The sequence below is a fragment of the Macaca mulatta genome, chromosome 14 (genome assembly GCF_049350105.2).
Source record: "Macaca mulatta isolate MMU2019108-1 chromosome 14, T2T-MMU8v2.0, whole genome shotgun sequence".
NCBI classification, from domain to species: Eukaryota; Metazoa; Chordata; class Mammalia; order Primates; family Cercopithecidae; genus Macaca; species Macaca mulatta.
Window position 1 is genome coordinate 58586102 of NC_133419.1, and position 144179 is coordinate 58730280.

At 36.5% G+C, this 144179-nt stretch overlaps 4 protein-coding genes across 23 annotated transcripts; 2 read left to right on the forward strand and 2 right to left on the reverse strand.

Annotated features, from left to right (window-relative positions):
- The first annotated feature begins 1599 nt into the window (after window positions 1-1599).
- On the forward strand, window positions 1600-27193 carry ZNF214 (zinc finger protein 214). Of its 10 annotated transcripts, none has more exons than XM_077963571.1 (6): window positions 1600-1860; window positions 2234-2296; window positions 2825-2911; window positions 4225-4346; window positions 23927-24073; window positions 25230-27193. In XM_077963571.1, exons 5-6 carry the CDS (start codon window positions 23947-23949, stop codon window positions 26921-26923), a joined length of 1821 nt encoding a protein of 606 aa, XP_077819697.1. In that variant the 5' UTR covers window positions 1600-1860; window positions 2234-2296; window positions 2825-2911; window positions 4225-4346; window positions 23927-23946; the 3' UTR covers window positions 26924-27193. The 10 variants fall into 10 exon arrangements, with proteins under 10 accessions (XP_077819697.1, XP_077819699.1, XP_014970498.3 ...); XM_077963573.1 differs by having other exon boundaries at window positions 23927-24069; XM_015115012.3 differs by lacking the exon at window positions 4225-4346.
- A 31107-nt stretch (window positions 27194-58300) lies between these two features.
- Window positions 58301-89432, reverse strand: ZNF215 (zinc finger protein 215). 11 transcript variants are annotated; one of them, XM_015115018.3, is made up of 8 exons: window positions 89225-89432; window positions 88144-88289; window positions 82764-83342; window positions 74088-74170; window positions 72536-72668; window positions 72109-72204; window positions 66117-66209; window positions 58301-60965 (listed from the first exon to the last, which is right to left on the reverse strand). In XM_015115018.3, exons 3-8 carry the CDS (start codon window positions 83161-83163, stop codon window positions 60925-60927), a joined length of 846 nt encoding a protein of 281 aa, XP_014970504.1. In that variant the 5' UTR covers window positions 83164-83342; window positions 88144-88289; window positions 89225-89432; the 3' UTR covers window positions 58301-60924. The 11 variants fall into 11 exon arrangements, with proteins under 11 accessions (XP_014970504.1, XP_077819704.1, XP_077819705.1 ...); XM_077963578.1 differs by lacking the exon at window positions 58301-60965 and having other exon boundaries at window positions 63474-66209; window positions 82764-83064; XM_077963579.1 differs by lacking the exon at window positions 58301-60965 and having other exon boundaries at window positions 63474-66209; window positions 82764-83067.
- A 4539-nt stretch (window positions 89433-93971) lies between these two features.
- Window positions 93972-94964, reverse strand: OR2D3 (olfactory receptor family 2 subfamily D member 3). The gene is given in 1 exon segment (NM_001194381.2): window positions 93972-94964. A coding segment is annotated over 1 exon segment (993 nt).
- A 31530-nt stretch (window positions 94965-126494) lies between these two features.
- On the forward strand, window positions 126495-128252 carry OR2D2 (olfactory receptor family 2 subfamily D member 2). Its single transcript, XM_015115019.3, is given in 2 exon segments — window positions 126495-127049; window positions 127051-128252. Coding segments are annotated over 2 exon segments (948 nt in total). The 5' UTR covers window positions 126495-126869; the 3' UTR covers window positions 127819-128252.
- The last annotated feature ends 15927 nt before the right edge of the window (window positions 128253-144179 follow it).

Below are 144179 nucleotides of genomic sequence, written 5' to 3' on the forward strand. Positions count from 1 at the left end.
TGGGCTGCCCACCCCTGCTAAACCCCAAACTGTAACTGGGTAGAATTCATTCCTAAAAGTCTTGTGTATGCTATACTTGGTGCTCTTCGTTATTCATATTGGCCTCTACCCTTTAGCAGGTATATTTCTTCAGATACACATTTTGTTTCTCTGAAAACTGGATCCTCTTAGCTTTTTTTTTCTTTTAATTTTGGTTAGTTCATTGAGGTTCAGGTTCTCAGGTTGGAAGCAGTGTGGCAGAACAGCCCACTTCCAGTGTTCCTTCTTACTGGTCAATGTCTCTGCATTCAGTAATTCAACTATCAATTGTGGCTTTAAATATGTTGCAATTTACAGGTGAAAATACTTAAGGGTGAGTGGTTAAACAACCTGCTCAACATCACCTAGTAGATAACAATGATTGATAGCTTTTAACGTCAGTTCCGTCAGACAACAAAGCCCACATTTTTAAAATGCTATGCTATACTCTCTGAATGCTCAAACGAGGGAGGGTCCACGCCCAGTAATTTTCAAAACGTGGTCTCCAGAGTCATAAAAAATGCAGGTGTTTATTGTGTGGTGAATTCAAGCAGATAGGCGCTGGGCCACCCATCCCTGCTAAACATCAAACTGTAAATATATAGTTCACAGAGTACTTCCTATGTGCCAGGGGCTGGTTTAAGCATTTTAATTACACTAACTCATTTCAATCTAACAAGTCTGTGAAATAGTTACTATTATTATTGGCCATCAATATTATGCCTATTAAGCTGATGCTTAAAGGTTAGGTAGTCCAGCCAAGATCTCATAAGTAGTGTTGCCAGATTAGAATCCAAGGAGTCCCTTGCTTTTAACGACTATCCTACCAAAAGTTCCTTGCCTAATAAAATGTTTGAATATTACTGATCAAGCCCAAGTTTGAGGGACAGGGCCCAAAGATGCGAAAATATTTTCCTAATATAACACACTCAGGTAAATAACAGAACAGGCTCTTGCAACTCTGTGGTCCCAGGACACTGAGGAGGGGCTCCTTTTCATGGCTTCATTTCAGCTCCACTGTGCATTTCCCTTCTCTGCCTGGAGTCTCCAGAGGAGCCTGGGATTTGGCAGGAAGGCGGGAGGGAGGCAAGCCTCACTGGAGCAGGAACGAAGAGGGTCTCTGGCAACAATAGGACGGAATTTGAAAAGCTCTAACCTCGAGTTTAGAGCGATGCTAGCTAGTGCCAGGGCTAGTAGGGTGCTCATTCCGCCGAGGGCGCGGGACAGCAAGGACAACCACGCCTTGCCAACCAAAGGCGACCTGCCAGCGTTTCCTCGGGGTCGGTCGCGGCGGTGAGGGTCACAGAATTCTCCGAAGCCAGTCGCTCCGTTTCCAGCCACGCCCCCTTTCCCGGGGCCCTAAATGCTTCGGTAGTACTCCTATTCCGTTAATGCCGGTGCGTCCTCGCCTCATTCCGCGAGCGCTCGCAGCTACCGAGCGCCCGCAACTCCCGAGCGCACTGCTCTCCTGCGCCGGAATGCCAGCAGCCAAAGGTCGGGAGGCGCGGGATCCTTCTGGCCAATCAGGAGTCACGTTCCACCGCGCTGTCTCTTCCCGCCCCGCCCCTCCCGTATCCACGGAAACACTGCAAGTGTCTACTCCAAGACCTGGGACTTCCGTTTCGGTCCAGCAGGGCTGCGGCCATTGTTTGTGTGGACTGAGTGTTTTGGCCATAACGGGCCACTCTCACAGGCTCCGTTAAGTGACGTGAACTCTTGGGAGGACTGAGCCAGAAGCGAACAGGGCAAGACGAGCTGTGTTTGAAGGAAGAGGGGCAGAAAATCGAGGGTCAGGGACTGAGAAGCGACTCCGGTTTAGAAACACCGGAGACACCGGTGTAGGTGGGTACATCACGGCTTCTTTCCCACGTTAAGACTGAATAAAGGCAAGTAGAGGAGGGCAGAAGCAGCTTGGTCCCTGGGGTATGGGTGCCCGGCGTTCGGTGCTGGGGCAGAGTTCTGGCCGGGGATCTGGATAAGCAACGGAGGCCGCGCGCGTCTTCACTGCAGGAGCAGAGGACCCCCGGATCTGTGGCCAAGACCTGGAGATCCCGCTCCTAGAGAACCGTTGTGTGTCTGGTTCTCTGGTGCTTACACTTGGGCAGCCCGTGACGCGTTGGGGGAGCCCAAACCTGTCCTGCTCTTGGAGCACGCATGAAACGTTTTTTTCCTAGAGAATAAGGGCTCTTAACTAATTGCTTATCATTTTGCCCAGGAACCTACCTGTGATCAGCAAGGAAGGACTGGGTTGGCAAAGGCTCATGCCCCCATTTTACAGGTAAGGAAACTGAGACCTTGAAGATCTAGAAGTTTGGTCTGCTTTAAAGTTCTAAAGTGCTTGATGACAGAGTTGAGACTTTGATCAGGACCTGGGAGCTCCAGTTCTGGGATACTTCTCTAAGACTGCGGGTACCTTTCTGATAGTAAATCCAGTATTCCTGTTTAGCAAGTAGGGGAGGACAACGGAATGATTTTCTACTTAAACTGAACAAAATAAGAAAAATACCTTGAAAATAGATACTATTTAAGTTTGCTAGTGCTTTTCTATTATTATTATTAGTAGTAGTAATAATCTCAATAAATGAGTTGTATCTTTTGAAGTTTCTAGAGGGTTGCAAATAAATTTCAAGGTGCCAGTGTTCATAGCTCTCCGTTCTGGTCGTTGAAAGGAAACAAGAACATTCATAGGCTTCTTTTTGACCTCATGCTAGGAGATTTGTGCATCGTACCCAGTTAGTATATGGGGAATTTAATGAGTTTGGGAATTTAAAGTCATACCGGGTTTTCAATCCCCCTTCCTCCTCAGCTCAGCCATCTCAGCACTACCCTTCCCGAGAAGAGGAACACAAAGGAGGAAGGAATGTACACTGTTTTCCTCATAGTCTGATCCCAGGTGAGGATGATTGTCCCTGCATTCTTCATGGGTGGTGGAAGTAGTGGAAGTGGCAATGAGGATGGATGGATGACTGGACAGAAAATGTTCCTCGCTTGCCTGAGAAATTTTCAAGCATGCAGACTTGACCCTGCCCCAACCCAGTGTCTTTTCCCAATGTTTACTCATTCATTCATTCAGTCACTCAAGTCTACTTTATAATTCATGCTGTTCTTGGTGTTCTGAGATAAAGGAATAAATGTCATGGCCAGGCCTGTAATCCTAGCACTTTGGGAGGCCAAGGTGGGTGGATCACTTGAGGTCAGGAGTTTGAGACCAGCCTAGCCAACATGGTGAAACCTTATCTTTATTATAAATATGAAAATTAGCCAGGCATTGTGGTGGGCACCTGTAATCCCAGCTACTCAGGAGGCTGAAGCAGGAGAATTGCTTGAACCCGGGAGGCTGAAGTTGCAGTGAGCCAGGATGGTGCCACTGTACTCCAGCCTGGGCGACAGAGGAAGACTCCCTTTCAAAAAAAAAAAGTCTTAACATTGAGGGTAACAAATTGTGTGAGATTAATAATAATTTCTGAAGTTATCCACATTAAACAGTGCCAGAATGAGTGGCACTTAAAACACAGCAACAGAAACTCAGATTTGAACAATTATGAGTAGGAAGATATCATTCTAAATAGGAAAGCCATCATTTAGTCTCAGGTACAATTTGAGGGAACAAATAAGGAAACCAGGCTATTGACAAGGAAATGTAACATGAATGTATAAAGCCACATTGTGGAGGGCAATTAATGTTTAAATTTGTTATTTATTCTTGTGCATCTCTTCACATGAACCATATTGACAGATAGCCATTGTTGACCTCTGGGTATATTTACTTGTAGTCTTTTATCTAATACTTATTGTCTATACATACTCACTTGTCTGTACAAATACTGATATGTATGTATACATGTTCATTTGTACATGTATGTACACATGTACAAATGTGAACATATATGCACCCGTGTGCACACATGTATATAAAAAGATTAGTGTATATAAAATATTATTAAACAATTTGAGTCATGACAAATAGGCTTCATGAGGGAAGGAAATGTTCCCAGTATATAGAATTGTATTGTGCATATACTAAGCACTCAGTAAATATTTATTCAATGTATGAATAGCTGTTATTTATGTACATTTTTCACTTAACATATAATGAGCATTTTTCCAAGCATACTTTGGTAGCATGAGTTTTAATGACTATATAGTGTTCCATTCTAGGTATATACTATGCTTTATTTAACTTTGCTTTCTTTCTTTTTTTTTGAGACGGAGTCTCGCTGTGTCGCCCAGGCTGGAATGCAGTGGCGTGATCTTGGCTCACTGCAACCTCAGCCTCCCTGGTTCAAGCAATTCTCCTGCTTCAGCCTGCCAAGTAGCTAGGACTACAGGTGCATGCTGCCACACCCCGCTGATTTTTTTGTATTTTTAGTAGAGACGGGGTTTCACCATGTTGCCCAGGCTGGTCTCAAACTCCTAAGCTCAGGCAATCTGCCCACCTTGGCCTCCCATTAAGTTTGCTTTTTATTGGGGAAAATTTAAGTATTTCCCAATATTTTGTTGTTATAAATATCTTATAATACTTAACATAATTTATTAAGTATATGTCTTTTTATATTCTCAAGATATACTCTGAGAAATAGGAAAACAGAATCAAAGGATATAAGCATGTTTTAGGCTTTTGAAAAACTCACGTTCTCTTTTAGAAATGTTACATGATCTTGAACTCCTACAACCATTTGATTAATGATTCTGTCTTACTGAGCCTTTGCCAGCATTGAGTATTAATTTTTAAATTTTGCCTTGATTTGCATCCTTTTAATCCTCAGTAGGGTTGATTTTTTTACATATATTCATTGACTCCTTATATTCCTTCTTTGATGAATCGCCTTTTGATATATGTCACTGTTTTCCTACTGAAGTTTTTGTTTCCATTTGATAGTAGATATTCTGTGTGTAAAACATATAAATCATTTGTCATATGTTATAAATATTTCTCCTAGTTTATCATTTGCCTTTTAGTTTAAGGACTTGTTTATATAAGTTTTAAATTTGCATAAAATGAAATCTTATTTCTTTTACTTATATGGTTTTGTGCTTAGAAATCTCTTCTTCACTTCCAAATTTAATATGTAATTGCTTTAATTTTCCTGTTTATTGTGTTAAGTATTTTAAACTTTTAATTTTTAAACCTGTCAAGAATTGATTTTGATGTGAGAAATGACAGGATTTAAACATTCTTTTTACTTCCTAGTTATTTAATTTTTCTGCTAACATTTATCTTCTCTACTGACTGTGGTGCTACCTTTTCATCTACAAAATTACACATATACATTATGTATATGAAGATTACTTTTGAGGCTGTCTTGTTTTGTGGACCCTCTTCTTAATTCTTATACTGGTATCCGAATGTTTTTATTGTTGTCCTTTATATGTAGTGCATTTAATAGGCAATGAAGAAGAATGTAGCCTTTCTTTTTCACTCAATGAAGATAAAAAGGAGAGAGGATGACTTTTTCCACAGAATAATATTCTGATGATTTCCATTTTGGACAAAAAGATGTAAAAGGAACATATATATAATACGTTTTCAATAATAAGTATATGTTAATCTTTCATTATATTTAATCAGTATAGCACATTGGTCATAGTACAGGCTCCACATCTACTACCTAAGCTTATTGCATGTCTATCACTTCTTAGTACTGTGAACTAGATTGAATCACTTAGCCAGTCTTTTATCTTTATATTGGAGAAATAACAGCTACTGTGTAGGGCTGTTAAGAATGTTAAACAAGATCATACATATAAAAATAACTTACAACAGTGCTGGACATGAAGAACTCACTAATAATTGATTGTGTTAAGTTAGCTATTATTTGAACTATAATGCATATCTGATATAATTTTTTTAGTCACTAAGACATAAGAACTGAGACAGAGAATCAAGCTTAATTTTTTTTTCTGCCAGATGTCATCGTTTGTTCCAACATCATTAATTGAATAAGCCATCTTTCCCCCACAAATTTGATGTAACCTTTTTCATGTGTAAAATGCACTGTTGTACTCGTGTCCATTTCTGGATTTGTACCCGTTTCCATTGATCTTCTCTACTTCTATGTCAAGTCATGTTATGAATTACAGAGTCCTTGTTAAAGTTTTAATATGCCATTGAATTAGCCTTTCCTCATTATTCCACTTTCAAAATGGTTTTCTTTCAAAAGCATTTGAAAATCAGTTTGTTACAGCTCCTTCTCCCCCACATCAAAATCAAGATTAACATCTTGATTAAACCTGCTTGAAAACAGAGATAAGGCCGGGCGCGGTGGCTCAAGCCTGTAATCCCAGCACTTTGGGAGGCCGAGACGGGCGGATCACGAGGTCAGGAGATCGAGACCATCCTGGCTAACACGGTGAAACCCCGTCTCTACTAAAAAATACAAAAAAAAAAAGTAGCCGGGTGAGGTGGCGGGCGCCTGTAGTCCCAGCTACTCGGGAGGCTGAGGCAGGAGAATGGCGTAAACCTGGGAGGCGGAGCTTGCAGTGAGCTGAGATCCGGCCACTGCACCCCAGCCTGGGCGGCAGAGCAAGACTCCGTCTCAAAAAAAAAAAAAGAAAACAGAGATAAGTTTAGTTAGAACAAAATTATATTTATTTCTCCTAAGATTGAGCAGAGTCATCTTGTTTTTTCAACGTTTTTTTTTTTTTTTTTTTTTTTTTTGTGTGTGTGTGTGTGTGTGTGTGTGTGTGTGTGTGTTTGAGACAGAGTCATCTTGCTCTGTTGCCCAGGCTGGAGTGCAGTGGCACACTCTTGGCTCACTGCAACCTCTGTCTCCTGGGTGCAAGTGATTCTCATGCCTCAGCCTCCCAAGTAGCTGGGATTACAGGTGTGATCTGCCACGTCTGGCTAATTTTTGTATTTTTAGTAGAGACAAGGTTTCACCATGTTGGCCAGGCTAGTCTCGAACTCCTGACTTCAAGTGATCTGCCCGCCTTGGCCTCCCAAAGTGCTGGGATTACAGGCATCAGCCACCGCGCCCGGCCCCAACCTTATTTTTAGCCCTCAAATTCTAAGACTATCTTTATATAGGTTCTGAGTATTTTTGGTAAATTTATTTTTAGGAATTTATATTCTTATTGCTATTACACATTTCATTTAGGCAGAGCTTGCAGTGAGCTGAGATTATGCCACTGCACTCCAGCCTGGGTGACAGAGCGAGACTCCATCTCAAAAAATATATATATATATAATTTATATGTCTGAACTCTTTTTCTATACTCTTAAATTTTATGTAATTTGAACTTTATTGTGATGTATTTCATATAAGCAAAAGAATATATGAAAACATATGTACAATTTATAATAACATGAATATCTACCATTGAACTCAGCATATACTGTTTTTTCTTTTTAAGACAGACTGTTTGCTTTCTCTCCCACCCTGGAGTGCAGTAGCATGATCTCAGCACACTGCAACCTCCACCTCCCGGGTAATATATATATATATTTTTTTTCTGTGACAGGGTTTCCCCATGTTGGCCAGGCTGATCTCGAACTCCTGGCCTCAAGTGACCTGCCTGCCTCAGCCTCCCAAAGGGCTGAGATTATAGGCATGAGCCACCATGCCCAGCCTAAATCAGCATATACTTTTAAAAGCCCCCTGATGACTCCAAAATTTATTTCCCACCCCTTTCCTAAAGGGGCAGCCACTATCTTAAATGTTGTTATGCCTTAGTTTTTTTTTTCCTGTGCTTTTAACTACATCTACATTTCTAAACACAATTGTTTAGTTTTGCATATTTTTGAACATTATATAGATAGAATCACTGTATGTATTCTTCCATGAATAGCTTCTTTTGCATAATGTTAACTTTTACAGTGCAGCAATGTTGATTCACGTAGTTGTTCATTTTCACAGCTGTGTACTGTTTCATAGTATGAACAACTTATCTATTTTGTTACTGACTTTTTGGATTGTTTTTAGTTTTTTGCTGTTACAACATTTATAATGCTCTGTTCTTGTACAGATCTTTTGGTATACACGTGTAATCACTAGTTTATAATTCTAGTAGCAGAATTTCTGGGATCATGAATTCCCTTATGATTGCCATTAGTTTTCAGCTGATTTTCTTGGCTCTCTCAGATGTGCAGTCATATCCTCTACAGTTAATTTTGTCTAATTGCATTATCATGTAGTTTCACAGTAGTTTAAAAATTGTGGATTTGCAGTATCCTTGTCAACTTTCCAGTTTTAACGAGAATGACTTTAATGTTTTACCTTTGCGTTTAAGATATGTTTGTATGTCTTTTGGTTTGTTTTGTTTTGCATGCTTTGTCTGTAGTTTTAAATGAAAGATGCGTTTTGAATTTTAAGAAGTATACTTTTTGGCATCCATTAGAATAATCATATGGCTTTTCTTATTTGATGTTATTATAAAAGTTTAAAGTTTTTTTTTATTATTATACTTTAAGTTCTAGGGTACATGTGTATAACGTGCAGATTTGTTACATATGTATACTTGTGCCATGTTGGTGTGCTGCACCCCTCAACTCGTCAGCACCCATCAACTCGTCATTTACATCAGGTATAACTCCCAATGCAATCCCTCTCCCCTATCCACTCCCCATGATAGGCCCTGGTGTGTGATGTTCCCCTTCCCGAGTCCAAGTGATCTCATTGTTCAGTTCCCACCTATGAGTGAGAACATGCGGTGTTTGGTTTTCTGTTCTTGCGATAGTTTGCTGAGAATGATGATTTCCAGCTGCATCCATGTCCTTACAAAGGACATGAACTCATCCTTTTTTATGGCTGCATAGTATTCCATGGTGTATATGTGCCACATTTTCTTAATCCAATCTGTCACTGATGGACATTTGGGTTGATTCCAAGTCTTTGCTATTGTGAATAGTACCGCAATAAACATACGTGTGCATGTGTCTTTATAGCAGCACGATTTATAATCCTTTGGGTATATACCCAGTAATGGGATGGCTGGGTCATATGGTACTTCTAGTTCTAGATCCTTGAGGAATCGCCATACTGTTTTCCATAATGGCTGAACTAGTTTACAGTCCCACCAACAGTGTAAAAGTATTCCTATTTCTCCACGTCCTCTCCAGCACCTGTTGTTTCCTGACTTTTTAATGATTGCCATTCTAATTGGTGTGAGATGGTATCTCATTGTGGTTTTGATTTGCATTTCTCTGATGGCCAGTGATGATGAGCATTTTTTCATGTGTCTGTTGGCTGTATGAATGTCTTCTTTTGAGAAATGTCTGTTCATATCCTTTACCCACTTTTTGATGGGGTGGTTTGTTTTTTTCTTGTAAATTTGTTTGAGTTCCTTGTAGGTTCTGGATATTAGCCCTTTGTCAGATGAGTAGATTGCAAAAATTTTCTCCCATTCTGTAGGTTGCCTGTTCACTCTGATGGTAGTTTCTTTTGCTGTGCAGAAGCTCTTCAGTTTAATTAGATCCCATTTGTCAATTTTGGCTTTTGTTGCCGTTGCTTTTGGTGTTTTAGACATGAAGTCCTTGCCCATGCCTATGTCTTGAGTGGTATTACCTAGAATTTCTTCTAGGGTTTTTATGGTATTAGGTCTAACATTTAAGTTTCTAATCCATCGTGAATTAATTTCTGTATAAGGAGTAAGGAAAGGATCCAGTTTCAGCTTTCTACTTATGGCTAGCCAATTTTCCCAGCACCATTTAGTAAATAGGGAATCCTTTCCCCATTTTTTGTTTTTCTCAGGTTTGTCAAAGATCAGATGGCTGTAGATGTGTGGTATTATTTCTGAGGACTCTGTTCTGTTCCATTGGTCTATATCTCTGTGTTGGTACCAGTACCATGCTGTTTTGCTTACTGTAGCCTTGTAGTATAGTTTGAAGTCAGGTAGTGTGATGCCTCCAGCTTTATTCTTTTGACTTAGGATTGTCTTGGCAATGCAGGCTCTTTTTTGGTTCCATATGAACTTTAAAGCAGTTTTTTCCAATTCTGTGAAGAAAGTCATTGGTAGCTTGATGGGGATGGCATTGAATCTATAAATAACCTTGGGCATTATGGCCATTTTCATGATATTGATTCTTCCTATCCATGATCATGGTATGTTCTTCCATTTTTTAATGTCCTCTTTTATGTCACTGAGCAGTGGTTTGTAGTTCTCCTTGAAGAGGTCCTTTACATCCCTTGTAAGTTGGATTCCTAGGTATTTTATTCACTTTGAAGCAATTGTGAATGGAAGTTCATTCATGATTTGGCTCTCTGTTTGTCTGTTACTGGTGTATAAGAATGCTTGTGATTTTTGCACATTAATTTTGTATCCTGAGACTTTGCTGAAGTTTCTTATCAGCTTAAGGAGATTTTGGGCTGAGACGATGGAGTTTTCTAAATATACAATCATGTCATCTGCAAAGAGGGACAATTTGACTTCTTCTTTTCCTAACTGAATACCCTTGATTTCTTTCTCTTGCCTGATTGCCCTAGCCAGAACTTCCAACCCTGTGTTGAATAGGAGTAGTGAAAGAGGGCATCCCTGTCTTGTGCCAGTTTTCAAAGGGAATTTTTCCAGTTTTTGCCCATTCAGTATGATATTGGCTGTGGTTTTGTCCTAAATGGCTCTTATTATTTTGAGATACGTTCCATCAATACTGAATTTATTGAGCGTTTTTAGCATGAAGGGCTGTTGAATTTTGTCAACGGCCTTTTCTGCATCTATTGAGATAATCATGTGGTTTTTGTTTTTGGTTCTGTTTATATGCTGGATTATGTTTATTGATTTGAGTATGTTGAACCAGCCTTGCATCCTAGATATGAAGCCCACTTGATCATGGTGGATAAGCTTTTTGATGCGCTGCTGGATTCGGTTTGCCAGTATTTTATTGAGGATTTTTGCATCAATGTTCATCAGGGATATTGGTCTAAAATTCTCTTTTTTTGTTGTGTTTCTGCCAGGCTTTGGTATCAGGATGATGTTGGCTTCATAATATGAGTTAGGGAGGATTCCCTCTTTTTCTATTGATTGGAATAGTTTCAGAAGGAATGGTACCAGCTCCTCCTTGTACCTCTGGTAGAATTCAGCTGTGAATCCATCTGGTCCTGGACTTTTTTTGGTTGGTAGGCTATTAATTATTGCCTCAATTTCACAGCCTGCTATTGGTCTATTCAGGGATTCAGCTTGTTCCTGGTTTAGTCTTGGAAGAGTGTAAGTGTCCAGGAAATTATCCATTTCTTCTAGATTTTCCAGTTTATTTGCGTAGAGGTGTTTATAGCATTCTCTGATGGTAGTTTGTATTTCTGTGGGGTCGGTGGTGATATCCCCTTTATCATTTTTTATTTCATCTATTTGATTCTTCTCTCTTTTCTTCTTTATTTATCTTGCTAGCGGTCTATCAATTTTGTTGATCTTTTCAAAAAACCAACTCCTGGATTCATTGATTTTTTGGAGGGTTTTTTGTGTCTCTATCTCCTTCACTTCTGCTCTGCTCTTAGTTATTTCTTGCCTTCTGCTAGCTTTTGAATGTGTTTGCTCTTGCTTCTCTAGTTCTTTTAATTGTAATGTTGTGTGTCAACTTTAGATCTTTCCAGCTTTCTCTTGTGGGCATTTAGTGCTATAAATTTCCCTCTACACACTGCTTTAAATGTGTCCCACAGATTCTGATAATTTGTATCTTTGTTCTCACTGGTTTCAAAGAACATCTTTATTTCTGCCTTAATTTCATTATGTACCCAGTAGTCATTCAGGAGCACGTTATTCTGTTTCCATGTAGTTGATCGGTTTTGATTGAGTTTCTTAGTCCTGAGTTCTAGTTTGATTGCACTGTGGTCTGAGAGACAGTTTGTTATAATTTCTGTTATTGTACATTTGCTGAGGAGTGCTTTACTTCCAATTATGTGGTCAGTTTTGGAATAAGTGTGATGTGGTGCTGAGAAGAATGTATATTCTGTTGATTTGGGGTGGAGAGTTCTATAGATGTCTATTAGGTCTGCTTTCTGCAGAGATGAGTTCAATTCCTGGATATCCTTGTTAACTTTCTGTCTCGTTGATCTGTCTAATGTTGACAGTGGGGTGTTGAAGTCTCCCATTATTATTGCATGGGAGTCTAAGTCTCTTTGTAAGTCTCTAAGGACTTGCTTTATGAATCTGGGTGCTCCTGTATTGGGTGCATATATATTTAGGATCATTAGCTCTTCATGTTGAATTGATCCTTTTACCATTATGTAATGGACTTCTTTGTCTCTTTTGATCTTTGATGGTTTAAAGTCTGTTTTATCAGAGACTAGTATTGCAACCCCTGCTTTTTTTTGTTCTCCATTTGCTTGGTAGATCTTCCTCCATCCCTTTATTTTGAGCCTGTGTATGTCTCTGCATGTGAGATGGGTCTCCTGAATACAGCAAACTGATGGGTCTTGACTCTTTATCCAGTTTGCCAGTCTGTGTCTTTTAGTTGGAGCATTTAATCCATTTACATTTAAGGTTAATATTGTTATGTGTGAACTTGATCCTGCCATTATGATATTAACTGGTTATTTTGCTCATTAGTTGATGCAATTTCTTCCTAGCCTCGATGGTCTTTACATTTTGTCATGTTTTTGCAATGGCTGGTACCTGTTGTTCCTTTCCATGTTTAGTGGTTCCTTCAGGGTCTCTTGTAAGGCAGGCCTGGTGGTGACAAAATCTCTAAGCATTTGCTTGTCTGTAAAGGATTTTATTTCTCCTTCACTGATGAAACTTAGTTTGGCTGTATATGAAATTCTGGGTTTAAAATTCTTTTCTTTAAGAATGTTGAATATTGGCCCCCACTCTCTTCTGGCTTGTAGAGTTTCTGCCGAGAGATCTGCTGTTAGTCTGATGGGCTTCCCTTTGTGGGTAACCCGACCTTTCTCTCTGGCTGCCCTTAAGATTTTTTCCTTCATTTCAACTTTGGTGAATCTGCCAATTATGTGTCTTGCAGTTGCTCTTCTGGAGGAGTATCTTTGTGGCGTTCTCTGTATTTCCTGGATTTGAATGTTGGCCTGCCCTACTAGGTTGGGGAAGTTCTCCTGGATGATATCCTGCAGAGTGTTTTCCAACTTGGTTCCATTTTCCCCCTCACTTTCAGGCACCCCAATCAGACGTAGATTTGGTCTTTTTACATAATCCCATACTTCTTGCAGGCTTTGTTCATTTCTTTTTCTTCTTTTTTCTTTTGGTTTCTCTTCTCGCTTCATTTCATTCATTCGATCCTCAATCGCTGATACTTTCTTCCAGTTGATCGAGTCGGTTACTGAAGCTTGTGCATTTGTCACGTGTTTCTCTTGTCATGGTTTTCATCTCTTTCATTTCGTTTATGACCTTCTCTGCATTAATTACTCTAGCCATCAATTCTTCCACTTTTTTTTCAAGATTTTTAGTTTCTTTGCGCTGGGTACGTAATTCCTACTTTAGCTCTGAGAAATTTGATGGACTGAAGCCTTCTTCTCTCATCTCGTCAAAGTCATTCTCCGTCCAGCTTTGATCCGTTGCTGGCGATGAGCTGCGCTCCTTTGCCGGGGGAGATGCGCTCTTATTTTTTGAATTTCCAGCTTTTCTGCCCTGCTTTTTCCCCATCTTTGTGGTTTTATCTGCCTCTGGTCTTTGATGATGGTGATGTACTGATGGGGTTTTGGTGTAGGTGTCCTTCCTGTTTGATAGTTTTCCTTCTAACAGTCAGGACCCTCAGCTGTAGGTCTGTTGGAGATTGCTTGAGGTCCACTCCAGACCCTGTTTGCCTGGGTGTCAGCAGCAGAGGCTGCAAAAGATAGAATATTGCTGAACAGCGAGTGTACGTGTCTGATTCTTTCTTTGGAGGCTTCCTCTCAGGGGTGTACTCCACCCTGTGAGGTGTGGGGTGTCAGACTGCCCCTAGTGGGGGATGTCTCCCAGTTAGGCGACTCAGGGTTCAGGGACCCACTTAAGCAGGCAGTTTGTCCCTTCTCAGATCTCAACCTCCATGTTGGGAGATCCACTGCTCTCTTCAAAGCTGTCAGACAGAGTCCTTTGCGTCTGCAGAGGTTTCTGCTGCTTTTGTTGTTATCTGTGCCCTGTCCCCAGAGGTGGAGTCTACAGAGACAGGCAGGTTTCCTTGAGCTGCTGTGAGCTCCACCCAGTTCAAGCTTCCCAGAGGCTTTGTTTACGTACTTAAGCCTCAGCAATGGCGGGCGCCCCTCCCCCAGCCTGGCTGCTGTCTTGCCGGGATATGATATCGCAGACTGCTTTGCTAGCAATGAGGGAGGCTCTGTGGGCGTGGGACCCTCCCGGCCAGGTGTGGCATATTATCTTCAGGTGTGCCTGTTTGCTTAAAGCGCAGTATTGGCGTGGAAGTTACCGATTTTCCAGGTGTTGTGTTTCTCAGTTCCCCTGCTAGGAAAAGGGATTCCCTTTCCCCTTGCGCTTCCCAGGTGAGGCGATGCCTCGCCCTGCTTCAGCTCTTGCTGGTCGGGCTGCAGCAGCTGACCAGCACCGATTGTCCGGCACTCCCTAGTGAGATGAACCCAGTAACTCAGTTGAAAATGCAGAAATCACCGGTCTTCTGTGTTGCTCGCACTGGGAGTTGGAGACTGGAGCTGTTCCTATTCGGCCATCTTGCTCCGCCCCCCTTCTCCCCCTCCCCCGCGCGGGTTTACTTGTCTTTACCAACTTATTTCCTTTGTCAATTTTAAGGAACAGAAGTCTATTCTGTTCCTCAGAATAGCCATCTGGAAATTTGACTGGAATGTATTGAATTTAAGTCACTGCATCCAAGAGCATGGAAGCATGCTTCTCCTTTTATTTAGATAATCTTTCTTCTTTATTGGAATGTGAAAGTTTTCTTTAAAGAATTCTTTGTATTCTTGGTTAAGATAGGGTTTTTTTTTTTCTTTTTTTTTCTGGTGTGAATGGTATCTTACTTTCTAGTAGTTGATTGCTGAGTCAGTTAAACTATTTCTGTATTGTATCTGATAGTTTTGCTGAACTCTCTTACAGTTTACTGTGTACTCTTTTTCTAGGTAGATGGCCGTAACTGTGCAAATAATGACATTTTATATTTTTGCTTCTAATCCTTATACCTCTTAGTTCTTTTTCTTATAGTATTTGCCAGAATCTCTAGTGCTATGTTGAAAGCAGCAGTGATGGTGGTCATTCCTGTTACCACTGTAAAGGGAATATATGTGAAGTTTCTCCATTAAGCTTAAAGTTCTTGATATTTAACCTTTGCCACTGTAGGGAGTTTATTTTTTCCTCTAGTTTGCTAAAAGTGTTTTTAAGAGAATATATGGGTGTTGTGCTTCCTGAATTTTATATCACATGATTTTTCTGCATCAGTTGAGATTATCATGGATTTATTCTATTTTCTATTAATACAGTGAATTACGTTAATAGATTTTTCTCATGTTGAACGATCCTTGCATTCCTATAATAAACTGATCACGATGCATATATTTCATATGTTACTGAATTTAATTAGCTGATATTTTATTTAGGATTTTTGTATATTTACAAAATTTACAAATGTGCCCATAATTTAATTTTATTTGTATCGTTCTTATCTGGCCTTGGAATCCAAGATTCCACTAGCTACATAAAATAAGTTGGCAATTTTCACTGTCTACTTTGTTTTCAATGCATTATAATAGTAATTAAGTTAATTACATGTTTGCTAGAACTCAACTATAAAGCTCTTAGAGCTTTGGGATTACGGAGAGGGAGGAAGAGTGTGGCTGCCATTTTAATTTAGTACTGACTAGTCTATATAATTTTTTATTAGTCTTTCATCTATTTTGCCATTTTATTATTTCCTTTTTGTACTTTACTGGGAGTTGATCCCTTTAGGTACATATTTAGGTGTATTTGCCTGTAGCTGATAAATATCCTTATATATATAGTTGAGAACACCTTTGCATCTTTGAAAAATCTTATGTCTAAAGTTATTTCCATATTTTGCCCAGTATTTTTTTCATAACTGTCTTATTAGAAATCTGACTTTCATTGATCTGACATTAAATTTTTAAGAACATCTTTTGGCTTTATGCATTTTCTCAATCATTTATTTGTTTCTTATATCTTTGACATCCACTTTATTTTTCTTTTTTGAAGTTTGATCTTTTTTTTTTTTTTTTTTAATGGGGGATGTTTTCTCTTTTTTACACTCCTGAGCTGAATGCTTTATTTCTAGACTTTTTTTTAACTTTTATTTTAGGATTAGGGGTATATATACAGCTTTGTTATATAGATAAATTGTGAGTCATGGGTGTTTGACATTCAATTTATTTTGTCAACCAGGTAAAGCATAGTACCAGATAGGTAGTTTTTTGATCCTTGCCCTCCTCTCACCCTCTACCTTCAAGTAAGCCCTGATATCTGTTGCTCCCTTCTTTGTGGCCATGTGTTCTCAATATTTAGCTCCAACATATAAGTGAGAACATGCAGTATTTGGTTTTCTGTTTCTGCATTAGTTCACTTAGGATAATGGCCTGCAGCTCCATCCATGTTGCTGCAAGGGACATCATTTTATTCTTTTTCAATGCCTGTGTAGTATTCCATGGTGTATGTGTACCACATTTTCTTTATCCAGTCTATTTTTAATGGGCATTTAGGTTGATTCCATGTCTTCGCTATTGTGAATAGTGCTGAAATGAACATACACATGCTTATTGTCTTTATGGTAGAACAATTTATATACCTTTGGGCATATACCCAGTAATGGGATTGCTGGGTATGGTAATTCTGTTTTAAGTTCTTTGAGAAATCACCACACTGCTTTCCACAATGACTGAACTAATTTACATTCCCACCATCAGCATATTTAAGTATTCCCTTTCCTCTGCTATCTTGTCAGCATCTTACTATTTTTTGAATTTTTAATAATAGCCATCTGACTGATATGAGATGGTATCTCACTATGGTTTTGATTTGCCTTTATCTGATGATTAGTGACGTTGAGCATTTTTTTCATATGCTTGTTGACTGCATGTATGTCTTCTTTTGAAAAGTATTTATGTCCTTTGCCTACTTTTTAATGGGGTTGTTTTTTGTTTGTTAATTTGTTTCAATTCTTTATCGATTCTAGACTTTGGATCTTCGTCAGATGCATAGTTTGCAAATATTTTCTCCCATTCTGTATGTTGTCTATTTACTCTGTTGATAATTTCTTTTGCTGTGCAGAAGCTCTTTACTTTAATTAGGTCCCATTTGTCAATTTTTGTTTTTGTTACAGTTGCTTTTGGTGTCTTCATCATGAAATCTTTGTCAAGTCCTGTGTCCAGAATGGTATCCCCTAAGTTATCTTTCAGGGTTTTTACAGTTTTAGGTTTTCATGTAAGTCTTTAAACCATGTCAAATTGATTTTTGTATACTGTGTAAGGAAGGGGTCTAGTTTCAATCTTCTACATATGGCTAGCCAATTATCCCAGCACCATTCATTGAATAGGAGTCCTTTCCCATTGCTTGTTTTTGTCAACTTTGTTGAAGATCAGATGGTGGTAGGTGTGAGGCATTTTTTTCTGGGCTCTATATTCTGTTCCATTGGTGTATGTATCTGTTTTTATATGAGTACCCTGCTATTTTGGTTACTGTAGGTTTGTAGTTTGAACTCAGGTAACGTGATGCCTCCAGCTTTGTTCATTTTGCTTAGGGTTGCCTTGGCTATTTGGGCTCCTTTTGGGTTCCATGTGAATTTTAAAATAGTTTTTTTTTCTAATTCAGTGAAGAATGTCATTGGTAGTTTGATAGAAGTATCATTGAATCTGTATATTGCTTCAATATGGCCATTTTGGTTATGTTGATTTTATCCATGAACATGGAATGTTTTTCCATTTGTTTATGTCATCTCTGATTTCTTTGAGCAGTGCTTTGTAATTCTTGTTGTAGAGATCTTTTATATCCCTGGTTAGCAGTATGCATAGATATTTTATTCTTTTTGTGGCTATTGTAAATGGGATTGCATTCTTGATTTGACTCTCAGCTTGGATGTTATTGGTATATAGAAATGCTACTGTATTTTGTATATCGGTTTCATATCCTGAAACTTTCCTGAAGTTGTTTATTAGCTAAAGGAGCTTTGGGGCAGAGACTCTGGGATTTTCTAGGTATAGAATCATATCATCTGCAAACAGAGATAGTTTGACTTCATGTCTTTTTATTTGGATACCTTTTATTTCTTTCTCTTGCCTGATTGCTCTGGCTAGGACTTCCAGTACTGTGTTGAATAGGAGTGATGAGAGTGGGCATTCTTGTCTTTTTCCGGTTCTCAAGGTAAATACTTTGAGCCTTCACCTATTCAGTATGATGTTAGTCTAGCTGGGTTTTTTAAAAAAATATTTATTTATTCATTTATTTAAGACAGCGTCTCGCTCTGTCTTGCGGGCTGGAGTGCGGTGGTACGATCACAGCTCATTGCAGCCTCAACCTCCCAGACTCAATCGCTCCTCCTACCTCAACTTCCTGAGTAGCTGGGACTACAGGTGTGTGCCACCGTGCCTGGCTAATTTTTGTATTTTTTGTAGAGATGGGATTTCTCCATATTGCCCAGGGTGGTCTCAAACTCCCGGGCTCGAGCGATCTGCCCAAAGTGCTGGGATTACAGGTGTGTGCCACTTTGCCCAGATGCTCTAGCCATTTTTGTTTCCTTCAAGTATTTCATTTGGATCTTGCACATTTTTTGTGTAATTATTGTCATTATTACATTTAGATTTTTAGGAAAAAAAATTAAGAATTGTTATTTTTTTCTTTTAAATCCAAAGATTACTTAATAATATAGTATGTTACTTGGGTTTCAGAAGTGTGGACTTTTAAAATTCTATTGTTAATAATTTCAAATTTTATTACATTGTAGCTAGAGAATGTATTCTGTATTATGTTGATGCTTTGGAATTTATCATGATTTATTTTATGGACTAATACATGGTCTATCTTATAGTGCTATGTGTTCATGAAAATAATGTGTATTTTGTATTTTGATGGTGCAGAGTTCAACACAGATAAAATAACTGAAGCTTATTATTTGTGGTGTTTAGTCTTCATATTATTAGTGTTTTTTTGTTTGCTTGCTATAATTTTTTGAGAGGGACATATTAATATCTATCATTACAACTAATGGTATATATATTTCCCCTCACATTTGTGACACTTGTCGTTTGGTATGTTTTGAAGTTTTATTTGTGGATGCAATTTATTTTGGATATTTTTTCTTACTGTTCATATAAAAAACATTTTTGTCCCTTATGGTATGTTTGCCATAAATTTTACTCATCTGAAATTAAGTTTGCTATTTCAGCTTTCTTTTGATTCATATTTTTGTAATCTTTTTCTATCCTTGTATTTTTAAATATTTTTCTTTTTAGTGTATCTCTTCTAAACCACATGCTAAATCTTATTTTTTAATCTATGGGTCTTTTAATCTGTAAGATTAAATTATTTAAAATTATTTTAATTATTATTATATTATTTTGCCATCTTTTCTTTTCTTATTTTCTGTTTTCCCATGGAGCAAGTTGTCTTCTGTTTTTATTTTGTTTTTCATAGATTCCATTTTGGTTCTTATGATGGTTGTGCTTAACTTAAAACCCACAATGACTTTTATTTACCCCTACTGACTTTTTAAATGTATTAATATCTTAACTTAAAACCCACAATGACTTTCATTTGCCCCTACTGACTTTTTAAATGTATTAATATCTAGGTCATTTTTTTAGTAAGACGTGGACTTCAACACACTCTTATGTCCGTCTCTTTCTCCCCTCATGTTTGTATTGTCAAGAATTGTAGTTCAGATATGTAGGCATTGACATACTTTCTATGTCTCCTTTTTTCTTTGTTTGCTCTCCTATATTTTTTGTTGTTAGTTTTGTTTTATGATAACAATAAACTTTACCAAGGTACTTGATCACCTTTCTTGTCATATTTCATGCAGCCTTTCCTGAATTTTTTTCTCTTCTTAATTGACTTATTAGAAAAATAGGTAAGAGTATATGTTTAAAATATATTTAGGTTACTTATTAAAATAATAGAAACTATGTGTGAAATTGAAACCTATATAGATGAAAAGGTGGTGATGAGAAGAAATTTAAGCATAAAACTGTCAGCCAATCTAAAAGATGGGAAAGGAAGAATAAAAAACGATATGTTAGAAATAAGTCTATATTAGTAATCACAATAAATAAACATGGATAATAAAATAACTGAGTCATACTGATTGAGTGAAAAACAGAAATCTTGCTCTGTGCTCTTTACAAGAGACCTATTTAATTTCACAATAAAAGGTCAATCATGTTAAACAGTGGTTAAGATCCATCAAGCAGATGTATTAGGCATGAACTAATATATAGCTAAGCATCCATTTCAAATTGTATAAGCAAAATCTGACAATATTAAAAGAAGGAATCAAAACTCCAGATGTATAGAGAATGATTTTAACTGATCTTTCTTGAAAAGGACCTTAAAGAAAACTAATAATCAGAGCTTTGTTCATAGATGAGAAGACAAAAGAGATATCAAGTTTATATAATATTGTTGGAGGGTTACTTATATACCAAAAAAGGAGCGGAAAATTACCAAACTCCTGGGAGAAATACTACATCCTGGTTTGTCAAGGAAATGGAACAAGAATGAACCTGGACATTTGTTGTGCCAGAAAGTAAGGAAAGCTCTCAAACACCAAAAATGGTCATATTACAAACCTAGGAGCCAACCTGAAGGGATTTTTACTAGTCTGAGATGAGAGAATCTTGCACATCTAAAAGAAAAATGATTGCAATTTAATTGCAACCCATCCACTATGTAAGAATCAGTGAGTATGTAAACATTGAAAAGCAAAATAATACAAATCTCATTGGTCATAGTTGGTAATTGCTTTGCCCCGTCTCATTACTCTGAAAATTGATTTTTAAAAGAGAGTAAGTTTGGGAGATAATCAAGCATTTTATCTTATCTTTTTCATTAGGATTACATTTCAGGATAACCAGAAAATTTGTAATGGCAAGTTTTTCATTATAGAAGAATTATAGCATATGTATGCACAAGGAATGGTAGAATTACAGAATTAGACAACCAATTTGTAAAACCTAATGAAATCACAAATCCAGGAAATGATCATCATTTATTGCTAAAACTTTTAATGAAAGGTTTAAGAGAATCTTGGAATGGAAGGACTGGGCTGATAGCACCTGAAGCCATTGTTCAGTTTAGCTAACTAAAATGTACTATAGGAAGTATATACGCAGGTATTCTTGTCAGAAAAAATGAACCGTAGTCTAATCAAGTCTCTGGAACAAAAGAACCAGCTAACAGGAAGTAAATAAAGAACTTAAACGCCACAAGAAAACAATTAGCCAGATCATTTTTAATCCTTCAGAATTCATTAGTTTGAAGTATATCTCTTATAAGCAGTATGCCACTTTATTTTAAAACTCAATTTTAGTATCCTTTTCTCTATCAATAGGCTTACTTGTCATCTTAGTTTATTGTTTATATAATTCTTTTTTCTGTTTAGATTTATTGTACTTGCTAATATTGAATATAGGTGTCTTGCTTTTATTGTTCCGTTAGGGGAAAATATTTGTAACATTTTAAAAACTATTTTCAAGGGACATTTTATAGTATTTTTTAGTAAACTGAAATACAGATACCTGACAATTTCACTTCTAGAGGTTTGTCATACAGAAATATATCTATTTATCATATAGAAATATTTGTATTTATCATATAGACATTGTCATATAGAAATATTATTACAATAGAAATAATTATATATTTAAGAGAATTCTTTTGCTATATGTTATAGCCAAGAAACTGGAAGCGATCTTAATGTCCATTAATATGGGAACAGTTAAGTCTTGGACATCAATAAAATGAAATGCTACATAAGTTTTGCAAATAATATTAGTTATCTATTATTGCAAAACAAATTATTTAATACTTAAAACAGCAAACATTATCTTACCCAGTTTCTGAGGGTGAGGAATCTGAAAGAAGCAAAGCTGTCTCAAGGTCTCTCATGAAGTTGCAGTGAAGCTGTCAGCAGGGACTGCAGTCATCTGAAGGCTGCACTGTGGTTGGAGGATCCGCTTCTAAGATAGTTTACTCACATGGCTGTTGGCAAGATGTCTCATTTCTCAGTGAAAGCAGAAGGTCCCAATTCCTCACCACAGGTCTGCTTAAGTTGTCTCATGACATGGCATATAGCTTTTCCCAGAGCTAGTGATCCTAGAGAGAGCAAGAAAGAAGCTGCAGTGACTTTTATGACCCAGCCTCCAAAGTTGCATAACACTACTTCCTTATCCACTTTATTTCCTATTCATCAGAAGTTACTCACTAAGTTCAGCCCATATTCAAGGGGTGGGGAATTAGGCTTCACTTCTTGAAAGGAAAGGATCAAATAATTTATGGGCATATTTAAAAATTACCATAAATAAGATAGGTCTACCTGTACTGAAGTGGGAAGTTGTACGCTATGTATTAAATGAAAAAAAGAAAATTGCAGAATTACCATGTCTTTATTAAGGAAAAATATCAGTGAAGTATGAATGTGTGTTGTGTATACATGGAAGAAGGTTAGAAAAAACACAGTGAAAACTGGTTATAGTGGTTATTTCTTAAATTATTTGGGGGAAGGTAGGCTTTTAATTTTTACTTATATTATTTCAATGTTTTAAATATTTATGAACTTATTTTCAGTAAAAGAAATTAGACTCCTGATTGCTAATATGTTTTTAAAATAAATCCTTAAATTTTTTTAAAAAATAACAAATCCAATAACTACAGATTGAATTTTATTTTTATTGTACTTTTTATAAAACTAGAGATCAGTGAGTCCATTTATTTTCTAGACAGATACAACTTTCACAGTTTCACTCCTGTAGTTTGAGTTTCTGAGCATCCCAAATTTCTTTTCTTTTTTTAATTTATATATTTAAAGTGGATTCATTATATTTAAAATTTATTAAATTTATTTTATAAACATTAAAAATAGGCCACTAGATATTTAAATATATGGCTCTGAATGTTCTCATTCTTGAGTTCTTATTTGTGGTTAATGTTTTGTTGTTTAGACATATATTTTCATGTAGTTTATTTGGAAAATAGTAGTTTGGCTGCATATTTTTTACCCTTGAATATTTCAGTACATCTTTCCTTTACCCTACATTAACACATTATGACAGTATATGGAAATCTCAACTGAAACACTTTATCAAACGTTTTTAATTTATCTCACTTTTATTTAATAGGTAGTGCTGAGTTTAAAAACCTCTATGATGTAACTACATAATCTTGTACAAGTAACTTAGTCTTGCTAAACGTTAGTTTGCGTATTCATTTAGTGTGAATAACAATACCTTATTGGATTGTTCTGAGAGTAAATGAGATAACATAGCCCTATTCATAAATGTTCAATAAGATATAGCTGCAGCTAAGATGGTGCTGCTGCTGATAATGATAGCATTTGGCTTTCCTTCCATTTTATTGTAAACTCCTTAAAAGTATCTGTTTCCTTTATTCTTAGTAGGTACTCAATATTTTAAATTGAAATTTAGAATTGAGAATGTGTGATCAAATAGATACAATGAAAAATTTAAAAAGAAATAAAATGGATTTGCCACATAACCAATTTATGATCTGTTTTTTCCACTAAAAGAATTACTTTAGGCAGTTTTAATACATATATTTATCTCTTCTCCATTTTAAAATGCATAATAGTAGTAGAAAGCTACCTACAACATGGGATTTCTGTGAAGAGTAACTGAAATATAGGTAAAAAACTTAGTAGTTAGTAGACAAGTGCTGTATAGGTGTTTCTTTTGATAGTGATGATGTTTCATGATTGGATATATTATTTAGCTGTTTGACTACTATTGTTATACCTCTCCTTACCTTTCTTGGTTTTCTTCTTTGTTGAAGTTCTTTTTGGCTTGCCACTTATGTTAATCTGCTAAATGTCTTTATCTTTGTCCATCTTCTCACTTAGATTTCTTTTTCCTAGAAAGCCTGATCTTTGACCAGATGGCAGTAACATTTGAAGATGTCACTATTATTTTTACTTGGGAGGAGTGGAAATTCCTGGATTCTTCTCAAAAAAGGCTCTACAGGGAGGTCATGTGGGAGAACTACACAAATGTCATGTCAGTAGGTAAAATTATCCCACCTCATAGGGAATAGTCAGAGTTTCTTCTAGGAACAGTTTTGTTGAGTATTTTGTTTTTTTATCTGGGTGTTATATTGAGGTGTTAGAAGAGATATTCTCAAAAATGTTTCTTAAATCAGGTCACAAATAAAAGATAAAGCAAGACAGATTCCAGGACACCTAGGTTGTATCATTAATAGATACTTGTGATTATTAGTTTTAGTTATTTTCTGCATTGCCCTTAAAACACATATCTCCATACGTAGTCAATTTTGTGTGGTCCTAAATTTTTTCTCTCTTCATGCTATTTGTATAAGTTAGCTTTTGTTGTATAACATACTGTGCCAGACTTAGTGGCTTAAAAACAAACTTCATTATTTTTTATGATTCTCATTGACTGGATAGATCTTTTATCTTGGAGAGATTTGGTTGTGGCTGACTGGTCTAAGATTAAGCTGCTTGGCCTGACTCACATGTGGGGCAGTTGGCTCAGTATCAGTGGAGGTAGTGGGAATTTGTTGGTCACATATCTCTCTTCAAACAAGCCAACCCAAGCACACTTACATGGTGGGGGTCACAGGATTTTTAAAAGCATCGAGAAAGGGGAGGGGCTTTTCAAGTCTCTGCTTGTGTGACTTTTGTTATTTTCCCAGTTACCAATGCAAGTTGTGTAGCCAAGCATAGAGAGAGTGTGGAAGGAGAATACCAAAGGTGTAGGTAAAGTAGTGAGTTAATGTAGTCATTTTTTCTCAATCTACCGTGCTATTCTAGAACAGAAAAACAGGAACAATATATTTTGTTTCTTATAATAATATCCAAAATAAAGTAATCTAATTATATCTCAGTCTTTAAGACTATTTCCATTAAGCAGTTGGCATTATTCTCATTTCTAACAGTGCCTGGTAAATAGAAGTTAAATCTTTCTAACAGTGCCTGTTCAAAACATGCTTGTGGAATGAATAAATAAGTGAATGAATGAATACATACATGAATGAACAAAACAAATGAATTTCAGACCCAAATGGAGCAGCCAGAGTCATAACCCTCCTTTCCTACCCCCACCTACACATATATTCCTATCATTTAAAGATCATTGATTTAGATAGTTGGAAATTTTTCAACACAACTTTTATCTCACTATGGGATTATCTTATTTTTCTAGAAAACTGGAATAAGAGCTACAAATCCCAAGAAGAAAAATTCAGATACTTAGAATATGAAAATTTTTCCTGCTGGCAAGGCTGGTGGAATGCTGGTGCTCAGATGTGTGCGAATCAGAACTATGGGGAAACTGTTCAAGGGAAAGATTCCAAAGACTTAACACAGCAAGATCGCTCCCAGTGTCAGAAATGGTTAATACTTTCCACACAAGTACCAGGGTGTGGGAACTATGAACTGACTTTTGAAAGCAAAAATCGCAGGAACTTAAAATATAAAAATTTTATACCTTGGCAGTCCTTAGAAACAAAAACCATCCAAGACTATGGTAGAGAAATCTACATGAGTGGTTCACATGGTTTTCAAGGGGGCAGATACCATCTTGGCATATCCAGGAAAAACCTCTCCATGGAAAAAGAACAGAAGCTCATAGTTCAGCGTTCTTATATCCCAGTGGAGGAAGCCCTTCCACAGTATGTTGGGGTGATATGTCAGAAAGACCTACTGAAAGATTCAATGGAAGAAAACTACTGTGGATGTAATAAGTGTAAAGAAATTTATTGTTGGAACTCACGGTGTATTTTCCACAAGAGAAATCAACCTGGAGAAAACCTCTGTCAATGTTCTATCCATAAAGCATGCTTCTCTCAGAGATCAGCCTTCTGTAGACATCCAAGAATCCACATAGGTAAGAAGCTGTATGGATGTGATAAAGTTGACAGTAACTTTCATCAGAGCTCAGGAGTTCACTTTCATCAGAGAGTTCACATAGGGGAGGTACCTTACAGCTGTAATGCATGTGGTAAGAGCTTCAGCCGAATCTCTAGTCTTCACAATCATCAAAGAGTTCACACAGAAGAGAAATTCTATAAAATTGAGTGTGATAAAGACCTCAGTAGGAATTCATTACTTCACATTCACCAGAGACTTCACATAGGAGAGAAGCCTTTTAAGTGCAATCAGTGTGGTAAGAGTTTTAATCGGAGTTCAGTACTTCATGTTCATCAGAGAGTCCACACAGGAGAAAAACCATATAAGTGTAATGAGTGTGGTAAGGGCTTCAGCCAGAGCTCAAATCTTCGAATTCATCAGTTAGTACACACAGGAGAGAAGTCTTATAAATGTGAAGACTGTGGTAAGGGCTTTACCCAACGCTCAAATCTTCAAATTCATCAGAGAGTGCATACAGGAGAGAAACCTTATAAATGTGATGACTGTGGGAAGGACTTTAGTCACAGCTCAGATCTTCGCATTCATCAGAGAGTCCATACAGGGGAGAAACCCTATACTTGTCCTGAATGTGGGAAGAGCTTCAGTAAGAGTTCAAAGCTTCATACTCATCAAAGAGTACATACTGGAGAGAAACCCTACAAATGTGAAGAGTGTGGCAAGGGATTCAGTCAGCGTTCACATCTTCTCATTCATCAGAGAGTCCATACAGGAGAAAAGCCCTATAAATGTGATGATTGTGGAAAGGGTTTTAGTCACAGTTCTAATCTTCACATTCATCAGAGGGTCCATACAGGAGAGAAACCTTATCAATGTGCTAAGTGTGGTAAAGGTTTCAGTCATAGCTCAGCTCTTCGAATTCATCAAAGAGTCCACGCAGGAGAGAAACCTTATAAATGCCATGAATATTATAAGGGATTTGATCATAATTCACATCTTCACAATAATCATAGAAGAGGAAACTTATAAATATTGTTCATTTAGTTAACAGCTTCAATCAAAGTTTACCTAATCTTTAAACCCTAAAATGCTGCTGATAAGGAAATCTTATAAATAACACAAGTAATCCCAAGCAACATTTACAGTTTCCCCATCTCCCACTAAGAATTATTTGCTTCAAAAGGAGATCTTTAGAAAAATCCCTATATATTTAAAATTATTGTGTATTTTTCTTTACCTACTATAAATATAATACAGTCATAAAATATATTAAACATTTAAGGAGAAAACTCTTCATTCTATTTCATTCTAGTCTTTTTTTCTGTGCATTTTAGTGTGCGTGAAATTATATTGTGTGTTCAACTTTGTATTTTCACTGACTTCAAAACACTTAAATTTTGGTTTGAATTGAAACTGGCTGGCCATCTGTTAAACAACATCTCTTATCTCCCCTAAAAATTCCCTAGGAAGTAACAGAAAAGATGGAAACACGCAGAACTTAAAACTCAGTTTTGGCCAGTAGAATTCAGTTGTTTATGGACACAAGCCACCTAATAAAAGATAGGAAAGCATTGTATGACCTTGTGTCTGAGACAGTGTTCTCTGAGTTGTTATCTCTGTCAACCAGAAAACCCAGGGACTGTCCTTCTGTTGCAGGGGTGCTTCACTTTGAGGTAACCACAGTGCACTCTTATCCCTTCCGTTTCCTGGTTTTCCACGCTTAATAATAGGTTCAGATACCAAATAACAAGAAGTACAGAATTTTCTCTAAGTAAGGTGTGAAGGGTATGGACAAAAGTGCTAGAAATGGAAGATACTCTATTGGTTCGGAATTGGAGATCCAAGCAGTGGAATTTTATTTAATCTCAGTAGAACGGAGTGGTAATAGAGAAATATCTGCAAGGACAGCATTGAACTCAGAACTCTGTGCAACGATGAACCCTGAAGCTAATTATGTAAGAAGAGGGTTTGGCCATTATGTCAGAATAGTTAAAGTTAATAGGAATACACAGTCCTAATTATTGATATACAAATAAGTAATACCAAGAGAAAAAAAAAGTGGGCATGTTTAGGAAAATTGGAATTGCAATACTGAAGAAAAGAATATCATCCTAAAGACTTGGAAACGTATTGCCCTGAAAATTAGCTGCTGCAGGCTTCAGAGGAAATTTCCAAAAATGTTGGTGTCCTCAGTGGCATAACAGAGAACCTGAACTCAATAAAACTAGAGTAGAAAAACACAAGTAGAGAAGAGTCTCTAAAGTAAAAAGAGAAATAGGTACAACAAAGAAGGACTTCACGGAGCTCTGAAATGCTGTATCAAAATAAATGCAGTAAAAAGTAAAATTAGGCCGGGCGCGGTGGCTCAAGCCTGTAATCCCAGCACTTTGGGAGGCCGAGACGGGCGGATCACGAGGTCAGGAGATCGAGACCATCCTGGCTAACACAGTGAAACCCCGTCTCTACTAAAAATACAAAAAACTTAGCCGGGCGAGGTGGCAGGCGCCTGTAGTCCCAGCTACTCGGGAGGCTGAGGCAGGAGAATGGCGTAAACCCGGGAGGCGGAGCTTGCGGTGAGCTGAGATCCGGCCACTGCACTCCAGCCTGGGCGACAGAGCGAGACTCCGTCTCAAAAAAAAAAAAAAAAAAAAAGTAAAATTAACACTGAAGAATGTAAAATAATTGATAGGTAATGGATAAACTTGATCTGATCTTAAATGTATCTGAAAAGGATAATGAGATGAAAACTAAGAAAAGACAGATAGGAATATTAGAGGATGGAGGTCCAGTGTGAGAATTATAGGTTTCTCTAAGGAAGGTGAAAGAACATTTGGCATGGAATCAATGATCAAAGACATTAAGAAACTTTTTCTGAGTTAAAAGTATACGGTCACTAAATTTTAGGCAAAACCAGTATTAAAGCAACCTTAGAAACAGCTTAGAAAGAAGCAATTAAAAGCATGCAGAAAGAAAAATTCTGGTTATCTGTAAAACCAAAAAGGGAGGGTGGATACAGACCTCTGCAACCAGAAGGCAATGGAACAGCACCTTCAGAATTTTGAGATTTGGAAAGTTTATTATCACCAAACAGTTTTATAACAAAAGTGTCTTTCATATGTTCAGGAAACAAATATTTTTGATAAGCAAGAAAACAGTGTAGCATACATGTGCCTTAAAGAGTTTGTGAATGTGGAAATCATGGTATAAAAGGACTAGTGATGAGCACTGAAATCAATTAAACATGCAGTTGTCTGAATAGTTTCCACAACTTCAAAAAATTAAATGTGCAAGAAAATATATAAATGCTGAGTGTAAAATGTACAAATGCTGAGTCTGGGTAGGAGAGTAAAGTCAGGACACCCAGTTCATATAAGCAAAGAATAATTGTTTTAGCATAAGGATGTCCCAAATATTGCATGGGACTTACACTAAAATGTCATACATTTGAAATTCAAATTTAAATGGTCATTTCTGTTTTTATTTGCTACATCCAGCAACCGGAGAGAGAGCATAAGTGCCACATTTGTGATCTTAAATAGCAGGGACTCATAATAACATTTTCTTTTTGACTGACAATTTAAGAAAGGTATTTTTTTTCAAACCTAAAATTACAACTTAAAAAAGTTCATATACCTTTCAAAATGGGAGAAGATAAAAGCACAAATTATTCAGTCTCTATAGCAATGACTACCAAAACAATCCCCAAGAAGATGGCCTAAAATATTAAAATAAATGGATCAAGATGATTAAAGCTGAATGTATCAAAATATATTCAATGCTTCATTTTAAAATGTTGAAAACACTGGGTTAAAAATTTCTAATTATGTGCTATAACAGATGAAAAGGCAATATTGCTTAAATGTGAGACCAGGTGAAGGTTTATTAGACAAACATAAAGGAGTACCTACAATATGTTTTTAAAGGTGTTAAAAATGCACTAAGTTAAACTCATTAAGTTGGGTAAAAATATAAAATCATTAGTATTCTAAACTCTTGCATAATTCAGAAAATGTAATGGTAAAAAAATCTGGTTTTTAATAATTTAAAGAGGAACAAATAAAAATGCAGCATGAAAATAATAATAAAGGGGAAATATAAAAGAGGACTTGACTAGAGAAGTCTTAATTTTCCTTAAGGGAATGTTCCTAATTTATATATTTATTTTAGATCTCATGAAAATTCCAATGAATTTGAGATAAAGGTGTTCTAGTCTTTTAAGGAAAATAGACATTGGAGAAGAGCAAAGATAATTATAAGAAAGATTAATGATATTGCCCTAACATATAATAAATTGTATATTGGTATATGAAGTTGTAATAATGGAGAATTTAATTGTATATTTGAAAAAAAAAAGTTAGGATTCTAAGTCACTAAATAGTTTAGAAATATACCAGTGTATGGATTATATATGTGTATTTTAACATATAGTGCATATGCTTATAGAGTTCACACATGATAAAGATCTGTGAATAGGAGGATTATTCAGTAAATAGTGCTAAGATCATGATTTAACTCTTTAACAAGACTTTCATTTTATGATCTATATCAGAATAAAACATCGATTGAATACAAGTTTTTAAGCTGTATTCCATGGACCTCCATGTGGTTTCATGAAGACTAGTATCTTCAGAAGCAAAAGAACTGCAAGTTTAGCCACATTTTATCTCTTCATATGCAAAAGTAACTTAAGATTTTATTTTTATAAAGGAGGTTCCACTATAAAATATTTAAAATTCTCTAGAGTGGATTTTTAAACACTCAGAAAAAAATACATAATTTGACCACATAAAAATTTTTAAACTGTGGGTGAAAAACATGTAAGTCAGAAAAAAATAGGAGAAATATTTGCCATGATTATGACAGTATGAACTCTTTTTAATTAAATAGACACCTAGTTTAAAATGTTGACAACATAAACAGACTAAAGCAATGAAGTATCACTTTTATTAATAAAAATGACAATAGCAATTTTCAGCAAGAGTATGGAGTAATGTATACTTATGTTGAGGGTAAATTGGTAACGACTTTTTGGAAAAACAATTTGGCCAATCCTGAGCCTTAAAATTGCTGTTACTCTTTGCTACAGTAATTCTATAGGAATATGTTCTATGGAAGTAGAGTTTCATACTGTTAGGGGGCTTGTAAAGAACAGAGATCCACTCAAGTGATCTCATGTAAAGAACAGGGTTATATAACATCACATGGTAGAATCTGATATGCACATACACAGATCCCAGGATGTTATCTCACTAAAAGAAGTGAGGGAGCAAGTGAGCCATGGAGCTCTCCATGGAAAAAGAATTCCGTATAGAGGGTAGAGCAAGTGCAAAGGGTCTGAGGCTAGGAATGGACCTGGAATGTATTGCAGCACTGTAAGGGAGAAGGAAAATAGGGAATGAAGTTAAAGGTAATAGGGGCCCTTGTAAGGAATTGTAAAGGTGTTGTCTTTTATTCTAAGTGAAGTAAAAAGTCACTGGAGGGTTTTAAGTGATATAATCTAACAAATTTAAACAGGCTTATTCTGAATGCTGTGTTAAGAATTGACAAAGTAGAGGCTAGAGCCAAAGCAGGGATTCCAATTAGGAGGTATTGCAGTTACCCCTAAAAGAGATAAAGTGTTAAAATAGTGTTAACAGTGGAGGTGACAGAAATAATCAAATTTTGGATATATTTTGACCATGATGAATATATCAGAAATTAGTTTTAAAACTGGACTTTAAGTAGTATTTTAATAGGTAAAAAGGAGGCCAAAATCCTTTACTACTTTACAGACAGGAAGAATTCCTTGTAAAATCTTACAGTTGAACACAGTGTTTTAGGGACAGTGAAATCAGTCTGTCTAGATTAATGTTTTAAGATTAAAACATTAACTTCAAATATCAATGTTGAGGTTTAAGCTACTCTTAAGGGACTAGAGGGTTTTATTTTTCATCTGGATAATATAAAGTTCAAGTTGTGCCATGGGAGTAGTCATGCCCAACTTTGGGGAGTCAGGGTAGGCTTTCCAGAGAGAGGTTCTCATCTTAGTCCAGAATAGATTGCAATAACCTGAGGGGGTGGACAAGGAGGAGTTAAAAGTGTTTCAAGCAAAGTGAGAAAAATGCAGTTTTAGGAATAAATATAGCCTAGTGGTTAAGAGTAAGGCTTCCTGAGCTGAGATCAGTTTTCGGGAAGACAAGGTATATTTCTACCTAATGTCAACAAACATAATCATTGGCTTAGTGTGAACTGGGAGGAATACAGACTCTCATCGGCAATTCTGGTGAGAAAAGTATCAGAGTCAGGAAGATCCTGTCAGAAATTCCTATCAAATTGAATGATTAAATCCTAATATATATTGAATATTAATATGGGGTATGCAGAGGCTGAAAAAGTATGATCCAGTCAAAAAGGCAATGCTATGGTGTGTTTCTGTTTCTGTCTAATCAGGCCCTAAAATTTGGAATACAGACCACAATCACTGCACCCATAAGATATCCTTCACTGAACTTTAAAATTAATCGTCAGATGAATTCAACTCTAACATTCTTTAAAATAGTTTCCTTGTGAACAGTGACAGCACAGTGGCTGAAGGATTCAAAAGGCTCACTGGGGTTTTACCCAGAATCTGTCCTTTACTGATGGGTATGGGATTGGGATAATCTTTTGACCTCTCTGAGCTTACACAGCCTCAGCTATAAAATACAATGTTGAAATAAAATGAGTCCTTAGGCTACTGCCCAAACAATTTATCTTTTCTCTAGAATAGTGCCTATTCACATAATAAATGTTAATAAAGTGTTAATTTTCACAGCACACTGATTCTCAGAAGTCTTAAAAGTTTAATGTCATTAAAATTTCACAACTGCTTTGAGAAAGGTCCCACAAGGCACATTCTATAGTCAAGAGAAATTGTGGCATAGAAAAGTTCATGATTCACCAGAGGGTGAGGTTCCTACGAGTTTCTTATCACATTTTTGTCAATGGATCAATACATAATTTGGCTTTAATAATATGTGATATTAGTATTTATTGATAAACAATATTAATATATCACAATATATAATATATAAAATATATATAACATTTATTATATTGATTTGTTAATATTGAACTCACAAGACAACAGCACTATAATGCCTGAAGGTAGCTTCTCTTTCACATGTATTTTTTCCTAAGATACATCACAGCCCTCTTGTACTTAGGAACACTAGACAGCACCTTAGCACTATACTTGGGACCATTTTAAACTGCAAAAATCAACAGAAAGCACAAAAATCCTAAAACAGCAGTAAATATATTGTGAAAAGTATGCTTTTTATGATAGGAGAGCTAAAACAAGAAGGTACGGCATTGCTTTGTTCAACCTCAGCTGGTCACATGCACCTTGGGCAACTTGAAATTTGCTCTGCTCTGCACCTGTGTACAAATGACTGGGGAAAGCGCTACAAGTATTGAATTTGGTTATAAATAAATTGTAGTGAGTAGGTGAATTTACAAATATGAAATCCATTAGTAATGAGGTTAAACTATATAAAATCTAGGCAAGCCAATCAAAAGCATAAGAAGAACAAAAAATAGGATAAGGAAGAAAATGTAATCACAGAACACTGCTTGTCTCCATTTGGACAATATGGCATAGTCATAAAAATGTTATCACTGAAAATAAACAAAAAATTGATAGAAACTATGTTAGTAGGATCAGGGAAGGGGAAGTGAGAGGGAGTATGTAAACACCAAATTTCCGTCTCCCATAATAGAAAAAAATCAGAAGGGAGTACCTAAAATTGTCAGTTTTAACTACATAAGCATAGTGCAGTATTTAGAAATAGGTAGATAGATACAAAAAGAATCAGCTCAAAGTGATTCCTCTGAGGATCAGAGGCTAAAATGAAGTAGGAAATAGTGTTGCCAGAAAAAGAGATCCCAATCCAGACCTTAAGAGAGAACTCTTGGGTCTAAGCAGGAAGGAATTCAAGGTGAATTGCAGAGTACAGTGATAAGAGAGTTTGTTGAAAGCTACGCAGATACAGAGTAGGGTGTCCTCAGAAAGGAAATGGAGGAATGTGCCTTCTTTGTTTTAAACTCTTCTTGTATAGGGGTCTTGTCTATGTAAAAGCTATTATGTCTATGTGGGGGTAGGCTGACAGCATGACAAAATTTAGTACTTTGTTGTTTTTAAAAAGTTTTCTTTGGCATTTTAGTGCATAAGTACATCAAAGCATGACTATATCTTAAAAGCATACATTGTTATGTGATATTAGGACATCTGGACATTCTGCCATCATAGGAGTTTATCCTTGCAAGCATTAACTGCTTCCTTAACCAAAAACATGTTATGACTATGCATTGTGACTGGCAAGGAATGTGCCTTGCTAGTTTTGAGATGGAGTTGATTTAAAAATAGTATTACCATAGCTCTCCTGTGCTCCTGTTTACTTAACAATAATGTGACTAGCCAGAACCTTAATCTGGGTCAGATGTCCCAGAATGAAAGCATACATAGTTGGATGACTAGTTCAGACCTCAGAGCTGGTACATGTTGTTAGAAATGTGTTCATTGTAGACGCTGAAAGAAAAGTCCCAATGGTTGATTCTATGGGCCCCTTGGTGAGGAACAGCTTTCTCACAGCATGTGACATAATTCTGTGGCACAGCACAATCTGTCAGTCCTGTCCTCGAAATCTAATATAGCTGAGTATTTTTCCCTCTGAGGACAATTTACACATTTTATTTACACTTTACTGTTAGTGTAAAAAGGTTGATTTAAGACAAAGTTGATATCCTGTCATATTATTTATAGCATGTTTATCCTATTGATAGTTGCGGAAGCATCACAGATTCTTTGACCATTATTAGCAGTCTTGGCTCTTGAAATACAACTTTGACAATATATTAATTATGCCACTTTGCTAACACTGATGTTTTGATTATCTATTGCCATTTTACATAACAGCAACCATTTTATTTGCCCACAATTGTGAAGTCTGGGCTAGGCTGAGCTGAGCTACTTGGTTCTGCTGGTCTTGCCAGTGTGCATTCGTGTGATTGCATTAAGGAACAAGCTGGGCTGTGCTTTTTCTCTCTCCGTGTAGTTTCAGGACTTCTCCCTCTTCACATAGTTTCTACATGGCATTTCCAGCAGAATTCCTGGATTCTGCCTGGGTTTCTCAGGAATCCTAGAGCTCAAGAGCAGAAACTTCTAGTCCTTCATGAAATTTAGGTCCAAACTATCACTTCTGCCATATTCTATTAGGGAAAAAGAGTCACAGGACCACCCTAGATTCACAGGAAGGGGACTACACAATGTTATGAACACCAAGAGGTGGTTCATGGGGAGATGCCAGTAGAGCCAGTGGCATGCTGACAAATTGACAGGTAACTAGTTGTAGTAATAATAAGCTTGCTTTGGCTAACCGGTCAATCTAAGAGACTATATTGGAAATTAAAAGTGGTATTAAAATATTAGCACATGAGGAGTTACAATTAATCCTACAGAAAGTCAGGGGCAAAGTAGAATTTGGACACAAAATCATGAAAATATGAACCATGCAATGAAAATATGAGAATTCTAGAAGTGTAGAAGTCATAAAGATTCTAAACCATTGTTTAGTTTACTTACAAATGTTGAACTGAGATGAGATACTGACAGCACAGAGGGAAAAGGAAGGCTGAGCCTGAGCTCTTAAGGAGGAAGTAAAAAAGCAGTTGTGGGTGTGTAGGGGTGACTTGGAGTTTGGTGGCAGTAAGTGCAGGAGGCCTGAGGGACTCTAGGGTAGGGCCCTCGTCCACTGCGGCGGGAGGGGGAGCACTGGAGTACCAGCCCCAAGGGTGTGGGTAGGGCCCTCGTCCACTGCGGCGGGAGGGGGAGCACTGGAGTACCAGCCCCAAGGGTGTGTGCTTCCCTAGCGCCAACCCTGCCATGGGCAGTGTCCTAGAGGAGCCAGAGGCAGGGAGGGTGTCCAGACCTTGGGCCTGTACACTGGCTGATGCTATACATCCTGGAGGGAAGCAGGGAGGCTGGGGGAAAGTGGAACCGCAGATAACAAGGACCCATCCATTTCGACCATGAAGAAATGCAGGCAAAGAAATAGTAAGCGGTTGTCCAGAACTCTACCATGATTATTATAAGGTTTGCAACCTGAGACTCTATGCCCTTTCCCACAGGCCAGGCAGCTTGTCCAGGATTAAAGTCAGGGCGTTGATGAAAACACGCTTCTCACATGGTGAGAGGCTGGAAAGCTTTGAAAAGGAGTATATCATTTTGGTATGGATATCAAGTGTGATGCTAACCTGATTTCTTGCCTATGCCTACATATTTTGCCAATTTCCATAATGCCTTCTCCAGTCACTGGCTTGTGATTCTTTTTCATAAACAAGCTCTTATAATTGTTGCTTGATTCTCATTTTTCCTGGTCTGCTGAATTTTTGCAGGTGTGTCACACTAATTTAAATAACTTCGATTTTATAATGTGAATATATATCCGGTAGGAACAAATATATTCTCATCACCTTTCTTTTTCAAAGTCCACTGTGTGTGTGTGTGCGTGTGTGTGTGTGTGTGTTGGGGATCTGCAATTGACAAATTAGAATTAGGTAATATCCACCTAATAGCTGTTCATATATAAAGACAACAGAAAGACATTCTTAAGAATTTTTGAAAGATAGTATTCCATTGTATACTGAACATTAATTTTCCTTTAAAAAATAGATAATACATTAATGTGGCTGTAAATACAAAAGATACAGAGGTTGTAAGGTGTAAGTCTCCCTCTCACTTCTATCTCTCACGTACCCAGTACCTATCTCTGGAGGCAGCCATTTTTTTCTGGTATCTAATGAATTCTTTAAAAGCATTTTTAATACATGCATGAGCAAATACATATGCATATCTATCTTTTTAAAATAAAAATAGTAGCATATTCTATACACAGTTCTGTGTATAATACTTTAACAGATGAAGTTTTTCACCATTTTTTTGTGAGTTTGCCACTGGAAAGATTTCCCTTCACCATTGTTCTTTAAGGCTATCCTTGAGTGAGGCTGAGGAACAGCAGCAGTATGATTTTGGCTCCAACATACTGTTAATGAAGTAATCCATGGGCTTGCTGCCTGATACACATGGAGACCAATACCATGGGACAAACTTTCGAAAATAGAAAAAGCTTTATTGCAACTTGACCTGCAAGGAGACAGGAAGAAAGGCTCAAACCTGTCTCCCTGAGCTAGGGGCAGGGTTGGGTTTTATAAGCATAGGGCAATGAAGCATGATCTGATTGGATCTTGCAATAAGGTGGTGCTGGAAGGCATTATCTGATTGGATCCTGCCATGGAGGTGATGCCAGAGCTCAATTTGATTTGATCCTGAGTTATGACATACAGTGTCTGCTTCTTAATTCAGTTTCTGCTCCTAGGTCTGAGCATTTAGGTTCTCCCTATGGTTGCAGGCTTCGTTCATCTGGGCATACTCAGGTTACATGACCTGAGGGTCCATGGAAATTGAAAAATAACTCACAACCTTGTTACATAAAAGTTGAACCAGATTTGTCTGGTGCAATTGCAATATTGAGCCAATTCTTCTGTGACCCAGGCCAGTGTTTTCACTTCTTCTGTCAGCTGGTCACAGGAAACTACCTTTAGGGCCATGGATACAAGTTTATGAAGAGCCAAGAGTGCAGCAGAACTAGGGAACATGAGTCTGGGCCACCTATTAATGAAATTTTAGCCCTCTGAATCAATCTCAAACATACCATTTCCCTCCTATGATGGACTGCTATAGTACCTATCCAATTTTATAATTTGGTTGATCTGACAGTACCCAGCTCATGGGTGGGTGTGGTGACCTAGTCATTTGATGTTCTAGGTAGGTGTTCAGTCTCCACTAGGGCCTAGTAGTATGTCAGAAGCTTCTATTCAAAGGGTGAATAATTATCTTCTCCAGAAAGAATGGCCTTGCTCCAGAGCCCATGTCTACTTCTTTTACAGGGAGGTGTAAACATGGCTAGAAAGAAGTAGGTTTGGGAAAGTGGGATGTTTGATCAGAGTGCTGATGTTTTTTCCCAGAGGTCAATTGTATTAGCTTGGTGCAAAAGTTTTTACCATTATTTTTAATGGTAAAAACTGCAATTACTTTTGCATCAACATAATTTTTTTTTTTTTTTTTTTTTTTTGAGACTGATCTCACTCTGTCACCCAGGCTGTAGTGCATTGGCACGATCTGGGCTCACTGCAACCTCTGCCTCCCGGCTTCAAGCAATTCTCTACCTAAGCCTCCTGAGTAGCTGGGATTATAGGCACCCGCCACCATGCCTGGCTAATTTTTATATTTTTAGTAGAGATGGGGTTTCACCATGTTGGCCAGGCTGGTCTCAAATTCCTGACCTTATGATCTGCCTGCCTTGGCCTCCCAAAGTGCTGAGATTGCAGGCATCAGCCACTGCACTCTAGATTCTTAAGAGGATTCTAGGATCACATAGCTCAGGTAAAGTTCAAAATTATCAACATGTTATATTTATTTGGTTATTATGAGTGTTTTGTAGTGAAAACATCTTTAGCATATCTCATATTCCATTTTACCACAAACCCCAGGAACCCTAATGATTCTGTGTTTGAGTCATCTCTAGTTCAACTCTGATGGGGAGGCTGAAGAACAAACACAGGCCAATTTAGTTCTGTCTTGTTTGCTTTATCTGGGATTTGGTGTGATAGGACACCTAAGTCTTGCCCTCAACCAGTTCACTTTTGAGGGTAGAGGGTTGGTCGTTGTTAGCATTTTGGAGGAAGGCATTGTATGTCAGTTCTGCATATAAGAGCTGGTTTCCCCTCTTGGTGCCTGGATAGAAAGCTGCACAAAAAGGCTGTATTATATGCTGTTTAAAATTTGGAATTTAGGAGATAATAAAGGGAAAATCAGTTACATTAAGGCCTAGTAAAGAAGGCTGATTACAGAGCCCTTTTCTGATGTTCATCATACTCCAATCCAGACACAAATGAGAGTGGCTTACTTTGCCAAGATGTGATTGATTTCTTTAGTCAAGCTGAGTCTGCCGTCCCCATCTTCTACTGCAGTGCTTAGTGCTCCTCATTCTGCCTCCTTCAGTGTGTTCTCCCTATCGATGTGAGGAAGTCATGGGTATAATTATCTACAAGGTAATTGAAGAGATTATGCATTGGTTATGATTATGAATTGCTGTTGCTCCAAATTTTTACTTAACATTGAATCTGACAAGTCTTACTACTTCGACATGGTTCTTCCTTACATAGGATGCAGGGATTCGGTCTCCTACAGAATGTTCTTAGATATAGTTGATAAGTAAGGTTTTTTTTGTTTTGTTTTGTTTTGTTTTTGAGACGGCGTCTTGCTCTTTCACCCAGGCTGGCCTGCAGTGGCACGATCTCGGCTCTCTGCAAGCTCCACCTCCTGGTTCACCCATTCTCTTGCCTCAGCCTCCCGAGTAGCTGGGACTACAGGCGCCTGCCACCACGCCTGGCTGATTTTTTGTATTTTTAGTTGAGACGGGGTTTCACCGTGTCAGCCAGATGCTCTCGATCTCCTGACCTCATGATCCGCCTGCCTTGGCCTCCCAAAGTGCTGGGATTACAGGCGTGAACCACCGTGCCCGGCCGATAAGTGAAGTTTTAAAAGTGATCAATCTGGAGCTGTAAGGCACGCTCTGATTATAATTACTTTTCTTTTTCTTTCTTTTTCTTTTTTTTTTTCAGTTCTCCCACTCTCCTAAGAAGAAGAAACAGCCAAATCCCAGGTAAGTCCTTCCTCCCTCCATGCTGAAATGCCATGTAATTTGTCAGAGGTGGCGTTGGTGCAATTTGAAAGGCGGCATATTGTGATATGTCAGGTTTATAGTAGAAGAACAATTGACTGGTTACTAGAGACTACAATGGATGTTATTACTTTGGTGAGTGCTTTATCATCTACCTGCATCTTTGCATTTTCAGAAACTTGACTGTGACTAGTTTCTCTGAGTTAATAAGCTGCAGGGCAACTGGCTCATTCTAAACGAATTCTTGAAAAGATCACAAAAGATAGATATACATACCAGATGCATACATGTGGATTTCTTTTTATTTCTTTTGCTTTTATCTTTTTTCAACTTTTATTTTACAGTCAGGGGGTACATGTGCAAGTTTGTTACAAATGTATATTACACGATGCTGAAGTTTGGAGCACAAATTAATCTGTCATCCGGTTAGTGAGTATAGTACCCAAACGTAGTTTATTTCAACTCTTCCCACTCCTTTCCTCCTACCTCTTGTATTCCTTAGTGTCTATTTTTCCCATTTTTATGATCATGTGTACCCAATATTTAGCTCCATGTTATAAATGAGAACAAGTGGTATTTGGTTTTCTGTTTCTGTGTTATTTTGCTTAGGTAATGGTTTCTGGCTGTATCATGTTGCTGTGAGAGACATAATATTCTTTTTTTTTTTTTAATTTATTTATTATTATTATACTTTAAGTTGTAGGGTACATGTGCATAACGTGCAGGTTTGTTACATATGTATACTTGTGCCATGTTGCTGTGCTGCACCCATCAACTCGTCATTTACATCAGGTATAACTCCCAATGCAATCCCTCCCCCCTCCCCCCTCCCCATGATAGGCCCCGGTGTGTGATGTTCCGCTTCCTGAGTCCGAGTGATCTCATTGTTCAGTTCCCACCTATGAGTGAGAACATGCGGTGTTTGGTTTTCTGTTCTTGTGATAGTTTGCTAAGAATGAGGGATTCCAGCTGCATCCAAGTCCATACAAAGGACTCAAACTCATCCTTTTTTATGGCTGCATAGTATTCCATGGTGTATATGTGCCACATTTTCTTAATCCAATCTGTCACTGATGGACATTTGGGTTGATTCCAAGTCTTTGCTATTGTGAATAGTGCTGCAATAAACATACGTGTGCATGTGTCTTTATAGCAGCATAATTTATAATCCTTTGGGTATATACCCAGTAATGGGATGGCTGGGTCATATGGTACATCTAGTTCTAGATCCTTGAGGAATCGCCATACTGTTTTCCATAATGGTTGAACTAGTTTACAATCCCACCAACAGTGTAAAAGTGTTCCTATTTCTCCACATCCTCTCCAGCACCTGTTGTTTCCTGACTTTTTAATGATTGCCATTCTAACTGGTGTGAGATGGTATCTCATTGTGGTTTTGATTTGCATTTCTCTGATGGCCAGTGATGATGAGCATTTTTTCATGTGTCTGTTGGCTGTATGAATGTCTTCTTTTGAGAAATGTCTGTTCATATCCTTTGCCCACTTTTTGATGGGGTTGTTTGTTTTTTTCTTGTAAATTTGTTTGAGTTCTTTGTAGGTTCTGGATATTAGCCCTTTGTCAGATAATATTCTTTTTTATGGCTTCATATTATTCCTTGGTATATATGTACCACATTTTCTTTATATAATCCACCATTGGTGGTCACCATGTCTTTGCTATTGTGAATAGTTCTGCTATGAACATATTGGTGTTTGGTAAAATGATTTATTTTCCTTTGTGTATGTACCCAGAAGTTGTATTGCTGGGTCAAATGGTAGTCCGACCCTCAGTTATTTGAGAATTCTCCAAACTGCTCTCCACGGTTGGCTGAACTAGTTTATATCCCCACAACAATGTATAATTATTCCCTTTTCTCTGCAGGGAAACAGAGAAACAGATGCTGCGTCACCAACATCTGTTATTTTTCTGACTTTTTAACAAAAGTCATTTTTACTGGTGTGAGGTGGTATCCCATTGGGGTTTTGATTTGCATTTTTCTGATAATTAGTGATGATGAGCATTTTTTCATATATTTGTTGACTGCTTGTTTATCTTCTTTTGAAAAGTGTCTGTTCATGTCCTTTGCTCATTTTTTAATAGGGTTTTTGTTTGTTAAGTTCCTTATAGATTCTGAGTATTAGACCTTTGTTGGATGCATAGTTTACAAATATTTTCTACCATTCTCTAGATTGTCTGTTTACTCCTTTGATGATCTCTCTTGCTGTGCAGAAACTCTTTAGTTTAATTAGGTTCCACTTGTCAATTTTGGGTTTTGTTGCAAGAGGACTTAGCTGTGTTTCCTAGGTTTTCATCTAGGATTTTTGTAGTTTGAGGTTTTATATTTAAGTGTTTAATACATCTTGAGTTAGTTTTGGTTTATGGTGTTAGGTAGGGGTCTAGTTTCTTTTTTTTTTTTTTTTTTTTTTTGCGTATGGCTAGCCAGTTATCCCAGCATCATTTATTGAATAGGGAGTTTTTTCACCATTGTTTATTGTTGTTGACTTTGTCAAAGATAAGATGGTTGTGGGTGTGTGGCTTTATTTCTGGATTCTCTATTCTGTTCTATTGGTCTATGTGTCTGTTTTTATACCAGAATCATGCTATTTTGGTTACTGTAGCATTGTAGTATATAGTTTGAAGTTGGGTAATGTGATGCCTCTGGCTTTGTTCTTTTATACTTAGGATTGCTTTGGATATTTGAGCTGTTTTTTGGTTCCATTAATTTTAGAATAGTTTTTTCTAATTCTGTGAAAAATTATGTTGAGAGTTTGATAGGAATAGTGTTGAATTGTGAATTGCTTTGGGCAGTATGGCCATTTAAATGATATTGATTCTTCCAATACATGAGCATGGGACATTTTTCTTTTTGTGTCATCTTCGATTTCTTTTAACAGTGTTTTGTAACTCTCCTTGTAGAGATTCTTCACCTCCTTGGCTATCTGTATTCTTAGGTATTTTATTCTTTTTGAGGCTACTGTAAATGGGACTGCATTCTTGATTTGGCTCTCAGCTTAAATGTTATTGGTGTATAGAAATGCTACTGATTTCTGTACATTGATTATGTATCCTGAAACTGCTGAAATTGTTTATAAGCTCTAGGAGCCTTTTTACAGAGTCTTTAGTGTTTTCTAAGTATAGAATCATATCATCAGTGAAGAGAGATAGCTGGACTTATTTTCCTATTTGGATGCATTTCTTTCTTACTTGATCGCTCCAGCTAGGACTTCCAGTACTAAGTTGAATAGGAGTGGTGAGAGTGGCCATCTTTGTCTTGTTCTAGTTATCAAGGGGAATGTTTCTAGATTTTGCCTGTTTAGTATAATGTTGGCTGTGGGTTTGTCATAGATGGCTCTTATTATTTTGAGGTATGTTCCTTAGGTGCCTAGTGTGTTGGGGCTTTTTATCATGAAGGGACATTGGATGTTATCAAAAGCTTTTTATGTAAATATTGAGATTTTTTTCCTTTTATATTTTTGTGATGAATCATATTTATTGACTTGCATATGTTGAATCAACCTTTCATTCCAGGAATAAAGCCTACTTCATCATGGTGAATTATCTTTTTGATATGCTGCTGGATTTGGTTTGTTAGTATTTTGTTGAGAATTTTTGTGTCTATGTTCATCAGGGACATTGGTCTGAAGTTTTCTTTTCTCACTGTGCCTTTGCCAGTTGTGGTCTCAGGGTGATGCTACCTTTAGAGAATGAGTTATGGAGGATCCCCACTCCTCAGTTTTTTGGAATGGTTTCAGTAGGATTGATACTATGTCTTCTTTGTACATCTGGTGGAATTCGGCTGTTAATCCATCTGGACCAGTGCAGTTTTTTGGTTGGTAGGGTTTTTATCATGATTCAATTTTGGAACGTATTACTGGTCTGTTCTCTTTTTAACTATTTTTTACTTCAATAAGAGAAATGTAAAAGACTGTGAAAACCCAATTTAATCTTACTATCTGGATAAAATGGCTTCTAAAAAGTTAGTTTATGTAATTTTTCCCTCTTTGTGCAGGTAGCAACATACCAATTTATATTTTAGTTTTCAAACTATGGAATCATACCATATACAATAAATTTCACCTTCCTTTTTTCCCATAAAAGTAAATCATGGGCAGATTGTCAGTAAATTTAGTTTTATCACATATTTCAATATATGCACAATATGACTTAGTCTCTTACTGATAAATATTTGACCTAATTCCATATTGTTATTACAACCAAGGCTGTGGCAAATATCTTCATGCATATATTGAATAAAGGAGGTCATAGACACATTTAAAATGTTAAGGGACAGCCAGGCGTGGTGGCTCACACCAGTAATCCCAGCACTTTAGGAGGCCGAGGCGGGCGGATCACCTGAGGTCAGGAGTTCAAGATCAGCCTGGCCAATATGGTGAAATCCCATCTCTACTAAAAACACAAAAAATTAGCTGGGTGTGGTGGCGGGTGCCTATAATCCCAGCTACTCAGGAGGCTGAGGCAGGAGAATCACTTGAACCTGGGAGGTGGAAGTTTCAGTTAGCTGAAATGGTGCCGTTACACTCCAGCCTGGGCAACAAGAGTGAAACTCCATCTTAAATAATAATAATAATAATAATGGACATTGTCAAATTATCTTCCTGAAATATTTTACCACTTCATACCACCAAAGATAGAGTTTGAGAGTATGTTAATTTTTATATCCTTTTACCAATACTGAGTACTATCACATGTTTTAGGCTTTTAGTCTCATAAGAGAAAAAATGCTGTATTGGTGTTAAACTTTATAATTCTTTAAATATTAGATAAGCCTATCACCTTTATATGTATTTAACATTCATTTGGACATTTTCTGTAGCATTTTGGATTATATCCTTTGCCAGATTTCTACTTGATGCTTTGTCTTTTCCTTATTTTTCCTTATTTTTATCAGCATTTTATGTTAGAGATATTAGCACTTCATTTGCCATATGTAGTGAAATGATTTCTCCCAGTTTAATTTGGTTTTATTCATATTTTCTAATATATAAAAGCTTTAACAGGTTTAAAACAATGTCTCTGGGTTTGCTATTTCCACTTCATAATATTTTTAAAAAGATATATCTATGTTCTTTTAGTTTTTAAAAATTATTTTAGTTCTCATATTTAAAACTTTGATACATTTGGAATTTATATTCTTATAAAAAGTAAGCTAAGATCAGTTTAATTTCATTTTTCAAATGACTGGCTGATTTTGATAGATTACTTAATACCCAGGAACAAAAAGGAAAACTGAAATTATTTGTACACTTAGTTTATTAAACTAAAATGTTTAATAATTCAAACATTGAAAACTAATTTTTCTAGAGCACTGACTTATTAAAACTTTGATTGAAGTATTTTAAACAATTGCAAGTGAATTTAGTATTGTAGAGCCTTCTGAATCACTTCCAAACCATTAAATATCAAACTGGTATTTATAATGATTCCAGAACATTGCTATAGTTACACCTAAACCTGTTCTAAAATAACATATGTTTACTTCATTTATTATTTTAATTTTTATGTAATTGTTGTAGCAAAATAAGCTGTATTTTTAATTTTTCTTGGAGTTTTAGTATTATTTTGATTTCTTCCAATGACTGCAGTAATTTTAACAGAGCAAACACAAAAGGCATACATACATAGCTTCTGAGATTTGTTATTAACTGATTGATTCTTGACAAAGGAACTTAATGCTTCTTCCAAAATAATATAATCCTGAACCACCGATCATTGGGCTGAACTTCATTTTTAGCATTTAAATTTTGTGTGTGTGTGTGTGCTTGTTGCTTTTTAGTATTAATGATTGACATAATTTTCTAGGTTACATTTCAGGAAGTTGGTTGAAAAACAAAATAAAATAAACTTTTAAAAAATACATTTTATATCTGTAAGTCTATCACATTTATAGCTGTCATGTAGGTTTTATTTTCTTGCCCCGCTATCCCCAGTCGTCTCAGCAATATATTTTAAAATTATTTTCTTGGTCAATACTTTATAAGTCATTATATGTCATTATATTTTGACTTAGTCTGTTAATAACATTTAAAAGCAACAAATTTTTATTAATATTTTATTATAATTAATAGAGCTACCTGTTAGGAGATGAAGAATCAATTCGGCTGAGTTACTTCTCCTCTTTAGGACATTTAAACATGCTGCTTAACCTCCTTCTTCTACTTGGATGTTATGTGGAAATCACAGCACTGATTACTCATTACTGTTCCTAAAATAGTTCCTCCTTTTAATTGGACTATTTGGCTTATTCACAGTATTTGTCTTTCCTGCTTACACAGACAGAAAGAGCAAATACTTATAAACAGATATAAGTAACAGAAGAGACACAATGTCCATCTAGATAAACTCTTCTTTTAAAAGCTTAAAAATCAGGTTATTATAAATCTGTGGTTTTTCACAGACTCAGCTTGTTCTAATATACCACAATTGTTATTATTTTATTATTACTGTGTTATGCAATAAGCAAATTGTAAAATTTGCTAGCAGGAGTCCCTTTAGATTTATTCCTTTATCCTTTCAACATTGTCCCTGATATTCTTGGAAACAGTATTGCTACTATGTCACTCAGAGTACAGTATCATAGAGCTGGACAAAGAAAGGGGGACTGGGGGCTGAGAGACAATAAATTGATAATTGGCACATATATCCCTCCTTATGCTGTCCTGATCCAAGATTTGTATTCCATTATATGGCAAGGTGTGCTTGTTCCTTTTGGTGGATAAGAGCTTTAAAACAGTATAAAATTTAGGCAATGGGAGACACGGTAATTTTATTACAATAGTGAGCAGAAGTGCTGCTGTTGTTAGGCAGCAACACTATCTTAGCGGTGATAGAGCTGGAAAACATATTTCAATTTTATGAGTTTACATTTCTCATTTTTATTCATCTTATAATTCAACTAATTCCAATTAATGTTTTAAAATTAAGTATATAGGTGGATTATATTAACCATGTTTCCAGCATTTTATTATGAACATTTTCAAGCATAAAGTTGAAAGAATTTTACAGTGAATACTTTTTTTTTTTTTTTGGTAGAGATGGAGACTTGCTATGTTGCCCAGGCTAGTCTTGAACTCCTGACCTCAAGTGAACCTCCTGCATCAGCTTCCCAAAGCACTGGAATAACAGGTGTGAGCCACTACACCTGATCTTCTATTCACCTTCTACCATATTGGATTTATCATATCTGTCCCTCTGTCTATTTTTCTGTTATCCATCGATCCATATTATTTTTCAATCATTTCAAGTGAAACCAAAGACATCAGTATACTGTCTCCTACATATTGCAGCATACATATTAATCAGAGTCCAATATTTGTTTTCAACTTGGCTCCTAAATGTATATTCACTGAGCTTTGTCAAATGCCCTTTTCTAATCAGTCCCCAACACCATCCACCAGAGGTAATCTCTGTTCTGAATGTTTTCCACCATAGATGAATTTTGCCTGTTCAAGAACTTCATGTAAATGAAACCATAGATTATTTTCTCTTCTAAGGCTTCATTTACTCAGCATATTTTTGACATTCATCCATGTTGCATGTGTAGGGGCACATTCCTTTTTATTGCTGAGTATTATTTTTATGAATATATCATAGTAAATTTATCCACTCTCCTACTGAACACTTGGGTTCACTAATTGAACACTGTTTTACCTATATTAGACATTTCATATAAATGGGAGAAAACATTATTTTTGAATCAGTTGCTGGGTAGTAAATGTTCAGTAATGTTAGTTAGAAAAAAAGAGATATTACACTGATGGAGGTGAAATTCACCAACAGTGAGCTATTGCCTTTTCCCAGATTTGAGTCTCTGATCTTTATGATTTCCTTTTGCTGTGGCTTAGATGTGTCCCTCAAAGTTCATGTTTTGGAAACTTAAAACTCAGTGTAACAGTGTTGAGTATATATATTTCAATTCTGAGTGATTAGGTTGTTAGGGCTCTGCCCTTATGAATGAATTAATGTTATCTTAGGAGTGGGTTTGTTGTCACAAGAGTGTATTCATTATCACAAAATATCACAGACTAAATGGCATAAACAACAGAAATTTATTTTCTCACAATTTTGGAAGCTGAAATTCCAAGATCAAGGTGTCAGCAGGTTCTGTCTTCATATGTTCCTTCTCTATTTGCATGCATACCTGGGTCTCTCTGTGGGTCAAAATCTCCTCTTCTTATCAGGATACCAGACAGATTGGATTATGGCCCACTCTAATGGTATCATTTTAACTTAATCATCTCTTTAGAGGCCCAGTCTCCAAATATAATAGTTTCTCCTTATCCACAGGGGATGCATTCCAACACCCCCAGTGGATGCCTGAAACCTCGGAGAGTACAGAGCCTTATATACACCAAAATTTTAAAAATCTAATAACCAAGGTATCTGCTAAGTGACTGTCAAGTAGAGTTTATAGTACAGATATGCTGGACAATGGGATCATTCACATCCTGTGCTGGACATGGTGGAACAGAGCAGGAGAGCAAAATTTCATCAGACTACTCAGAATGGCTCAGAATTTAAAACTTATGAATTATTTATTTCTGGAAATTTCCATTTAATATTTTTAGACTATGGTTGACCACACAGAAAGTGAAACCATTGAAAAGGGGAGACTACTGTGCAGTCACATTTGAGGTATTCAGAATTAGGGCTTCAACACATGAATTTTGGAGGACACAATTCAGTCCCTATCAACTTCACACAGAAGAGAAGGTGATACGACCACAAAGACAGAGATTGAAGTGATATAGCCACAAGCCCAGGAATGCCAGCTAGAGAAGGTGAGGAACAGCTTCTCCCCAGACCCTCTAGAAAGAGCACGATGCTGCCAACATCTTGACTTTTTTCTCATTAAAACTGATCTCAGACGTCTGATATCTAGAACTTTAAGAACATAAAGATGTGTTGTTTTAAGCCATTAAGTTTGTGGTAATTTGCTATAGCAGCCACAGGAAACTGATAGAAGAAACAGAAAACATATACATGTACATTTCTCTCCACAAACAAGATACTGATTTTTCAAGCCAATTGTAATCACTCAGCTGGACCTTGGGGAAGAGTGATGATTAGTGGAGAATAAAATAATCTGTAAGTTACCTCTCCAGGTGAGAACCAAAAAGTATTTGCTAGCCAGAGAGGAACCAATTTCTTCTTAAATGGAATTATTAAATAAAACAACAACAACAAAAACTCCTCTAAGTTTCCTTTGTCTGAGAATAAGACAAAAGTCAGCTAAGTTCCCTCAATACTGCAACATCATTTTCACATATCTTCTGTATACTGATTAGCTCATATGCTCTTCTGAATTCAATGTAGGTGCTTCTTCATCAATTAAACGCTGCCAGTTCTCTGAATTTATTCTCATGTACCTCACCTGGGCCCTTATTTTCATCATAAGATGTTAGCATCCTTGGTCTCTGTTTCAACATTTCATATTTTAAGACATTAATCAGACTTTTTGGAAAATAAATCAATTTTATGATACTCAGGCCACTTTTACATGAGATTTATTTTGTTTTTACTTTTAAGAAATAATTCCTTTTAAGGAGCTCAAACAACTCTACAGGAAAAAAAATCTAATAATCCAGTCAAAAACTCGGCAAATGATTTGAATAAACATTTATCAGAAGATGACACACAAATGGCAAACAGGCATATGAAAAGGTACTCAACATAATTGATCAGAGAAATGCAAATCAAAACTACAATGAGATATCATTTCACCCCAGTTAAAATAGCGTATACACAAAGGACAGGCAGTAACATTTGGTGAGAATTTAGAGAAAAGGGAACCCTTGTATACTGTTGATGGGAATGTAAATTAGTACAGCCACTATGGAGAACAGTTTGGAGGTTTCTCAAAAAACTAATAATAGAGCTACCATCTGATCCAGCAATCCTACTGTCGGGTATGTATCCAAAAGAAGGAAATCAGTATATCAAAGAAATATCTGCACTTTCATGCTTGTTGCAGTACTGTTCACGACAGCTAAGATTTGGAATCAACATAAGTGTCTATCAACAGAGGAATGGATAAAGAAAATGTGGAACATATACACAATGGAGTACTATTCAATCATAAAAAAGAATGAGATCCAGTCATTTGCATCAATGTGGATAGAACTGGAGATCACTATGTTAATGAAATAAGGCACAGAAAGACGAACATCACATGTTCTCACTTACTTGTGAGATCTAAACAATTGAACTCACGGACATAGAGAATAGAAGGATGGTTATCAGAGGCTGGAAAGGGTAGTTGGGCGCAGGGAGGCAGGTGGGGATGGCTAATGGGAACAAAAAAAAATTAATTAAGACCTGCTATTGGATAGCACAACAATGGGACTGTAGTCAATAATAACTGTACATTTAAAGATAAGTGTGTAACCAGATTGTAACACAAAGGATAAATGCTTGAGGGGATGGATACCCTACTCTCCATGATGTGATTATTTTACATTGCATGCTTGTATCAAAATATCTCATGTACCACATACACACCTACTATGTACCCACAAAAATTCCAAATTAAAAGATTTTTAAAAATCCTTTCAATGCTGAGGGCTATTTTATGACATTGGAAATACAGAGTCTGAATTTCTCCACAGATCAGCTCTTTCTAGCCTCTTGAGCTCTATAATTTTATAGTTCACACTACTCTACTAATACTGTCCTGGTAATCATTTTATGGGAAAATATAATGGAATTATTTTAGTTTCATCTCTGTCAAAATTTCTTTGGCATTTGCCAGGGAAGATTTCTACTTTCCTTGAAATTCCACCTTCCATTGATTTATATAAGAGTTTTGGAATTTATGAAAGTAAAAGATCTTCCACTCTAATTTAAAATCCATTTATTAAAATCACTCATGAATTTTACTTGCAAAAATCTCCTGCAAGGAGAAAACCTTAGATACATTCCCAATTTAGTAGGAGAGTTTACAGTGTTTATAGTTATTCAATATTGAGTTAAATATAAAAAACAATCTGTGAATTTATAGGAAATAAACTGCTACAATATTGGTCAAAAAAAAAAAAAGTCTCGTAGGATAAACTTAGTCTAAAGGGGGCTGATGAATTATATGGGCCAAATTTGGCCTGTCACCTGTTTTCGTAAATAAAATCTTATTTTAACATAGTCATACCCATTCATTATGTATTGCTTATGGCTGCTTTCGTAAAAAATTTAGTAGTTTTGACAAAGAGTGACTATATAACCTATAAAGCCTAAATTATTTACTATCTCATTCTTTACAGAAAAAAAGGGGGAGGGGTTACTGATGCCTGATCCATAACTTTAAATTAACAAATATAATTATCTCAAACATTTAATGTGGTTTCCCAGATTATAGTAGGCAGTCTCAAGGTTCCAGATGAGTAGTCTTGGGAAGACAACTATTAAAACAAATCTCTGAGTAGTACAGGGAAAAAATTTTCCTTTAGTAAACAGACTTGGCAAAAACAACCTTACAGTGACAATATGTAGTTTAAAAATGACTTTAATTTAAAATTTGTTAGCTATTCTGTAAGTACTCTTTAACATTTTCCAGTTTATTCCTAAGACAATGGCTAACCCTGCTTTATGTACTCAAAACACCTGTATCAACGTTCTCTTCCCAGCTTGAGTTCTTGCTAAATATTGTTTTGACTTTATGTCTATGGTTTTGATAACAATTTTAACTAAGACTGAATCAGAATGTGTGAACTTATAATATCATTTCATAGGTTTCTTCCTAACAATTTTCTGTATCTCTAATTCCTATTTCTTGGCTTATCCTCTTAAAGAAAAATCTAATAATTCTCACTTTTCTTCTCTGCTCCTTTTTAAAGATATGCACTCAAAGAACTCAAAGATTTTCATGTTTTAATCTATCCATTTTATGCTTTCTCTATGATAGGCATTTATTAGTTAGCATTTATTGAGCATCTACTATATTCCTGGCATTCTGATTGGTGATGGGATACAAAATAGTACAGAAAAATTTATTCCTATCTTCAGGGAGATAGAGGAGAAGATATTACCAAACTGCAATGAAAAGACTGCAGTACAAGCTAGCCCAAAGAGCTATGTAAATGCAGAGGAGCAACAACTCTGCTACGGAGGAAGAATAATCTCTCATAGAAGGAGATATGATTCACTGTTGACAGATGTGATAGAAAAGATTTAGGATTATTATACTTACACATTTTTTAACATCTGCTATGTTCAGACACTGTGCTAGGCAGTCAGGATTCAGGCAAGAGATAATTCTTATTAGTTAAGGAGGCAGACTTCTCTAAGAAATACGCTCAAATGTAGTGATCCAAACTTAATCCATTTTTTTTTTCATGTGACAGTCCAGGGCTAAAGCTGGCTGAAGGGGTATTTGCTCCACATGACTCTTCAGATTACTCTGGATATCTGCACTCTGTCATCTTCAACACTTGGCTTTCAAGATTGCTCTAGTCATTGTTCTACCAATCACTTGCAAGGGAGAAGAACACGATAGAGTTCCCCCACAGGGCTGTATGGGGCGGCTCTGAAAGCTTCATTTATCATGTTTGGTGCACATTCCATTGTTTAGAACTATCACATGTATACATGTACCTGCAAGGAAGGAAGTCTGGGAATATCTAGTTGTGTGCTCAGTAAGAAGCAGAGCATATGTTGTAGTAGGTACCTGCACACTGACACAAATGAGATAGAGAGGGTAAATTATTTTAAAAACTTTTCAGGATGGAAAATTTCAAAAACAGGGAGAACAGTATACTGAATGCCCACTTATTCATCACCAAGCTTAAATATTGTCAATAATTTGTCATTCTTGTTTAAATTATCTCGTTTTCATCTGTATTTTCAAGCAAATCTTAAGCACTACTTCATCCGTAAACACTTTAGTGTGTACTGTTAATATACAAGGATTAAAAAATAACCAAAATACATTTTATCACCTAACAAAGTTAATAGCAGTAAATACCAAATATTTTCTAACATTTAGTCCATGTTTAATTTTTCCCAATTGTTACAAGAATATCTTTTTACAGTAGATTTGTTCGGATCAGGATCTAAACAAGGGCAAGACATTGGACTTGGTTAATATGCCTCTTAAGTCGCTTGTCATCTATAACTTGTTCTCATGCATTTTGTTAAAGAAATTGGATCATTTTTTTCTGTACAGATTTTTATATTTTTATTTCACTGATTGCATTTTGTAGTGTTATCATCCTGTATTATTCATATTTCCATATTTTTCTGCACTTATAGATCTAGAAGTTTGAATAGATTGAGTTTTAACAAGAATATGTCATAGGGGTTGATATATATTTCAAAATACCAATGCTGGCCAGGTGTGGTAGCTCACGCTTGTAATCCTAGCACTATGGGAAGCCAAGGCGGGCGGATCACTTGAGGTTATGAGTTTGAGATCAGCCTGGCCAACATGGTGAAACCCCATCTCTACTAAAAATACAAAAAATTAGCCAGGTATGGTGGCAGGTGCTTGTAATCCCAGCTACCCAGGAGGCTGAGGCACAAAAATTGCTTGAGCCCAGGAGGTGGACATTGCAGTGAACCAAGATTGCACCACTGAACTCCAGCTTGGGCAACAAAGCGAGACTCCATCTCAAACAATAAAAAATAACAGACTACCAATGCTAATATCAGTTATGAAAGATGAGAGCATTATTATGTAGTTTAAAGCTCTTTGCAGTTTTTTCTTAGGATATAATCCATCATGTTTAGTAAGTATACTATATTTTAAATCTTGAGATAATTCTGTGCTTTTACTACCAATATATAGTTGGGTTCATTAGTTTTAACTAATTTTTTTTTTTTTTTAGCTATTTTCACTTTACTGGTGCAATTATGTTTAATTATATAAAACATTTATGTGATTCCAAAGTCAAAATTTAAAATGGAGTACATTCAAGTTATTTGTACACATAGGTTGAAAATTTTCTTGTTTGCTTTTGGAAAAAAAGTATATCTTTTTAGTAGAGCTTTTTCTCTGTGGTGGCAATCATACCTCAGTAATCAGAGATTAAGATAATCAGGAAAAATGTGGGTTTTCTTAATTCTACAATGAGTAGCTCAAATGTATATTTAGAGAAAATTTGATACAGGAAAGTAAACAGAAATTGTAATGGCCTTTAAAGTGACAATGTACTTGACATGTTCTTTCACAGTTTACAAGTGTATCTTTGGAAGCAAAGTCACTGTTACTGAGATTCTAATTGTCAATATGAGGGCTCTTTCTTTCTTAAAAGCATAAGGACATGGAATAAATTCACATTTTGGTTTTCATTTAGAAATGGAAACCTGAATAAAATCCAGTGATTCAACACCAAAGTACCCAGTTTATTAGGAAGAATCAGCACATGGCATAATAATGGAAAGATAGGCCAGTGACTAATTCTCATGCAAAGAAATCATAGAATGTAATGAACAATTAGAGAGGCATTTGGAAAACCAGAAGCAGCTTGTTTTATTAAAGCCTTGTTTTATTAAAACATTTACCTAGAAAATAGGGACATGAATATAAGTAATTTTTTTTTTTGAGATGGGGTCTCACTCTGTTGCCCAGGCTGGAGTTCAATGGCATGCTCATGGCTCACTGTAGCCTCAACCTCCTGGGCTCAGGTGATCCTCTCACCTCAGCGTCCCTGGTAGCTGGGATTACAAGCATGTGACACCATGCTTGGCTAACTTTTGTGTTTTTTGTAAAGATGGGATTTTGCCCTTTTGCCCAGGCTGGTCTTGAACTCCTGGGTTCAAGTGATCCACCCACCTTGGCCTCCCAAAGTGCTGGGATTACAGGTGTGAGCCACCTGTGCCCAGGTTTAAATTTGATTTCAAACCTTGTTACATACCAAAATGCCTGTTCAAAACAAACAAACAAACAAACAAAAAAAGCCCCATATATGTGAGCCACACAGAGACGTTAAAATGTAATTCAGAGTAATCAGGAGATGAAATGTATAATAAGATAGGACACAGACAAATGGAAAAACATTCCAAGCTCATGGATAGCAAGAACCAATATTGTGAAAATGGCCATATCACCCAAAGTAATTTATAGATTCAATGCTATCCCCATGAAGCTACCATTGACTTTCTTCACAGAATTAGAAAAAACTACTTTAAATTTCATATGGAACCACAAAACAGCCCATATAGCCAGGACAATCCCAAGCAAAAAGAACAAAGCTGGAGGCATCAGGCTACCTGACTTCAAACTATACTACAAGGCTACAGTAACCAAAACAGCATGGTACTGGTACCAAAACAGCTATATAGACCAATGGAACAGAACAGAGGCCTCAGAAATATTGCCACACATCTACAATCATCTGATCTTTGACAAACCTGACAAAAGTAATGGGGAAAGGATTCCCTATTAAATAAATGGTGTTGGGAAAAGTGCTTAGCCATTTGCGGAAAACTAAAACTGGACCTCTTCCTTACACCTTCTACAAAAATTAACTCAAGATGGATTAAAGACTTAAATGTAAGACCTTAAAACATCAAAACCCTACAAGAAAACCTAAGCAATCCATTCAGGACATAGGTATGGCCAAAGACTTCAGGACTAAAACACCAAAAGCAATGGCAACAAAAGCCAAAATAGACAGATGGGATCTAATTAAACTAAAGAGCTTCTGCACAGCAAAAGAAACTATCATCAGAGTGAACAAGCAACTTACAGAATGGGAGAAAATTTTTGCAATCTATTCATCTGAAAAAGGGCTAATATCCAGAATCTTCAAAGAACTTAAACAAATTCACAAGAAAAAAACAAACAAAAGGATATGAACAGACACCTCTCAAAAGCAGACATTTATGCGGCCAAAAAGCATATGAAAAAAAGCTCACCATCATTGGTCATTAGAGAAATGCAAATCAAAACCACAATGAAATATCATCTCACGCCAGTTAAAATGGCAATCATTAAAAAGTCAGGAAATAACAGATGCTGGAGAGGATGTGGAGAAATAGGAACCCTTTTACACTGTTGGTGGGAGTATAAATTCGTTCAACCATTGTGGAAGACAGTGTGGAGATTCCTCAAGGATCTAGAACCAGAAACACTATTTGACCAGCAATCCCATTACTGGGTACCCAAAGATTTATAAATCATTATACTGTAAAAACACATGTACATGTATGTTTATTGCAGCACTATTCACAATAGCAAAGACTTGGAACCAACCCAAATGCCCATTAATGATAGACTGGATAAAGAAATTGTGGCACATATACACCATGGAATACTATGCAGCCATAAAAAAGGATGAGTTTATGTCCTTTGCAGAGGCATGGACAAAGTTGAAAACCATCATTCTCAGCAAACTAACACAAGAACAGAAACTCAAACACTGCATATTCTCACTCATAAGTAGGAGTTGAACAATGAGAACACATGGACACAGGGAGGGGAACATCACACACCAGGGCCTGTCAGTGGGTAGGGGGCTAGGGGAGGGATAGCATTAACAGAAATACCTAATGCAGATGACAGGTTGATGGATGCAGCAAACCATCATGGCACGTGTATACCTATGTAACAAACCTGCCTGTTCTGCACATGGATCCCAGAACTTAAAGTGTAATAAGTAATAAAAGAAATGTCAACTTCCCATATACTTTAAAAAATAAGCATCCACCTTAAGAAACAAAAAAGTACACCCAAATCAAGCAGAAGGAACAAAATTATAAAAATGAAATTAAAAATAGAAAAATAATCAATGAAAAAAACCATTAGCCAGACTAAGAGATAAATGGAGAATACAAGTTACGCTATCAGGAAAGAAGGGACCACAGATCCTATAGATGTTAAAAGGAAAACAAGATAATATTGTGAACAATTCTTTCCATAGAATATTATGCCTATAGAGTCCACAACTTAGATGATATAAACATTGTTTTTTCTTTCCAACTTTTATTTTTTATTTTAGTTTTGGGGAGGATACGTACAGGTTTGTTACATGGGTAAATTGTGTGTCACTGGGGTTTGATGTACAAATTATTTCATCACTCAGATAATAAGCATAGTACCTGATGGGTAGTTTTTCAATCCTCATGCCACCCTCCACCCTCAACTAGGCCCAATGTCTATTGTTCTCTACTTTATGCACATGTGTACTCAATGTTTAGCTCCTACTTATAAGTGAGAACATGCGGTATTTGGTTTTCTGTTCTTGCATTAATTTGCTTAGGATAACGGCCTCCAGCTCCATCCATGCCGCTGCAAAGGACATGATTTCATTCTTTTCTATGGCTGTGTAATATTTAATGGTATATTCTTGAAACACCAAGTGCTAAGGCTCACTCAAGAAGAAACAAATAACCCTCAATAGCTCTATTTCTCTTAAAAATAGATTTCATAATTTAAAACTTTCCAACGAAGGAAGCTCAAAGCCTAAAGGTTTCACTGGAGAATTCTATCAGATATTTAAGGAAGAAATAATACCAGTTTTACCGAAATTCTTCCAGAAAATAGAAAATAAGGAACAACTTTCCAACTCACCTAATTATACCAGCATTAGTCTAATCCAAACTAGACCAAGACGTACAATTAAAAGACCAGTATCCTCCCTGAAGACAGAACTAAAATACTAAAAAGGAGTCACAGATGACATGATCGTCTATATAAAAAAACTCAATGAGATAACAAAAAACTACTAGAGTGAATTTAGCACCCTTATAGGAAGCTAAGTCAATATGAAATAATTTTGTTTGTATACACTGGAATGAACAAATGGAAATTCAAGTTACAAAAACAGTACTATTTATAATGTACTAAAAATGTTAATTACATGGAAGTATATCTAACAAAATCTTTGTAAGTTCTATATGCTGAAACCTACAGAAGACTGACAAAAGATATAAAAAACTTTAAGACACACCACGTTTATGTATTGGAAGACACAGTATTTTTAAAATGTGAAATTTCCCAAAATTGATCTTTAGATTTGTCTGTAAATATCAGTCCTAGAAACATCTTTTATTTAGGTGCCTTTAAACATTGAACAGAGTGAGCATATTTGCACACTAAAAACATGTTTGTCAAATTGATGCCCATGTAGCACTTAGGAAACATCTTTTATACATGTGTTTAAAAACAAGTTTTACATCATTGCATAGTAGTGAATACATCCAATCACTGAAATAACACCATTCTGAACCTGGTACACAAGTGGCACTCTCAGAAACACTTTTACATGTGTGACTTTAAACTCTGTATATTATGTATTACAGTGTTCAATATACCTTTACTGAAATAACACTGTTCTCAGTTTGGTGTGGAAGTTTCACTCAGATATTTCTTCTGTATCTTTGTCTTTCAATACTGTTTACTCACATTAATGTGGTGGCCACATCTGAGTTCACCACAAATGACGCATGTGAAGATCCATGTATAAAAGATGATGTAGGAGTTCTACTTGTACAGCTTGAGTAGTAGTATTTCAACAAATGGATGTATTCACTATGATGTAATGCATGTAAAACTTTGTTTAAATACAAATGTATAAAAGAGTCTTCTTAGAATGTTACTTGGGCACTCATTTGAGAATGTTATTTCAGTGAGTGATTACATTCAACACACACTAATGTATGTAAAACAGTGTTAAAATACACATATACAAAAGATGATCTTTAGATTTAATACAAGCCCAATAAAAACTCATCTTGATTATTCTGTAAAAATAAGCTAAGTTTAAAAATTTATATGGAACTGCAAAGGAACAAGAAAGCCAAAGACATTAAAAAAAAAAAAAAGAACTAAGAAGACTTACATGATCTGATTTCAAGGCTAAATATTCATTAATGAAGAGACTAATGTATTACTGAAAGGATAGGCACAAAGATCAGTGAAAGAAAACAGACTCCAGGAATGGACTGACATAGCAGTTCATTGACTTTTGACACATGTTCAAAGGTAATTCAATCTATAGTCTTCTACAAATAGTACTGAAACTGCTGGATATCCATAAGCAAATAAAGGTTGGCCCATACCTCACATAATATACAAATGTTAACTAAGAATGGATCATAAACCTCAATGTAAAACCTAAAACTCTAAAACTTCTAGAAGAAAATTGGAGAAATATTTTAGGTATGACAGTGAAAGCACAATCAATGAGAGAAACAATTGATAAAATTAACTTCATTAACATTATAAACTTCTTTTTGAAAGACACTGTTTAAAATGAAAGGACAAGCCATAGACTGTGCAAAAAATGTTTACACAAAATACATATCCAATAAAGGACTTCCATCTAGAATATATAAAAAACTGTCAAAACTTAAGAAAACAACTAGATTTAAAAATAGCCAAAAGATTTGAGAAGACATTTCATCAAAAATATATGTATAACAAGCCCATGAAAATATAATATAATCATTCAGAAAATGCAAATTGAAGCGATACTGAGGTACTATTACATACTTATTACAATTGCTAACATAGTGGTATGGTAAATGTTTAGCTAGGTCTCCAAAAAACATTAAAAAAAAAAAACCCTGATTAATAGCATTTGTCAGTTTTTGTGGTGTAAATCTTGGTTGATTCCAAGCTATAACATAATTTCACTTCGCTCACAAAATTCCTGATAATTTAACAGTTACTTTTTGTGAGCCAATGTGAACTTACTCTAGTACACCATAGCTAAAGCAAAGCAAAACTGGGAATATCCAATGTTAGTATGTGGAACGTCAGGTACTCTCATCCAATACCAAGTGCCAAGTGATACAGCCATTTTGTAAAATAGTTTGACAGTTTCTTATGAAGATAAACATACACTTACCATAGGACCCAACAATCTCACACCTAGGTATATACCAAGATAAATGAAAACATATCTTAACACAAACTCTTAAAAATATTTGTGATTTTTTAATACTTAACTCCAACAATCCAAATGTCTCTCAACTGGTGAATGAATAACTGAGTTATTCCTATGTATGAATAAATAACAAAATTAAAAATAACACATATATGAATAACTCAGATGGTTCATATATTGAGAATATATGTAACCACATTTTAATAGTAATTATATTTTATTGCTACTTAGCAATAAATAAGATGCAATAACAATGTTTGAATCTCAATTAGGTAGGCTAAGTGAAAGATGCCGGACTAAGAAACCTGTATATCATATGAATCCACCTATATCACATTCTGAAAAAGGCAAAATTATATACAGAGAGGCCAGATCAGTGGTCATGAAGGCTGGGGTTGAGGGAACAGCTTGACTATAAAAGAACAGGAGAGAATTTTCTGTAGTGGTAGAACTGTTCTATATATGGATTATGGTGGTAGTTACATGACTATATGATTAAGTCAATTGAATTCACTAATTAAACGTATGCTAAGACTCTTTAAATTAGACCATGCCCAGGAAAGGTGGATGAGTAGACTAGAAATACTGGGCACTAAGAAAATGGGTAGAACTGTTAATTTGCTTGAGAAGGGCATCAACAATTGATAGTTTCTGAATATATTATTTCTCTCTGAAGAGAAACTTAGAATACAAGGGCCCTTCAGAAACAAGGGCTTATGACATACAATATGACACAGGAAAAATATAGGTGATAGCTGATGCAAGGCCAATTTTAGAAACATTATGTAAACTTACAATCAGCATCATTGGTAAGATTAGGCCCAGATGTCAAGCTTAGATCAGAGGTTTGCAAACTTCCATCAGAATTAGAGGGCTTGTTACAAGAAAAATTACTGTCCATTTTCCAGAATTTCTGCCTGATTAGGTCTGTGGTGGGGCCCAAGAACTAGTATTTCTAACAAATCCTAAGAGATGTTGATGCTGCTGGTCTGGGGACCACTCTGTAAGAACCACTTACACTACAAGGTGAAGACACCAAGCATTACCAAGTGAGATGGCCAAACTTAAAAAATACACTTCCACTTGCTTTAGATAACATAATAGGGTACAGAAACCAGCCCAAGAAGGAGTTGGACTTCCAAGGATGTGACTCATAGATATATATGGCAGGGCTGAGGTTCACAATAAGTCCCTTATCAGATCAATCTGGATCCCATACCAGATATCCTCTATTTTCCCTTCTAGATCCACTCTCCACTTTTCTCCACTCTGGGAGGCCGGCCTAAATGGGTGACATCAACGGGCTCTTTAACTCCATGGCTATAGCCAGTGGGAGTCCCTGGCAGGAGACAGGAGGGTTGATTTTGACTGTTGCTTTCCTAGACCTCAGGTTGCAGCTCTTACCAAAGTGCCCTCTTTGCATGACTCCTAGCTTCTGGTGATGACTCCTTTGTCTTGCCTTTTTAGGCCTGAGGATAAAAACAAAAAAACCCTGATTACTAGCTTTTGGGTATTTTCCTATTTCTTGTGGTTTCCCTAAACTTTGCCCACACCTTTAAAAATAGTCCCATAATATTAAACTATTCTTATTCTAAAATTGAGAATGACATCTGTTTCCTGCTGACCCAGAAAATGAAGACTGGGACCAAAGCAGCTCTACAAAATAGATCCTCTAAGCGGGATTCAGCATTAGGCTGCAGAAAAGCACATGGATAATCAGAGTGTCGATCCATGGCAATCTACAGCAATGACACCTGGATTACAACTCTCTAAAAATGAAATAGCTGGACAGCCTACTAAGGTGCTTATGATGTATTTAAGTAGAAGAAAGAGAGTCTGGGTGAAGCACTTGCTTTACCCCTATTATCCTCATCTTTGGCCTCACCTCTAGGTGATTGTTGATGCTGCTCAGTGTGAATCTGGTGGTTCTTGACTCATACTTGTTTTTTGCTTGATCCGGGCTGACTTCTTCAGCTCCTTCCTTCCTCTTTTTGTAGGCCAGATGCTGGTCTTTTCTTCAACTCCCATTGCTCTTCCTTTGTACAGACTGTGCATTCTTTGTCACTCTCTGGAGCTCATGCGGTCTTGTGATTTTTTGAATCCTAACTTGTGCTGTTCCCTCCTGTAACTTGACTTTTTAAACACTCTCAATATATACTGTCAAGTTGGCCCTCCAGAAAGTAATTATTTGCATTCCCATAGTGGCATGTGAGTTACATTTCTTGAGAGTCCCACTAAAATTGAGTATCATTGTTCCTTTTATATGTTGTCTATCAGCCCAATATGTGATCTTTAAGTATTTTAGTATTAGTGAAAATAGAAAATTTCCCTTGTTTTTTGGTTGAGACTGGCATTTAACTTTTTAGACCAGTTTTCCACAGCATGGTCAAATTTTCAAAAAATATATCAATGTATATCATATATATTCATATATGTATACATCTGTATATGATATATATGTAAATATTGAATGTTTCCACTGTAATTTGAAGTGACAGTTTATTATATGCTAAATTCTTATAAACACCTAGGTCTAATTATAAACAATTGTCTCACGCGTCAATAGACTAGTATCACACTATGTTACTAGTAATGTTCTCATTACCTTGCTTTTAAAAAAATGGTCACAACTATTTTTACTTCTACAAAGTAAACTATATAATCATTTTGTGAAATAAATCCTCCCCATTGAATATCTGATTAGAATTTTTCATTTGTCGTTTAATGTGTAGAGACTCAAAATCTCGATAGCAGTCTTCCCATCCAGACATAGCTTTCCACTTATTCAAGATTATTTTTGAGAAAAGTTGGTATATTTACCTTATCTAAATTCATGTATTAAATCTAACAGTTTTTCAATGAATTTTATTAGGTTGTCATGATGGTCAACCATATCAGCAGCAAATGATTTTCTCCTCCTTTTGAGTTTTGTCTTGTTACTTCAATTAGCATTTTCAGAGTACTAAATGTGTAGTTAACAATTTTATCTATTACCTTTAGGCTGAAGCTGAAACTTCTAAAGTGGCTTACAAGACCTCTCATGATGTGCCCCTTGAGTCTGTCTGTAGCTTTACCTCTATGTGAAATGAAAGCTCCATTCTTTCCCAATGCTGTATTCTAGTAAGTGAACTTTGTTTCCTGAACATGCCATGCCCTCATCCCTTTATAGCTTTGTGCCCCTTGTTTTTCCTTTATCATCTCTCCTAACATTTCCATACTTGCTAGACACAACCTGGTTAATCTACACTCTTCATGTTTCAGCTTAGATATCTACCTTTGATGGTATACAGTAAAACTCAAATATGTGATGATTAATATTGAGTGCCAACTTGATTATTGTTCCCGAGTGTGTCTGTGAGGGTGTTGCCAAAGGAGATTAACATTTGAGTCAGTGGACTGGGAAAGGCAGACGGACCCTCAATCTGGGTGGACACAATCTAATCAGCTGCTAGTGTGGCAAGAATAAAAGGCAGGAGAAATTGGAATGACTAGACTGGCTTAGTCTTCCGGCCTACAACTTTTTCCTGCTGTTCTGGATGCTTCCCACCCTCAAACATCAGACTCCAAGTTCTTCAGCTTTGGGACTCTTGGACCTTCAACCACAGACTGAAGGCTGCACTGTCGGCTTCTCTACTTTTGAGGTTTTGGGACTTGGACTCTATGTAAAATTGGGACTTGGCTTTCTTGCTCCTCAGCTTGCAGAGAGCCTATTGTGGGACCTCACTTTGTGATTGTGTAAATCAATACTCCTTAATAAACTCCCCTTTATATATACATCTATCCTATTGGTTCTGTCCTTCTAGAGAACTCAAACACAATGTACTAAATAAATAGGCTTGTGGAACAAGGCTGTGAGAAGATGTTAATTGGCTATAAATGCTCTGCAGGAGCTTTAAATGTACTCCAAAAATTATTTGAAACTATGTGATGTTAAACTTAGTGAATATAGTAAACACTTTTTAAAGAAAGCTTGGAGATTTAAGAGAAAAAAATAAGTATTTTATTTAGGCTCAAATAGCTAGTTGTTCAAAGAATATAAGGAATGAAAATAGTACTTCTATCTTTCAACCATCCAAAAGAAAATCACAGCTTATTTTCAAAACTGAAATATTGGACTTGGAATACCTAAAGTTAAAAAGTCAGAATCCATTAATATAAGTACTTTGATGAATGAACTATACCTCAAGAATTTTTTACATTCAGAGTGCTTTTCTCTTGTTAGGCTTCTCTACAAGTTACCTCTTGTTTATACGAATTTCTATATCAATTACTTATGTAGGGCTTTGTCCTAATAAAACTTGTGTTACAATATAAAGGATGAACAAACATAGATTTTGACATTATTTAACTAATCATAGGAGTTCACTCCAGTATACCTTTTCTGCCTTTGAATAAAGTATGAACTTTCACAAAAAGCTACCATCATCATTAATTGGGAATGTCTCCAGTGTGAATTTTTTGGGGCAGATTAAGTCATACTTCTTGGCTCAAGAACCAGATGGGATCCTGAGGTAGTTTACAGAAGGCAGAGTTCTGGTGTACAGAGTATTAGGAGACTTTAGTAACCTCATAATGTCTGGTATAAATGATATACCTAAGGCTATGGATGTCTCTCCAGCCTAGGTTCCCAAAGGTACAGTAAGTCTGCACTGAACATCATTAATAGGTTCTTAGGAACTGCAACTTTAAGTGAAATGATGTATAACAAAACCGACTTTACCGTAGACTAATGGATACAAACAAGAGTTAAGTTCCTAGGGCAAATGTCTCGTCACAACATCATCAAACTTCTAAAGACCCCAAATATTTCCAATATTAGACATTAAAATAAATCTGAGCTATATACACATTTAAGGAGGATTAATAAAAACAGGTAAGATAATTATTTACCCTGTTATTCCAGTACAGGGCCATGGGTAGACAGAGAGCATCCTAGCAGCTCAGGGCAATGGTGGGAACCAACCCTGATTAGTAGCCACTCCACTGCAGGGCACACTCCCTTACAAACTCAGACTGAGATAACTTAGATATGTCAATTAACCTAATGTATACATCTTTGGGGTTTGAAACTGGAGCACCTGGAGACATGGGGAGAGTGTGCGAACTCCACACAGTGTCCCTGGCTGGGAATCGATATTTTTCTCATCAACATCATAACAATTATAACATTATAACAAAACATTTTTCAAGGACCTGCTGTACATTTTTCAAGGACCTGCTGTACTTTAAACAAATGCAGATTTTAACAATACATATAGATTAACAGCAATACATACTTCTCCCATTGCAACTGATAACCCTATCCCAACTCTAGTCTCCATTCAGTAGCAAGACAGCAAAGAGTATTGTCAGGAATGGAGTAAATGGCTGTTACTGTTGTCTTAGCCATTAATTCAGAGATTTCTCTCCTTAGAAGTGTTCTCTTATATTCTCATGAGCTCCTGATTTCTTGTGACCTTCTTATAAGGGCTGAATTTTGTTAAATATCAACTCCAAGAGTATTGTTTGGTTTTGCCTAATGTTTACTTCATCAATAAATCAAGTGGATATTAGTATGCTATAGACCTATTTATGAACTAGGGAGAGGTAAGGGTAATGGATATCAAAATAATGATACACAAACACTTGTACGGTGATACCATGTTTAACTCCAAAGCCGTATGGCTTCATCTGAAAACCAGGAAAATTCCTTCAAACAGATTTCTATCCAATAATATTTCTATCCAATATTAATTCTGTGATATCATTTAAAGAATAATCTGACAAATGTTTTCCTACATTATATTCATGAGATTTTATCCAGCATAAATTCATGATGTTGAATGAGTTCTGCATTCTGACTGAAGGTAATTAATCTTTTTTTTTCTTTTTTCAGGACTTAACTCGAGTATGCAGTTTTTGATGTTTAACAAGGTTTGAACTCCTGTTGAAGGCTTTATTACATTCCTTACATTTGAATGGTTTCTCTCCTGTATGAATCATTTGGTGTCGAATAAGAGAGGAGCTCCGGTTGAAGGATTTTCCACAGTTAACACATTCATAGAAATTATTTCCAAAACGGAGTGTTGGATTATTACTGTCTTCACTTTCACTGAAGGCCTTTCCACATTTATTGCTTGTGCAGGCCTTTGCTTCAGCATGAAGTTTTTGATGCTTAGTAAGGTTTGTACGTCGGTTGAAGAATCTCCCACATTCACCGCATTTATAGGGTTTCTCTCCTGTGTGAATGATCTGATGTCGAATAAGGGATGAACTTCGGCAGAAGGCTTTCCCACATTGATAACATTCATAGGAATTCATTGTAGTATGACTTTTTTGGTGCTGAATATCTGTACTTAGACTCAAGTCATTCCCATATTCATATTCTAAATGTTGCTTACCTACTGAGTCTAAATTAAATTTGAAGTGAGTTTTAAACTTGTCACATTTTGGAGACCCCTTTCTTGAAGAAATTCCCTGTTGTATAGCACAAATTGAGCTAACAGAATTAATATCAAAGCTTTCCTTATTTTCACTACACTCAAAATCTTCCTCCTCAGTGTAGGTTGTCTCAGGAATGAAAGCCTCTTGTGGCAAATTTATGTCCCATTTTTTCTGGTTCCTATGTAACCAATTCTCACCTTTCCAGACATCTGAAGAAGGGTGTCCACTTCCAGTAAACCTTGTTATCATCAATCCATGGGATGATTCTTCTCCAGAAATACTCTGCATGTCTAAAGAGAAATAAAAAATGCCATGAACTAGAAAGGAAACTGCTTCATTAGGAAATGGAGGCTGAACTGTTTAAGGTACATGCATATATCACGGGTCTTAAACACAGAATGGAAATGTGTGGCAAGGTTAGAAAAAATACTTATAAAATAAATAAATGGTACAAAAATGTTAAAAATAGGTTAGTAAATAAAATAGAGCTATTTGGGACTATTAAAAAAACTATATAAAACTATATAGGGCTCAAGTAAAATATGGTTATATGAACAAGGATGGGAGGTGGCATATCATATCATAATTCAAGTTATCACTGGTTCGTAACTAGTGTGTGAAGGCTCTAATATTCCTTCTTCTAGCATCTTGTTTATCCCAAGCTGTTCACCAATAATAAATATTCCTTTCTATAAAATACCAATTTACTCCTAATTTTAAGAATATGTCTGTATTCCCAGGCACCATACCTTAACCAGCTAAAAGCAAACTTGCAATCTTAGTGCCCCTCCTTTTCCATACAGCCACAATTACTCCCTAAATATAACAAAGGCAAAAAGAACTATAATGTAAGATAGCAGGAAGTCCTTTTTCTGGGCTCAAAATAACTCCTGATTCCAACATTAGTGCTTTGGTAGTTTTCTACTGTACTTCCTAGAACTCAAAACTTTACCTGTTCTAATTAAGATTGGGTCTTTTCCTTTCACCTGTCCTCATTTGTTTTATTTATGTTCCCCTTCATTTCTCAAAATTCCTCTCACTTAGCTTCTATATACTCTGTATACTCTATATTCTAGCAATTTTTTAAAAATAAAATTTCACTGACTTTTTTCTTGTAACTTCAAGCATGCCTAATAATTTTATTCTCCAACATTTATTGGTGACCAAATCATGTCAGCTTTGCACTCACATTACTGTTCCTTGTTTTCATCACTCTCTAGGACATCTCCACTTGACTATCGTAGTCCTCTAGCTTAACAAATGAGAGACTGAAGTCATCTTCCATGTTGAAAAAAAACTTCAATGTCTTCATTTTTGTTTGAGTCATTGCTTTTCTAATATTTATACTGGAGTCCATAAAAAAACTGAATAACCATTGTCCTTCATCTCCCATATCAAATCTGTGCTTTGGTTCTATTCTTTTAAAAAATTTCCTGTCTCTGCCTCACCAGTGTACACTAGGTGTGTGGGGGCAGATAGCTTGTTCCTTTAATTCACAAGTCTTCAGAGAGAGAAATGTATTCCAAACCTGGACCTAATTTAGATGAGATCCTAGACTTCAACCTTGATGCCATAATAGGCAAGACTTTGGGGGTCTTAGGAGAGAGTAAATGTATTTTTCAAGGGGGAAGAACACAGGTATTTTGTAACCAGAGGACAGATTAATGTAGATCAAAATGGCTGCACATTCTTTGCCACTCTCCCCATACTGAAGTAGAGTTTATTCTGCTTCTCCTTGAATCTGGGCGGATCCAATGATTGCTAAGCCAATAGAATGTGGCAGAAGTGATACTCTGCCACTTCTGGACCTAGCCTTTAAGGTGACAGCTTCTGATTTTTCTCAGAATGTTGCCTTTCAGAACCCAGCCACCTTGCTGTGAGAAGCCCAAGCCTCAAAGAGAGGCCACATGTAGGTGCTCTGGCCCATAAGAACAGTTAAGTTCCGAGGAACAGCCAGCATTAACTTTCACCCATATGATGTGCCATCTTGGACATTCCATCCCATTTGAGCCCTGGAACACTGCAATCCTAGCTAACATCGTATGAAACATAAGAACTCCTCAGTCTTCTCACAAAATTTGAGAATAAAATGATTGCTCTTTTAAGTCACTATGTTTTGGGTAATCTTTTTAACAGATAACCAAAAACAGTGTTCTAGTAGTATTTATGTAATAGCAGAATTTCCAATTATATTTCCCTAATTAAATCTTTGTTACTCATGTTTGTACAACTCATTTTTCATATAACTTCCTCACTCTTTTTTATTATTTTTTTTTTTAGTGACAAGGTCTTGCTCTGTTGCCCAGGATGGGGTGCAGTGATACAATCATAGCTCACTGCAACCTCCAACTCCTGAACTCAAGCAGTCCTCTAAGCAGCTATGATTACAGGTATGCACCACCATGCCCAGCTTATTTTTTGTAGAGATGGTGTCTTGCCATGGTGCCCAGTCTGGTCTTGAATTCCAGGCTTCAAGAAATCCTCCTGCCTTGGCAAAATCTACATCATGATGGAGACTATGACATAGATTTTGTAGTCATCTTTAATCCACCACAATCCATTAACTATTTGAGAAAATAACTTACATTTATTGAAGTAAATTCCAGATTAATTTATTATGTTTAGATGAGGAGATAGATAAAAGTAGAATATACTCAGAAAATGTTTCCTAGTTTTAGGATGGAAAAACATGTATAAAATGAACAGATATAAAACAATGGGGAAATACAGTTACACAAGTTTAAAAAACGTGTGGCAGTCACCATGAATAAAAGTAAAAAACAAAACTGAGATATTCCATTTGCCACAACTGTGATCCACAGAATTTACATAAGATGTTAATACATTAATTAAAAACCCCTACGGTTTTAACCAATAAACCACATAAACAGCCCTTTACTAAATGACAACCCAAAAAATAATTTTTGCCTTTCTTATCTAATATCTATCCATCCATCCTTTTTTCTCTGATTCCTATAGGAATCTGCACCACAGGCTGGAGATGTAAAGGTAGGGTAAAAAGAAACATTATGCCTACCCTCAAGGAACATACAGCCTAATGTGGGAGACAAATATTCACAGAGATACATGTAAAATATAATTGTGATAACTGCTAAAAGGAAGAGTAAGGTGCTGTACAAGTGTACAACAGAAAAAACCAAGTCAGAAAGACTTCCTTAAGGAAATGTGCACTTATTTAGGATCTGAGGAATAAGGGTCAATTAGGTAAAGGACAGGGGGAAGAGCGTTCTATGTCAAAAGCTGGGATGGGAGACAGCAAGCCACATTCCAGGGACAACCAGAATGCAAATGCATTCCTTTAGAATCATCTTTTCTTTGCTGCACACCAACACCTGTGAGAGTGCTTAGGACACAGTATGTAGATGCTTAATATATATTTGATGTTGATTTGCTGAAAGTAGATAGGTGTGGCTTGAGTATAAAGAGGGAGGGGAGGATGTGGTGCAAGATGAGATTGGAGAAGTAGGCAGAGAATAAAATGTGAAATTAACAATACTGAAATCAATATAGTATTTAAAAAATGCAGATCACAAAATCCGATCTCCTTGGTTGCAGTATGGTTCCAAGATTGGAATTGGGACAAGAATAATAGAGCTAAGAAGTATGCCAAGGTGGTGGTTCAGGTGAGAGATGATGGTACCTGGACTAGCATAGCAGCACTGCAGTTGGACAAAAGTGGAGACATTCAAGAGATAGTGGGGAAGTAAAAAGGAACAAATATTAGAGAAGTGAAGGAGAAGAAGTTGTGTCAAGAATAAACTGTATCTCATGTAACTAGGTAGAAGGCAGTGTCATTTACTCAGGGAATAATAGAAGAGTAGAAAGGGAAAAAAAATCAGACTTTGGTTGCATGGAATTTAAGGCATCTTTAAGATATCACAGAGAAATGTCATAGCATATATAAATCTCCAGAGAAAAAGTCTGATCTAAGGATATACATCTGTAAGTCCCCTATATACATGTGAAATAATTTAAGTTCTAGTTGTGGATGTAATAAACTAGGGAAGAAAAGAGCAAGAAGAGAAGACAAAACAAGATAAAATGTTGGCAAACTCTGAAATTTAGCAGATAGCTACAGAAAGCTAAGTCTGCAAAAGACAGAATAGCCAACCAAAGAGGAACATCAGAAGTATTACAAGAACCTAAAAATGTTTTAAGAAAGAGGCATAGTTAACAGTGGAACTTACTGCTGAGAATTCAAGTGAGATAAGGAATGTCTCAAAAATATCTACTGGAGTTGGCTACATGAAGTCATTAAAAACTTTAGCAACAACTGTTTCAGGTGAATGTCTGGGGTAAGAGCTAAATTGAAATGGGGTATGGAATAGGAGGTGAGGAAATGAGAAAAACAAGCATAAAGTACTTGAGAAGTTTGGCTACAAAGAAGAGGTAAGAAAAAGAGTAATAGCTAGAGGAGGATGTAGGGTTGAAAGAAAACTTTTAAAAATCAGTAATGACCAGAAAAGGTTAAAAAGCTGATGGAAAAATGAGACAGAAATGGTGAAAATATAAATGAGAAAAGGTAGGGGTAAATGAGGTCCAAAGCACAATGGGAGCAGGGACAGAGGGTATTTACCTTAGAAAGGAAGAGAAGAATAATTTGCCTATCAAATTAATAAAGAATTCAGGTAAATAATACCCAGTGTTTGCTAGGATGATAATAAAGAGATAATAATACTCTATTATTAGTGAGAGTATGAATTGGTATAACCTTTCTGTAGACAATTTAGCATAATATAAGACAACTAAATAAATTTATACTCTAATGCCAAGTTCTTCTTCTAATAGGGTATCCTATGGAAGTTATCAGACATGCCTGAAAAATTGGCAACAACTTAAATGTCCAACAGTGGCGGGGCGGGGGGAATGGTTAAATATATTATGATATAATTGAATATTTTATGGGAATTACAAACCACATTTTCGAAGATTAGTGAAATAGGTAATCACTCATGATGGTATGTTAGGTGAAAAGAGGATATAAAATGATGTGTTCCTGATGAATTCTGGAAAAATTTTGAAAACTGTTCCACAATTTCAGAAAACAAATATTCAGAAACCTCAGAGATACAACATCACAAACAAAGAAAATGGCTTAAAAAAATGTTAATACTGCATAGCTCTGGATACTGAAGTAATGAGCGAGTTACATTCCTTGTTTTACTTTTCTATACTTACTAGAACTTATATTAATATCACAATTTTATTTTCTCTTACAAAATATTAACAAGAATGAAGAATAAACAAAAATGATGAAGATAGGGAGTTAAGGCAAAAGTTAAGAAGTTCTCCAGGTGGAAGCTGAGGCAGGAGGATCACTTGAGCTCAGGAGATTGAGGCCAGTCTGGGCAACACAGTGAGAACTCCGTTTCCAGAAAATAAAATAAGTGATACAGTTTAAAAAAAAAAAAAAAGGAAAAATGGAAGATTACTAGAAATCACTCTAGTATAAACTTGACTTATTTTCTTTAAAATAAAGAATAACATTCAAAGTTAGGTGGACTAATTTTCATTGATGTAGCACTTACCATGACCATGCACTGTTCTCTGTCGCCCAGGCTAGAGTGCAGTGGCGCTATCTCGGCTCACTGCAAGCTCCGCCTCCCAAGTTCACGCCATTCTCCTGCCTCAGCCTCCCAAGTAGCTGGGACTACAGGCACCTGCCACCACGCCTGGGTAATTTTTTGTATTTTTTTAGTAGAGACAGGGTTTCACCATGTTGGCAAGGATGGTCTCGATCTCCTGACCTCGGGATCTGCCCGCCTCGGCCTCCCAAAGTGCTGGGATTACAAGCGTGAGCCACCGCGCCCTGCCGCACCATGCACTATTCTAAGTACACTAGGCACACCAACTCATTTAAGTCCTCACAGTAACCTGGAGGTAGATACTATTATTAACTCTATGTTACAGATGAGGAAACTGGTAGAAAAGCTCTCTCAGGTCATATAGCTTTAAGTGTCTGTGGTCCTATCCCTAACCTTATGTGACTATTTTACCACATAAGAAAAAGAACCTGTGAACAAAAGCCAATGATGTGTTTTTCCCCACTAAAGTTTAGGTTTTGCTATCTCCTTCCCAACTAACAATTCAAAGATTGGGTTGTGCATTGTCTGTATGTTTAAGAAACAGAAGCTTCTTACTATGGCCTCATATCTACCTGATTCTTACCAAAAACAGTCTTCCTTGGTATTTCTTTCTCCATTATCCATCTTTTTTTCTTACTCTCCAACTTAAGGCTCTCAACTGGTTTGGAAAGTAGATATGCTGTTCATGGAGAAAATAAAAAGAACAACAACAACAAACATATATGACACTTCAGACATTTTTATAGAGAAGATAATTCTATCCTGACACAGTAATCTAAGCTGCTGAAGGGTAAGGCCAGAAGAGCACCATAGACTTGTGTATCTCTGGCTCAGTATCAGAAAGGACTTTCATCCAGATTCAGTGAGAAAATCAGCTACTGTGTCCAAAGGATATTAGCAAACCTGAACCCCGACCCAAAAGTGAACTTAGTCACTTCAGCAGTCCTATAGCTTTTAACAGTAGGAAGAGACTACTAAATGGACAGATTAGGTAAACATATAGAAACCACCTTTACGCAATGAATTCAGGTTCCTAAAGTTTTCCAGCATCACATTCCTGTACAGGTTCTTTACAGCAGAGTCCAGTTGCCCCCACTCTTCCTTGCTGAATTCCACAACCACATCTTTGAATGTCACTGGTTCCTAAAACATCAAGTTCCTTTTTAATCAAAGGTGTCACTCCCCAAAACACTACCAGAGGAGGAATGGATTGGAAGGAATAGGGTAGGAGTCAGAATATACCAGAAATTGATAGGAGGTTCTAAGTGATGAAAATCAAATTGTAGTAAGGGCCAAACAAATTGGTACTATATATACTCTGTTAGGGATATAAAAGAAAAGTGAAGTGCAGTCCTTATTCTACAGTAGCGTACATTATGGTTGAGGGGAAAAAAAGACAACTGAAATAACTGTGGAACAAAAAATTACTATGCCATACAAATAATTTACTTAAAAGGAGTTCAAAACAGGAAGAATTTGTGGTAGTTCTGATGGAAATTTGTAATTAAAATGTAGGCTCTGGTGGGAGGAGAGGTAGGGCATTTTCTTTAATTAAGAAATGCTGCCTGATAACTGTTTTCATTTGGGACTCACAGTTTAACATCACTCATCAAATGGGCAAGATTGCCTGACTGCCCAAAGTAGCCTCCCTATTAATCAGTTACTACTGCATTGTTTATTTTCTATGTAATAATTATTACTCTCTACAATTACCTTATTTGCTTGTATTTGCCTGTATACCTCTACTAGAATGTGATCTCTACAAGGCTGGGATTTTGTTTTATTTATCAATTGTATTTTCAGGCCTCAGAACAGTATCTGGCATATTATGCACTACATAAATATTGGCTAATGAATAAATTCCCTCATTTATCACACCATCAATTATTCCACTTCTCTCTCCAGCATCCTCAACCTTGTCTTTAGTGGCACCTTCAATCTCACTGAAATATATAAACGTCTTCCTTTCCTCTCCTTCAAGCCAGTCTTTATGAATAAGTTGTCTGCATTAATTTTGTCTGCTTCCTCACTTCCTCTTTCCTCAACACACCACATCTGGCTTAGATTCCTGTGCATTTTAGTATCTCCGTGAGTGAATAGACACTACTTGGGCTGTATTACTTTGACGCTTTAAAGCATTTCTCCCTTAAATATTCTTACCCCTTGGCCTCAGTGACATCATATTTCCTTGGTTTTCCCCTACATCTTTTGGTCCTGTCTTTTTAGTATGCTTTGAGGTTTCTTCTACTCTTGGGTAGTAAGTGACATTGCTCTGGATTCTACTCTTGAGCCTTAATTCTCAACGTTTTCTGAGTAGGCTCTACATCCATAGCGTCTACAGATAAAATAAAACTATATTTTTGAGGGAACAGATACACAGAGCGACTATATGGCTAAGAGTATATCACCAACTAAAATAGGTCCAGTGTCCTGTGGGAAAATAAAAGTCTTATGTTCTTGGATGGAACCATGTTTGGCAAAAGTTCAAAGATCAAAAAATTGAAAGCAGGTAATACTAAAAATGAGCATATATGTTCAGTAACAACTAGAATCCTAATTCACCTGTGGTTTGCCTGTTCGTGAGCCAGCTTTCATTTTCTCCTTAATGTTCCCCATCTGTGGGGCAGAGTCCTTGCAGGGCGTATCTGAGGAAGAGGAAGGAAAATATTAGGGAGACAAGTTTTGCCCTAGAGCAACTTCTAATAATTATAGTTGTTTTAATATGATATTCACAGGAATTATCCATAGAACTTTGAAAAAAATAATGTCAGGCCCTACCAGCAAACACAATCTTCAAAGGTCAGGCCTAGACCTTGTATTTTTAAAATATTTTAAATGTGATTCTGATATGCTTCCATGGGTTGAGATCTATTGAATCAGAAAGAGGGACAAAATAATATTTTCAGACCTCATCTATGCTTATAGCAGATTCCAAAAAATAACTAATTCTGTCATAACTAAAGCCTAACTACAGCGTAGCCATCACAGGCTGTAATTCTACTTGGAGCTTATAATATTTTATCCAACCAATCCCTTCTTCAAACACTCCAAAGAGAATTCTTTTCAAGGATTGTTTTCCTGTAGGTTGCTCTGTGCTTACTATACACAGACTTAAGCAACCTGTCCACCTTGAACTGTTGCTTCTTTCAAAACATAAAATTCTGAGGGACAACCAATTCTCTTATCCAGCCATTCAGTGAGAAGTTTATCCAGGGGCCACTGTGGAAGATTCATGAGTTACATCAGTGATCCTCAAGTGTCACACTGGTCTGTGAAGTTTTCACTGATTCAGGGTGAAATGAAAAGAGTAGAAACAATGTAGTAAGTTTGTTATAACATTATATTTATTCAATATAAGGGACTTTCTTTTGATGTTAAAATGTCTTCTAATATGTTATTGATTTAAAAAATGTTTTACTTAAAAAGATTTGGCAAACCTGTATCATCTCCACCCCCATTTTAAAACTTTTCATGACCTTTGAAACCCCCCAGAAATCTTAAAACCATGCAGTTACATAATAATCAGCATGAATTCTCCATTATAAATGTATAATTGGGTTCAACAATAATTTAAACAACTGCATGGGGACTTCTTAAAACACTATCAGGGCAGGCCTGGTGGCTCACACCTGTAATCCCAACAACTTTGGGAGGCCATGGTGGGAGGAATGCTTGAGCCTAGCATCCAAGACCAGCCTAAGCAACATAGGGAGACCCTTTCTTTGCAAATAATAATAATAATAAATTAGCCAGGTATGGTGGTGTGTGTATGTGGTCTCATCTACTTGGGAGGCTGAGGGAGGAGGATCACCTGAGCCTAGGAGGTCGAGGCTGCAGTGAGTGGTGATCGCACCACCACACTCCAGGCCTGGTGACAAGTGAAACCCTGTCTGAATAAAAGCAAACAAAAATCCAAATTTCTCAGCAACGTACCATGTGAATGCTGTAAATATTATGGTCTAACTTTTTATTTTGTTTGTTTTAAAAGAGGGTCTCGCTCAGTCCAGGCTGCAGTGCAGTATGGTGCAATCACACCTCACTACAGTCTCAAACTCCTGGGCTCAACCAATCCTCCTGCCTCAGCCTCCTGAATAGCAAGGACTACAAGCATGTGCCACCATGCTCGGATAAAGTTTGTTTTTTGTTTTATATTTTTTCTTTTTTTCTTTAGAGACAGGATCTTTCAATGCTGCCCAGGCTGGTCTTGAACTCTTGGCCTCAAGTGATCCTCCTGCCTCAGCCTCCCAAAGAGTTGGGATTACAAGTGTGAGCCTGGCCCTGAGATCTGTTAACTTTATTCAAGTCTATATAACACTTTGTAGAATGTCAGTCTGCTCAATTCCATAATCTTTAGGTCAGTACAATGTTGTTCCTTGTTGCTGACATTCTTGGAAATTCTTGAGGTATCTTGGAAAGGTACAAATGCCTCCAATCAGCTATCCTCTTATTTATTGCTCTCTCTAAATATCATTTTCTTCCCTTAGTTCTTCTCTGCTGACCTCCCCTTCTTGAACTTTTAGCATCGTGTTCTCCGAAACCCTCATTCCATTCAAAGAAACATCTATATACATTCTCAAATTCTTTATAGACTCTTCCTTCTCCCTTGCTAAATGGATCTTGGCATCATCAAAGGCACCTTTTTCCATCCTGTAAGCACTATGATCTTGGAAATTGTTCTGATCTACTTGTACCTCCCTTCCACTTCCTAGTATTTTCTGTCATGCAAAAATATTTCTTACTGGTTTATGCCATTTAACTATACTGTTCTTGATGTTATAATATATTAAGCTATCACACATTCATTTTTTCAACACATATTTACTATCTCCTATGTGCGAGATACAGAAATACCTGCCCTCAGAGAGCCTAGTGTATTGTGAATGACCAACACTAAAGTAATTGTACTAGGCCAATAAAAACTGTGGTTACTTGGTCCACATTGTTGCTTTTCACCCCAAATCCTGACAGTCTTTTAATAGGTTACTTCAACACTGACACAGACACCCCTTCCAGCAACCCAGACTGATAGAACTTTGACTTTCTTATCTCTAATAACCATCAGCAACCAATCTACTTCCTTGCTCATACTCTGGTCTTTATTACTTAGAACTATCCTACCATGCATATAAAATTAGATAAATCAATCGATAACTGCATCCTCCTATCCTTTCAATTTTCACGTCCTTGCTTTTTGTATATTCTCCAACTTTTATCAGAGTCCCACTACACTACATTGATTCTTTAATTTTCTCCCATTCTATCATGGCTCTAGTGAAGTCACTTCATTCTCTATTAAGCTTAGAACTAAGTTTAAGGTAAAATTCACATAATGTAAAATTCACCATATTAGCTATTTTAAAGAATATAATCCAGTGGCTTTTAATACATTCATAATGTTGTGCAATGATCACCACTATGTAATTCTAGAACATTTTCATTACCCAGAAAGAGCCCCATATTCATTTAGGAGTCACTCCCATACACTCCCTTTCCTCATACTGTCTCTACGAATTTGCCTATTCTGGACATTCTATATAAATTCAATCATATAGTATGTGACCTTTTGTGTCTGACTTCTCTCACTTAGCATAATGTTTTGGAGTTCCAAACATTTTTTTTAAACATGTATCAGTACTTTTATTCTTTTTTACAGCAGAATAATACTGCATTGTAGGTATATAGCACAGTTTATCCATTCGTTAGTTGATGGATATCTGGGTTGTTTCCACTTCTTAATGTGAATATGTGTCTTGAATTCTCTGGGGTATATGGTAATTCTATGTTTAATTTTTTGAGGAACCACCAAACTATTTTTCACAGTGGCTGAACCAGTTTATATTGCCAACAACGACATACAATTCCAAACAATTTCTCTACATCCTAGTTAACCCTATTCTTTTTCCTTTATTATAGCCATCCTAGTGGGTGTCATTATGGTTTTGAGTTGCAATTCCCTAATGACTAGTGATCCTGAACATTTATTCCTATACTTTTTGGCTATTTGTATATCTTCTTTGGAAAAATATCCATTCAAGTCCTTTGTCCATTTAAAAAACTATGTTGCTTATCTTGTTATTGAATTGTAAGAGTTCTTTATATTTTCCTGATATTAGACCCTTATCAGATATATGATTTTCAAAATGTTTTTTCTCATTCTGTAGGTTTTTTGCTGCCTTGATGGTGTCTTTTGATGCAAAAAAGTGTTTAATTTTGATGGTCTAATTTATCTATTTTTTCTTTCGTTTCTTGTATTTTTGGTGTCATAGCTAAGCATTGATTACCAAACTTAAGGTGATGAAGAGTTATTTCTATATTTTCTACTCAGAATTTTATGACTTTAGCTCTTATATTTAGACAATTGACCCATTTTGAGTTAACTTTTGTGCATGATATGAGGTAAGGCCCCTACTCCAATCTTTTGCATATGGAAATCAAGTGGTCCCAGCAACATTTGTTGAAAAACTATTATTTTCTCATTTAATGCCTTGGCACCCTTGTCAAAAATTAATTGGACATAGATGTATGAGTTTATTTCTGGACTCTTAATTCTATTCCAATACCACATAGCTTTGATTATTGCAGTTTTTTAGTGAGTTTTGAAATTGAGAAGTGTACATTGTAAAACTATCTTCTTTATGAAGGCAGTTTGACTATCTTGGGTCCTTTCCAATTCCATATGAATTTTAGGATCAAATTGTCCATTTCTGCCAGGAAAAAAAAAAAAAAGCAGCTGGGATTTTGATAGGGATTGCATTTGAATCTGTAGATTGCTTTGGGGGAGTATTATCTTTATGATATTGTTTTCCAATACGTGAACGCAGGATTTACTTAGGTCTTTAATTTCAACAATGGTTCGTAGTCTTCAGCAGACAAGTCCTACATTTCTCTTTTATTTTTCACAGATTATAAATGAAATTATTTTCTTGATTTCTTTTTAGGGTCATTCATTGCTATAGGCACATAACCTATTTTTGTTGATCTTGCATCCTGCAACTTTGATTTATTAGGTCTAATAGTTTTTTACTGGGTTATTTAGAATTTTGGCTATATAAGAGTACAACATCTGCCAGTAGGGATAGTTTCACTTCTTCCTTTTCAATCATGATACTTTTTCTTTTTTTCTTGCCTAATTGCACTAGCTAGAACGTTCAGTATGACATTGAATAGAAGTGGCAAGAGTGGACATTCTTGTCTTGTTCCTGATTCTAAGAACAAAGCTTTTACTTGTTCATCAAGTTCATCAAGTATAATGTTAACTGTGGGTTTTTTATAAATGCCCTTTGTCAGGTCGAGTGAGTTCACTTCTAGTCTTTTTTTTATTTTTTGTCATAAAAGGGCATTGGATTTTGTCAGATGCTTTTTCTGCATCAATTGAGATAATCATGCACTTTTCCCTTTTCACTGTATTAATATGATGTACAACACTGATATATTTTTATTTGTTGAACCATATTTGCATTCCTGGGATAAATCCCACTAAGTCATTTTGTATAGTCCTCTTAAAATGCTGTTGGATTTGGTTTGCCATTTTTCTTTTGCTGTGATTTCTTTGTCAGGCTTTGGCATCAGATTAGTACTTGCCTCATAGGATAAGTTAAAAAGTGTTCCTCCAATTTTTTGGAAGAGTTTGAGAATACTGGTGTTAATTTTTCAAAAGTTTAGTAGAATTCACCAGTAAAGCCATATCATCTTTGAGTTTTCTTTGTTGAAATTTTAAAAATAACTAATTCAGTCTTTTGTTATTGGTGAGTTGAGTTCAGATTTTCTATTTCTTCAGTCAGTTTTGGTCATTTGTGTTTTTGGAATTTGTGAATTTCATCTAAGTGCATCTAATTTGTTGGCATTTAATTGCTCATAGTATTCTCTTATGAACCCTTTCATTTTATGCAAAGTCAGTAGTAATGTCCCCACTTTTCCTGATTTTAGTAATTTGAGTCCTCTTTTTCTTGGTTAGTGTAGCTATACCTTTGTCAATTTTGTTGATCTTTTCAAAGTACCAACTTTCAGTTTTGTTGGTTCTACTACTTTTGTGTTCTCCACATCATTTATCTTTGCTCTAATATTTATTTTCTTTCTTCTTCTTGCTTTTAGGTTTTCTTTTTCTAGTTCCTTCAGGTAGAGGGTTGAGATCTCTTTTTTTAATGTAGGCATTTATAGCTATAATTTGAGCCATGCCTTCACTGTATGTCATAAGTTTTGGTATGTTGTATTTTTGTTTCCATTTCTCAAAATATTTTTTCATTTCCTTTGTGCTTTCCTTTTTGACCCATTGATTATGTGACTGTTAATTTCCACTTATCTGTGAATTATCCAGATTTCCTTCTGTTATTGATTTCTAATTCTGCTATAGTTGGAAAAGATACTTCATGAGATATCAATCTACTTAAATGTTCTGAAACTTGTTTTTTAGTCTAACATTTGGTCTATCCTGGAGACTATTCCATGTATACTTGAAAATGTATCTTCTGTTGTTTTTTGGGTAGTACACTCTGTATATTTGTTAGTTCAAGTCAGTTTATAGTGTTTCTCAAGTCTTCTATTTCCTTTTTAATCTTTTTTCTAGTATTTTTATCTGTTAATAAAATTGGGGTGAAATCTCCAATAATTATTCTTGATCTATTTCTCTTTCACTTCTGTATTTGCTTCATATATTTTGAGGCTCGAACTGTTGTAGTTATTGCTCATTTAGTAACTTTTGAACTAATTTTGTAAAGTCTATATTCCATGTTGTGTTTACCTGCATGAATCTGTTCCCTCAGCTTAGTGGTCAGCTTGTAATATCACAGAGATTTTCTTAAATGCCTTGAAACATAAAAATAATATCAAAAACAAAAACCATCAACTGGTCTCTGCAGCTGCATTGTGTATATTAGGGCACACTCACTCACTCAGACACTTTTAACTCTACATTGTTCTTCACTTCTTGCTTGTGTAGCACCTGAAGGTCAGCTAGAGATAAGAGTTAGGGCTTTCTCAGGTCTTTCTAAACATGTCTTCAGTCTTCCAGATTTTCAGAAATATGTGGGAGCTTTCAAAATCCCTTATTCCCTCAAAGCATATCATTCTTCAGCATCTCAACTGTTATTATCTCAGACAGCAGTAGCTAATACATTTTCCATGAAATGTTTTTGACAAATACACCCCAGGTAGCCAACTCAGTTCTGAGTGACTTTTGAGCTAGGTAAAATAAGGGCAAGCCCTATGAGCAGGTTTTTCAGAGAGCCACCAGACAAACCAAAGAAACAACCAAAAGACTTTCTTCAGTTCTGTATTACCCTGCAACCTCTCATTTGCCTTTTCTACTAGATTTCTCAAGAATAGTCTATAATCATGATCACATTCCCACCTCAAACCTATGTTTTTTAACCCATATGATGGGCAGAATAGCAGCCCCCAAAGATATCCACGTCTTAGTCCTTGGATACATGGCAAGAAGGACTCTGCAGATGTGATTAAAGTCAAGGACCTTAAGATGAGGGAGATCATCCTGAATTATCCAGGTGATCACAACCTAATTACATGAATCCTGAAAAGTGAGGAACCTTTCCCAGTGTGGTGAGACAGTGAGAAGCACCATGAGTGAGCAAGAGCTATGACAACAGAATAAAGTGTCAGAGATGTGGCAGTATGAAAAGGACTTGGCCCATTGTTGCTAGCTTTGAAGACAGGGGAAGGGGAACATAAGCCCCAGAAAGAAAACGGTACCACCTTTACCTTGATTTTAGCTGAGGGAGACCCATGTTTGATCTCTGATCTACAGACTTGTAGAATAATACATTCATGTTGTTTTAAGCCACCAAGTTTGTGGTAATTTATTATAGTAGCAATAGAAAACTAATACAACTCACTACAAAGAAGCACCCCTCAAATCCTCTAAAACTGCTCCAACTAAACCTTAAAATTACTCCTAATCAACAATTTCAATGAATTATTTTTAATATTGATCCTAATAGGACCTTTTTGGTATACCATTGTTGAACATTCACTTCTTGAAAATTTCTCCTTTCTTAACTCAGATACCAATCTTTTCTGGTTCTCTGATTTCCTAGATTATTACTTTCTAGGAATTATTAGGCTTCTCTTCTTTTGCTCATTAAAAAGTATTTTTTAGACAAAGACTAAATATAACCACAATACCAACACAGTCACTCTCCCCAATCAATAATTCCTCATTAAATATCCAGTTCATGGCCTCTTATCTTATAAGGTCCACACATTCACATGATTTAAAAAACTTAAAAGATGTATAACTAATCTCCATATCACTTTGCCATACTCCTTCCCTTAAAAACTGGACTGTCTTATAGTTTCCCAGTTTGTATTTTACAAATGGTATTATCATGGTATAGTTCAACATGTTCCACTATCCTCTATATTTCCTGTAACTGATAGTTACACCTAGACCAGCTCTTAAATATTGACGCTCCCTAAGGATTTGTATTTCTCCTACTGCTCTGTTCATACATATAAGCTTCCAAATCTTCTCTTTCTGAACACTGAAGGCATACTGTTAACTATATATTGGTTTATTCATTGTGGAAGTCCCACAGGAACCTCAAATAAAACGTGCCACATAATTAAAGTATTACAACTTCTCCCCCCACTCCCAAATTCCACTCATGCAGGCCAGTACATGTGAATTTATGTCAAAAGGTATCCTATTTATAAGTTTATAATTCCTTTAGGTTCAAACTCCTGCTTTCCCAATGCTCATTCTCTAACATCTAATCTATCACAATAGCCTAACTGGTTTTTCTATTTTCAGAACCCTCAGATCTCTCTCCTTTACATGAGACATCAGTAAACTTTTTCTGTAAAGGGGCAGATAACAAATATTTTAGACTTTGCGGAAAATACAGTCTCTGCTACAAGTACCCAACTCTCCTCATAGCACAAAAGCAATCATAGACAAAATGTAAATTGACATAGCTATGTTCCAATAACACTTTATTTTAAAAAATATTTGGCCTGTGTGCCATTTTTTACCAACTCCTGCTCTAAATTGATGTCAACATAATATTTTTAACTGGCAAATCAAACTCTCTCACTCCCCTACCCAATCTGTGAGATCTAATTCTCTATTTCTATTACTTACAGAATAAAGTCAAGGCTGCCTAATAGAGTAGTATAAAGTCCTTCAAGATCTGGCACCTGATACCCTCTGACCTCAAAAAAAGATAGTTTCTCTTTACATGAGAAAGGTCAAGTATTTTACCTTCAATTTTTTTATATTCTTACCTTCACCTTCAAGCATTTCAATCACATCTTCTATGAGGGTCACCATATCTTTACTGTTGTTTGGATGTTGTAAATTCACCCATGTTCTGACTTCTTCAGGCAGGATTGCCAGGAATTGTTCCAGCACCAGCAGTTCTATAATCTGCTTCTTTGTATGAATCTCTGGTCTCAGCCATTGAAGACAGAGCTCCCAGAGTTGGCTCAGGGCTTCATGGGGCCTAGACACTTTCAAATACTGGAAATGCCTGAACTTTTGACGAGATGCCTCAGAGTCATGTGTCTCCACAATGGGGATGGTTTCCTGCTGCCAAGAGATATCTGCTCTCAGAACCTCTCTTTGTTCATGTAGAGACATGTTTTGAGGTTTTGAGATAGCCATCAACTTGCTCAGAGGCTGCATCTTCCTAAATAGAACTCCCACAGTAGTTCAAATCCACCTTACTAGATTGCAGTAATTCTCAGGCTTGAGCTAAGCACCTGTGTACTATATGCAGCGTGATTTAAGCCAAGTTATTTCACGGTAAGAAGGAAAGCTCCAGGAACTTTATACACAAAGCCAATATTCAGATACCTGAGCAACTGAAAAAAGATAGAAATTAACCCACAGGTAACAAACATATATTAGCATAGTTTTAAAACATAACTATTGTTATTAAAATTGCCTAAGAAAAATACATATCTGGATTCTCCTTCTATTTTATTTTCCTTTCTTAAAACTAGAAAATATGCTTTTCCTTTCTCCTAACCAATTTCCCAAAGGACACACACAGATAAATAGACATACCGAAACAAATGATGAAGAGTCCTTTGATTTAAAAAGACTTCATAATTGAATTACAATTAGATTTATTCCATATCAAGTAGCAAACCATTTTTACCTTAAAATTAAGCAACACAAAACTTCAGGTAGGATATTAAGGTTTCAGAATAGATATGACTGAAAAACCTTACCCCAAGTTCTTATTAAAATGCTAATAAAATTCTATGAGTGAAACTGACAATAGCACTAGAAATTAAGGTAAGAGACAATTGTTTAAAATATACTAGAATAATATCCATAAACTATTATTAGGAATAAATCAAAAAGTGGATTCCCAGACTACAGTGAAAAGTTTGTATCTGTTAGGACTTACCATGGACAATTATGCAATGCCCACCAGGGATGTCTTAGGCGCAACTGAACATTTAGACTCACAAGACTACTATTAGTCATATTTGGCACCAATTTACTCAGAAGGCAAAAAACAACTTGCTAGCAGAATAATATGCATTTTTCTTCAGTGTGAGTCTTTGCAGAGTGTAGCTCAAGTGCAGGGAGATGAGACCCATAAACGTGGTGTAGGAAACACTCTGACTCAAAAGAATTCTCCCAGGAGCCAATATCTCTCATAACAACTGAGCACAACTTTACGGGTTGTCTCAAAGAGCTTGTCAAATTATAGGTGTCACTACATTCGGGGCTGTCCAGATACAACTTTTTCTATTTGATTTACAGTTCTCCAAGTCCAGATGCAATTTACTATTCAGGTGTCATTTTGATTATGATCATCAAAGGTTAGTGGTTCTCAATCAGGAGATTTTGCCAACAGGGGAAATTTGGCAATGTCTAGAGACAGTTTTGATTGTTACAGCTAGAGATTGTACCTGGCCTCTAGGAAGTCAAAGCCAGGGATGTTGCTAAATATCCTACACAGGATAGCCCCCAATAGCAAAGAATTACCCAGTCCAAAGTGTCGATAATTGCAAGGTTTAGAAACTCTGCTATAGGCAATATATAAATGAGAGTACATACTTTGGAGTCATAGATACATGAGTTTATATCTCAGCTGTACTAGTTACTATATGTATAAAGCTGAGCATTTGCATTCTCAACTGTAAAATGGATATAAAAATATCTGATCAAATTATAGGTATTAAAAGAGCTCTCATCTCATTTCTTGATACACACAGTAAGCACTCAGTAGATCATATGCACACATGTATGTTACAATGTTAGATCTTACCTATTGGCCAAAAGCTTGTGCGACCTTGTCCATGGCAATGCCTGCCTGAATAGATCACTCAGCATTCAAATAAGTATTAGTGAACAGAGTAGGGGAAGGACACACAGAACTATTAAAAGACAGTTTAGTGGCAGATGAGTGGTAAGAGCCAGGTTTCTCAATGTTTGACTAGAAATTTACAGAAAATCAAGGGAAGGAGTCTAGAATGATCCTTGTGATAATGGATTAGAGCTGGAGACCTACGTGTGAACTTGTATTTGGCTGAATTAGATGAAGATGGTTACATAAATATTTACATATATGTATATATACATAGATTAGTATAAACACATATTTCTTTGCTCTGTTGGCTAAGTAGGTCTAGAAGCAAGAACAGCCCAGCAGCAAAAGAACAATTAGCTCCCAGATCTTGGTTTCTAATACCATTCTCCAACAGGAACCAGGATTTCTTGGAGAAATGGCTGATTCTAGGACTGAGGCTCATACAACATAAGCATGGAGCATCTTATAGTGCCAGAAAGTAAAAAAATGCTCAAAAATTTTTTTTTTAAAAAAAGAAACTGAAACATTTATTGGGGCACATCAAAGGTACACAGGAGCCAAATGAAAGAGCTCCTTGTGGCCAAATCTGGAACAATATAAGCAACAGAATATTAGATAATTAAAACAAATTAATACTCATGAGCCACACTGATATAAATGGCAACTTATTAATAAATGGGGGAGAATAAATCTATGCAGAAAAATTCTGAATAATTTATGCAAATTCTCAGCCACCCACAAGGTAGAGCATAACTCCCCACCCCACCGCTTGAGTATGGACTCTGCATAGGCATTTCCTGCCAAAGAGGAAATGTTGGGGGAGGGGAAAGGTAAATTTACAGAGGAAAAACCTGACAAATACCACCTCACCCACGTGACCAAGATTAACATCAATAGCCATAAGTCATGTTGGCAGGATGTAGCCTTGAGATAATGTGATGAAAATGGCATTTTGCCTCTGTGATCTTCCTGCTCTAAACTCATAACCCCAGTCTAATAATGAGAAAAACATAAAATCCCAACAGATGGTTCTCCATACTTAACCAATACTCCCTCATAACTGTCAGCATGATCAGAAACAAGGAATGTCTGAGAAACTGTCACAGCCAAGAGAAGCCTGAGGAGGCATGACAACAGAATGTAATGTGGTATACTGGATGGATTCTATATAAGAAAGACATTAGGTAAAAATTAAACTTGAATAAAGCATGGACTTTAGTTAATGTAGTATTATTAATTGTAACAAAGGTACTATACTAATGTAAAATGTTACTAATAGGAAAAATTAGTGGAGGGGTGTATGGACACACTGTTGTACTATCTTCTCTATTTTCCTGTAACTTTATTCAATTTATTTAGAATTTTTTTTTATCTGTGAATGCAAGCTCCCCAAAGGATTTCCCACAGCAAGTGAAAAGCCACAGAGGCAGGCGTCTTCTGGCTTGAAAGATCCCTTTTATGTTGTCATGGCCCGGGGAGGAAAAGGGCAATGGTGCCTTTCTTGGGCTATTCCTGGGTCTCACTGGATAGAAAATTGCTTCCGGTTGCCCTGAAGCAAGCATTTCCTGCAATGAATCCCTCTGGGGTGCTCCTTGACATCTCCCCAAACTCGTAACACAAGTCCATCTTTCTCCTCATTCACATCTGCCAAGGCTCACCGTAATACAATAGACTGAAAACCTGCCACAACTATTGACATCCACGCTCCTCCTGATCTGGCCTCATTAGCTCCACTTTTGATTTATGCAATTGCATTTGTTCAGGACACTAACAATTTCCAGGCAGATCTTTCTTTACTTGCTCTAAAAATATACCACTCAGCCTTAACCCATGAGGACACAAAATAAACAACAATGAGGGTGCAGCTGGCTCAGTGAAGTTTTCTGCAGATGAAAGACCCACTTAGAGGACTCATGATCTCACCTGACATAGAAAACAAATTGGAACCACCTCTACACTCTAGCTCAATTAAAGAAAACAAGCACAATGCTATGGCAAAGAATCTTTTTTTTTTTTTTTAGACGGAGTTTTCACTCTTGTTGCCCAGGCTGGAGTGCAATGGCACAATCTCGGCTCACTGCAGCCTCTGCCCCCCAAGTTTAAGTGATTCTCCTGCCTCAGCCTCCCAAGTAGCTAGGATTACAGGCACCTGCCACCATGCCCAGCTAATTTTTTGTATTTAGTAGAGATGGGGTTTTACCATGTTGGTCAGGCTGGTCTCAAACTCCTGACTTCAGGTGATCCACCCACCTCAGCCTCCCAAAGTGCTGGGATTGCAGGTGTGAGCAACCAGCCGAGAGTGATCTCTTAAATATGACTGGTGGAATAGTCCTGAAGTAGTATCATTGAGTCCAACAAAAAAATGAACTATGGGCCCAGATACTTTGAAAGTAACAAAAATGGAGAAGGAAAAAAATAAAAGCTCACAGGCCATATGTCAAAGACAAAATAGAAAAGGCTTTATGCTAAAAAGTAAAAGTAACAAAGACGTTAATTGCAACAATAAATGTACTGTGTAAAAATTTAAACTCAAACTACATAAAACTCAAAAGACATCCAAAATGAGAACTCCAAAACTGAAAGTAAAATGATTTTTAAAAAATACCAGGCAAACAAAAAATATTCAACAGTGTAGTGAATTAAAATTATAATGCATTAAAAGCACAAATACATTAGAGGAAACTAAATGATTATAACTCAATGAAATATAACTATCATTAAATGTACAACATACTTGAAACATTTTTAGCAAAATTCTCAGAAAACAAGAAATGAAGTCAACAATGATACAATAGAAATGGGATATTAGGTAACTTTCTTAGACTTTGACAGATAAAGTCGAAAAAGTAATAGTATAATGGATATAAATAATATGCTTAGCCTAATAAATAGAACTAGATAAAATGTGGTTTCTATTCAAGCACCTATGGGAATGTTTATGAAAGTGATTTATTAGGCTACCAAATAGAAAATCCTTGATAAATGGTAAACAATAGTGGAAACCACATTTATTACTAGAATGCAAAACCAGAAATTAAAACCACATAGAAAAAACAATTTAACCTACTTTAAAATTCAAATGTTTGCTACTAAAAAAAATAAAAATAAAAAAAAAAGAGAATCAAAAGTACAACTGCAAAGTATCTAAAAACAGTAAAAACATTGTATGTCAAAATCTAAAGAGCACAGCTGAAGCTCCTGATAGGCAATGGAAAAGCCTTACATATAATTAAACAAGAATGAGATGCATTAACTATCCAACTCAGGAAATAAAAAAAGCAACAAATATACTGGGAGGTTTGTAGGTGAAAAACACAAATTAATGAATTACTCACTGTAAACAGTTACAGAGCTAGGACAGGGAGAGACGTTCAGGATGGCATGCTGCATTTAATTAAGATTTCCGAGGTGGAACAGTTTTGATGATAGAGATCCAAGGTGTGACGTGTCTTCAAGTAGCTTAAATGGTAAGTCATGAACACTGGAATATACAAAGGCAAGAAATATAACCGTTAAACTCTAAAGTACTGAATAGATGCCTCTGATATAAAGGTGGGATTCAGGATTAAGACACAGAGCCGGTGCCACTGTGACGGAGGGACCCGAACGTCGTAGTGGACGGTTAGACGAATATAATCAGGTGGCACCAGTTCTACGGCTTTACGGCCGCAAGGAACTTGAACAGCTGCTAATTATGGGAAAAGGGTATTGTCTGTGAAGAGAGTTATTTCTAATCAAACAGGTTGTAGGTGAGACAGCTGCTTAAGGTAAGAACCACGTGGCGAGATTAGCTCAGATAAAGAGGAACAGAAAACAGTTTGCAAATAAGTGACTGAATATAAGTCACTTACAGTAAATGGAGAAATAACTATATTAAAATAAGTACGATACTTGGAGGTTTTAATGTTTTAGGGAGGTGGCCAGGAATGACTGGGAAAACAAGGCAATATGGAATTAAAACTCCATTGTCTTTCCCAGTTGATTGATTCAGTCACACTTGGTTTTTCCATAAGGCATCAATAGCAGCCATTCCCAAACCAGCTGATCATAACATACTAACCACTTTGAGCGTCTGGAGACTGCCCCTATTACAGAATGGAAGAGGAGACAGGAGTGTGGTTAAATCCTTGCTTTAGCGGAGCTGGATCCTGACCCCAGCCGTCCCGCGGCCCACCCCTAGTCCTCGGTCGCTGCTCTCACGCTAGTCTTACTTCCGCAGCCCACGTTTCTATCCCTCCAGTTAGCTCGCGCCCTCCTCCGGTTCTCAGGCACAGACCTTGGAGGGCAGCGTGGAAATTGGGTAACTGCAAGCAAGCTGAGGGGAGCTGCACGTTCCCCATGGACGCCCTCAAGCGTGATTCCCAATCCCAAGCCCCCGCGTGCCCACTGCCCACTGCCCACCAACGAGGGTGATACCTGTGAGCCACAGCTCCTCTTCAGGGGCCCGTTCAATCACTCCCAAGCGCCAGTTCTGAGAGGAGCCGCGGAATCGCTGTCTTGGACAGTGAAGGGAGCTGGTGTTGGTAATCACGCTGCAACTAGGAACCCCTGATCTCGCGAACCCTCAACTCACAGCCCGCTCTGAGTTTCATATATTGCGACGGTACAACCTCGGCGCACTCTTGCGCACGCGCACCAGCTGTGGAAGGAACCCCCAGTAGGCCCTGCGACCTGGGTGGGTAAGGTAGATCTGGTCTTTTCAAACCCAGCCCCTTTCTGCAGGCCCCGCCCACGCCTCACTCTTAGAACTCTGGCCCTTTGAATGGACTCACAAGGCGCTTCTGGTGGCTTAAAGAAATGAGCGTCATACTTCCGGCGCTTCCTCATCCCGTCTGGGAAAACGAGTCCAAATCGCCTTTCTTTTCCCCACACCCCATTTGTCTGGAATCAAAAACAATGATAATTTCAACAAGACATTGTCTGTGTCTTACATGGTCTTTATTGGTTTATTAGTTCACAGATTCATTCATTCAGTTTTGTATGGAAGTAAGTTCGTTGTTCTGTTTTGGCTTGTTAAGAATGAGGTACTTTGTGGCATCCGAGAAGCATTGTCAGTTAGGTATTTGGATGTAAGCATCTGGGAGTTTAGAGGTGTCTGGGGCTAGACCTGTAAAATTTGTGTCAATCTGGGTAGATAGTGATTGATGCTATTCATTGGAATAGGATTGCAGATGGAGAGACAGAGAGGAAGAGAGAAAATAGAATAGAAGGAAATGGGCTGGGATTGGCCCGGGGAACACCAACACCATTGGTTGAGTCAGGAAGGCGGACCTGCAAAAAAAAAAAAAAAAAAAAAAGAGAGAGAGAGGAGGATCAGCCTGAGAGGTAGGAGGAAATCTGGTGGGTGCGGAGACACAGAGGGAAGGGATGTGTGTGTCACAAAGTACAGAATGCTCGGTGACATTAAGTACATGATAATATGATTAGTGCTTGCACAGAGGCATGTAAACAGTGATGTAGGAGCAGAGTGAAAGAACTTAAACCAGAAAGAGCTTTATATTTAGGCCAGGAGTTGACTAAGGTAAAACAAGATGGCAACTTCGAATAGCTAGTGACACAAAAAAAAACAAGGACACACCATATAGTTTCTTTTATTTATTTGTTTTTAAATAGACTTTATTTTTTAGAGCAGTTTTGGATTTACAGTTTTGGAAACATTGAGAAGGTAATATAGAGAGTTACCTTTTACTCCACAACTAGTTTTCCCTGTTATTACCCTCTTACATTATTATGGTATATTTGTTACAACTAAGAAAATAAAAATAAAATATAAAAATAAAAAAATGAAATAACATTGATACGTTATTAAGTCCACAATACTTTATTCAGATTTCTTTTCTTTTTTCTTTCCTTTTATTTTTTCTTTCCTTTTCTTTTTTCCTTCCTTCCTTCTTCCTTTCTTTCTATTTCTTTTCTTTTCTTTTCTTTCTTTCTCTTCCTTGCTTGCTTCTTTTCTTTCTTCTTTTTTTTGACTGGTTCTCACTCTGTCACCCAGGCTGCCAGGCTGGAGTGCAGTGGTGTGACAGCTCACTGCAGCCTGGAGCTCCCTGAGCTCATGTGATCCTCCCATCTCAGCCTCCCAAGTAGCTGGAACTACAGGTGCTTGTCACCATGCCTGGCTAATTTTTTTTTTTTTTTTTTTGTATTTTTTGTAGAGAGAGATTTTTGCCATGTTGTCCAGGTTGGTAAAGACCAGATTTCTTTAGTTGGTTTATTTGTTTTGTTTTTATCTTTTTTCTTTTCTCTGATGCAGGATCCCAACTGGAATATCACATTACATTTAGTTGTCATGTCTCTTTAGGCTCTTCTTGACTGTGACGGTTTCTCATACTTTCTTTGTGTTTGATAACCTTGGCAGTGTTGAGGAGTACTGGTCAAGCGTTTTGTATGATCTCCCTCTATTCGGAGTTTTCTGATGTTTTTCCTGTGGTTAGACTGGAGATGAAGGTCACAGAGATAGAGTACCATTTTTATTACATCACATCACAGGTACAGACTATCAACATGACTTATCCTTGTTGTTGTTCAATTTGATCACCTGGCTCAGGTTGTTTTTGTCAGAAGACATATTTTTTTCTTTCCAACAGTGGCAATGGATGCAGCAATATTCAGTTTCCAGAATCAGCAGCTCTGGAAGCAGTGTCTTGTCCTGATGGTGTTGGCAGGTAAATTATGCCTCTAGTGCTAAATGGAAGTCTTGTCTTCGTAGGACGAATTCTGTGGTACAATTTTGGTCTGTGGTTCTGGCTATATGGCTCAAATATTATTTCAATATTTTTACTTTTAACTTAAATCATGCTTAGTTTCTGTTACTTGAAACTAAAAACCCTGACTGATGTGTCATCATTGTGATGATTTCTTGGTGTATGTATTAAGTATGTTTTCATTAGAAATTTTTAGAGTCTTTATTTTCCCCTTCCCTCCCTAGCATGGGAAGTAGTGGTTTCATGCAGACAGCTTTATGAAGAAGCCCCATTGGCATCTATTTTGGTGGAATGAGTGGGAACATAATTCTCAATGTGTCAGTAATCCATTGCTGCATACAGACCATTTCAAAATTTAGTGCTTTAAAACAGCAATCATTTTATTTTACTCAGGAGTGTGTTTGAAATGTGGTCAGAGGGGAATGGCAGTTATCATTAATGTCAATATTTAAGATATGACCATGGGAATGAGTAACTGAAATCATTAAAGAAGCAAGGATTAAGGAATCTCAGAATGCAAACTATTTGAATATTTCATTCTATGTGAAAATTAAAATAACCAAGAACTATAACATAGGAGCAGTATCTTTGGGAGAGTGGCAGTGAATCAGGGGCTAGAATCTGCAAGGAATGGGTGGGGGAGTAGCCTAAGCATCTAAAATAAAATAAAATGAATAAAATCCCCACAATCCCACTTTCCTAACCACACCTCATTTCCTCCTTCTTCCTCATGGTAAAACATCTCCAAATGTCTGTTTACATTTTCTTATTTTTCCTCTATTCACTGAAATAGATCTCATCTAGGTCATAACTAGCAGCCAAAGTTACCAAATTCAACTAAAAATTTCCTATCCTTCTCTATATCACCTCAACTAACACGTATCATTTGAATGAAAGTTTTCAGTGATTATCATACCCCAGATTAAAGTTTGCCTATTGTAGTACAGTTCCAGTAAATTTTTAAAAGATAGTAAAAAATGTGTATTAAAATACATTATGTCTCAGTCATTACTCTGGGTATATCAAATACACTCAGAATTGGATAAGATAAAATGAAATAAAAGATCAATAGCTGGTTTTAAAATGTATGTATGTATGTATGAATTAAAGAAGAAAGAAATAAGTACAGCTATGGGATAGCTCTTCACTGGAGGGGACTTCTACACAGTCAATCTGAGGTCTGTGGTTTCTGGACCCCATGTGCATGATGGCTATAGAATAGTTACCATAGAAAACCACCTCTAAACATGTGAATGTTAGAAGTTTAAGTGAAAGAACGAAGTGGCTACCAGCCAGTTTATTTGTATTACGGGTTTATGAGGAACTGAAGTAGACTCTGGAATTGACTATTTTAGAGAAGTTGGGCCACAGTGTGACATGATGTGCAGGCATTGAAGCCTATGGAGGGGTCACCCTAGAATTGGTAAACTCCAATTTCTAAAATTCTAATTTCTCTTTTGATTTTAAAGAAATACTCATTAGGTAAATTGGGCTCATTCAAAAGGGGATGACCAAGATGAATACAGGGTACCAAAGCATATTAGATAAAGAAATTGTAAAGAAACTAATGGCAGTTGGCAGAGACAATTGAATTTGGGCAAATACAGAAATTGACCTAGTGTGTTCTGGTACAGAAGAATAACGAGAATTGCTCTAAGACTAAAACTAGAGAATCTAGGTTGAAGACACAGGAAAATTGATTTTGACTTATCATGAGGAAGATCTCTGTAATACTAAAAACTACCTTTATATGAAAGAGAGTGGCCCAATGGAGTAAGGAGCTGTATCATTCCTGGTTAGGCAAATGCTGAACAATTATTCGATAGAGATATTATGGAATAATTTAAGTCTCAGATTATATTACTATTGAATTCCCTTTTTACTCTGATAGTCTATGCTTACACGAAATTTGAGGTGATTATATAAAATTTTGGGGGATTTTCAGAAGAGAACATGAAGAACTAGGAAGTATTATTTTCTCTGATACCTTTTCACAAGCTGAAATGCTCTAGGATCTAATGAACCCAGTATTAAAGATTCTTACAGATACTTTAATTGTTTTAATCAGAGCCTATTCTAAGGTTTGTATGCCGAAGACATACAAACTTGAGATGTCTTTGATGTTAGAATTATGCTTGCAATTTGTATTAGCTGTTATTTCAGAATAATCTGGTTGAAACCTCCTAGATTCAATTGTGACTGTGCTTAAAACATGCCCATGGCAGCTGAATTAACTCCAAACTCCTCACAGTAGCACCCAACACCTTTTACAATCAGGAAATGACCTAACTTTTCATGCTTTTTTTTTTCCTATGTTCTTGTTTAGATCGTAGTATTCAGTTTTTAGAACATATTCATTTTCACACTTCTTCCTGAAATAACCTAATTCATAATTGCCTACTAAAATCTTGCTCCTTTTTAAAGGATGTTACCATAGCTCTAAAAGTCAGACTCAGAGGTTACTGCCTATGAGAGAAGGACTTTCTCTCAGCTAGTTTCCTGAGAGCCCCTTTGACATCTTTGTTCCTCAGGCTATAAATTATGGGGTTCAACATTGGAGTCACCACTGTATAGAACACAGATACCATTTTATCCCGTTCTTTTGCAGTCTTGGAGTTTGGTCGCATGTAGGTGAATATTCCTGACCCACGAAAGAGGACAACAACAATAAGATGGGAGCCACAGGTGGAAAAAGCCTTCAGCCTTCCTTCCCCAGACTGCATCTGGATAACAGTGGAGATAATATTCCAATGAGAAACAAGAATCAGGGAGACAGGGGCCAGGAGAATTACCACGCCCATTGAAAAGATGGCCATTGCTGTGTTGTAAGTGTCTGCGGAAGCCAGCTTCAGGAGGGCAGGAGGTTCGCAAAAGTAGTGATTGATTATATTCTGTCCCCAGTAGGGAAGATGGAAAGTAAAGCTGGTATCTACTAAAGACACTAGTGCCCCACTGGCCCAGGACCCAAAGGACAGCCAGGGACACACCCGTTGGGTCATGATGGTGGAGTAGCGCAAGGGCTTGCAGACAGCCACATACCGGTCATAGGACATCACGGCCAGCAGTGCACACTCTGTACACCCGACCAGAAGAAAGACAATTATCTGTGTCATACACCCATAAAAAGAAATGGTTTTCCTCTTTACCAGGAAGTGAACCAACACTTGAGGGACAATGCTAGTAGAGAAACAGAGATCTGCAAAGGAAAGATTTCTAAGAAAAAAACACATGGGAGTGTGAAGGTGAGAATCCAGGAAGAGGAGAGTGATGATGAGCAGGTTTCCAAGCACAGTCAACAGATGAATGATGAAGAAAAGGATAAATAGCAGGATCTGGGTCTGCAAGTCCTGTGAAAGGCCCAGGAAGATAAAGTTGGACACAAAGGTTTGGTTTTCTTCTCCCATTGATACTTTTGCCTGTTTACCTGTTTGGCACAAGAAGAAAGAACACATTTTTGTTGGGTCTATGACATCAAATCTTGTAGAAGAGGGTCATGTTAAAACTGACACCTAGTTGAGTATTTCTAGTTCTTTGCTATCGAGCTTGTTCTGATTAACAATAAATGCATATATTTATTGTTATTAATTGGTTGCAATTTAAACCAAGTTAGTTATTTTCCAAATCCTCTCTCCACAGTACCGCTTTTTAATAAAGTATAATACTGTTAAAGCCCTCTTGGCTAGTTCTGATGTAAGGATGTTAGAGTTCATGTGGATTTTACTAACTGGCTATAAATATACTGTTAGGAAATGACTGTATATACTGTTAGGACTATCCTTATGTGGAAAACTCTACCACTAACTATTTAAAATACCACATATTTAATTATAACATATACTTCAAAAGTGTGAAGTGGTTTTCAGGAATCAAACTTAATTGGCCTATTAAGAAGCAACAGACTTTTGCTGAGTTTAAAAGTAAAGCCTTAGCCGGGCGCGGTGGCTCAAGCCTGTAATCCCAGCACTTTGGGAGGCCGAGACGGGCGGATCACAAGGTCAGGAGATCGAGACCATCCTGGCTAACACAGTGAAACCCCGTCTCTACTAAAAATACAAAAAAAAAAAACTTAGCCGGGCGAGGTGGCAGGCGCCTGTAGTCCCAGCTACTCGGGAGGCTGAGGCAGGAGAATGGCGTGAACCCGGGAGGCGGAGCTTGCAGTGAGCTGAGATCCGGCCACTGCACTCCAGCCTGGGTGACAGAGCGAGACTCCGTCTCAAAAAAAAAAAAAAAAAAAAAAAAGTAAAGCCTTAGCTATCCTACAAAGGCCAAACTATTTGGATTAAGAAATAAAATATTAAAATTAAAGCAATACAAAAAGAAAAAATAAGTTAAAATTTTTGTGATATTTGGATAGGACCAGACTTGAAAAACACAAACACTTTCTAAGAAACCATGAAGAAAAATATGTGCAGAATTTGCCACACAAATTGAAAGACTTCTGTGAGATAATAGAATCATAAGATAAGCCACAAACCAAGAAAAATGTTGGAGGGAGATGTCAGAAAAAAATTTAAATAATTTTATTTTTCTTCAACTTTTATTTTAGAATAAGGTACGTGTGCAAGTTTATTACAAAATTTGGAGTACAAATGCTAAGGTTTGGTGTACACATGAGTCTGCAACCCAAGTAGTGAGCATAGTATCCAAGAAGTAGTTTTTCAGCCATTTCCCCCAGCCTCGCTCTCCCCACTCTAGTTGTCCCCAGTGTCTGTTGTTCCCATCTTTATGTCAATGTGTACCCAATGTTTAGCTCCCACTTACAACTAAAAACATGTAGTATTTGGTTTTCTGTTCCTTCCTTAGTTCGCTTAGGATAATGGCTTCGAGCTGCATCCATGTTGCTGTGAAGAACATGATTTCCTTCTTTTTCATGGCTGCATAGTATTCCATTGTGTATATGTTACACGTTTTCTTTATCCAATCCACCATTGATGGGCACCTGGGTTGATTCCATGTCTTTTTTTACTGTGAATAGTGCTGTGATGAACATATAATTGTGTGTGTCTTTTTGGTGGAATGATTTATTTTCCTTTGGGTGTATATACAGCAATGGGATTGTTGGTATGAGTTTAATTCTTAGTTCCTTGAGAAGTCCCCAAACTGCTCTCCACAGTGGCTGGACTAATTTACATTCCTACTAACAGCATATTAGTGTTTCCTTTTTTCCGCAGCCTCGCCATCATCTGTTATTTCTTGACTTTTTGATGAAAGCCATCTGACTCGTGAAAGATGGTATATCTGTAACAAACCTACAGCTAACATCTGACTGAATGTGCAAAAGCTGGAACCATTCTGTTTGAGAACTGGAACAAGACAAATATGCCCACTCTCACCAATCATGTTCAACATAGTACCAGCAGAGAGAAAAAAACAAAAGGCATCCAAATAGGAAAAGAAGTCAAATTAAATGACCTTATTACATTAAGAGTTTGTATAAAACTCTATGAAAGTTGTGAAGTCCAAGAAATAATGGGCCAAATATGAACAGACTATTTACAAAGAAGAAATGCAAAGAGCTACTAAATATAAGAAAAATATTCAATATTATTAAAGCTCAATAAGTACAATTGAAACAATGAAAGAAATTTTCACTTGGGTAATTATCTAAGATTTTAACACCAAAACCATAACAAAAAATAGCTAGTATATTCATTAAGCATTGAACCCATAACAGCATTAATTTTAGGGTTTTATATGATTATATCTTCCCAATAGCATTATGAGGTAAATTAAAATACTATTAATTTTGTCTTGTAGGTAAGGAAACTGAGGCACAGAAAGGTTAAGTTACTGTCCCCAAATCATACAATTAGCAAGTATAGAATTAATTAGCTGTATAATGAAGGTACAAAAACAGGACACATTTGCAAAAGCAAGTGGTTAGGAAAATTTGTATTACTCTTTCTGGAAAGTAATTTTGTCAATTACAGTAAAAGACTTAAATATTCATGTGTTTTGACCCAGTTCTCAATAGAATATGGAAAGGAAAAATTTGCCCCATACTCAAAATGTAGTCTCAAAAATTGACTTACAGCATGTTTTCAAATATATGTAACTGCAGCAGTGAAAGGGGGCACAATATGGGCAAAATATTGACAATATAAGGGCACAGTATCTATCTAGATGTAATTGGAATTATCAAAATTAGTGAAACAGCCTATTCAAAGAACCACTTCTTCTCCTGCAATAATTTCTGAAATTCCACAAAGAATAACTTATATGTTCTTAGGAACATATCACTGTTAGACCCAAAGTAATGTCTGTCATATCCTCTTTTCCTTTTCTTTTTTCTTTTTTTTTTTTTAGAGGCAGGGTCTTGCTCTGTCTGCTCTGTCACCCTGTCACCCAGGCTGGAGTGCAGCAGTACTATTGTAGCTCACAACAGCCTCAAACTCCTGTGGTCAAGCCAAGCTTCTACCTCAGCCCCAGAATAGTTGGGGCCTGTCATTTTCTTTTTCCCCTTCTCTGGCTGTCTAGGTCTATATGATCACTACTATTTCCTTTGGATCCCACAGATGGTGATTCTTAAAATCATTATCAATAATAATGAGAATCACCTCCCATTGGTACTTACCAAAAGTGGTTTTGCTGTTGTCTTAGAGACCAATGCTAATATATGTTTCCAAAATGCACAGAAAAGACTAGAAGAAAAAAGTTTCCAAAATGTTGAGAGTGGTTGACCCTGGGTACTGGAATAATGGGTAGGTTACTTTAATTCTTTTTTTTTTTTTAATTTTTCACTTTTTAAAAATTATTATTATACTTTAAGTTCTAGGGTACATGTGTATAACATGCAGGTTTGTTACACATGTATACTTGTGCCATGTTGGTGTGCTGCACCCATCAACTCGTCAGCACCCATCAACTCATCATTTACATCAGGTATAACTCCCAATGCAATCCCTCTCCCCTCCCTCCTCCCCATAATAGGCCCCTGTGTGTGATGTTCCGCTTCCCGAGTCCAAGTGATCTCATTGTTCAGTTCCCACCTATGAGTGAGAACATGCGGTGTTTGGTTTTCTGTTCTTGTGATAGTTTGCTGAGAATGATGGTTTCCAGCTGCACCCATGTCCCTACAAAGGACACAAACTCATCCTTTTTAATGGCTGCATAGTATTCCATGGTGTATATGTGCCACATTTAATCCAGTCTGTCACTGATGGACATTTGGGTTGATTCCAAGTCTTTGCTATTGTGAATAGTGCCGCAATGAACATACGTGTGCATGTGTCTTTATAGCAGCATGATTTATAATACTTTGGGTATATACCCAGTAATGGGATGGCTGGGTCATATGGTACTTCTAGTTCTAGATCCTTGAGGAATCGCCATACTGTTTTCCATAATGGTTGAACTAGTATACAATCCCACCAACAGTGTAAAAGTGTTCCTATTTCTCCACATCCTCTCCAGCACCTGTTGTTTCCTGACTTTTTAATGATTGCCATTCTAACTGGTGTGAGATGGTATCTCATTGTGGTTTTGATTTGCATTTCTCTGATGGCCAGTGATGTTGAGCATTTTTTCATGTGTCTGTTGGCTGTATGCATGTCTTCTTTTGAGAAATGTCTGTTCATATCCTTTGCCCACTTTTTGATGGGGTTGTTTGTTTTTTCTTGTAAATTTGTTTGAGTTCTTTGTAGGTTCTGGATATTAGCCCTTTGTCAGATGAGTAGATTGCAAAAATTTTCTCCCATTCTGTAGGTTGCCTGTTCACTCTGATGGTAGTTTCTTTTGCTGTGAAGAAGCTCTTTAGTTTAATTAGATCCCATTTGTCAATTTTGGCTTTTGTTGCCATTGCTTTTGGTGTTTTAGACATGAAGTCCTTGCCCATGCCTATGTTCTAAATGGTATTACCTAGGTTTTTTTCTAGGGTTTTTATGGTTTTAGGTCTAACATTTAAGTCTCTAATCCATCTTGAATTAGTTTTCGTATAAGGAGTAAGGAAAGGATCCAATTTTAGCTTTCTACTTATGGCTAGCCAATTTTCCCAGCACCACTTATTAAATAGGGAATCCTTTCCCCACTGTCTCTCAGACCACAGTGCAATCAAACTAGAACTTAGGACTAAGAAACTCAATCAAAACTGCTCAACTACATGGAAACTGAAGAACCTGCTCCTGAATGACTACTGGCTACATAACGAAATGAAGGCAGAAATAAAGATGTTCTTTGAAACCAATGAGAACAAAGATACAACATACCAGAATCTCTGGGAAACATTTAAAGCAGTGTGTAGAGGGAAATTTATAGCACTAAATGCCCACAAGAGAAAGCTGGAAAGATCTAAACTTGACACTCTAACATCACAATTAAAAGAACCAGAGAAGCAAGAGCAAACACTTTTATTCTTTTCTAAAAGCCCTATATTACCAATATAAGAAAAAAATAAAAATGGGAAAATGTAGTAGTACCTAATTAAGGATGCTGTAAAGTCACTTCTTTACTTCTACTTGATAAGAAGTCTCAATAAAGTAACTGTTATAGGACTAGCCCTCTTGCAGAAAGCAAATATAAAAGAAAATATGTGAAACAGCTATTTTCAGACCTTAAACAACAAACAGCCAACTCAGAAAATAATGTGACATAGCAAGGAAACAAACAAGGTAAGCCCTATGATCACACTAGCTTTATGCCTGGAGGCACTTTCAGGACTGTAGTCCATGGAGTGGGAGCCTAAGGAGAGCATGAGACCCTTGCTGAACTGATGAGACGGAGATCCATAATTGATAGTTTGAATTATGCAAGTGAATAGCAGAATGGAATAAGCTGCAGAAAGGGACTTCAGGAATCTCCCTGAGTCTTGGCTGAATATTAAGCTGTACATACACAGGATAGGACTGCCAGGTCCCAAAATAGCAACTGCCAGGGGGCTCATGGAAGGCTACAAGATTTTGGAATTTCAGTCTGTCAGAGTGAAGAATCTTCATTGAAAACCCCTGACACTGAGGTGATACCTCAGAGAGGGTAGACAGTAAGAGAGGATCGTGATGAGTCAAGCATGCATAATGTAACCCCTAGAATAACCACTAAAATATAAAATAAGAGTTAAAAATAAAACCAAAAATGGAATAATTTTAAAGTACTCAAGAAGAAAGCAAGAAAGGTGGATAAAAGAACAAAGAATACATAGGAATATTAGAAAGCAAGTAAGATGGTAGACTTAAATTTTATCCATAATTATATGAAAAATAAATGGATGGCCGGGTACGGTGGCTCACGCCTGTAATCCCAGCACTTTGGGAGGCCGAGGCAGGTCAGGAGATCTAGATCATCCTGGCTAACACGGTGAAACCCTGTCACTGCTGTAAATGAATACATAAATAAATAACAAAGAGCCGTGCGTGGTGGCGGGAACCTGTAGTCTCAGCTACTCGGGAGTCTGAGGCAGGAGAATGGTGTGAACCTAGGAGGCGGAACTTGCAGTGAGCCGAGATCGCGCCACTGTACTCCAGCCTGGGCGACAGAGGAAGACTCTGTTCAAAAAAAAAAAAAAAAAAGAAAGAAAGAAAGAAAAAGAAATGAACTAAACATCTAATTAAAGGCAGTGATTGTTGTCAGATTGGACAAAAAAGAAGACATAACAATGTTTTGTATACAAGGGATTCATTTTTAAACATAAAAACAGTTGTGTGAAAATAAAAGGATGAAAAATAATATACCACAAAAACACTAGCCATAGAAAAACTGGAATATATGAATATGAAGTATTACCAGAAACAAAGGACATTTCATAATGATGAAGTGTTGTTCACCACAAAGACAAAACCATACTTAATATGAATGCACTTAATGAAACTTCAAAATGTACAAAGAAAAACTGATGTAACTGAAAGGATAATTAGCAAACAAAACAGAAATATTTGAAGATTTCAACACTCTTCCTGACAGAACAAATAGAAAATCCATGAGGATACGGAAGACTTGAACAACATGAACAACCAACTTGGCCTAAAAGACATTTATAGATTACTCTACCCAATAGGTACAACGTATATATTCTTTTCAAATGCAAAAGGAATGTTCACCAACGTTAGACTATATATGCTAGGCAGTAAATCAAGTCTCAGTAACACAGGATTGAAATAACATAGGGCATATTTCCCTGACCATGACAGGATTGCATGATAAACCAATAACAAAAGGATATCTAGGAAATCCTCAAGCATTTGGAAATTAATCAGCACAATTCTAAATAACACATGAGTCACAGAGGAAATCAAGTGAAATTGTAAAATATTTTAAACTGCATTATAATAAAAATATCAGCATTTTAACAAATTCAGAATTCTTTTGAACTTTTAAGGAATGGTAATTACTATTTCATTTACTTCATTCGTAGAGAAAAAAGGAAAAGTCAGTTTTTTCATGAAGTTGACATTAAATGAATACATATAAAATAGATGTAAAGTCAAAATAAAATGAAAGTGTATAGATACCAACAGCATTACATTGGAATAAAGCACTGTGATCAAGTGAGCTTTTATCATAAGTGCTAATTTAGGCCAACATTAGTAAATTTATTAAAACAATTCTTCATATTAATAGATTAGAATGGGAAAAATATCTTAGTAAGTGCCTCAAAAGATACTTGATAAAGTTCATATTTCATTCTTGCTAAGTACTTTGAGTCAAACAGGAACTTAAGCATACTTTTTAAAGAAGAAATCTGAGTATTTCTTCTTTTGTGTAATAATAGATACTTGAAACGAAATGCTAGCATCATGCTTAATGGTGAAATACTAGAAATATTCACATTAAATTCTGAGTTATGAAAAAGGTGTCTGTTTATTTGCCAAGAGTTAGCTAATGAAATAAAAATTAGAAATATAAACTAGAAATGACAGGTATAATTATTGGAAAGGAAAGAGTAAATTGATCACTACTTGTAGGTTGATTTTCTGTTTGTAAATTTTAATATAATCTGAAAAATGATTAGAATAAAAAATCTGTAAGCAGGTAAGTTATATATGTAACTATGTGCATGGTTTTCTTATATATTAATCAGAACTAATTATAAAATTAATTTTAAAAATATACAATTAATGGCCGGGCACAGTGGCTCACCCCGGTAATCCCAGCACTTTGGGAGGCTGAGGCAGGTGGATCACGAAGTCAGGAGTTCGAGACCAGCCTGGCCAATATGGTGAAACTCTGTCTACTAAAAATACAAAAATTAGCCGGGCGTGGTGGCACACGCCTGTAGTCCCAGCTACTCAGGAGGCTGAGGCAGAAGAATAACTTGAATCTGGGAGTCAGAGGTTACAGGGAGCTGAGAGCATACCACCACACTCCAGCCTGGGTGATAGAGTGAGACTCCATCTCAAAAAAATCTAGATATAGATATATATTTTTTGCCAAAATATGTAGGTATGAATTAAATGTGAATCTGTTCAGAAAGAATACAGGAAAAGTCAACATGCATAAATGGAGAAATAAATCTAATTTCTAGATGTAAGATTTAAAATTTAAATAAGATTTAAATATTATAAAGATATCTATTGTTAATTATTGATTCTCATATATTAACATCCCTAATAATTCTCTTTGTGAGAGGTTGTTAAAAGTAAAAATTTCTGAACTCTAGAGATTCTTAGTAGGTTTGTGGTTGAACAATTAAATTTATCTTTTAACAAGTCTATTTGGTGATTTTGATATGAGTATTCCATGAATCATATTTTGAGAAATAGTCCCCAGTAATTATCTAAAAAATAACTGCAGTTATAATCAAAGCCAATAAACAATCTCCGATGGGAAACTTAACAAAATAATTTTAAAGTTTACCCAGATGAATACATGTAAAAATATTCAGAGAAAAAATCTGAAAAATATGAAAAAGAACTGTGGTCATGGGGAGGGTGTGGAGATTTAACCTATCCGATATTATGATTTACTATTAAATTAGGATAATTTATATGCATTGTACTAGTGCAGATATCAATGCCTCAATGGAATAAAATAGAGAAATGACTCAAACTCAAGTATATAGGGGAACAAATGACAAAGATATCATCGAAATCAATAGAAAGGTATATTATTTAAAATAGTGTTAGAATATCTGGTTCTCTGTTGAAAAAGAAAGTATTCTGACATCAGTTCTTCTCCAAAATCTAGATGGATTAAATATCTCAATGTAAAACAAAAAAAAATAAAAATACCCCCTAATATTGCTAGGAGAAATAATAGGTGAATATTTGCTGTTATCTTTCAGTGCGAAAGGACCTTCTAAGGACATCATGAAAACCATTTGTAAAATGAACATAAAACCACAACTTCATAATATGGATGTAAAGATTAAATTATTTTCTGTAATCTTTGAATGGGAAAGGACCTTCTAAGGACATCATGAAAACCATAAACATTAACTTAAGATTGGTATATTTTATTATACAACTATTTTTAAATGAATGGTTAAAGAACACATATATGTAAAATATAAGTAACAAATAAAAAACTACAACATCACAGAGCTTTTAAAACTCAACAATATGAAGACTTCTCAATGGAAAGGATGGAAAAAGAAATTTTAATAAGCAATTCATAAAAGAAATTCAAATATCCAAAAAGATACCTATATAAAGAATGTTCATCCTCACTTACAATCAGAGAAATGTAAAACAAGTAGTTACTGTTTCTTTCTCATCGTTTTAGCAAAGATGAAATAGATTGAAATCACCCACTATATATATTTTTTTTATTATACTTTAAGTTCTAGGGTACATGTGTACAACATGCAGGTGTGTTACATATGTATACATGGGCCATGTTGGTGTGCTGTACCCATCAACTCGTCAGCACCCATCAACTCGTCATTTACATCAGGTATAACTCCAATGCCATCCCTCCCCGCTCCCCACTCCACACAATAGGCCCCGGTGTGTGATGTTCCCCTTCCCATGTCCAAGTGATCTCATTGTTCAGTTCCCACCTATGAGTGAGAACATGCAGTGTTTGGTTTTCTGTTCTTGCGATAGTTTGCTGAGAATGATGGTTTCCAGCTGCACCCATGTCCCTACAAAGGACACAAACTCATCCTTTTTTATGGCTGCATAGTATTCCATGGTGTATATGTGCCACATTTACTTAATTCAGTCTGTCACTGATGGACAATTGGGTTGATTCCAAGTCTTTGCTATTGTGAATAGTGCCGCAATGAACATACGTGTGCATGTGTCTTTATAGCAGCATGATTTATAATCCTTTGGGTATATACCCAGTAATGGGATGGCTGGGTCATATGGTAATTCTAGATCCTTGAGGAATCGCCATAGTGTTTTCCGTAATGGTTGAACTAGTTTACAATCCCACCAACAGTGTGAACGTGTTCCTATTTCTCCATGTCCTCTCCAGCACCTGTTGTTTCCTGACTTTTTATTGATTGCCATTCTAACTGGTGTGAGATGGTATCTCATTGTGGTTTTGATTTGCATTTCTCTGATGGCCAGTGATGTCGAGCATTTTTTCATGTGTCTGTTGGCTGTATGCATGTCTTCTTTTGAGAACTGTCTGTTCATATCCTTTGCCCACTTTTGGATGGGGTTGTTTGTTTTTTTCTTGTAAATTTGTTTGAGTTCTTTGTAGGTTCTGGATATTAGCCCTTTGTCAGATGAGTAGATTGCAAAAATTTTCTCCCATTCTGTAGGTGGCCTGTTCACTCTGTTGGGAGTTTCTTTTGCTGTGGAGAAGCTCTTTAGTTTAATTAGATCCCATTTGTCAATTTTGGCTTTTGTTGCCATTGCTTTTGGTGTTTTAGACATGAAGTCCTTACCCATGCGTATGTCCTGAATGGTATTACCTAGGTTTTCTTCTAGGGTTTTTATGGTTTTAGGTCTAACATTTAAGTCTCTAATCCATCTTGAATTAGTTTTCGTATAAGGAGTAAGGAAAGGATCCAGTTTCAGCTTTCTACTTATGGCTAGCCAATTTTCCCAGCACCATTTATTAAATAGGGAATCCTTTCCCCATTTCTTGTTTCTCTCAGGTTTGTCAAAGATCAGATAGCTGTAGATGTGTGGTATTATTTCTGAGGACTCTGTTCTGTTCCATTGGTCTATATCTGTGTTTTGGTACCAGTACCATGCTGTTTTGGTTACTGTAGCCTTGTAGTATAGTTTGAAGTCAGGTAGCGTGATGCCTCCAGTTTTGTTCTTTTGACTTAGGATTGTCTTGGAGATGCGGGCTCTTTTTTGGTTCCATATGAACTTTAAAGCAGTTTTTTCCAATTCTGTGAAGAAACTCATTGGTAGCTTGATGGGGATGGCACTGAATCTATAAATTACCTTGGGCAGTATGGCCATTTTCACGATATTGATTCTTCCTAACCATGAGCATGGTATGTTCTTCCATTTGTTTGTATCCTCTTTTATTTCACTGAGCAGTGGTTTGTAGTTCTCCTTGAAGAGGTCCTTTACATCCCTTGTAAGTTGGATTCCTAGGTATTCTATTCTCTTTGAAGTTATTGTGAATGGAAGTTCTTTCATGATTTGGCTCTCTGTTTGTCTCTTACTTGTGTATAAGAATTCTTGTGATTTTTGCACATTGATTTTATATCCTGAGACTTTGCTGAAGTTGCTTATCAGCTTAAGGAGATTTTGAGCTGAGATGATGGGGTTTTCTAAATATACAATCATGTCATCTGCAAACAGGGACAATTTGACTTCCTCTTTTTGTAACTGAATACCCTTTATTTCTTTCTCTTGCCTGATTGCCCTAGCCAGAACTTCAAACACTATGTTGAATAGGAGTGGTGAGAGAGGGCATCCCTGTCTTGTGCTAGTTTTCAAAGGGAATGCTTCCAGTTTTTGCCCATTCAGTATGATATTGGCTGTGGGTTTGTCATAAATAGCTCTGATTATTTTGAGATGTGTTCCATCAATACCAAATTTATTGAGAGTTTTTAGCATGAAGGGCTGTTGAATTTTGTCAAAGGCCTTTTCTGCATCTATTGAGATAATCATGTGGCTTTTGTCTTTGGTTCTGTTTATATGCTGGATTACGTTTATTGATTTTCATATGTTAAACCAGCCTTGCATCGCAGGGATGAAGCCCACTTGATCATGGTGGATAAGCTTTTTGATGTGCTGCTGGATTCGGTTTGCCACTATTTTATTGAGGATTTTTGCATTGAGGTTCATCAGGGATATTGGTCTAAAATTCTCTTTTTTTGTTGTGTCTCTGTCAGGCTTTGATATCAGGATGATGTTGGCCTCATAAAATCAGTTAGGGAGGATTCCCTCTTTTTCTGTTGATTGGAATAGTTTCAGGAGGAATGGTACCAGCTTCTCCTTATACCTCTGGTAGAATTCAGCTGTGAATTCATGTGGTCCTGGACTTTTTTTGGTTGGTGGGCTATTAATTATCACCTCAATTTCAGAGCCTGCTATTGGTCTATTCAGGGATTCAACTTCTTCCTGGTTTAGTTTTGGGAGAGTGTAAGTGTCCAGGAAATTATCCATTTCTTCTAGGTTTTCTAGTTTATTTGCGTAGAGGTGTCTATAGTATTCGCTGATGGTAGTTTATATTTCTGTGGGGTTGGTGGTGATATCCCCTTTACCATTTTTTATTGCGTCTCTTTGATTCTTCTCTCTTTTCTCCTTTATTAGTCTTGCTAGCAGTCTATCAATTTTGTTGATCTTTTCAAAAAACCAGCTCCTGGATTCATTGATTTTTTGGAAGGTTTTTTGTGTCTCTATCTCCTTCAGTTCTGCTGTGATCTTAGTTATTTCTAGCCTTCTGGTAGCTTTTGAATGTGTTTGCTCTTGCTTCTCTAGTTCTTTTAATTGTGATGTTAGGGTGTCAATTTTAGATCTTTCCTGCTTTCTCTTGTGAGCATTTAGTGTTATAAATTTCCCTCTACACACTGCTTTAAATGTGTCCCAGAGATTCTGGTATGTGGTATCTTTGTTCTCATTGGTTTCAAAGAACATCTTTATTTTATCACATGACAGGATCAAGTTCACACATAACAATATTAACCTTAAATATAAATGGACTAAAAGGTCCAATTAAAAGATGCAGATTGGCAAATTGGATAAAGAGTCAAGACCCATCAGTTTGCTGTATTCAGGAGACCCATCTCACATGCAGAGACACACATAGGCTCAAAATAAAGGGATGGAGGAAGATCTACCAAGCAAATGGAAAACAAAAGCAGGGGTTGCAATCCTAGTCTCTGATAAAACAGACTTTAAACCATCAAAGATCAAAAGAGACAAAGAAGGCCATTACATAATGGCAAAGGGATGAATTCAACAGGAAGAACTAACTATCCTAAATATATATGCACCCAATACAGGAGCACCCAGATTCATAAAGCAAGTCCTTAGAGACTTACAAAGAGACTTAGACTCCCATACAATAATAATGGGAGACTTCAACATCCCACTATCAACATTAGACAGATCAACGAGACAGAAAGTTAACAAGGATATCCAGGAATTGAACTCATCTCTGCCCCAAGAGGACCTAATAGACATCTACAGAACTCTCCACCCCAAATCAACAGAATATACATTTTTCTCAGCACTACATTGCACTTATTCCAAAATTGACCACATAGTTGGAAGTAAAGCACTCCTCAGCAAATGTACAAGAACAGAAATTAAAACAAACTGTCTCTCAGACCACAGTGCAATCAAACTAGAACTCAGGACTAAGAAACTCAATCAAAACCACTCAACTACATGGAAACTGAACAACCTGCATCTGAATGACTACTGGGTACATAACGATATGAAGGCAGAAATAAAGATGTTCTTTGTAATCACCCACTGTATTTTTGACAGTAGAACAGATATGAAAAATGTCGGCATGTACATTTATAAAATCTCCCTACAAGCCAATTTGAACAGATTTAAAAATTATAAAATGAACTTATACTTTTTCCTAAACAGCTCAAGTTTTAGGACTTTATATTTTGGAAATAAGTATAGTTATGCCCAAAGCTTTGTTTCAGAGGATACTCATACACGGAATTATTTCCAGACTAAATCAACCCACAGTCAAATAATAGGTGTTGTGTTAAATAAATGATAGTTTTCCTATATAATAGAACCTATACATATAGAGAAGTGGGTACGAGGGCAGATGTCTTAGTCACACATACCTGGTTGAATCTTTGTTCCCCATTTCCTAGCTCTGTGACTTTAGACAATTTAACTCCGTTTGTCTGTTTTCCTAATTTATAAAATGAATATAAAACCACAACTTCATACCATAGATGTAAAGACTAAATTAAGAACTTAGTGGAAAATTTGCATTATGCCTGGAAACTAAAGAAATGACTGCAACATTAATGGTTATTATTATGATGATAATATGATAAATTTATGTCATTAAAAATTTAGGTAGGAGTGTATTTTCCATGGAAAGATGTTTGACATACTGTTGAAATTAAAAAGTAGGTTACAAAATTGCATGTATGAGTATGATTTATATATATGGTGCCTGTGTGTGTGTGTATGACTGTGAGTGTGAGTGTGTAGAGAAAGAGAATGAGAGCATGTGTGCAAGAGATGACTCTGTTAAAAAAATACCTTTACCACATTAATAATTCTTAACACACAATAAAAATTTAGAATTCAGGTACAGTATATAGAGAATGGTTATCTATATCTCAAAGACAGGATATGTGTGTATATGTGGATTGGGAAGAATGTAGCTTAATCTGAAAACAGGAAAGTAGTCAAATAAATCAAAAGGACTAACTAAGATGAAATGCAGTCTCATTCATATTCCAAGGAAGACCATGGATAATTATACTTTCACACTCTGCAGATTTCATGTAACTTTGTAAACTTTCCTAATTAATTCAACAAATGTATCTCTTTATCTAATGCAGAGAGAAAATGAAGAAGAAAAAATAACGGGTAAAAATAGAATAAAGAGAATAGACTTTAGAAGAAATCAGGGAGGGGAAGCTGAACACAGAAGTCAGGAATTCAGAGATGTAGAGAGAAGACAGAAAGAGGAAAGGGAGTACAGGAAGAGATATGGAAGGCAGGTTGTTTTCCCAAACTGAAAGGACAAGCAATGCATCTGTTATCTCTCTGAGGCCCTAACAACATTTTAATTAGTATATCCTTCAGATATCTTCTCTTAAGAGTCTCACACAGGCACAGAGTTGCACACAAGGGAATTCTTCCTTGACACACACACACACACACATCCCAAGCCACATGGACTTTCTCTCAGCTTTACAAACTTAGTATCTCATAGAACATGCAGATATTCAAGATACGCTCACACAATTATTTTATATTCTTTTTATGCATCCCCTTGGCTATCAAATCTTCCACATAATAAACAGTATCAGAGGAGGTACTGAGCCAACTGGATACTGACCAAGTCTGAGTCATGTGGGAACTTATTCTGACTTGTACGGGAAGCATATTTGCATATTGAGTGTATGTGATGGCACCTGTAGTGGGTATCCTTACCCATGCTGGGAGGGCAGCACTGATTGTAATTGGACCTACTCTCTTCTATGTGCCTTAGATCACCAGGGGATTGGAGCCAGCAGTGCCAGCATTCTTACAACAGTGTATTCATGCAATCTTGGTTCTTTCATATCTCTTAGACCCAGAGCATGACCAAGCTCTTGATGAAGCTTCTCAAAGCATGATTCCTAGTGTCCTTCCAGCTCTTTGCCTATTTAGTGGGCCATCCACTAGGGAAGATGGTGGAACAAATGCAAACTGAGGGAGGCAATGAAGACCCAAGGGCTGACAACAAAGGGCAGGGGAGAATCAGGCAGAGGTACTTTTCAATAGTAAGAGGAAAGTAATGTAGGAGGGTACAGCCTATATGATCTCTCTGAAAACAGTCTTATCCATGAAGGAGAAGATCTGGAGGAGGGTTTTTAGGCTGGGATTCTGGAGGAGAAGAGTGGGAATTGAATTGTCTCTGGGAATCTAGCAAGGGAAAAATTGATGTGTAAGAGAGAAAATAACAAAGTTCACCTTCCCATTACCTTGCCTGCTTCCAACCCCCAATCAGTATTGCAGAATCCTACAGTTTGAGGCCTATCAGTGGCTTCTTCTCTCTCACCTGAGGGCAGAGACAAAACAGAAACAGCACTGTGAGGTCACTGGTGAAGGAACCAAGGGTCTGCAGATCCACACTTCAAGGACATTCACCTGTTTGAGGTTGCCTCCTGAGCAGTTCCTCCCAAGGCCTGTACTAGAGTGATCCTAGGAGTCTGACTTCATTCCAAGCCTTTTTACTTTACTCAAGGTACAAATTCTAATTTACCTAGGTTCCACTTCTGAATAATGTATTTTCCTTTGAGAAAATAATTAAAAGTGAGGTCCTGAGAATTATGGCAACAGGGAATTCCCTGGAGCTTTTAAAACCCTCAACTTTATTACTTTTTTCTATCCTCTGAGACACTCTGGGGCACTTTGCCTTATGTTCAAAACCACAGACTAAAGTTTCTAAATCATACTTACCCTTCTTCCAAACCTTACACCATTGTCATTAAAAATGGCATCAATAGATATATTCTCAGGGGTTCATTAGTTTTCAAACTTGTGTCTTTGTTTACATGGTAATTAAATAAAAATGAAAATGAGCAGGTATTGGATCACCTGTATGCTGACTTTCTAATTGAATAATACAACTTGATTTCAGGCCTTGTGCTTTCATTTTAGTTCATGATTATTTGAGTGCTATGTGACCACCTTACATAGTGGAGTATAATTTGGTTAGCACTGTCCTAATATCAACATGACAATGAAGGCTTTAAATGTGTTGTAATACAGTTGCATGCTTTTACTGGACATAAAGTTAGAGCTTTTTTTTTTGAGGGGATAATTCACATTAAAGGACAGTTTTGTAGAATGAGACTTCAGTTTGTTAAACCATTAAATCAAGAACTTGTTTTGGCCCCATCAAAATGGAATTATTCCTATAATTCTCTCTAGCTAATGATAACATTCAAAACAAAGGCAAATTTTATATCTAAATAGTACATCCATATCCTCTAAAGCAGAGGGTCCCCAATCCATGGGCCATGGACTGGTTCCAATTCCTGGCCTGTTAGGAACTGGTATGCACAGCAGGAGTTAAGCAAGCAAAGCTTCATCTGTATTCACAGCTACTCCCCATCTCTCACATAACCACCTGAGCTCGGGCTCTTGTCAGATGAGTGGCGACATTAGATTCTCATAGAAGTGCGAACCCTATTGTGAGCTGCACCTGTGAGGGATCTAGGTTGCATGCTCCTTATGAGAATCTAATGCCTAATGCTCTGTCACTGTCTCCCATCACCCCCAGATGGGATTGTCTAGTTGCAGGAAAACAACCTCAGGGCTCCCACTGATTCTACATTATGGTGAGTTGTATAATTATTTAATTATATTTTACAATGTAATAATAATATAAAGTACACAACAAATAAAATGCGCTTGAGTCATCCTGAAATCATCCCCACCAGGTCATTGTGGAAAAATTGCTTTTCACAAAACCAGTCCCTGGTGCCAAAAAGGTTGGGGACCACTGCTCTAAAGGGCAAAAGATGTAAGAGGAAAATGGTGGAAGACTTGAGTTAGATGGTAGTATAGCCATGTGAGGTTCAAAACAATGGTCTGAAGTTGATCTCTCAATCATATTTCAAATGGCAATTTCGTTTCAGCAAAACATCACTCATCATATTAAGTACATGTTATTAATTTGAATCTTATTGTTTTATTGGTTTTGTAGCTTGGCTCCTACATTATTTGCAGCTTATTTTTGGTTTCATAGCATATATAAACCTAACTCATTAAAATAATTGAACTATATTCCATAATATTACCCAAGTGTCTATTAATCCATATTAATGGACACTAGTGTTATGATGTGGTTTAGCTGTTTTGTCCCTTCCATATCATATGTTGAAATGTTATCCCCAATATTGGAGATGGGGCCTAATGGGAGATGTTTGAGTCATGGAGGCTGATTACTCATGAATAGGTTGGTGCCCTCCTACCCATAATGAGTGAGTTCTCACTCTGAGTTGACGTTGCCTCCCCACTCTCTCTTGCTCCTCATTTCACTTTATGACATGCTTTCTCCCTCTTCTGCCTGGAGTGGAAGCTTTCTGAGGCCCTTACCAGTAGCAGATAGATGCTGGTGCCCTGCTTCCTATACAGCCTGCAGAACCATGAGCCAAAACAAATTTATTTTCTTTGTAAATTACCCACCCTCAGGTATTCCTTTATAGCAATGTAAATGGACTAATAAAGGTTATTTTTAATCTTTAGACATTACAACAGTGCCACAGTGAAAGTCTTTAAATATGCATGCTTGTGCCCTGGTCAGATACACATGAAGGAAAAGTTTCTTGAGGCTTGATTTCTGGGTCTAAAGATTTATTTCTTTTAAATATCAGTAGATATTGCCAACTTCCCTATTAAAATGTTGCATTAATTTACACTCCCATCAAATACATTTTCTATTTAGTTATATCTTTACTAACATTTGATATCTTCAAACTCTTTAATTTCACTAATTTGTTAGGTAAAAATGGCATCTCATTGCTAAATTTTTATGTGATACTTTATACTTGAGGATGCATATAATATTCTATGTTTGTTGGTCATTTTCATTTCTGTTTTCTGTGAAGTGACTTGTTATTTCCTTTGTTCGTTTTTTTAAAAATTAGGCTGTTCAGCTTTCTTTTACTGCTTTGAAAAACCCTTGAATAACATGAAAAAAATAGCCCTTTGATTTTGCCTTGGAAGTAAGCTGTTTAGTATTTTTCCAGTTGACTTTCTGCATGTATTTTTGCATCACATGTATATTTTATAATTTAAGTAAATCAAGAAGTCTTTACCCTTCTGATTTTTTTTGGTTAATATTTGAAAGGCTTCTGTTTTTAAAAGTTAGGCTGTTTAAAAACCGCCCATTTTTTTCTTCTGAGATTTTCCTAGCTTACTTACATATATGGCTTCATTTACCTCTTTATACATCTAAAATTTATTTTGATGTAATAAGTAAGATAGGAATCCACCTTAGATGTTTTCCTAAAATGCTCTCTTAGTACCAGTTATGGAAAAATGTCCCAGTGATTTTAAATGTGTTTTATACAAGATACTAAACTTCTGCTGGATTCAGTCTGTTTTTGTTTCCTGTAGTCTGTTCCTTTTCTGACTTTATATTTCCATACAAATACCATGCAATCTTAATTATCTTCTTTGTTGTTGTTGTTGTTATTTGTTTGATTATCAGATGCAGAGGAATGAGTGAATAATATTCCTCAGTATATGACACATTGCTGTGCATTCAAAGTCATTTCAAAGCCCCTCTCTTGTTATTTATTTATTTACTGGGTTTTTTTGCTTAATTTATACCCAAACTTGATTCCCGCTGACCCTGTAACCATTCTAAGGTATGCAATACTTTTATTTTGTTTTTGAAAAATGACATTTTTGTGCCTGTATTCTTAATTTACATAAATGATATTTTGCTATATGCCTCTTTGTTTCTCACTTTTCCACCTACCTCTGTCTTTAAAAAGATCATTCAAGTTCCATGTGTGTATGTAATCTCTTTCTAACTGCTGTGGGATCTTCTTTGGTATACATCTGTCACACTTTCATTCATCTTCTCTCCCGGTGAGTAAAGTAATATACAAATTACACAACACCTCCGCAACACAAACAACAGAACACTAAACATTTCAGGAGTGTACACATATATCTGCAACCAATGTTTTGGGTTCTATCTTTAACAATAGTGACTATAACAGAATAAGCAAGTATAAGGTGACCAAGTAATTGCCAGATTCCTTCCCGGGGGGCTGCACTTCTCTACATCTTTCCTAACTGTAAATGAGTGTTATATTCTACTTTTTTATCAACATTTTACAGTATTTGACTTCTGAATATCTGCATGCCTATTAGATATGTCTTTGTTGCTCTAATTTGCATACCTTTGATTACTAATGAATTTGAGTATTGCTTTATATTCTTGTAGCTCAATGAAGTTACTTTTTAATAAATACGCTTTTTATTACCTCTGCTCTTTTTTTCTTTTGGAGATTTCTTCCTCTTTTGTTGGTTTTTAGAAGTTTATTGTGAATTCCTGATATTAGATTTTTACTTCTTTTTGGTTTTAAACAGTGAAAATATCTCATCGATTCTCTCATCTTTTAGTTTTGTCTATGATGTCCTTCATTGAAGACAATACCAGATTTTTATGAAACCAAATTTATCAAAATTTTTATTATGGTTTGTGCTTTAGAAGCTCCTCACTCTAGGTCAGAAAGATGTTCTATGTTTTATTCAATTGTGCCATTGTTCTCTTGTAACTTTTAGATATTTAATTCATTTAGAGTTTACCTTCTATCATGTTAGGTAGGAGTCCAGCTTTATTTTTATCTATGTAGTAAACCCACTTTATTAACATTACTTAGTAAACTATTTTCCCTTCTCTGATGATTTTTGGACTTAACTTCATTGTATATTCGATTTCCACATGGGTCTATCTATGAGGTCTTCATTCTCTTCTGTTTGTTTATTAGTCTTTTATTTTTTGCAACAGTGCCACCTGGCTTTTATTTTTTGGCTCAATGACTTGTCTTCAGTATCTGGTAGAAAATCCTACACCACTCTTCTTAATATTGTTAGTAACTAATTGTGGATTGTTATTTCTCCACATAAAATTGAAAGTAAATATATTGAGCTACTAAAAAAATCCAACTGGAATTGTAATTGATATTGCACTAAGTTAATAGGTCAATTTGGGGAGAAATAATATATGTACAATATTACATCATCTGATCCAAGAGAGGAAATATCTCTTTATTACTCAAATTACCTTCTATGTTCTTTACTACAACTATTTTTTCCCAAGGAGTTTTTGTATATTTTTGGGGGTATTTATCTGATATTTTATATATATATATGTATGTATATGTTCTGGGGTACATGTGTAGAACGTGCAGTTTTGTTACATAGGTGTACATGTGCCATGGTGGTTTGCTGTACCCATCAGCCTGTCACCTACATTAGGTATTTCTTCTAATGCTATCCCTCCCCTAGCCCCCCAACCCCAACAGACCCTGGTGTGTGATGTTCCCCTCCCTGTGTCCATGTGTTCTCATTGATCTCAGGGACGTGGATGAAGCTGGAACCCATCATTCTCAGCAAACTAACACAAGAACAGAAAACCAAACACTGCAGGTTTTGTGTATTCTTAAATGGTTTCTACATACTTTGTATTTTTTGTTGCTGTTGTGAATTGTACCCTATTTTAAACATTATATTTTCTAACTGGTCATTGCTAGTAGAGAAATTTGCTATTTTTTTTAATTGAGCTCCTATCTAGGAAACTTACAAATCTTTCTTATTACTTCTAACATTTTCTCATGTATGTTTTTTGTTTTTCTTTCTTCTAGTTCGATAATCATATGATTGTATGTAATATAGTTTATTCTCTTCTTACACTTCTTAAATCTTTTTCTTTTTTCATGATGTTTTTAATGATGTCAGTACTATACTAAAGAGTAATGGTGATAGCAGTATAATTGTTACTCCTAATCTTAGAGACCACACCTATAATTTTTTTTATTAAATATGACATGTTATGAGGTTTTCATGTATAGCCAACCCAGATAAGCTATTTTTGTTATATTCTTAATTTACAAAGAATAAAAATAAATGAGGCCGGGCGTGGTGGCTCACGCCTGTAATCCCAGCACTTTGGGAGGCCAAGGCGGTTGGATCACGAGGGCAGGAGATTGATACCATCCTGGCTAACACAGCGAAACCCCATCTCTACTAAAAAAATACAAAAAATTAGCCGGGTGTGGTGACAGGCGCCTGTAGTCCCAGCTACTCGGGAGGCTGAGGCAAGCGAATGGCATGAACCAGGGAGGCGGAGCTTGCAGTGAGCCAGGATCAAGCCACTGCACTCCAGCCTGGGTGACAGAGCAAGACTCCGTCTCAAAATAATAATAATAATAAATGAGTGTTTATGTTTTAGCAAATGTCTTTCCTACATCACTTAGATTATTATCTGACTTTCATCCTTCAGTATAATTCATGAATTTCTTTGTAGGGTTTCTGATATTGAGATATATTTGAATCCAAGACATAAACCATATTTTATCATAGTGTTTTATTTTTTTAAAAAAGTGTAGATTCAATTAGCTCTACTTTTAGTTAAGATTTTTGTACTTATTCATAAGTAAAATGAATCTATATTTTACTTTACTTATTGACACTATTATGTAGTTTTGTACTACTCAAGATTACATGTGCCTTGTCAAATAAGACAGGAAGAATTAACTCCTTTTTCCTACTTTTTAGGGAAAATACATAAAGAAAGTAATGAACTGTTTCATGAAAGTCTGGTAGAACTCAATTATAAAACTACTCAGACCTGGACTATATTAGGGGAGGTCTTTGCCGTTTTATTTTCAGTGATATTTGTCATTTCAAGTTATCATTCAGTTGTATCAATTATTTTGTAGATTATTTTGCATTTTATATCTTTCTGTGAATTTACTTACTTCCTGTATTTTAAAATTTATTGCCATGTAGTTGTTTGTAATAGGCTTTCACTTAATGAAATCTTCTCTGTAGTTATTTTTAAATACTCTATTTTTTTGTGTGTTTTCTCCTTTTAAAAATTATTTCAACTAAAAATGGTGGCTTTTGTTTTTATCCTAAAATAATGTATTATAAGAGAAAAACGTTATTCCACATAGTCTGCAAGAAAGGCAAGTTTGATTTGTCTTACTTGAGAAATTAACAAAATCTTCATTTCACTTTTATTATGCATTTTATTTTTATTTTTATTTATTTATTTTTTTGAGACAGAGTCTCACTCTGTCACCCAGGCTGGAGTGCAGTGGTGCAATCTCAGCTCATTGCAACCTCTGCCTCCTGGGTTGAAGTGATTCTCCTGCCTCAGCCTCCCAAGTAGCTGGGATTACGGGTGAATGCCACCATGAGCAGCTAATTTTTGTATTTTTAGTAGAGATGGGGTTCACCATGTTACCCAGGCTGGTCTTGAATCCCTGACCTCAGGTGATCTGCCAATAAGTTTGGTCCCTAACATTGTTATTATTTTGTGTGTTTCTTATAACACAAAGCTTTCCTACTTGGTTTCAGCTGTCTTTTTCTTAATTAAATACTAAGTTGATTGCTATAAACATTTGACTGTTTTCCAGAATTCAGATGTTTATTCTGATAGTATTTTTAATGGCCTTTTCCTTTTTTGGCATTTCTTTGGAGGAATGATAACCCATTGGAGTCCCCTACTTCACTATTTTCACTTTTAAAAGTGATTTGACAGACTTTTGACTTAGTAATCTTCACAAAGAACAAGTTTGAGATGTTGTTAATATTATTTTTATTTTGTTATCTATTTGGTTTATTTATCCTTTTATATTTATTATTTCCCTGATTGTGCCTTTGAATTTACTCTGCTATATTTTCCCCAACCCCAAACCCCAGCAACTTGAATTAAATGTTTAACTCCGTTTTTCTCTTTACTCTGTTTTTTAATGAGGTATTACTTATATAAAATAATATGCACCAGTCTTAAGTATAGCTCAAGAACTGTTAACATATGTAATGTATGTAACTATTACATAAATCAGAATGTAGAACACTCACAGCACATCAAAAGACTCCCAGTTAACTCTAAGTCATCACTCCCTCAAAGGTAACCATTATTTGGAATTTTAAAAATATAAGTTAGTTTTGCCTGTTCTTGAGCTTCAAATAACTGGAGTCATACAGTGTATACTTCTTTGTGTGCCTGGCTTCTTTACTAAAACATCACTGTGTGAGATTCATCTATATGGTTATTTGTAGCAGTAGTTCATTTATTTAAACTATTTGATAGTATTCCACTGCATGACTGTACCAAAATTTATCTTTTCTATTGCCCATATAAATGTATAGTTTCCAGTGTAAGATATTATGAATACAGCTGTTATAAACATCTTTGTATACATTGTTGGTGGATATAAACATTCATCTCTATTAGGTATATGTTCAGGAGTGGAATTACTGAGTCATAGAGAAGGCATGTTTAGCTCTGTATTCAGATACTTTCAAATGGAATTTTAAAATTGACTCTATGAATTTATGCTCCCATAAGCAATGTAAATTGCTCCACATCCTCAGTCATTTTATCATTTTTGATTAGGATTAGTGGAATTTCATTATGGTTTTAGTTTATGTGCCCTGGGGGCTAATTATGTTGTGTACCTTTTCATGTGCTTATTAGTTATTTTTATTTCCTGTATTGAAAGTGCTTGTTCAAGTCTTCTGCCCATTTTAAAAAACTGGAAATTTCCAACTTTTATTATTCATTTTTAGTAGTTCATTATATTCTGGGCATCACACCAATCTCTTACTGTCATGTTCTTAAAATAATATGTATGTAAATACAGACAAATGATAAAGAAAATGTGACGGCCGGGCGCGGTGGCTCACGCCTGTAATCCCAGCACTTTGGGAGGCCGAGGCGGGCGGATCACAAGGTCAGGAGATCGAGACCACGGTGAAACCCCGTCTCTACTAAAAATACAAAAAATTAGCCGGGCGCGGTTGTGGGCGCCTGTAGTCCCAGCTACTCGGGAGGCTGAGGCAGGAGAATGGCGTGAACCCGGGAGGCGGAGCTTGCAGTGAGCCGAGATCGCGCCACTGCACTCCAGCCTGGGCGACAGAGCGAGACTCCGTCTCAAAAAAAAAAAAAAAAAAAAAAAAAAAAAAGAAAATGTGACAAAATAATAATGGGAGAATCTCAGTAAGGGAGGTATGAGAGTCTTTGTACTATTTTAACTTCTCTGAAAATTTAAAATTATTTTAAAATACAAAATTATAAAATAACAAAAGTTTACCAAATATAAAATTTACACATGTATTTTGATGAACTTTCCTTAGTAACTTTAAAAATGAGTGGACAGAAAAATCAGTAAAGATATGAAGATTTTTAACCATCCAATCGACAAACTTTACCTGATAGAATATTCTATTCAGTCATGTTTTGTGAGAGCTGGTCCATGTTCAGTTGGCATTTTGTCTTAGGTTAGTCACTCAGGAGCTGCAGCTGAAAGAGTGGGGTTTCTGCCAGAGGCTCTCTTCTTTTCAGACCCTGATCTCCACTGCCTCCACTCATGCCCAACCCAGCTTCAAGTACTCTTTGGAGGAATTTTAAAAAGCTAATCAGAGTACTTGAAGGTTTTTCAGCCTCTCATCTTTCTGGGCAGTTTAGGATTCATTTATGTACAATAGATTTCCTGAACAATGTCAAAATATGATATCTGCCAAAACTCAGATACCTATTTATAATCTCCATCCCCTAGCCCTGGTTATAATAGTTAGAGATAGTATTTATTGAGCTCTTATTACATGAATACATTATGTTAATCACATTCATCTAATTATCATTATCTAAGTCACGTCACATTCATACTCTACAAATGATGAACTTTCTCAAAATTATAGGTGTATGAAGTAGACTTAAGTTGCAACCTAGTATTTTTTCCTCCAGAAACCAAATACTTAATTGCAACAATACAATGCTTCCCCAAAGAGAAAACATGTAAGAATTCATGATGGGACCTGTTAACAGAGATGTGACTGCTAACTGCATGTTATTTTCTGCCTTCCTTCTAACCATCTGGGAACCTTCTGAGAGGAAGTACAGCTCAAGATTCCCCCTAATGATTCAGAATTCTCCTGAGCACTTCACTTGCTCCAGAGACTGCTTCTAGTATCCCTGCTGTTCATCTCATTTAGATTAAACTATTGTTGCACAATATACCATGAAGTCCATGTTAAAACCTTTGATGGAGCAGAAGGACATGGGAGATGTGGGGATTCTTCCTGCCTTGTTCTTAACTTTGGAGATTCCACTGAGCCCTTTGCCTTTATGAAAAAAAATCCCTGCTGTCTGTGCTATGCCCATGCTGCCACCAGTGCACCTGAAGCACTTTCCCATCACTAGTGGAGTGTCTTTATTGGCTTTCGTATGCCAATCTGATCTTTTTTTCTCCATCATATGACAAAATATTGGTAAGACTATTAGAAGGAGGAGAAGATAAGGCATGAGATGAACAAAGAAGGGATAACCGGAGATATATTGGGAGTGAATTGGTTTTAACATTGTCATAGATATGGTTTTTAAAATTCAACTAGTTTAATCCAAATAATCTGATTCATAGAGCGAAATCTCCCGTAATAGATTTAACAAGGTTTTATTCCATAGTGGATCTACCTTATCAAACCACAATTACAATGTGAAATTACCCGAGAAGAAGAATCCTAACGCTCACCTCATGCAGATAAAAGCAGAACTTTCATGGAGTCAGTATTGTTCCTTTGGGTAGTGTGCTCATGCCTTGTTGAACTTGATTTGGAAGAAAGTAAATAGGTATGAATGATGAGGAATAGAGGATTTAAGTATGAAGGATCTTGGAATCAGAAGGGAAATTTAGTAGTTTTCTCTTGGTTCCTTAGGGGTTCACTCAGTCTCCTCTTCCTAAAATTCACATCAGGTTAGATAATGCATTTTTCTGTGACCCTGTCTTCCTTTTCCATATCCAGTGGCATATTTTATTTTTATAGAAATGAACTCACACATTTATGTTAAATCTAGAAAAAAGGTAAAATGAAATGACAGAAAGGTTGACGTGAACATGATTTCCTTATAGGAGTTTCTTGAACCTGGGATTCAATGTCACCTGGAGGAACATTTTGTCCTCTACATTTGCATGGAAGAATAACATTTTTAAAGAAAAATCAGAAGAGATTGAGGTACTGCCTTCTAGTGCATAATCCCAGGGTCAGTGAAAACTCCTAGCATCTGACAAGTCATAAATCACACTCATCTCTTCCTTACATTCCCCTCTCTGTCTCTCTTGCTACTTTGACTTAGGTCAAATCAGTTCAAGAAACGTGTTGGACACTTATACCATGACTGCTCTTATTTTCGGTGAATAAAGCTGATTCAGATGTGATCTCTGCCCTTGACTATCTTACAGTCACAGAAAAAGACAAATAATTTTAATATAATTTGTTAAGAGCTGTGAAGGAGGTAAGTACAAGATGCTATAGGTATACTTGTGCATCTAAGATAGACTAGTTGTTTATGAGTGTGTGTATAGGTGTGTTTATGTCCATGTGTATTGGGGGTAGGAATAGGGAAAGTTTGTGGAATTGTTTCTGGAGTATATTGTTCCTAGGCAGAATCTTAAAAAATTCATCTGGTTATGGTTAGAAGCCAGATGAAGAAGGGATAGAAATCATAGCGATATCCTGTAGCTTCACTTTCATTAAATTAACCACTGACTGTAGTCGTCACTTTAAATTTTGTGAAAGATGCTTAGTTTTATGCTCAATATCTTCTTTTGTCAAAATTGAGAAAGATTATTTGTCTATCATTTAATTTTCCTTGAGATTTAGACACATTATTGATACAGTTGTAATCAATTTCTAAAAAAATAAAATTCTACTCTAAGAGTGAAAATTGTGGCAGAAAGAGGACTGAGTCTAAAGATCCTGAGCTGAACTAAATCCTGGAGTCTCTAAGAACTAACCAGGTAGTACCTGCCATCAGATGGATGGAAATTCAAAAAGGTAGCAATGTTTAAATTACTTATATTCTTAAAATTTATTTTTATAGCAGCTGTTTTGATAATACATTATTTTTCTCTTTAGAAGCAATTCTTTATTAATTTGATGTGATAGATTATATAGATTACTTAAACCAATATTGACTGAATCTATGATATTCCAAGAACCACTCTAGGCACTGGGGATGAAACAATTTGCCCCCCCCCCACCGGAATTCTTTAGTGTTAGGAACTGGGTTTTCAGTCTGTATCCCCAGTCTTTAGCATATGCTTGGTATACAGTATGTACTCAAAAAATAAGATTGATTGAATATTCAAAGTATGATGAGTGACCAAGGAAAGTAATGATACCTTGATTTAGTGGGCATGTCTCTGAGTAGAGGGACCATGCTGAGCAAAAAACTGTGGAGTGTAAAAATGCAGTGTTTGCAAGTTAGTTGGTATGGGATAAGACTGGAAAGATTGCCTGCAGATAGATAAGGGAGGGTGGAATTCATCTATATTCAGTGTGGGGTCATAAGTAATCATCAAGCAGAAATGTAATTGTTCATAATTATGTTTTATTTATCAATTATTGAATGAGTTGATTTCCCTTGAAATAAAGATAGGCACTTCTATAACTGCTAGGCACTACAGTTTTTAGATATTGGCAGCATCTATCAAAAGTAAAGATATGCCTACGCTTATATCTTCTGTCTTGGATAAAGCTCGTATCTGGCAATTTGAATGTTGGTTGTTTACCTTACAGATATATTGGTAGCAGTGAAAAATAATATATGTATAGGAATGTTCATAACATAATTGTTTGTGGTAGCATAAATTGGCCCCAATATTATTGTTCATCAATAAGAGAATAGTTAACTAAGTTTTGGTCTAACTATAGTGTGGAATATAATGCAATCAACTATAATCAATTAACTATAGTGTGGAATATAAAGCAAGACATAGGTATAGCTATATATATCAGTCAAGAAGTGTCTCCAAGATAATAGCGATTGTTGGGACAATTAAGTCACTAAATCATATGTTAATTACAAAAGTGTACATACTCATGTACATACACACATGCATATTTGAATTAATAGACATCTGGAAAGATGTATACAACTTGTGATCTATGGTTACTAATGGAAAGGGTAGCGGGCTTGAGGGTGTTTGGAAAGAGATTTACTATTACCATACATTTGGGTGATGCGTGTTGGACATACCACACAACTTACCATTTAAAGTGTATAATTCAATGGCTTTTAGAATATTCACAAAGTTGTGCAACCATCACCACAGTCAATTTTAGAACTTTTTCATCACTCCAAAAAGAAATCATGCATTCCTTAGTCACCATCATCCAGTCCTCCTATACCCCCAGCCCTAGGCAACAACCAATCTACTTTCTTTCTCTGTAGATTTGCCTGTTCTTGACATTTAATATAAATGGAATCATGCAATATGTCATCCTTTGTGACTACTTTTTCCACTTACCATAACATTTTAAAGGTTTATTCATGTTGTACCATGCTCAATCCTTTATATGGATATATCACCTTTATTCTTTTTGAGATGGGGTCTCTCTCTGTCATACAGGCTGAAGTGCAGTGGTGTGATCTCAGCTTACTACAACCTCTGCCTACCCTGTTCAAACGATTCTCCCGTCTCAGCCTCCCAACTAGTTGGGACTACAGGCATGCGCCATGATGCCCAGCTAATTTTTGTATTTTTAGTAGAGACAGGGTTTCACCATATTGACCAGGCTGGCCTCGAACTCCTGACCTTAAGTGATCCACCTGCCTCAGTCTGTCAATGTACTGGGATTACAGGCATGAGCCACCACGCCCAGCTGATATATCACCTTTTCTTTATACATTCAAAGACATTTCACTTTTTGTCTTTGGATCACTGTACTTTCTGACTATATGAATAATGTTGCCATAAACATTAATGTATAAGTTTTTGTGTGCAACATATGCTTTCAGTTCTCTTGGGTATATACCTACTGGTGGGATGGTTGATTCATATGGTAACCTGCTAGCCATCCTAGTAAGTGAAAAGTTGTATGCTATTGTGGTTTGGGTTTGCATTTCCTTTATGGCTAATGACATTCAGCATATTTTCATGTGCCTACTGGCCATTTGCATACCTCCTCTGGAAACAATGTCTATTTAGATTCTTTGCCCAGTTATTAATTATATTATTGGCCTTTTTATTACCAAGTTATGTTTCTTATATATTCTAAATATAAGTCCCTTATCAGATATATAATTTGCAAAATTTTTCTACCATTCTGTGGGTTGTCTTTTCACTACCCTTAATGATGTCTTTTGAAACACAAACATTTTTCATTTTGATGATGTCCAATTTATCAATTTTTTTCTTTTGTTCTGAAAAATGTATATTTGGTGTATATTTAAAATACAATTAAACAAACAAAATGTTAAAATTAAGTGACTTATCTTCAAAACTGAGAAGGAATATTGAGTTCCTCTTAGGGATTAGGTAAGAGGCTTTTATCCTTTCAAAGATTTTAGAGTTTGGTGGTACTGGTTTTTATTTTACAATTGAATCAACATCCACACCTCCATCTACCTGATATAACAGTAATATTGTGTAACCATTACGTTTATATGATTAGATATGAGACTGTTTTTGTTTTGACAGATTTTCCTAGATGTGTAAAAGAGGAGAATAACATAAAGAATAAAGAAAATGTATATTTTGAGTTAAAAAAGGAATCTTTTAAATAATTAACTAATCAGTACATTGTAAAGTAAAACAGTAAGGTGAAATTGTTTTCAGGATTCTTCCTCTGGTGTTAAAATAAAAGTGGAGAAGAGAAGCGACATTAGGCCACAGATTTCCCAGATTGGTTGTTAGTGGTAACTTTGGCCCAGGACAACTAAATTCCTGTCTGGAGAAAAGATGTTGTAGGAGAAATCCCAAGAAGTGAGGAAAGTAGTGTAGAGTCCATGGCTAACCAGTAGTAGGTAAAGGTGGAAGGGTTATAAATTGGATTTTATCATATAGGTGATACATGTTGGACTAAACTGTTTGCTTAAGGCCTTCTGCCTACAAAGTGAGCAAGGAGCAATGCTAAAAACCTAAAGCACCAAACAGTTAAGTGGAAGTACAAAGGGACCTTCCTCCCAATGCCAAATTCCAACTTTAGTCTGAAGACCAATTATGAATTGAAATCTTTCATTTCTTTGACTCACAGACCAATCCAGATGCTGAGACTCTGTTATGAGATTATGTAGGGTGTAATTATGTCTTTTTTTTTTTTTTTTTTTTTTTAAAGAAAACTCCTGGGGATTCCTGTAACCCAAGGGAGTTCTTCAACTTGGAGTAAAATGTTACTTTTTTATTTTTATTTTCCCCTAACTGAAAGTTGATGTTTCCTTTCAATTTGAATGCAAGTAACCAACCCACACCAATATTGGAAGTATCCATGACTTTGTCAGCAGTAGTAATTATAATAATTTTTATATTGTATTGCAGTTGTTAAAGAGATCTCCAAATATTTAAGCTCATCATTATTTTGAAATGAAGATGGTTGTTAGACCCACCACTACATTTCAGAACTTTAGTGTATTAATAAAGAAGCACATATATTGCTGTTTACAAATCTGTTTTCTAAAATTATTTCGATAACTATATTTTGATATAACTGGTTTCCTTGGTAATCCTATACATTTTATGTGATGCATTTAAAACATTATTCTGAGATACTTTCACCAGACAGTTAAAGGATTGATAGCCCAACCCGTACATAGGATCTTAAACTTTATACTTTAAAGTAAATTTATTTCCCTTTTTTTTGGAACAGCTCCACAAAATTGTATTATTATTTCCAAATTATTTTAAATCTCTCTAGGGATATTGGCAAACCTTCTAAACAGCTCTGCTTAACTATGTGATCAAATTACTATCTATTTAATGAATTAATGGTCATTTATGGAATGAAGTTCTTTGCTATGTCTTATAAAAGGCACAGAGGTGAAAAGACATGGAAACTATTTTAAAAGGAAATTTTAATTTTGGGGGGTAGTGGACAGATAATGCATATAATTTTTAGCAGAGAGAGCTGGGGAGTAGTGCTGTTTGGGCCGAGTATGAAACTAGCCACGCTGGTGGCTTAAAATGAAAATTCTGTTTTGATGGTGTGTTTGTTATATTGGAAGTTCATTCACAGTTGAGACTGAACAGAACTCAAGCTGAGGCTTCAGATAGGATTCCCAAGGGTAACCTGAGTTACCCTTTGGTTTCCCAGCTCCTACAAAGCAGGTTAGTTTCTTAAATAAAACATACCAGGACTTTGGCTCTTTCTGATTTCTTATACCCTCGTGTCTGTCCTTTCAGGTAAAATACAACAGAAATCTATATAATCATAAGTGGGGAAGAGGAGATGTGATAAGAGCACTTAAGACTCAGGGGTTTTAGTTAAGAACAAACAGAAATTAAATGGCATGACTTTATAGATGAATTTAGTCTGTATTTCATATTGTGCTGTTAAAAGTGTGTTATTCGGAGTAAGAAAAATAATTTTAAAAGTCTACCCTATTCTTGCCAGATGACACCAACAATGAATGCAACATCTTTTAAAGTTTGTTTTACAACATTGAAAATGTTCCAATGAAAGAAACATGATCCTCTTATGGAGGGGGTTCTTGAAATTTTCAGTAGCAATTGGGGCAATTCCTAAGCCTTCACCTCTGAATTATATAATTTTAGAGGTATGCATGTCTATGGTTAGCACATAGTGACTTCTTACTGAAAAGGACAACAAACTATGAGACAGATAAATCAGACACAAGTGACAGAATTCCTCCTTCTGGGACTCTCTGATGGGCCATACACCCAGCAGCTGCTATTGATCTTATTCTTGGGTGTCTACCTGGTCACTCTGCTTGGAAATCTGCTTCTTATGTCCCTTGTTCCTGTTGACTCCCGACTTCACACACCCATGTATTTTTTTTCTCTGCAACTTGTCTCTAGCTGACCTCTGTTTCTCTACCAACATAGTTCCTCAGACACTAGTGCACCTGCTTTCCAGGAAGAAGTTCATTTCATTCACATGTTGCACAGCTCAACTTCTGTTTTTCCTCATTTTTGGGTGTACACGGTGTGCCCTTCTGGCAGTGATGTCCTATGATCGCTATGTGGCAATCTGCAATCCTCTGCATTACCCTAGCATCATGACCTGGAAAGTGTGTGTCCAGCTGGCAACAGGATCATGGACCAGTGGCATTCTGGTGTCTGTGGTAGACACCACCTTCACACTGAGGCTACCCTACCGAGGTAGTAACAACATTGCTCATTTCTTTTGTGAAGCCCCTGCACTATTGATCTTGGCATCCACAGACACCCACACATCGGAGATGGCCATTTTTCTTATGGGGGTTGTGATTCTCCTCATACCCATTTTTCTGATTCTGGTATCCTATGGCCATATCATAGTAACTGCGGTCAAGATGAAGTCAACTGTGGGGAGTCTCAAGGCGTTTTCTACCTGTGGCTCCCACCTCATGGTGGTCATACTTTTTTATGGATCAGCAATTATCACTTACATGACACCCAAGTCTTCCAAACAGCAGGAAAAATTGGTGTCTGTTTTCTATGCAATGGTGACTCCCATGCTTAATCCCCTCATCTACAGCCTGAGAAACAAGGATGTGAAGGGAGCTCTGAGGAAATTAACCACAAGGTATTTCCCATGCAGGCTTGGAATCTCACACTGACAATGAGCTCAGAGACCCTTTTGGCTTCCTAATTCAAAGACTTGCTGGGAAGACATGGAATCAACCCAGGTGGATTGGATTTTTAAACTGTACATTGGCACACTTGGTTTCTCAAGTCGCCCACTCGGCCCCCTTCCAAGTTATACTTTCCTTCTTTTTTCTCCTTTCCTTTTCCTTCCTTACTGTTCTAAAGCTTTTTAATAAACTTTCACTCCTGCTCTGAAAACAAAAGTACATATATACCTTGGAATACTATGCAGTCGTGAAATAGAATGAAATCATGTCATTCACAGAAACATAGATGTGGCTTGAAACCATTATCCTAAGTGAACTAGTACAAAAACAGAAAACCAAATACTTCATGTTCTCAATCATAAGTAGGAACTAAACGTTGGGTACATATGAAGACAAAGGTGGGAACAATAGACACTGGGGACTACTAGATTATGGGAGGGAGGGGGAAGCGTTAAAAAAACTACCTATTACCCACTCACTACCTGGGTAATGGATTCATTTGTACTCCAAATCTCAGCATCACGCAATATACTTCTGTAACAAACCTGCATGTATACCCCCGCCTTTAAAATAAAAGTTGAAAAGAAGAAAAAAAATGCACATTAGATCTCAAATTTTCACACCAATATGAAAATAGAATATAAACCATGTCATTAATAATTTTATATGGATGGTGTGACAATAAAATAATATTTTGATATATTGGATAAAATAAAATTATATTATTAAAGAAGTCTTGCTAGGTAGCCCTCTTTTTTGTGAAACTAAAATATGGTAAGACTTAAAGTGATGGATATGGTAATTACCCTGATTTGATTACTATACAATGTTTCCATGCATTGAAACATCACACTGTATTCCCAAACTATGTATAATTGTCATGTCAATTGTAAAATAAAAATTAATAAATAAATAGTAAGATTCTTATTCTTGGGCCTTATCCATAGACACACCCTCTATCCTTTATCCCGCGTTTCTTTCATAGAAGGAGAAGGACAATAATTCATGCAGCAATCAGAAGGAGATACACTTCCTTCTGGTTGGTCCTTTGACACCTAAGGGTTAAGAAATCCCCTGATAAACCCACACGTTTTATAAGCCTTGTAAAATCTAACTTTTTAATAATGCTGTGTATTATCACCTGTCTATTTCCGATCTTACTCCAAGTCCTTTATCTTTTGGTACTTCTGAATCTCTCTGCATCATCAAATGATCAATAAATTAACAGGTATTACTGAATCACTTACTATGAGCTAGTTGCTACATGTGTGTTAGCATGTGTACCTATATGTGTGCTTAACATGGTTAATGAAGAGCATGGGTACAATGAAGCAGAATATATGAGCTCTGCTGTCCTTCTCACACTCTTTTAGAAACATAAGGATCATATTTATCAGGATACATCTTCATAAAGATGAATACAGGAGTTGTGGAAACCAGCAAGAAATAGTGAAATATTCCAAGAATAATGACATATGGCAAGAGTGAGAAGTTGTAACTAATACTAAGCCTGAATGACCAAGAGGAGGGAACTAGAACCTGGAGAGGGTAGTGATATACTAAGGGCACAAGATAGGAACTGTGGACTTAGGCTATATGAAGGCAAGGAAGCCATGGGAAGAAATATTTCTCAAGCCCATTTTCCACCCACCTTCCGATCCCCTGCTATTGTATTCCAATTAGAAGCCAGGGAACAATGAGCCTTTTGGTATAATTCATAAAAGACATCAAACATTCTGAAGCACATAGCAAGCTAAAAAGGATAGAAGGTAGATCTGGAAAGGTCAACTGGTGAAGTACACCCCTTTTGCCCTCAGCATCCCCTTCTTCTTTCAGTGATTAATTCATATTCCTAATACAGGGAACACATAAAGTTCCATTAAGAACTTTATCATAGCAGCATGATATCAAGTAGTTCACATTTCTACTTGATACATAAAAGAATAGCTCCTGTCATGATTATTCATGTAAGAAAGTTGAAAGAGGAAGAGCAAAAGAAGCAAATAATTAGCAGAAAACATAGCTACTGTAGCTCCTAATCCTGCCCCAGACATAAATTGATAATTATAGCTTGTTCTTTCCCTACCCTTTCATGGATTTCTTATTTTCTGCCTTAAGCTCAGCTTGCTGGAGTTTTTTTAACAGGTGTGGCAACCTAAAACTTCTTACCTGTAATATTTGAGTTACTGATGATTCTGTGTGTGTGTGTGTATGTGTGTGTGTGTGTGTGTGTGTGTGTGTAACTTTTAGTTTCAGGGGTATATGTGCAGGTTTATTATATAGGTAAATTGCATGTCACGAGGGTTTGGTGTACAGATTATTTCATCACCCAGGTAATAAGTATAGTACCTGATAGGCAGTTTGTTTTATACTCACCCTTCTCTTACCCTCAACTCTTCAATAGGCCACAGTATCTGTTGTTCTATTATTTCTATCCTTGTGTACTCAATATTTAGCTCCAACGTATAAGTGAGAACATACAGTATTTGATTTTCTGTTCCTGTGTTAAGATAGGATAATAGCCACTAGCTCCATCTATGTTGCTACAAAAGACATTATCTTGGTCTTTTTCATGGTTGTATAGTATTCCATGGTGTATATATACCATATTTCCTGCTATTGATGGGCATTTAGGTTGATTCCATGCCTTTGCTGTTGTGAATAGTGCTGCAATGAACATAATCATGCACGTATCTTTATGGTAGAGTGATTTATATTCCTCTGGGTATATACCCAGTAATGGCATTGTTGGGTTGAATGGTAGTTCTATTTTAAGTTATTCAAGAAATCACCAAACTGCTTTCCACAGTGGCTGAACTAATTTACATTCCCATCAGGAAAGTGTTCCCTTTTCCCTACAACTTTGCCAGCATCTGTTTTTGTTGTTGTTGTTGATTATTTGTTTGTTTTGATTTTTTAATAGTAGCCATTTGACTGGTGTGAGATGGTATCTCATTGTGGTTTTGATTTGCATTTCTCTAATGATTAGTGATGTTGAGCATTTTTTCATATGCTTGTTTGCCACTTGTATGTCTTCTTTTGAAAAGTGTCTGTTTGGCAACCTACAGAATGGGAGAAAATTTTTGCAATCTATCTGTCTGACAAAGGTCTAATATCTAGAATCTACAAGGACCTTAAACAAATTTTCAAGAAAAAGCAAACAAAAAGTGGGCAAAGGATATGAACAGACACTTCTCAAAAGAAGACATTTATGCAACCAACAGACACATGAAAAAAAAAAGCTCATCATCACTGGTCGTTAGAGAAATGCAAATCAAAACCACAATGAGATACCATCTCACACCAGTTATAATGATGATTATTAAAAAGTCAGGAAACAACAGATGTTTCGAGGCTGTGGAGAAATAGGAATGCTTTCACACTGTTGGGAGTGTAAACTCACTCATTCAACTGTTGTGTTCAACCACTGTGGAAGACACTGTGGCAATTCCTCAAGGATCTTCCCAGAAATACCATTTGACCCAGAAATACCATTACTAGGTATATACTCAAAGGATTATAAATTATTCTACTATAAAGACACATGCACACGTATGTTTATTGCAGCACTGTTCACAATAGCAAAGACTTGGAACCAACCCAAATGCCCATCAATGAGAGACTGGATAAAGAAAATGTGGCACATATACACCATAGAATACTATGCAGCCATAAAAAAGGATGACTTCATGTCCTTTGCAGGGACATGGATGAAGCTGGAAACCATCATTCCCAGCAAACTATCACAGGAACAGAAAACCAAACACTGCATGTTCTCACTCATAAGTGGGAGTTGAACAATGAGAACACATGGACACCGGGAGGGGAACATCACCCACTGGGGCCTGTCATGGGGTGGGGGTCTAGGCGAGGGATAGCATTAGGAGAAATACCTAATGTAGATGAGGGGTTGATGGCCACAGCAAACCACCATTGCACGAGTATACCTATGTAACAAACCTGCACGTTCTGCACATGTATCCCAGAACTTAATGTATATGTGAGTGTGAGTGTGTGTGTGTGTGTGTGTGTGTGTGTGTGTGTGTAGTGGGATATTGAAATCTCCTACTATTGTTATGTTGTTTTCTATTACTCTCTTATAATTGTCATATCTTCCTGGTAAATTGACTCTTTTATCGTTAAATAATATTGTTTCTGGTAAAAAGAAAAAAAAAAGATTTCGATACTAAGTAAATTTTTCAATATATTTACTTTTATTACTACTATTTTTATGGCCTTCATTTCTTTAAATACCAGATTTTCCTGTGGTATCCTTTTTTTAAAAAAAATTGAGAGAGAGAATCTCCCTGTTGCCCAGGCTGGAGTGCAATGGTGCCATCTTGTCTCACTGCAACCTACACCTCAAGGTTCAAGCGATTCTTCTGCCTCAGCCTCTGGAGTAGCTGGGATTACACGTGTATGCCACCATGCCCAGCTAATTTTTGTATTTTTAGTAGAGACAGGGTTTCAACATGTTGGACAGGCTGGTCTTGAACTCCTGACCTCAAATGATCTACCTGTCTTAGCCTCCCAAAGTGCTGGGATTTACAGGCATAAGCCACCACACCCAGTCTGTGTATCATTTTTCCTTCTGCCAACAGGACATTCTTCAATATTTCTCATAGTGTGGGTTCTGCTGGTGATAAATCTCCGAGATCTTGTATGCCTGAAGACATCTTTATTTGCCTTTCTTTCTGAAAGATATTTTTCCAAGTGTAGAATTTCAGGGTGAAAAATTGTTATTCTTTTAAATACCATAAAAGTCTTGCTTCATTTCCATTTACCTGTATTGTTTTCGATGAGAAATTTCATGTTATTCTTATCTTTATACCTCTATACATAGAATGCCTCTCCCACTGGCCACTTTTGACATTTTCTCTTTATCATTGGTTTTGAGCAATTTGATAATTATGTGCCTTTAGTTATGTGTCTTCATTTTTTTGTGCTTAGCATTTACTGAGTTTCGTGATACGTGGTTTATAGTTTTAATTAAGTTTGGAAAATTTTCAGCCATTATTTCTTCAATTTTTTTTTTTCTGTCCTCTCCTCTGCCTTGGTGACTACAAGTACCTTCATGTTACACAGCTTGAGGTTCTCCCATAGCTCACTGATTTTCTTCTCATATTTTGTATTTGTTTTTCTGTTTTATTTTGCATAATTTCTATGGCTATTCCATCAAACTCACCTATCTTTCTTTTTTTTAATTTTTTATTATTTTTTAAATTTATTTATTATTATTATATTTTAAGTTGTAGGGTACAGGTGCATAACATGCAGATTTGTTACATATGTATACTTGTGCCATGTTGGTGTGCTGCACCCATCAACTCATCATTTACATCAGGTATAATTCCCAATGCAATCCCTCCCCCCTACCACCTCCCCACGATAGGCCCCGGTGTGTGAAATTCCCCTTCCTGAGTCCAAGTGATCTCATTGTTCAGTTCCCACCTATGAGTGAGAACATGCGGTGTTTGGTTTTCTGTTCTTGTGATAGTTTGCTAAGAATGATGGTTTCCAGCTGCATCCATGTCCCTACAAAGGACACAAACTCATCCTTTTTGATGGCTGCATAGTATTCCATGGTGTATATGTGCCACATTTTCTTAATCCAATCTGTTACTGATGGACATTTGGGTTGATTCCAAGTCTTTGCTATTGTGAATAGTGCTGCAATAAACATACGTGTGCATGTGTCTTTATAGCAGCATAATTTATAATACTTTGGGTATATCCCCAGTAATGGGATGGCTGGGTCATATGGTACATCTAGTTCTAGATCCTTGAGGAATCGCCATACTGTTTTCCATAATGGTTGAACTAGTTTACAATCCCACCAACAGTGTAAAAGTGTTCCTATTTCTCCACATCCTCTCCAGCACCTGTTGTTTCCTGACTTTTTAATGATCGCCATTCTAACTGGTGTGAGATGGTATCTCATTGTGGTTTTGATTTGCATTTCTCTGATGGCCAGTGATGATGAGCATTTTTTCATGTGTCTGTTGGCTGTATGCATGTCTTCTTTTGAGAAATGTCTGTTCATATCCTTTGCCCACTTTTTGATAGGGTTGTTTGTTTTTTTCTTGTAAATTTGTTTGAGTTCTTTGCAGGTTCTGGATATTAGCCCTTTGTCAGATGAGTAGATTGCAAAAATTTTCTCCCATTCTGTAGGTTGCCTGTTCACTCTGATGGTAGTTTCTTTTGCTGTGCAGAAGCTCTTTAGTTTAATTAGATCCCATTTGTCAATTTTGGTTTTGCTGCTGTTGCTTTTGGTGTTTTAGACATGAAGTCTTTGCCCATGCCTATGTCCTGAATGGTACTACCTAGGTTTTCCTCTAGGATTTTTATGGTATTAGGTCTAACATTTAAGTCGCTAATCCATCTTGAATTAATTTTCATATAAGGAATAAGGAAAGGATCCAGTTTCAGCTTTCTACTTATGTTTAGCCAATTTTCCCAGCACCATTTATTAAATAGAGAATCCTTTCCCCATTTCTTGTTTCTCTCAGGTTTGTCAAAGATCAGATAGCTGTAGATGTGTGGTATTATTTCTGAGGACTCTGTTCTGTTCCATTGGTCTATATCTCTGTTTTGGTACCAGTACCATGCTGTTTTGGTTACTGTAGCCTTGTAGTATAGTTTGAAGTCAGGTAGCGTGATGCCTCCAGCTTTGTTCTTTTGACTTAGGATTGTCTTGGAGATGCGGGCTCTTTTTTGGTTCCATATGAACTTTAAAGCAGTTTTTTCCAATTCTGTGAAGAAAGTCATTGGTAGCTTGATGGGGATGGCATTGAATCTATAAATTACCTTGGGCAGTATGGCCATTTTCACGATATGGATTCTTCCTATCCATGAGCATGATATGTTCTTCCATTTGTTTGTGTCCTCTTTTATTTCACTGAGCAGTGGTTTGTAGTTCTCCTTGAAGAGCTCCTTTACATCCCTTGTAAGTTGGATTCCTAGGTATTTTATTCTCTTTGAAGCAATTGTGAATGGAAGTTCATTCCTGATTTGGCTCTCTGTTTGTCTGTTACTGGGGTATAATAATGCTTGTGTTTTTTGCACATTAATTTTGTATCCTGAGACTTTGCTGAAGTTGCTTATCAGCTTAAGGAGATTTTGGGCTGAGACAATGGGGTTTTCTAAATATACAATCATGTCATCTGCAAACAGGGACAATTTGACTTCTTTTCCTAACTGAATACCCTTGATTTCTTTCTCTTGCCTGATTGCCCTAGCCAGAACTTCCAACACTATGTTGAATAGGAGTGGTGAGAGAGGGCATCCCTGTCTTGTGCCAGTTTTCAAAGGGAATTTTTCCAGTTTTTGCCCAATCAGTATGATATTGGCTGTGGGATTGTCATAAATAGCTCTTATTATTTTGAGGTACGTTCCATCAATACCTAATTTATTGAGCGTTTTTAGCATGAAGGGCTGTTGAATTTTGTCAAAAGCCTTTTCTGCATCTATTGAGATAATCATGTGGTTCTTGTCTTTGGTTCTGTTTATATGCTGGATGATGTTTATTGATTTGTGAATGTTGAACCAGCCTTGCATCCCAGGGATGAAGCCCACTTGATCATGGTGGATAAGCTTTTTGATGTGTTGCTGAATCCGGTTTGCCAGTATTTTATTGAGGATTTTTGCATCGATGTTCATCAGGGATATTGGTCTAAAATTCTCTTTTTTTGTTGTGTCTCTGCCAGGCTTTGGTATCAGGATGATGTTGGCCTCATCAAATGAGTTAGGGAGGATTCCCTCTTTTTCTATTGATTGGAATAGTTTCAGAAGGAATGGTACCAACTCCTCCTTGTACCTCTGGTAGAATTCAGCTGTGAATCCATCTGGTCCTGGACTTTTTTTCGTTGGTAGGCTATTAATTATTGCCTCAATTTCAGAGCCTGCTATTGGTCTATTCAGGGATTCAACTTCTTCCTGGTTTAGTCTTGGAAGAGTGTAAGTGTCCAGGAAATTATCCATTTCTTCTAGATTTTCTAGTTTATTTGCGTAGAGGTGTTTATAGTATTCTCTGATGGTAGTTTGTATTTCTGTGGGGTCGGTGGTGATAACCCCTTTATCATTTTTAATTGCGTCGATTTGATTCTTCTCTCTTTTCTTCTTTATTAGTCTTGCTAGTGGTCTGTCAATTTTGTTGATCTTTTCAAAAAACCAACTCCTGGATTCATTGATTTTTTGGAGGGTTTTTTGTGTCTCTATCTCCTTCAGTTCTGCTCTGATCTTAGTTATTTCTAGCCTTCTGCTAGCTTTCGAATGTGTTTGCTCTTGCTTCTCTAGTTCTTTTAATTGTGATGTTAGAGTGTCAATTTTAGATCTTTCCTGCTTTCTCTTGTGGGCATTTAGTGCTATAAATTTCCCTCTACACACTGCTTTAAATGTGTCCCAGAGATTCTGGTATGTTGTATCTTTGTTCTCATTGGTTTCAAAGAACATCTTTATTTCTGCCTTCATTTCGTTATGTACCCAGTAGTCATTCAGGAGCAGGTTGTTCAGTTTCCATGTAGTTGAGCGGTTTTGATTGAGTTTCTTAGTCCTGAGTTCTAGTTTGATTGCACTGTGGTCTGAGAGACAGTTTGTTATAATTTCTGTTCTTGTACATTTGCTGAGGAGTGCTTTACTTCCAATTATGTGGTCAATTTTGGAGTAAGTACGATATGTTGCTGAGAAGAATGTATATTCTGTTGATTTGGGGTGGAGAGTTCTATAGATGTCTATTAGGTCTGCTTTCTGCAGAGATGAGTTCAATTCCTGGATATCCTTGTTAACTTTCTGTCTTGTTGATCTGTCTAATGTTGACAAGGGGTGTTGAAGTCTCCCATTATTATTGTATGGGAGTCTAAGTCTCTTTGTAAGTCTCTAAGGACTTGCTTTATGAATCTGGGTGCTCCTGTATTCGGTGCATATATATTTAGGATAGTTAGCTCTTCTTGTTGAATTGATCCCTTTACCATTATGTCATGGCCTTCTTTGTCTCTTTTGATCTTTGATGGTTTAAAGTCTGTTTTATCAGAGACTAGTATTGCAACCCCCGCTTTTTTTTGTTCTCCATTTGCTTGGTAAATCTTCCTCCATCCCTTTATTTTGAGCCTATGTATGTCTCTGCATGTGAGATGGGTCTCCTGAATACAGCAGACTGATGGGTCTTGACTCTTTATCCAGTTTGCCAGTCTGTGTCTTTTAATTGGAGCATTTAGTTCATTTACATTTAAGGTTAAGATTGTTATGTGTGAACTTCATCCTGCCATTATGATATTAACTGGTTATTTTGCTCGTTAGTTGATGCAGTTCCTTCCTAGCCTCGATGGTCTTTACATTTTGGCATGTTTTTGCAATGGCTGGTACCGGTTGTTCCTTTCCATGTTTAGTGCTACCTTCAGGGTCTCTTGTAAGGCAGGCCTAGTGGTGACAAAATCTCTAAGCATTTGCTTATCTGTAAAGGATTTTATTTCTCCTTCACTTATGTAACTTAGTTTGGCTGGATATGAAATTCTGGGTTTAAAATTCTTTTCTTTAAGAATGTTGAATATTGGCCCCCACTCTCTTCTGGCTTGTAGAGTTTCTGCCGAGAGATCTGCTGTTAGTCTGATGGGCTTCCCTTTGTGGGTAACCCGACCTTTCTCTCTGGCTGCCCTTAAGATTTTTTCCTTCATTTCAACTTTGGTGAATCTGGCAATTATGTGTCTTGGAGTTGCTCTTCTCGAGGAGTATCTTTGTGGCGTTCTCTGTATTTCCTGGATTTGAATGTTGGCCTGCCCTACTAGGTTGGGGAAGTTCTCCTGGATGATATCCTTTAGAGTGTTTTCCAACTTGGTTCCATTTTCCCCCTCACTTTCAGGCACCCCAATCAGACGTAGATTTGGTCTTTTTACATAATCCCATACTTCTTGCAGGCTTTGTTCATTTCTTTTTCTTCTTTTTTCTTTTGGTTTCTCTTCTCGCTTCATTTCGTTCATTTGATCCTCAATCGCTGATACTCTTTCTTCCAGTTGATCGAGTCGGTTACTGAAGCTTGTGCATTTGTCACGTATTTCTCGTGTCATGGTTTTCATCTCTTTCATTTCGTTTATGACCTTCTCTGCATTAATTACTCTAGCCATCAATTCTTCCACTTTTTTTTCAAGATTTTTAGTTTCTTTGCGCTGGGTACGTAATTTCTCCTTTAGCTCTGAGAAGTTTGATGGACTGAAGCCTTCTTCTCTCATCTTGTCAAAGTCATTCTCCGTCCAGCTTTGATCCGTTGCTGGCGATGAGCTGCGCTCCTTTGCCGGGGGAGATGCGCTCTTATTTTTTGAATTTCCAGCTTTTCTGCCCTGCTTTTCCCCCATCTTTGTGGTTTTTTCTGCCTCTGGTCTTTGATGATGGTGATGTACTGATGGGGTTTTGGTGTAGGTGTCCTTCCTGTTTGATAGTTTTCCTTCTAACAGTCAGGACCCTCAGCTGTAGGTCTGTTGGAGATTGCTTGAGGTCCACTCCAGACCCTGTTTGCCTGGGTATCAGCAGCAGAGGCTGCAGAAGATAGAATATTTCCGAAGAGCGAGTGTACCTGTCTGATTCTTGCTTTGGAAGCTTCCTCTCAGGGGTGTACTCCACCCTGTGAGGTGTGGGGTGTCAGACTGCCCCTAGTGGGGGATGTCTCCCAGTTAGGCTACTCAGGGGTCAGGGACCCACTTGAGCAGGAAGTCTGTCCCTTCTCAGATCTCAACCTCCGTGTTGGGAGATCCACTGCTCTCTTCAAAACTGTCAGACAGAGTCATTTGCGTCTGCTGAGGTTTCTGCTGCGCTTGTTATTGTTTACTGTGCCCTGTCCCCAGAGGTGGAGTCTACAGAGACAGGCAGGTTTCCTTGAGCTGCTGTGAGCTCCACCCAGTTCGAGCTTCCCAGCAGCTTTGTTTACCTACTTAAGCCTCAGCAATGGCGGGCGCCCCTCCCCCAGCCTCGCTGCTGCCTTGCCGGTAGATCACAGACTGCTGTGCTAGCAATGAGGGAGGCTCCGTGGGTGTGGGACCCTCCCGGCCAGGTGTGGGATATGATCTCCTGGTGTTCCTGTTTGCTTAAAGCGCAGTATTGGGGTCGGAGTTACCCGATTTTCCTGGTGTTGTGTGTCTCAGTTCCCCTGGCTAGGAAAAGGGATTCCCTTCCCCCTTGCGCTTCCCAGGTGAGGCAATGCCTCGCCCTGCTTCAGCTCTCGCTGGTCGGGCTGCAGCAGCTGACCAGCACCGATCGTCCAGCACTCCCCAGTGAGATGAACCCAGTACCTCAGTTGAAAATGCAGAAATCACCGGTCTTGTGTGTCACTCGCGCTGGGAGTTGGAGACTGGAGCTGTTCCTATTCGGCCATCTTCTCATCTTTCATCTGTAATATTTAGACTGCTATGAATCCCATTCAGCACTTTTATCACAGATATTTTGGTTTTCATCTCTAGAAGTTTAATTTGTCTTTTATTTGTAACTTACACATCTCTACTTAACTTTTTAAACATATGCAATAACATTATAACTTTTAATATTTTTCTCTGTTAATTCTAACATGAGTCAGTTCTGGGTTGATTTGTACTGATTTTTCTCCTCGTTATATAAGACATGATTTCCTTGCCTCTTTACATAACTCATAATATTTTATTGAATGCCAGACTTGGTGAATTGTACTCTGGTGGATACTGGGCATTTTTTTGTATTCTTTGTATTCCTATAAATCTTCCTATAAATCTTCTTGAGCTCTGTTTTAGAATTCAGTTAATTCACTTGGAGAAAATTTTGTTCTTTTGTGTTTTGCTGTATGAATTGTTAGGTGGATCTGAAGCAGTTCTCAATCTAGGGACAATATTCCCCATTACTGAAACTAGACCTGGGTTGATTCCAAGTCTTTGCTATTGTGAATAGTGCCGCAATGAACTTACGTGTCCATGTGTCTTTATAGCAGCATGATTTATAAACCTTTGGGTATACACCCAGTAATGGGATGGCTGGGTCATATAGTACTTCTAGTTCTAGATCCTTGAGGAATCGCCATACTATTTTCCATAATGGTTGAACTAGTTTACAATCCCACCAACGTGTAAAAGTGTTCCTATTTCTCCACGTCCTCTCCAGCACCTGTTGTTTCCTGACTTTTTAATGATTGCCATTCTAACTGATGTGAGATCGTCTCTCATTGTGGTTTCAATTTGCATTTCTCTGATGGCCATTGATGACGAGCATTTTTTCATGTGTCTGTTGGCTGTATGCATGTCTTCTTTTGAGAAATGTCTGTTCATATCCTTTGCCCACTTTTTGATGGGGTTGTTTGTTTTTTTCTTGTAAATTTGTTTGAGTTCTTTGTAGGTTCTGGATATTAGCCCTTTGTCAGATGAGTAGATGGCAAAAATTTTCTCCCATTCTGTAGGTTGCCTGTTCACTCTGATGGTAGTTTCTTTTGCTGTGCAGAAGCTCTTTAGTTTAATTAGATCCCATTTGTCAATTTTGGCTTTTGTTGCCGTTGCTTTTGGTGTTTTAGACATGAAGTCCTTGCCGATGCCTATGTCCTGAATGGTATTACCTAGGATTTCTCTAGGGCTTTTATGGTATTATGTCTAACATTTAAGTCTCTAATCCATCTTGAATTAATTTTCATATAAGGGGTAAGGAAAGGATCCAGTTTCAGCTTTCTACTTATGTTTAGCCAATTTTCCCAGCACCATTTATTAAATAGGGAATCCTTTCCCCATTTCTTGTTTTTGTCAGGTTTGTCAAGGATCAGATGGCTGTAGATGTGTGGTATTATTTCTGAGGACTCTGTTCTGTTCCATTGGTCTATATCTCTGTTTTGGTACCAGTACCATGTTGTTTTGGTTACTATAGCCTTGTAGTGTAGTTTGAAGTCAGGTAGCGTGATGCCTACAGCTTTGTTCTTTTGACTTAGGATTGTCTTGGCAATGCGGGCTCTTTTTTGGTTCCATATGAACTTTAAAGCAGTTTTTTCCAATTCTGTGAAGAAAGTCATTGGTAGCTTGATGGGGATGGCATTGAATCTATAAATAACCTTGGGCAGTATGGCCATTTTCACGATATTGATTCTTCCTAACCATGAGCATGATATGTTCTTCCATTTGTTTGTGTCCTCTTTCATTTCACTGAGCAGTGGTTTTTAGTTCTCCTTGAAGAGCTCCTTTACATCCCTTGTAAGTTGGATTCCTAGGTATTTTATTCTCTTTGAAGCAATTGTGAATGGAAGTTCATTCATGATTTGGTTCTCTGTTTGTCTGTTACTGGTGTATAAGAATGCTTGTGATTTTTGCACATTAATTTTGTATCCTGAGACTTTGCTGAAGTTGCTTATCAGCTTAAGGAGATTTTGGGCTGAGATGATGTAGTTTTCTAAATATACAATCATGTCATCTGCTAACAGGGACTATTTGACTTCTTCTTTTCCTAACTGAATACCCTTGATTTCTTTCTCTTGTCTGATTGCCCTAGCCAGAACTTCCAACACTATGTTGAATAGGAGTGGTAAGAGAGGGCCTTTCATATGCTGCTTTCTTTTGACTTTCCTTGAGTCTTTTCTTGTGCATACACTTTTTAGGAGTGACAAACAACTTATAAGTATATTGCATGCAAATTTTTGCCTTGTTTATCTGTGGTACCCTCATCTTCGTGATTTGATTCTCAATGGTAACATTTTTGGCAACCCTAAATTCTAATTTCTATCTTCTTATTTCAGTGATTGCCACTTTATGCTAACACCCTTTTTTCCTCTTAGAGAATTGACAAATGCCCTTGGGGAAAACACTTGGGTGAATGTGGCACTTACTTTTTTGTTCTTCCCTCCTCTTAGCTTTTCTCTTCAAGTCCTGTATTTGCTGCTCTCCTCTATCTCTAAGCACTTGTTTTGTGTGTTTTGTCAATCTTTTATAGTTGTATAGTTGTTTTGGGGAGAATTGTTTAAATGCAAGCTACTTCTTTGTGGCCAAAAGAGAAGTGCTGACACTGTGTCTTTAAAGTTCTCCAGGTGATTCTGATCCACAATTCAAAATCATTGTACTATATCAATGTAATTGAGTGACCAGGGGATTTTAAGTGAGGCTGGAAATGTGGATAGAGACTAGCACAAGTTGCAAATGTAGAATTAGTAAAGGTTTTGCATTTTACTTTAATAGTGATGGGAAGCTGTGAAATGTTTGCATGCAAGGGAATGATATAATCTTATTTACATATTGAAAAGACTACTCAGGATCCTCCATGGATAGTAGATTACAGGGAAGCAAGATAGAAATGGGAACATATGTTAGGAAGTACTGCAGTAGTCAAGGTAAAGAAAGATTGTGTCTTGATCTAGGATAATAGCAGCATAGATCAAAGAAAATTGGATATAGCATATATTTTGGAAATCATTTGTCAGGTTTGCTGATAGGTTGAATATGAGGGATGAAAGGTAGTGAGTAAATAAGGTGATGATAATATTTGCTGGTGAGTAGAAGAGGGGAATAAAAAAGCAAGTTTTATGGAAGTGTTTTGGATGAATTAAGTGTGAGATGCCTACCTGACATAAATGCAGAGGGATGAAGAATACAATTGGATATTGGATTTGAGCTCAGTGGAGATATCACATTTGAAGTTATAATTTTGGGGATCAGTACTCTGTACATAGTATATAAAGGCATGAAACCAGATAAAATCTTTTAGATGATCTCTAACATGGGAATAATAATAACAATAGTTAATTCAAAGGGCTGTTTTAAAGATAAAAGTAGAATTTTATAAATGTAACTTATAAACTATAGAAATGCACATTTTTCGTTATATTTTCTAATCCAACCCTATTATGTAATTTACATAGAAATGATTAACTGCAGGCAGGGAGTAGATGGAAAATGTATTTTACACATTTTCTTGGATAATACAGACACCCAAAATGAAAAAGTTTTTATCATTTTTAATTCCCACATTTAATCATAAATATAGAATTGTTTTAAATATTGGAAACCTGAAATATTGATAAGTCAACATTTCTCTACAGGGATTATATATGGATATCTGTGAAGGATCCTAGATAGTTGAATGTTTGGACTTATTTAGCACTTCCAATTTATTTCATGGGAAATCAAATGTATATTAATTGCATTTTTACCATGCTCAAGTCACTGTGATAGGCCATGTAGGAGATATAAGTATGTTATAAACCCTGTCCTTACCAGAAAATATCATAATCAAGGAGCAAAGAAGTAGGACAGAATAAAAATAGATCATATGTTTGTGTGCATATGTTTTCTCAGAGAAGAACATACTGTCAGGTTGGAAGCAATTGAACCCACGCCATGAAAGAGTTAATATCTGAAATATGTCTTGAAGTCTGGTCAATATGTAAATATATCACAATATTTTGAATGAGCAGAATAGTAATAAAAATTTTAAATGGGCAATAAAAAGTTTTAGGAAGAAGTAAGCTTAACTCTTTTTTGTAAACAGTATTTCTAAATTATGATTCAGAAAAAGAATCATATAGTCTTTGTAGAATTTATTGAAGATTATGTATAATGTAGTATTGTGGCAGAAAGTAACTGATAACATGCTGGTTAGGTAAGGACTTTTTATTGGATCTTCTGGTATGAAGGATAAGCCTCATTTGATTATCAGATTTCTGATTTAGTTGACTAGGTAATGCTAGCGACAGTCTTTGAAATATGAATTCAGTTCAAGAAGCAGGATTGGATAAAGGAAATGAATTTAGTTTTTGACATGAGTTAAAAGATACCTTTAAGGTGCCGTTTGGAAATCAGTGTGGATATGTCTTATGGACACTTGCAAATATCTTACTCTCAAGCTTAGAGTGATGAGGTTTCTCTCTCTTTCTCTCTCCCTCTCTCACCTTGTTCATGGTATGTATGGTATGGGTATATGACTTTGGACAAACTCATCAAATTGTATACATTAAATATATGCAGTTTCTGTATATAAATTATACTTCAGTATAGCTATTTAAAAAAAAAAAAAAAGCAAGAGTGAAAAAAAGCACCAAGGTTATTATTGGAACTTTGGGGAACATAGTGTTTCCAATGGTTAAGTGTTTGTGAGAAAAATCCTTGAAGACTGAGAACGAGTGTTCAGACATGTAGAAAGAAAACCAGAACAGAGTGGTATTTGGGAAATAAAAGGTGTAGAAATTTTCAAAAGAAACACACGAGCAATGTAAGAGTTGTAATAGAGAGTAGCAAAATTAAGATTAAACACTGGACACATTAATATAGAGGCCATTAATGATTTTCAAACATCTATTTCAATGAAGTGATAGGGGAAGAAACTAGATTTTAGCAAATAAATAGTAAATTTAATGAAAATAAAATAGAAATTATAAA

Coding starts and splice junctions, on each gene's coding strand:
- ZNF214 (XM_077963571.1), top strand. CDS start 23,947: ATGGCAGTAACATTTGAAGATGTCACTATTATTTTTACTTGGGAGGAG. Junction 24,074..25,229: donor CACAAATGTCATGTCAGTAG/GTAAAATTATCC, acceptor TTATTTTTCTAG/AAAACTGGAATAAGAGCTAC.
- ZNF215 (XM_015115016.3), bottom strand. CDS start 83,163: ATGCAGCCTCTGAGCAAGTTGATGGCTATCTCAAAACCTCAAAACATG. Junction 72,669..74,087: donor CACGAACAGGCAAACCACAG/GTGAATTAGGAT, acceptor TTGATGTTTTAG/GAACCAGTGACATTCAAAGA. Junction 66,210..72,108: donor ACCAAGGAAGACTGTTTTTG/GTAAGAATCAGG, acceptor ATTTCTCTTTAG/ACATGCAGAGTATTTCTGGA.